At 32.4% G+C, this 144,179-nt stretch overlaps 1 protein-coding gene and 1 pseudogene across 1 annotated transcript; both read left to right on the top strand.

Annotated features, from left to right (window-relative positions):
• Nucleotides 1-7,023: 7,023 nt before the first annotated feature.
• On the top strand, nucleotides 7,024-23,099 carry LOC131178511 (senescence-specific cysteine protease SAG12-like; annotated as a pseudogene).
• A 27,266-nt stretch (nucleotides 23,100-50,365) lies between these two features.
• LOC110664043 (ferredoxin-dependent glutamate synthase, chloroplastic) lies at nucleotides 50,366-107,238 on the top strand. Its single transcript, XM_058143976.1, has 33 exons — nucleotides 50,366-50,923; nucleotides 55,289-55,601; nucleotides 57,159-57,601; nucleotides 57,684-57,815; nucleotides 58,369-58,467; nucleotides 58,966-59,036; nucleotides 64,204-64,300; nucleotides 71,405-71,497; nucleotides 72,279-72,424; nucleotides 78,721-78,880; nucleotides 85,763-85,873; nucleotides 86,003-86,218; nucleotides 86,946-87,103; nucleotides 88,050-88,179; nucleotides 90,085-90,143; nucleotides 90,256-90,361; nucleotides 91,453-91,549; nucleotides 92,686-92,801; nucleotides 92,923-93,120; nucleotides 93,397-93,507; nucleotides 93,679-93,918; nucleotides 94,010-94,108; nucleotides 94,785-94,880; nucleotides 94,974-95,171; nucleotides 95,255-95,329; nucleotides 95,483-95,611; nucleotides 95,748-95,846; nucleotides 99,065-99,207; nucleotides 99,358-99,451; nucleotides 99,787-100,025; nucleotides 100,127-100,205; nucleotides 106,153-106,236; nucleotides 106,685-107,238. Exons 1-33 carry the CDS (start codon nucleotides 50,588-50,590, stop codon nucleotides 106,844-106,846), a joined length of 4,929 nt encoding a protein of 1,642 aa, XP_057999959.1. The 5' UTR covers nucleotides 50,366-50,587; the 3' UTR covers nucleotides 106,847-107,238.
• The last annotated feature ends 36,941 nt before the right edge of the window (nucleotides 107,239-144,179 follow it).

The raw sequence follows: 144,179 nt of genomic DNA, 5'->3' as shown, positions 1-144,179 counted from the left end.
TTATTATTGGCACCACTGAGTAATATTGCTTAGCTCGTTGCTTTTGCCACTCGTAGGTACTGGAGATACAGAGCGTGATCCCAATAGGCCAAAGTCTGGGTGAGGATCAGATCTGCGAGTGTCCTGTGTCACCTCTCAGCTGCAGTGCATTGGGTAGGACACTAGGTTAAATTTTGTATTTTGTAATTTTTGTAAACTTTGTAATTAAACTTTTATTTTATCATGTATATTTGAAACTTCTGTAATGTAATTTTGTATTAATGTGATTATCTATAAATTTGTGTTTATAAATAAAATTTGAGTATTTATTTATGATCGGAGTATGAATATAATGTGAATTGAATGATTGAAAGTTTGAGAATTTGATGAGAAGTTGTTCAGAAATGATGATATATTTGGAGTTGTGGATTTGAGAAAATATTGGGAGTGTCTTTTAACAGGTTCAGAAGATTTTCTTTTTCTAATTTACAGCCGGCACTCTGCCGGATTTTTTACAAAATTTACCGAAATTTAAATTAATCAAAATTTTTTAAAAAATTAATACAATTAAAATTGGTAATAAAATAAGATAAAGGAAGTGCTTCTGCATATTGTGTGACATGTTTTGCTCGGCTACACTGTAGATGGGTAAAGGGTGTCACAGTCCTTAACAGTGCAAATAGTCCAATACAATAAAATAAAAGTCGTCGAAAATAAAAGTTCTTACAATTCAAACAGAATTAAAAAAAAAAAAAAAGTCCTTGCACAGTCCACATTAAACAAACTCTCTCCATACAACAAATATAAAAGCCAACAAACAAATCTCTAATATTTTTGCCATACGATTAAAAATTAAAATAATACAATAGTTCCACTACTTTGTCTTTAATTAGCAAGTCTAAATGCTTCAAATACTAGCTGATGGATATGCAAACATGAAAAGTATTAGAATTGATAATAAAAAATAAACAATAATAACTTTAAACAATTATTGAAATATTTATCGGTAGTAAAATCAACCATCCAAATTCACAGTGTTTTCATTGGTGCTAATTATTTCACAAAGTGGAAATACTGAAAAATAAATAAAAATTAATTTTGTAAATAAATTAACAAATAAAAGAAAATGAATTGAGATTAACGCGTACCCTCTTCAAGCCTTTCAAGATCTGTTAATTGTTCTTCAATAGATTTGCAACAATGGGATTTCCGCAACCAATCTTAGATGCATATTAAGGCTTCAACAATTTTAAGAGTTAAAGAACTCCTAAAAGGATCTAGTACTCTACCTTTGGTGCTAAAGGCTGACTCTGAAGCAACTGTAGATATAGGCACTGCAAGTATATCTCTTACCATGATTGAAAGAATGGGAAACCTACTGGAATTAAGTTGCCACCACTTTAATATCTCAAATTCTTCTTTTTCATCCACCACTTTAATGCGCTCATTCAGATAGCAATCTAAATCAGACTTATTGTTAGCTTCTCCTGTCTCTATTTTATGCTTCAAGAACTGATCCTCCAAATTCAGCCTTGATTTCTTTTTTGTTCCTTCACTTTCATTATTTTCACTTGTATTTCCAGTAATAGTGCCACAATTCCATTTTTAGCTTGAAATATTTTCTTATATTCATCAAACAATTCATATACAGCTAATTTAGTTTTCTTTGCTAACTTCATACCCTTTTCTTTCCCATACACAATTGAAAGAGCAAATTCCATAAATTCCAACTTATATCGAGGATCAACCACCATTGCAATATAAATTATTTTATTCATTTTATCAGGATCCCCCCAATATTTATCAAATTTCACCTTCATCCTATCACCCATGCATGCCAATTCTATGTTGTCACTCCCTTGCCACTCTTGCAATAAACAATTAACTGAACTGATCTCATTAAAAAATATATCGGAAGTGACATATCTAGATCTTGATATTCTCAAGGTAAGATAATAAAAGTGGCCCAAAAAATCTACAACCCTCTTAATATGTTCCCAATCCAAACTATCTGGTAAACCATCACCTGATTGAAGATCAAGCTTAAAGTATGGATCTATGGTAGCATATCTATCAAATGCATTTTTAAACTTTTGTGCAGTATTTAACATCAAATAAGTGGAATTCCACCTAGTCAAACATCTAAGTATAAGGAACCTTTACTTTCAATCCCCTCCATCTCACAACATGATTTAAACTTTTGCAATCTAGCAGGAGATTGCTTAACATATCTCACTGCTTCCCTAACCTTTTTTATTGAAACATTGGATTCCTTCGATCTATCCATAACAACCAAGTTAATTATGTGTGCAATGCATCTCATGTGAAGGTACTTGTAATTTAAAATGCTAAACCCCCAATCAAATAATTTCTTTTTCAAATAAGCAATAGCAACATCATTTGAACAAGCATTATCAACAGTTATTATAAACACTCTCTTAATTTCCCAATTTAGCAAACAACTCTTAACAGCCATACTAATATCATCACCCTTATGACTAGTAATTGGACAAAAATTTAGAATTTTTTTGTGCAATGTCTAATTATCATCATTATAATGTGTAGTGATACACATATAATTGATCCTTTGCAACAAAGTCCATGTATCTGTGGTAATACAAACCCTTTAATTAAATTTTTTAAAGTAATTCTTCAATGTTTTCCTCCCTTCTGTGTATAAGTCATAACAATCCCTTGAAACTATCCAATGGGATGGAATTTGAAACCTAGGTTGTATAAATTCCATAAATTCCTTAAACCCTTCCCCTTCCACAAACATAAACGGGAGCTCATCAACAATTATCATTTTAGCTAGATCCCGTCTTGATCTCTCATGATCAAAACTCCAAGTATTTAGTGTACCAAAATGACTTCCCCCTCCGTCTTGTGTACTAGAAAGTGGTTGCAAAGACAATTGTGATTGTCTAGTATTCATGCTATGTGGGTTCTTTGTGCATACAGAAATGTGATTTCTAAGTGCAGTAGTGCCAATTTTTTTTTTTGTCACAGAAAAATTCTTTGTAACAATAATTGCACTTGCCTTTTTGTTTGCCACTATCATTAACAAATTTTGAAAAATGATTCCAAATAGCTGATCTTGGCTTCATGCCCTTCCTCTTCATTTTAGAAGTTGCTTCACCAGCTTCAGTTTGGCTTGAAGCAACTGGAGGAGGATTAAGAGGTGCCACAGGAGGATCAGTTGTTGTTCCTTGTTGTGCCATCTTTGCAATTTAAATAATTTAAAATGCATATGAAATAAAAATAACAAATGCAATTAATGACAGTTTCTATTGCAATGAATTAATGTTTTGAGAAATGTAACCATAACAATTAGGAGCTATTTGGTTATTCATGCATATTCACTATCACAATATTTAAATTTCTCATTATAAATTTTAATGAAAAATTCAAAATGATAGTCCATAAAAAAAATTTTTAAAAAAATGCATAATAGGATGCAACTGAGATAACAAAAATGGTATCATTATTATCTAAACTTACAATTTATATAATCTCTATTTAATTAACTTCAACTTAGTTTTAATAAAAAAAATGACTTAAATTTTATTCTTAGTTTCAATAAAAAAAATAAATTAAATTTTATTTAGATTATAAAAAATTGACTTAACTTTAAATTTTATTTAGCTAATTTATTATTCCATAACAATTATAATTAAGGGAATATAAATCATAGTAAACTCATAAAGATAAGTAAAGACATGGACCCTTGGTCCTTGATTATGTACCATATCCAAGTAACATGTTAAAAACTTGAGGCCCAATTTAGAAGACAAAGGTATAAAATAGATTATTTTATGATTTAATTATGTGTCTATTTCACGTGCTTTGATAATTGAACATATATACCAAACTAATAGAATGACTTTAACCTATGGAATGTAATATAACACAACTTAGAAAGTTTAATTTTTCAAAATTTCTTAAATGTAAAAATAGGAAACATCCATCTTTGATAGAAGAGTACCAACCTAAATTATACAGTACCTTTATAACATTGTTCCCTCTCTTGTAACAAATAATTATTCTTTCAGTAAATATGAATTATCATAGATATTGATCAAGTATATATAAACCATTTATATATAGCATGCATTTTGCAAAATTTCATTTTATATTCTTGACAATTAATTAAAAATGTTAACATATTGTAAATTTTAATTTGTATAAATAGAACTTAAAATCAAGAGAAAAAAAATAGATAGGTTCACTTGTTTAGTATTTGTCGCTTTCAAAATTCATTAGTATTTGTTGCTTCATGATTATTTCCCTAATAAAATCCATAAATCAATTTCAACGAAAATCCCTAAATCAATTTCAGTTAAAATGAAATCCCTAAATGAATTTCAATTGAAATGAAATCCCTAAACTTCCTAATTGTTTAATGATTATAATTTCTAAGTTGACTCTTCTTTCAATACTGCATCACTAATTCTCCTCTCAAATTTAGTTTCATTCACAGCATGGTACTAAACTTATGTAGTTTAATATCCTACACTGTACCTAGTAAAGGGCAACAAACAAGTCTGTCATCAATTTATTTTACCTACATGTCCACCATTTAGAAATCAAAATTATTGTTTCCAATCCTGGTGAAATTTGACTAACGTGAGTGTGAACTCAAACTATTTTTATATTTTCCAAGATCACATTTGCAATTGATTTTCCATATGAAGAAAAGTAAAAAATGATTACTGACATGCTCTAGATGTTCACTTTTTATAAAACTTGGCACATATGTTTCCAATGTGCAAGAACAAATGTCAGCATAAGATACACATTGATAGACAGGGAAGATAACTCATTTCTATATATTTTTATGTAAAAGAAAATATATTGAATAGCCATAAATGATAATAATGAAGAAAATTTCATTGCAAGATTGCTAAAATCTAAGAGAATCTGCAATTTTAATGATATAATATTGAGAAAAACAAAGTGAATTCAATACCTTTCAACATATATAAACTCACCAAGTTCGAGCAACTCAACATCAAGGCAAATAAACTTTCTTTGCTTGAGTAAGGATTTGGAATATGAACTAAAATTGGTTGATGGGGAAAAGCTAATAGAATAATCCAACCGGTTCACAATTATTTATTTTATTATTGTGGCTTAAATAAAACTAAAGCTCAACTTAAATAATACAAGCCTACTACAACACAAGTAGCTAAAGCAAATTCGTCAGCTGCAAATATAGATGTTATAGATACACCATTGGAGGCTTGTGAAGATACTCATTGTTTTGAAGATCTAAGTGTGAGACTAGTGACTATTCAACAATAGTTACTCAGGTTAGTGAAGGGTAAGGCACCTATAGTAGCTAATGTGGTGGGACCTATCAAGCAGAATGATCTAGGCCACACTAATTTCTAAAACATCACAACTTTCACTGGTAACTTTAGTTTAGTTAATGCATATTGTGCAAGTGAATTAGATGTTTGTTCATCAAATATAGACACAAGTGCTACAGACCACACATCCCCAACCAAGAACCTTTTTAATTCCCTTTAAACATTACCCAAATCTATTGTATTTCACTTGCTTGATGCTACTAGGAATCAAGTTTCACAAGTAGGTACCATAATGTTGAATTCCATAATCCACCTTCATAATACCTTTTATTTGCCAAAATTTAAGTAAAACTTACTATCAGTCAGTAAATTGCTGAAAATAACTAAAATCAAACTCATCTTTTATCCTTCTTGTTACTTATTTCAGGACCCTCAGACTGAGACAGTGATAGTAGTGGCACAGGAGGTTGCAGGGCTCTACAAGTTAAATAAGTTTGGTTTTTTATCATCTGCTATAAATGATTGTTTGTCAGCTCTTTAGAATAATTCTTCGATTTTTTCACCTGTAAATACCATATTCTCTACTTCAAGAATCAATAAAGAGAATTCATTTTGTTTTAATTCTAATGTTGTTTCCAAAATTGATATTTTTGTTTTACATGCTAGATTAGGCCACGTTTCTGTCAAGAAAATGGATCATATTTTGGGGATTAAGTGTGTATTTCGGGTGATAAGTCTTTTAACTGTTTTGTATGTCCGTTAGCCAAACAAAGTATACTGCCTTTTCCTGTTAGGGAGACATAAGCAAAGCATGCATTTGAGTTAATTCACATAGATATTTAGGGGCCTTATAAGGTAACTTCAATTTTTGGTGCAAAATATTTTCTTACCATAGTATATGGTAAGACTAGGGTTACTTGGACTTACATGTTAAATGAAAAATCTCAAAGTGTCATTGCTATAGCCAAATTTCTTCAAATGGTTAAAAATCAGTTTGATGTGTTGGTGAAGATTATTAGAACTGATAATGGTAGTGAGTTTGTTAATCATGCTTTTGCTCAATTGATGTCTAATAAAGGCATAATTCACCAAATGCCAGGTCCTTAAACCCCACAATAAAATGGGGTGACTTAATACTGCTACAGCTTTAAGGATATAAGGTTAATTCCTTAAAGAGCTTTGGTCAAAGTGTGTTTTGACTACCCATATATCATTAAAAGGTTACCTATGCAAAAGTTTAATTGGCTCGCACTGTATGAGTTACTTTATCATAAGCCACCAGATTACAGTCATATGAGAGTTTTTGGTTCTCTATGTTATATTGTCAGTGTGGTTCCTCACAAAGATAAATTTGATGATAGGGCTGTTGAATATATTTTTATTGGGTATACAGGTATGAACAAGGGATATAAGCTGTATAGTTTAAGAGATAAGAAAGTGTTTGTAAGTAGAGATGTCAGATTTTTTGAAACATTTTTTTTTTCTTTATAATGTGGAGAATAAAGCCTTAATTGTGAGCAGAGGTTCATGCCAATTAAGTTCACATCTTGGATTTTATTAAAAGCAATTCTGCCAGCATGCTAAGGAAATCTGTCTAGCCCAATGAAGATATTAGAGGATGCATGCTAAAATCTGTATGAGAACCAATTCATGTCCTCTATATATACATAGATTCAGTGCACTAAAAAGCAAAGCCAAACTACTTCCCTTTTGCAAATTAATTAATTAAACCATGGGTCTTTCCCTCCAAGCAAAAGTTTTGATCGCTGTGCTGATGATTTTAGTTACATGGGCTTCTCATCCCATGTCTGGATGACCATTCATAGATGAAGATGCCATTACTTAGAAGCACGAACAATAGATGGTGTTAGTGTATGTGCACTGTAGCCAATGTGTTAGTTGTAAGTGTGATCACTTAATTACATTTATATATATTTTGTTATTAATAAAGGCTATTTTATCTTTAATGTTCATGTTACTTTTACTGAATGTTAACTAATAAAGATAAAGTTCATAGGACTATATGCATAGCAGTAGAAATTATAATTTGATTATAATTATGAGATTCTAATTGCTTTATAATATTGTTCTAAAAATATTCCTGGTCAATGTTATATCGAGACTGGACATTGATATAACTATTAAGACTGGTATACATTGCATTTTTTTCCTTTATAAAAGGAAGCAGTAGTTCTCATTAAGCTGAGGTATATGAGATACCTAGAGCCAACGTATAAGTGCTTGTGGTGATAAGTTCATTGAATTGACCCGCACGAGAATTCCATATGAAAGTTTACCTGTGTCTATGGAAAGACTCGCGTGACAGTCGTGTAGGTGATCCTTAGACTTGAGACATTAAGTTATGTTATATAGGAATTATTATATTTTGATACTACTCATATGTCATTCTATATAAAGATAATAAATGTGGTAGCTGTTAGATATAATATGAACTATATGGAGACATTTAATTGTCAAGATAAAATTCATTATCCTTGTAACACCCCCTTACCCGATCTACAATGCAAATGAGTAAAGGAATGTCACGTTTTGTACCGAAGCACCTAATCTTGTCCTATTCAATTGATGATTAATTTAATTCCCTCATAATTTAATTAAGGAAATTTTAAATGCAAAATGCAAGAGTTTTCTCTTATTTTTAACATTTGACCTATTAAAGAATTGATCTGTTTAAAAATATCCATATGAGAAAATCTCAAATATACAACAATTCCAAATCACAATTCATATTTCCATTTCTAATCACATCCATTTCTATACATAAAATTTTTCCTTCAATACATTCATTTACAAAATGTGTACATATTTATCATACATCCCAAAAATTTAATTACAAGCTTTGTGTTTAATTACAATACATATAATAAAGCACTATTGTGGGCCAATAATCTATACTAAAATGATGTGCAGAGGTGACAAAGACTACTATTGCAAGTCTAACCAAAATCCTTGTCTTACGTCTATTGGGTCTTACCTGGACCTATGCGAGCAGAAACCATTATTAGTAGTATGCCCTAGAGCATATCATTTAGTATGTATCTTGTACATATTTTATTAATAAAAGGCAATTACACTTTTTTGTTTACATAATGTATTTATGTGTAATAGAAAAGGTCCATTAATATTTTTTTAGAAATTCTATTCTTAAGTTGTTAAGAATATGAGTGACAGTATTTCTAGCATAAAGTATTATAAATTAGTTCACAATCGAGGATACTTCACAATAAGGACATGACTTATCCAGAAAGATTGTAATCATATTTGTTCCTAAGGTATTTATATGAGATATAAATAAGATGGAATGGTGAGTCTCATGCCATATAACAAACATGATAGGCAAGTATACATGATAAGTAGGCCGAACCAGTGACGCATATGACAAGCACATGGAGTTTACTCTTGTCAATGCATTGTCATATATCATATCAGTGCATATAATCTTTAGACATGAAATAACACAGTTATCTTGTATATAGGTGGTTTGAGTTTGATACTATTTTTATACTTGTACTGTGTATGGGTATATGGGCATGTGTTGGCTCCTACTAGTTATATATGGAGGTAGGTGTTGATCAAGATGGAATCTGTTACTCTAAGTAAATAGGGATAAAATCCTATATTCATTTAATTATTCTTAATGTTTCAAGTTCCTGGCCAGGACAGATAGATTTAGTCAGAAAAGAGTTTCTAACAAGAAAATCTAATTAATCAAGAACTGGAATTAAAAGAGAACATAATATTCATAGCAAATGGGGTTTGATATAAACCATGACTCTAGCTCGAATTGGAATTTTATAACAGAGAGATTCTAGTGCATGGTAACATATGATTAAAGGTTCATTTAAGGTATTCCTTCTTACTAATTAGGTGGCCATGGCACGCTATGCTAGGTGTCAACCATGGTCTATGAGATGCCTAAAATGATTTAGGGAAATTAATTGTGGTAAGAAAGAGTTCTGATGATATTAAAAGTTAATATCTTATCTCATTGTCAATTAGTGATGAGCATAGTAAGTCACACACATACACAAGATAATCACCAAGTAAAATGTGATTTAATTGATTAATTATAGAGTTTAATTAATTAATTAAATAAGTTTGGTTTGCAATAAGATTGCAAAGTCCCTAGCATGACTTAAAACCAAATCTAGGTTATTAGATGTATAATATAAGTTAAATTTATATTTAAAGTGTTTAAATATGAATTTAATTATGAGAAATTAATTAATGGAGATTAATTAATTCATTTATATTTGATATAAATTGATTAGAAGAGAAGAAATAATGTTTTTGGGCTGAGAACTCAAAATTACAACATAAGGGTAATTTGGTCATTTCACAGGGTGACATGGGGCACTATGAGATAGTGATACATGGCATCATATAACTTTGCCATTTGTCTTCCTAGCATGCAAGGTGATCAAAGTCAAGATTAAGTCTAGCTTTGACACTTGGCTTAATGTGATTAAGTCAATTAAAAATAAGATGCAATATGATGGTGACATATGGCATAGGGTTTAAGTGATTACTTGACCTAATTATATAAAAAGATGTTATAAGAAAAAAAAATCAGCCAACACTCTCCATTCTCTCTTATGTGTGGCGGCACCTATTCTTCTTCCTCTCCTATTCATCTTGTCTCATCAATTCAAAGAGAATTGCCCAAATTTCTTTGAATTAAAATTGCTAGAAATTGTTTCTAGTGTTCTATACACATATACAACCTCTCTAAAGGTAAAAACCCAATTTATGATTGGTTGGCAAAAGCTTGAGAAGCAAATTGGGGGCTGCCCATTAGTGATCTTGGTGTGGACAAGCTAGAGAGACAACACTTGGAGTCCTAGGTGCTTCCTAAAGTTGCCAATCACATCCACATTGCATCAAAGAGGTTAATGCTCTAACTTCTCTTTTAAACTAGGTTTTAAATGAATTAATTTGTTAATTCATAATCTTGAATGGCAAACATAGATCCTAATACATATTAAAAGTGTTTTAATATGCAATTGAGCATTGAATTGATTAGGCACATAAAAGATGTGGTATAATGCATGTAATCCTAGAAGAAAAATTTTGAAATTCAATGCTCTAATGAACTAATCTACATGCTTTCGCTCCTTCAACCATCGCGCTAAGCATTTCTCCTTAGTGGTGCACTAGCATAATGAAAATATCATATACAAATAAAAATAATTTCATACTTGTATGAAATAAGAAAATGCACATTTAATATTCATAAGTCATTTTAAAGAGAATATAAAGTTTATAACATCAAAATTTTTGTAGTTATCTCATGTGTTTAACTACATAACTAATTGGATACCTTTTCACCATATTTTTATCTTGTTTTCTTATATTTCCATATTTTCATGATCTTTGGATATATTTAATTTCATAAGATCTTTCTTTTTCTTTTTTTATTTATTTTTTTAATATTCAACTTTTTTAGTTAAGTTTTATGCCCAAAGTAATTTTTAACAGGACTGTCTAGACTGGATAAGCGGGTTTTACTGGTGCTGGACACTTGATGTCTCGGGCCATCATACCGTCGGACACATCAGTGCCTACTAGGTATGCAATATAGTTGGGTATCAAAGCCATGGAAATAATCATATCGAACACTCGGTGCCTACTAATGATTATTCAAAGCAATCATAAATAAGGGATAACCATATCGGACACTCGGTGCCTGCCAATGGTATCCAGGCATAGAAGCCATGTCACACCCTAGCCCTCCGTAAGGCATAACATGATCCCGTAGTATACCTAATGAATTACCAACTTCGTCTACTGATAACCCATTAAATACACTACAAGGGATTTTAAAACTTTTCTTACTTCTTTTTACAGTGGTGAGCACTATTGACAGGTGTTAAAAAAAAAATTTTAACTGAAGTGAAACCAAATAACACAATTGAAGTATTAATAATTTCTGTAAAAATTTTGGCAGAGTGCCATCTATATTTTGAAGAAAACAGTTCTTCAAAAACCTGTAAAAAGCACTTCAAATATATAATTCCTCAATCCCAAACTCCAACAATTTGTTCAACACAATAAATTTCTCAATATTTGTCAACTCAAATCCACAGTAATTTTTCAGTATTTTCAAATGCTGAGATAAAAGAAATATACCACAATATTTACAAACCAAAATAATTTACAAATTTAATTTACAACTTTAATGTATAATTTTAATTTATAACTACTCAAAACCAAGAACAATATATACATACAGTGAACATACATTACAATACAAAATGCAAAAAATATGGTATACTCAATATACCCGATGAACTCTCAATATAGCATTAGCAGCCTAGTTTGCTACCCTGTCAGTTTGTCTACCTGCGACAGCAATGAAAAGCTATCGCTGAGTAAAATTTACTCAGTGGTGCACAATAACAATTTGAAATGTGATATATAAATCTTTTATTGACAATTCACAAATCAAGTAATTCACAATTTACAAAGTTCATATAACACAAATTTGATCAAATAACTGAGTAACACAGTTTTGCCTATCAATAACACAATTTGATCAAATAACTAAATAACACAGTTTTGCCAATCAATAACACAATTTAGGCCATGACACAATTTTTCCGCACATGCCGTGCTGTACACCACTACAAGATACACTCACCCCAATAATCGAAATCAATGAGGGAGGAAGCTAGCTAAATAATGAGTACTCATCCACACTCACCTCAGATTGGTAAGTCAAAGAGGGAGGAACATAATCACACTCACCCTAGACTGATAAGTCAAAGAGAGAGGAATATAATAACAGTGTCATGCCAAGTGTGAATCAAAATAATTCCAAATCACAATATTTCATATAATTCCCAAATCACATTTTATCTCAAAATTTCCATTTGCAAAGTAGGCAACACAATAATTTCCAAATAGGATTCTCAAAGCCAAAACAATAAAAAATTATTCATAACTCATTTCTCCAAATAAATTTTCTAGTAAAAGCAGTGAATATAAAAAGTATTGTGCACAGACACAATTTAAAACTATAATGTTCAAATAAATTTTTAAGTAGAAATTAAGAAATCAAAATTATTGTGCACAAACACAATTTAAAACAATAACATACAAATAATCATAATTTATTTCAATTGAAAAATTCAAAAGAAATAACTATTGTGAGCAAACCTCTGATATATGCCTCTTAGCCCTGACTTAGTGTTCCTTATACTTCTCAATATCCTTTTCAATTGAAACACACAATTTAAAGTGTTTCAGTACTCATTTAAATTGTCTCCAGCAATAAGGTTTAATACTTAATTCATTGAATTCTATTATTTCTTTAGTCAACCTAAGATGTCGACCCTCGATGCATTCTAGGTGAATTAGGTTTTAATGTTACCAATATATCACATTTGTAGCCTTTTAGTATTGGTACATATTACCAAATTCATTTCCATGTATATTGCGTTTTATTGCAATTGTCGGATTTCAATATACCAATTTGACCTAGCCGGACGACCTAGTTCCCTCAGTTTTCGAGTTTCGGTCTAAACTACAAACTTGTAGGTCTATGTCTTATTGCACGCGGGGCAAAATTTCAGGTCATTCTAAGTTTACTAGACCAAGTTATGGTCATTTTACTATTACTGGTCAGAATGTACAAAAATGGTCATTTTAGGTCATTTTTAGGTCACTTTTGGTTCGGCCAGTTTTTGGACCCGAACTTGTGCAAGCTATTTGGCTTGGTTCTGGCCATTTCTGGGCTCTAGTGTCTTCATAAGAATTGTAGATATATGTCTCAACTATTCATGGTAAAAATTTTAGGTCAATTGGACCTGTTTTGAGTTAGTTATGGCCAAAATACTAACTGCTGCCCAAATGGTCAATTTTCAGGCTTTCAATGCACTAATCCGGATTTGGTCATTTTTCAAGTCACCTTCCAAGCAGAATTTTGGTAAGTTTCCTTCATGAAAGTTGGCACATTTTATGCCTAGTTTCACCTTCAATTGGTCTCATACCAATTGGAGCCACACACTTAAAGTTCTAAGTCAAAACCTACACTGTCCTATTGTACATTGTTCATCACTCATCAATTACACATTTAACACTTACCAAGTTACACATTCATGCCAATTATAGTTTGTACCATAACATAAACACATTTAGTAACTCATTTTTTGGTCATTTTGGCAGCTTATAACTATTCTCAATATGCACATTATAGTACAGAATTTACTAAGTCCAAATTACAAACAATTTAGCCACATAACCTAGCTCATTTACATGTCCACATTCAAACCCTTATACACATTTACATGCTGTCATAACAAGCACCATAATTCAACAATATAATTCATAAACCAACCCATGAAATAACATATTTGATCTACACTTCAACTTTTCCGAATTGTACATCTCTTCAATTAGCTTCCAAAATCAAGTGTACTTTCACATATACATTAAGTATACATTACCCAATTTATTCCTACACACATAAACACTTCATCAACACTTTAATCTACCATTTACATGCAAGGATAAACTGCCCTTATTGAAGTTCCATGGCTGCCAAAAATATGCCTCTTCATTAACTCATCAAACTTCAAAAATCCTTCCACAATTCAACTACCCATAACATCCATTCAAGGTTTAATGAAACAATCATCAAAAATACATACTTACGACTTTTGAAAATCTTCAAAACCTCACTAAAACTTGATCTTCTTGCTGCTTATCTACTGCCCAAGTTGTGTAGAACAACTTTAGTGAAGGAAAAGGTAAGAAAATTGGCTTGGAGATGGGAGAATGGAGCTTGCATGGAGCTTGGAAAGGTTTTGGCTATGGAGGTTTCTCTCACTTTAATTTCAGCTGGTTTTTTGGGAGGGATGAAGAAGATGAATTTCTATCCATAATTAAGGTTTAGTGGTCCACTTTATGGAGTTAGTGGAGCACTTAGTGAAGATATAATGTTTGTTTATTCTTAAATTTCCAAATTCCCACATTAAGCTCCTATCTTTTGCTATTTGAATTAGGTACTACCAATTTAATTTTTCATGACATTTTCCAAGTGTAATATCATGTATTTTTAATGGACATTTAGGTCAAAAGACAACTAGGGGTGTCAAATGACCACAATGCCCCTGTTCGGGTTATATTCCCGATTTTTCGGTAACACCAAATTTTGTCGTTTTCTCGATTTCTCGTTTTTCTTTGTACTAATTAATTAATTTTTCTTTGATATTTCTAATGATATTTATACTTCAATAAGTCTTTAATTATGTCTTAAAAATATTTTTTAGGGTTTTCCGCGATCCAGGGCTAGTCAACGGTCCACGCCGCAACTTCCCAGTGCGGTCACCCATCGCTATGGTTCTCAGCTCGTTTAACTTGGTTACATTTCATTGCTATTATTTTTCCTTTGTTTTTCTTATCTTTTCTTTTTTTTGTATTTCATTATTCTATGTCTCCTCACTAATATTTAAATATAGTTCTAGGCATTCTAGCTGTCCGGACAGACACTGGTCACCGGAGCAGTAGAACGCACTACCGAACATAGGGGTGTTACAAGCCATGGACAGTACTACTAATCTCATCCCTTCTTGCCATGCCAATCTATCCAACCTATTCACTACTGTCTAGGCATACTCGGGCTAATTTATTATCATTAGCAATTCAAGTTCTCATTATTTCATCATTTAGGTACCATTCTTTCATAATTCCATCATAATCTCAATCATTATGGGAACATAAGTCCCAAACACATCTTCACATGCCATTCATGCTTGACATGTCATTGGCATTAGTCTCAATTTATAATTTACACAATTATGCTTGCATTTCATAAATTACAGGTTTGATACCTTAACTTTATTAATAGATTTGGCCAAGTACAGTAGGAATTAGGCCATACATTCTCCATGAGAATTGTAGATCCATGTCTTATGCTTATTTTAGCTTTGGAATCATTCAATTTACATTTGTGTATCTTGGGTTATGGCCATTTTGCCACAACTTTTCAAGTGACAAATTTCCAGTTTTCAGGTCACTTCCAGAATCTAGGCAAATTTCTAGACTCACTTTGTTAAGTAAATTTGGGTAGGTTACAATCATAATTTAGCATCATGGTCTTCATATGAATTGTTCCCTTGTATTTCATGGTTGCATAAGTTCAAGAATCACTCAATTTGGAGTTTTATTGTAACACCCCTAAGTTCGGTAGTGCGTTCTACTGTTCCGGTGACCAGTGTTGTCCGGACAGCTAGAATGCCTAGAACTACATTTCGATATGAGTGAGGAGACATTAAATAATGAAATACAAGAAAAGAAAATATAAGAAAAACAAAGAAAAAATAATAGTAAAGAAATGCAACTAAGCGAGCCGAGAACCCTAGCGATGGGTGACCGCACCGGGAAGTCACGGCGTGGACCGTTGACTAGCCCTGGACCGCGGGGAACCCTGGAAAATATTTTTAGGACGTAAATAGACCCCTATTGAAGTATAAATATCATTAGAAATATTAAATAAAAATTAAATAATTAGTACAAAGAAAAGTGGGAAATCGAAAAACGGACAAAACCCTGTTATTTAAAAAAATCTGAATGCAACCCGAACAGGGGCATTGTGGTCATTTGACACCCCGAGTTGACTTTTGACCTCAATGTCCATTAAAAATAAGTGGTATTAAATTTTGAAAATGCCATGAAAAATGAAATTCCATGTGTAGAATAATTAAGAGAAACTAAGTGGAAAAATATGGGAATAATTAAAAGTTTAATTATACTAATATTAACCTAAAGTGAGTGGCATATATTATATTCATAAATCTTAATTAGTGGAGCATTATGGACGTGTAAAAGCACTAAGTGGACAGATTTTATGAGGAAAACCATTCATTTTCTTCAATTCCACTTCCATGGCCGAATATGGGTCTCCATTTTCCTCCATGAGAACTCATCATGCAAGCTTCAATCCTCCCCCATTTTCAACTTAAAACTCAAGGTTCCCTTCATCAAACTTTGTCTCCACACCATGGGAAAGCTTTGGGCAGCAAGAAAAAGAAGAAATTTCAAGGTTTAGCAAGTCCCAACAATAGGTAAGTTTGAGTTTTTTATTATTGCTTTGTTAAAGTGTGTAAGGATATTATGGGTGTTTGATTTATGGAGAAATTTTTGAGTTTTGATGTTGAATGGGAATGTGCACTTTTGGCAGCCATGGAAGCACCTTGAAGGCAGTTTAGTTGTGCTTGTAAATGGTGATTTAATTGATTGATTAAATGTATATTGTGTAGGAAATTGTTTGGGTAATGTATACTTAGTATATGTAAATGTAAAATGAAGTTTAAAGCTTGGAAAGTAATGGAATGTAAGTGTACCATTGTGACAGTTTGCTAACCCTTGAGGAATGCTGGAATTCATGCTTGGTTTATGGAATAATGATGTTAAAATGTGTTGGTTGTTATGGCAGTTTGAGTGTGTGTAAGGTGGTGTGAAGTGGGACATGTAAATGAGCATAAAAAGGTGATTAAATTGTTGTAAATTGGATTGAAAAATTCTGCACTTGTTGGTGTATGTTGAATGTAATTGTAAGCTGCCAAAATGACCTATAATGTGTTGTGAATTATGTTTAGGTTGTGGTACAACCAGAATTGGTTTGAATGTTAAGTTTGGTGAGTGTTAAAAGTGATGCTTGATGTGTATGCAAGAAATGCAATAAGGCAGTTTGAGTTTTAGGCCTAGAACTTTAATTGTGTGGCTCCAATTGGTATGAGACCAATTGGAGGTGAAACTAGGCACAAAATGTGCCAACTTTCATGAAGGTAGCTTGCCAAAATTCTGCTTGCAAGGTAGCTTGAAAAATGACTAAATCCGGATTAAGTGCAATTGAGGCCTGAAAATTGACCATTTGAGCAGCAGTTAGTGTTTAGGCCATAACTCACTCAAAACAGGTCCAATTGACCTGAAATTTTAACCATTAATAGTTAAGACCCATATCTACAAGTCTTATGAAGACACCAAAGCCCAGAAATGATCATAAGTAAGTCAAACAGCTTGCACAAGTTTGGGTCCAAAAACTGGCCGAACCTAAAATGACCTAAAGTGACCTAAAGTGATCAATTTTGATGCAATTTGACCAACAATAGTAAAATGACTATAACATGGTCTACATAACTCAGAATGACCTAAAATTTTGCCCCGCGTGCAATAAGACATAGATCTACAAGTTTGTAGTTTTGACCGAAACCCAAAAACTGAGAGAACTAGGTCGTCCGGCTAGGTCAAACTAGTATCCCGGAATCCAGTAAATTGTAAGAAAATGCAGTATACACGGAAATGAATTTGGTAACATGTACTAACCCTAAAAGACTATCGAATGTGACATATTAATGACATTAAAACCTAAATTACCTAGAATGTACCAAGGGTCGACATAGTAGGTTGACTAAGCGAATAAATGAATTCAGTGAATTAATTATCAAGCACTATCGTTAGAGACAGTTTAAATGAGTACTGAAACACTTCAAATTGTGTTTTCAGTTAGCAACGACTCAGGGAAAGGGAAGGAAACACTGAGTCAGAGCCGAGAGGCATATATCAGAGGTTTGTGCACAATAATTAATTCTTTTGAATTTTTCAATTGGAATAAATTATGATTATTTGTATTGTTTTAAATTGTGTTTGTGCACAATAAGTATTTCTTTTGAATTTTTCAATTGAAATAAATTACGGTTATTTATATGTTATTGTTTTAAATTATGTCCGTGCACAATACTTTTATATTCACTACTTTTACTAGCAAATTTATTTGGAGAAATGAGTTATGAATAATTTTTTATTGCTTTGGTTTTGGGAATATTATTTAGAAATTATTGTGTTGCCAACTTTGCAAATGGAAATTTTGAGATAAAATGTGATTTATGGTTTGTATGAAATATTGTGATTTGAAATTGTTTTGATTCACACTTGGCATGACACTGTTACTATGTTCCTCCTCCATTTATGGGGTGAGTGTGATATATTCCTCCCTCTTTGGCTTATCAGTCTGGGGTGAGTGTGATTATGTTCCTCCCTCTTTGACTTGTCAGTCTGAGGTGAGTGTGGATGAGTACTCATTATTCAGCTAGCTTCCTCCCTCATTGATTTCGATTATTGGGGTGAGTGTGTCTTGTCGTGGTGTACAACACGGCATGTGCGGAAAAATTGTGTTATGGCTTAAATTGTGATATTGATCGGCAACATTGTATTCTTCAGTTATTTGATCAAATGGTGTTATTGATTAGCAAAACTGTATTATTCAGTTATTTGATCAAATGGTATTATTAATTGGCAAACTGTATTATTCAGTTATTTGATCAAATTTATGTTATATGAACTTTGTAAATTGTGAATGGAATTGTGAACTATTTGATTTGTGATTTGTTAATAAAAGATTTATGTATCGCAATTCAAATTGTTATTGTGCACCACTGAGTAAATTTTACTCAGCGATGGCTTTTCATTGCTATCGCAGGTAGACAGACTGACAGGGCAGCAAACTAGGCTGCTAGTACTACATTGAAAGATCATCGGGTATATTGAGTATACCACATTTTGTACTTTGTACTGTAATGTATGTTCACTGTATGTATATATTGTTCTTGGTTTTGAGCAGTTGTAAATTAAAATTGTATATTGAAGTTGTAAAGTAAATTATGAGTATTTTGGCTTGAAAAATTTGTACTGCATTTCTTTTATCTCAGTCTTTGAAAAATTATTGTGGATTTGAGTTGAAAAATATATTTTGTTGAATTATGTTGGAGTTTGAGATTGAGAAAAATATTGGAGTGCTTTTTACAAGTTTTTGAAGAACTGTTTTATCCAAAATACAGATGGCACTCTGCCAAAATTTTTACAGAAATTCCAAATAATTCAAATGTGTTAGTTCTATCACTTCAGTTCAAAAAGGTTTTTTTAACACCTGTAAATAGTGCTCACCACTGTAAAAGAAGTAAGAAAAGTTTTTAAAATCCCTTGTAGTGTATTTAATGGGTTATCAGTAGACGGAGTTGGTAATTCATTAGGTATACTACGGGATCATGTTATGCCTTACAGAGGGGTAGGGTGTGACATTTATAGTGTGAGTTATGCTCAATTTAGTGTGTACTATTCATTTAGTCATTTTTCAAGATTCTAGAATTTTCATTTTCGAATTTCAGCCCTAATTTAGGTATCTTCCGGTCAATTTCAGGTCAAGGGTTCTTCATGAAAATTGTTCCTCTATAACATAGCTTTCCAATGAGGTAAAATTTATCTCATTTGGAATTATATACAATAAGTTATGTCTAAGTAAACAGGACATGTTCAGATGCATTCTTTACTAATCGCATCTAGGCAATTTTTAGAACCCAGATTTGAACAAGTTGCACTTTGAATTTGTCATTTTGTTCTTCGGGAAAGTTGTTCATTTATGTTTTAGCTTTTCAAAAAATCAAGAATCACCTAATTTGGAGTTTCCTAAAGTGAGTTAGACTCATTTTAATCTAGACTGTCTAGGGTGTCCTGCTCCTAGGTTCCAAGTGTTGTAACTCAATTTCTAGCAATTATTTCATGTATCTACACACAGAATTAGGGCACTTGTATTCATGAAAATTTTAGTATATTGTCTTATCTTTAATTTTCCTTTAGTTTTACATCAGTTGGAGTTATGTAGCTGAAGTTATGAGTATTTAACTTCACTGGACTCCAGCTGTCCAAAATTCCCACTTAATGCACCATTCCAATTCATTTGATTTCTTCACCATGTCTTTAATGTTTCTCAATAAATACACACCAAATAGTCATAATGTGAACATAATAACATGAAATAGGCTTCATATAATAAAAACTCTAATTGTGTAGAAACCCTAACTTGATAGCAAAAACTTTGAAAATTCAAGGGATGTCTTAACACTAACCTTGATTTCAAGCCCTAAGCACTTCCAATCAACCTTCAATTCGACCAAAACTTTGATCTTCTTTCTTGGTCTCCCAACTGAAATTCCTTTCTTCAAATACACCCATAATTTTAATCAATTTTCATAGAAATCCCCCACAATCAAACTTGAATTTCATAATTTCACAACTAGATAAGCTTAAATCACAACTTACCTCAATTGGCCAACAAGTCTCCTTCCCTAATCTTCCAAATTCCTTGTAATCTTTGCTTGCTTTCTTCAAATTAAGGTTTATTTCAAGGTTTTCTCTTGATTTTCTATGAAAATTATGGGAGAATTCAAGGGTTTTAAAGCTTAGAATAAAGCTTTAATGGAGGATTGGGAGAGAGAATGGGGACGGGAAAGTGAAGATGGAAGGAGATGAAGATGAGTTGATGATAATGGTGATGTATTTTAATGAGAATTTATCTTAATTAATAACTTTTGACTTATTTACAAAATATCTAAATAATTACAAGTATAATTTTAATTACAATTGTTACAATTCAATAATCTCATCTATGTCCCCATTAAATTTTCATACTCCTTTCAATTAATTAAATCCCATTATAATACACTAATCTCACTTAATTTAATGGACATTTTGATCATAAGTAAACTCTTCAAGTGAATTGACCAAAATGTCCTTCATCGAGTTATAGTCCATCTTTTTTAATAATACTGATTAAGTCCATAACCCCATTGTGACTTTGGTTTTTATTCTGCTTATTTCAATTAATTTCCATTTCATTTTTAGTTCTCGAGCTGGCTTTGAATAATACTATTCACAGACCGAAAATAATACTATTTAGAGCTCAGAATTCTCAGGACGTTACAATCCTAGGTAATTAAGGAAAATATTTCAATTGTTCTTGGCCAGAGTAGATTATTAAACCCTTGCACAAGGTAAAATAAGATTGAAAATCTTATTTAATTAATCAATCACATTGGAAGAACAGAAATAATTTATACATAGTAGACACATTCCATGCATCAATATATAATTTAAAGTATTATGATGAAGGGACATTAATTACACTGACAGACTGATCACAAAAAGGTTAGTCAAACCACCTTGACAAGTTCTAATATTTGGGTGATTATTACACATTGTTAGATGTCAATAATGACATATAATTAATTAATTATGAATTGACGATAAGATTAAAGTGTTAATTTTATTTAATTATATCTGTTACCAACATATTAGGAATCTAACAACACATAAAGATGGTAAATGAGGAATTAAAATTGGGTTATCAAGTTAGCTTGATTAAAATAAAATAAAATAATTCTAGATGCTTATGGACTAAATCACAAATTTTATTTATAGTGTTTAATGTCCTAATAATTAAATGTGGACTTAACTTAAAGTTTCAAGAATTATGTGAATTAATTATGTGATTTTTAATTCTCATAGGGGTCAATTTATAATTAATAAATTTAAATAGTTAAATTATTAATTATTAAAAGTTACCCCCTATAAGAGGGAGCTTGTCTTCCCTTTTTCATAAGAGAGCTTTATTTTCTACTTTAAGCTAGCAATCAAAGTTCTCAAATTCCCAAGAGTGTCTTGGAGAATTTCCTTACAACTAGTTTGTGTGGATACCATTAGAGGTCGGACATCTAGATGGCTAATGGTTTACTACAACCCAATCTGGTGATTAGCAAATTCACAAGTTAATTGAGGTAATTTGCTAGATAATAAATTTTAAATATCATCATTCCATACTTAATTAAAGTTGATTTTTTAGGATTAATTTTCTACTCAAATTTGTTGTGCAATTGATGCTACCTAACAGATGGCACACCATGGACGAAATTATCAGGATAATGCAGAAAAAGAGAGGTGATTTTAGATATTCAAGACCAACTTGGAATTCATCGAAAATTTTAACAGTAATGCAACCAATAAGACGTATCAGTTGAGTCTTAATTTATTTGCAGACTTAAATGATGAAGAATTCTTAGCTACTTATGCTAGATATAGGATGTTCTTACTCCCAAAAACAAACAAAACACCACCATTCAAATATGATGAAGTTCTAGAATCAACTGGAGGGAAGTCGAATGTCACCTCATTTAAGAACCAACCGCAAGGTGGCAAGAATTAAGATATTTTCTTTCTTTCTTTTTATTAAGGAACGTGAGGAAAGAATCCAACTTGGATCTTCTCCCGGGTATATATATAGATTATACCCATTAACATGAATTTTATAATAATATTCATTCAAAGTCTTCGGGCCCAAAATTTAATAGTAACTAACCTGTAATTTTCATTTTCATTATTACACTTCAGGTTGTTGTTAGGCATTTTCAATATTAAGAGTTGTGGAAGGAATAATCCAAAACGGCGCGTCCCTTTTTGCACAATAATTAGTAGACTGTGCGAGTAATAATCATGGTTATAATGGTGGTTCAATGAATAATGCTTTTGAATACATAATACAAAAGGCATCGTCTCAAAAGATGATTACCCATATAATCAAAGGCAAGGAATATGCAATAGTGGGATAGCAAGCAACTCTGCTGTAAAGATATCTAGTTATTGAAACATACCCAGCTACGACAAGTACTCCCTAAAAATGGCAGTAGCAAACCAACCTATTTCAGTAGCTGTCAATACAAGCAGCTTCAAGCTTTATAGTGGTGGGGTGTTCGATGGGGATTGTGTGACTTGACTAAACCATGCTGTTACTCTGGTTAGCTATGGGACAAGCACTGAGTATGGTTCTAAGTACTGGCTCATCAAGAACTCATGGGGCATCAACTAGGGGGAAAATGGCTACATGAAGCATCAGAGGTCTATGCCAGTGAAGGTTTATGTGGCATTGCAATGCAAGGATTATATCCTACCATTGATTAATCATCTCCTCAACACATGAATTAAGGTCATATTTGGTATGGCATAATTAAAGTTGTATTATAATCGTAATTACATTGTATATTTGACTAAGTTGTTTGGTAACACTAAAAAATTTGATGTAGTATAATGACAATTACATAACGTAATTAATCATACTTAAAAAGTAATATAATAATTATTACATATAAAAATGGATATAATCATAGTTATTTGTTTTTATTTTTTTTATTTATGGTCAATACTATCACCACTACCTAGCCATCACTGTTACTACCACCACTACCATCCTGCACTATCACCACCACTTGACCACTGCTATCACTATTTAGCTATTGTCACCTTTATCAACACTTGGCCACTATCACTACCACTAACTCACCTTGCCCCCACCACCACCATCTATCGTTGCCGTCACTGCCACTGCTACCACTTAATCACACTACTACTCGACTACCAATCATTGCAATCATTACCATTTATTATTAATATTATTAAATAAATTAAATATTAAAATAAAAATTAGCATTATATTACGCTATTTATATTTTTATTTCCAACCAAACATAAAAATGTAATGACAATTATATTATATTATATTACAATTTTGATTATATTATATAATTGATTACATTGCATTACATTACGCTCTACCAAATGTAATCTAATATCATGTTTTGGCCTACTTAATTACATATATTATATATTGATATAATAAAATGGCCAAAAGACAGCTGTGTCATTTGGCTTCAACAATCTGTTTCCTCAAAAAACAATTTTGGCTAGTTAACAGCTTAGGAAAATGTGTGGGCATGCTAGATACTAAGTATACCACCTGGAATTGCACTCTAACTTCTCGGATCAAATGATTGTGGGCATTGATTACATTGAATGCAGTTTCATTAATCTCACTCTAAAATTAAAAGGCAAGTAAATTAAAAATTAAAAAGATGCTTTGATTGCTTAAAAGGAAAGTACAATGATTGAAATTAAATATAAGAGCTTTGAAAAAATAAATTACTGATAAAATAAAGATAAAAAACTGCTAGAGTCTAGTTGAGTTATTGTTGTTTGATGTTATTGAGTGTTGGGGCTTTTCTCGTTATAGTATATCTAACTCTTATAGCTATCTTGCAGATACTTAGAAGACTCTGGAACTCACTTTGCCACGTTTTGTAGCTACCTGAAGTAACCTGCCTAATCCTTGGAACTGTTTAGAACTACTATAAACTACTGTCAACTTCCTTATCTCAGATAATTATCCAGTAACCACCATTAATTCAATTATTAATTATCTCAGACCATAAATTAATTAAATTAATAAAATAAAATTAATTAAATTAATTCCACAAAAAATTAATTTAATTAGTTCTTAGAAATAAAAATAATTAATAAATAAAATAATTATTTTTTGTGTAAATAATTACCCTCCGCACCTGAATTGCTGATTAAGCAATTCCGGGTGAACAATATCTAATTTTAGCTCATCCTTTTGCTGTTCAAAATTCAAAAATAATCAATTATATCGCCTGTAATCCTCTTGAGAATTTGAAATTCAAGTTAACTCTATCAAATAAGAATTTAATTTCCATGGAACTCTAATCACTGTAAATTATCATTCCCATAGACTTTTTATTACTGCAAATCTCTTAATTACTGCATCTTATCTCCTCAATCAAATCCTATTAACTTAATTATCACTTAAAGAAACCCAATTATTTCTTTTTCTCTCTCTCTCCCCTTCTTCCTTTCTCTTCTTTTTCTTTCTCCCTCTCTTCCCTTTGGCACGCTACTCCTTCCTTCTCTTCTTCTTTTCTTTTCCTTCTTGCTCACCCGATTCTTCTTGTGTGATTGCTGGCATTTCATTCTCTAACTGAGAGTAGACTCTCCTTCAGCCCTCCATTCACGACCACATGATTCCTTGTCCGAGACACACTTCCTTCCATCGTGATTTTCAATCCCATCGACATTGTTCATTAGTGCACCACTCTACCATCTCACAAGTAGGATTCATTCAACCACCATACACCCATCGGTACACCTCCTTACCGCCGACATCAATTCCTTGCCAATTCTCCTTCATACATCTTGCACTATATTGCGCTTAGTTCACCGTATTCTCCTTGCTATTCTTGCTTGAATTGGCAATTTTGAAATTTAATAAATAATATATTGTTTATTTTTTTAATTAGTTCATATATACATATTATTAGATTAAAAAAAGCAGAATCAATATTTAATATATTTCTTTAATATTAATTATAAAAATTAAAAGGATAAACAGACTAAGTGAATTTTAAATAATCATTATCTTTATATCCTTATTTGTATATCAATTGATCAATATCTTTTGCCAAGTGGCATTTTTTATTAATTGGTTTATACAAATCAGCAGAAGATAATAACAATTAGCTGATAAATGACATATTTGTAAGTTAATTACTTAAATATGTGGCATTCATTTGTAAGTTTATATATATGTTTCAGCTTTAATACATATATATATATATATATATATATATATATATATATATATATATATATATATACATCTTGCACTATATTGCACTTAGTTCACCGTATTCTCCTTGCTATTCTTTTGGCAATTTTGAAATTTAATAAATAATATATTGTTTATTTTTTTAATTAGTTCATATATACATATTATTAGATTAAAAAAAGCAGAATCAATATTTAATATATTTCTTTAATATTAATTATAAAAATTAAAAGGATAAACGGACTAAGTGAATTTTAAATAATCATTATCTTTATATCCTTATTTGTATATCAATTGATCAATATCTTTTGCCAAGTGGCATTTTTTATTAATTGGTTTATACAAATCAATAAGATAATAACAATTAGCTGATAAATGACATATTTGTAAGTTAATTACTTAAATATGTGGCATTCATTTGTAAGTTTATATATATGTTTCAGCTTTAATATATATATATATATATATATATATATATATATATATATATATACATCTTGCACTATATTGCACTTAGTTCACCGTATTCTCCTTGCTATTCTTTTGGCAATTTTGAAATTTAATAAATAATATATTGTTTATTTTTTTAATTAGTTCATATATACATATTATTATATTAAAAAAAGCAGAATCAATATTTAATATATTTCTTTAATATTAATTATAAAAATTAAAAGGATAAACGGACTAAGTGAATTTTAAATAATTATTATCTTTATATCCTTATTTGTATATCAATTGATCAATATCTTTTGCCAAGTGGCATTTTTTATTAATTGGTTTATACAAATCAGCAGAAGATAATAACAATTAGCTGATAAATGACATATTTTTAAGTTAATTACTTAAATATGTGGCATTCATTCGTAAGTTTATATATATGCTTCAGCTTTAATATATATATATATATATATATATATATATATATATATATATATATATATATGTGGTAATTAAATTGTACTTTATCCGTCCCACAGATTTTTCACATAGATTAAGAAATATAATTAATATAACTAAAGCAATAAATTTGATGTAGTTTTTTATTAATATACCCTCCACTCATTTTGCTCTATTAAAAATTAAATAATTTATATTACTAAATTATTCTTGAAATTAATGAAGCACATATAAGGGCATTTTTAAAAAGTTAATTAGTAAATTATTATTTTAAAAAGAAAAGTGGCCTATAATTTAAAATAGATAAAAAGGAAAAGTAAAGATGGGTAATTTTATTTAAGCTTAAATGACCAAAAAAAAATCAAAATCTTTATATCAATTATCAATTTTAACCAAAACTTTAAATTTTATCGATTTAATCATGAACTTTTTACATATTTTTTTCAATCTTAGCAATAAATTTAATTAAAAATAATTAAATATTTTCATTTATATATAGTTAGTTTTAGCTAATCTATTTAATTTTATTATTTTGTTTAATAATTTTATTATTTTTATTAATTTTAACAAACTTCCTATTAATAACAAAATATAATAATTAAACAATGTATCTAATATTATTATCTTAATTTTATTTTTTTTTCTCTCTTTTTCTTTTATACTTTTAATTCTGGTCATTTTATCTCAAATTTAAGTCTTAACAAGTAAAAAAAAATTCAAATGTTTTAAAATAAAATATTAATAAAATAATATAACCAAAATAAATCTAATTATTTTAGTAGAATAATACTTTTATCTGATTCATTTAAAAATAATTATTAAAAATAAAAAATTAAAATGATTGACTAATATTAATAATGTTAGAAAATATTTAAATTATTTTTATTAATTACATCATCTAATTAATTTAATTATGAAAATCGAAATTAATGCGAAAATTTGAGACTCCAGGCTTCATTTATTTTGCAGAAAATAACATGTATATAAAAAATATTTTTTATAGAAAATATTTTTTAAAAAAATATTTTATATTATTTTGCTACAATATTAAACTAATATTATATATTTATATCATATATATATACAAATATTTTTATATTTTAATAAGATTTTTCAAATTCATAAAATTCTTTATCTTTTGAAAAGAATGAGTTATTTTCTTTAAAAATGTTTAATTTTCCTTTTTGTTGATTTATTTTTTTAATATTTTAAATATTAGAAATATAAAAAAATATATTTTTAATAAATATTTTTTATAAAATAAATAGAGTTTATTGATAAAATTAAAAATTTTTAAAAATTAATAAAATTTGGGATTAAGTCTTTATTTTTTAAAAAATAAAAGATAATTTAAATAGAAAGTGACTATTTAACTTTCTTAACGTAGCGATGATATGAAGAGTCGAATTTTAATTGCCAATAAACAAATGGCGAAAGGTCAAGTTGTAATTATTATTCAATAAAAACCAATGCACTACTTTCTCTCTCTTAACGTGCGACCAAAATCACACTGACAAGCCAAATTAGATTCCCGTATCAATGTCAGTACTAAAAGTCTTTCTCTTTCTCTTTCTCCTAAGCACCCTCCCGATTCATCGTGGCCTTTCTCGCCTAACTAAGCAATCGTGCCGTGAAGTTGAAAGACGGTGTGTTGATGGTTGGTGCATGTTAGACGGTGGGGCGCATAACATGTGATAAAACATCTCCACCTATCCTGGAGGAAAATTCTGCTACAGCTTTGGCTATGATAGTGAGTGCTATTTCTTTCTCTCCTTTTGATTATTTAAAAAAAGAAATTTGAAAGTGTTGATTTATTTATATAAATAAAATCGCCAACTTTTTTTTTAGTATTGTCAGTTGTCACTTACCTTATATAAAGATTGACAAACTTTAATATTCTCTTTTTCTTTTATTTAATTCTTTTTTTTATATTATTATTATTATTATTATTATTATTATTATTATTATTATTATTATTATTATTATCATCATCTCAATTTTTATAATTAAATAACTATTTTCTTTAACAATTAATTGTAAAATTTCAAAACATCCATAATCAAATTTAATATTTAAAAATTAATTATATTTTTTTATTTATCAAAAATAACAATAGTAATTTTTAATTATATTTTTTTAATTTATCAAAATAACAATAATATTTTTTTTAATACTCATACATCTCATAATATGCTTATACTTTATTGATTTGTAGCTTATGGCTATGGCCAAACTTTAATTGCCAAAATTAGTGATATAATTTTTTTTATTTAAAATTGTTTAATAATTGAATTGACTTTCTTTTGAACATTCTTTATCATCTTGGCTATGAATAGAAACTAGAAAGTATTTTGTGCCATTTGAGAAGTATAAAATTTTCTTTTATCATCTAATGCTTTTTAAATTATTCTTTGATTTTTTTTTTCATTATGTATATTAAGTTTTATTTATTGATATCAATTCTTAAAATTTGTTTATATTTCTATTGATTCCTGATTCTCTATATATTAGCAAATCAAAAATGAAAAGATCAAGTAGTATTAACTATATATATAAATAAAAAAAAAAGCAATAATGGTAAGGCAAATGTAATTATTTGTAAAGGTATATGAAGATGTGCTTCCAATATTGATTTTGCATTTTTTTATTTTATTGTTATTTTTTAGTTATTTTTTTATTTATCTACTGATCATCGTGATGATATTTTTATAATTTTTTAATATTTTTTTATTTGTTTATTTTTATAAATTATGATATATTTTAATTATATGTTAACTAATTCGTTTTTCATAGAAAATGGACCATAAAATGGATAAAAAAATGTAATTTTATTGAAAAATATAAATTGGATATTTAAAGATTAAAAATAAAGTATTTAATTGAGATAATTATTATGCTATAAATTTTGATAATGAAATTATATAAAAAATTAATGGAAATGATTTAATAAAAAGTTGAATGCTAAAATCTAAATTAAAAATTAAAAATGAATTTTTATTAAACTTATGCGTAGCACAATCACTTAACTAATGTTAATAAATGGGAGGATTTTCGTCTCTGGATATTAATACTTCTTTCATCCATTTTTATTTGTTATTTAAAGTTTTTACATAGTAATTAAGAAAATAATTAAATCTAATTAAGAGAGGTAGAAGAGGTGTTAAGATGTATTTTAAAAATTTATATAAATAGTTATTATGTTTAATACAAGTAAGAGAACAATTGGGAAAAAAAAATTAATATTCCTTGATCTTCTTGATAGATAATTATGGATAAAACAACTTCTAAAAAATAATACATAAAACAGAATGGAGGGAGTAATATTTATAAATTAATTTTTATATTTTAAAATTATACTAATTGATTTGTAAAATTTAATTTTATCAAATAATTAAAATTTCCATTTAAAAAATTTATAATTTTTTGTATTACTATTTGGATGAATTACTATTTAGTTCTTAAGGTTTTAATATCATTCACAAGTTAATTTTTTTGTATTTTAAAAATTATATTAGTATTTAAAATTTAATTTGATCAATTAAATAATTTATTCATCTAAGTGTAATAAATTTGTCCAGACAAGTTCAGCCGTTGAAGTTGCGTAAGACATAATATAAAACCCAAAGTGTTTAGTGTCCCACTTACCCTCTCACTCATTTTCTCCACTTCTCTCCCATTTTCTCCCCTCTTGCTTAGTCTTCTCTATCCCCTAGCCCAAAAACTCTCCATCCTAGCCTCTCTATGAAGGAGAATCACCTCCAAGTCTCTAACAAGGGAAGAGACACACTTCCCTCTCTCCTACTAAGTGATTTGATAGACAAATGAGAGGAACTCTCTCTCTTAGAAACCTTAGCCACAAGAGGTAAATCCCAATCTCTTACCTTTTAACTTATTTGAAGTTTTAGGGTTAGTATTTGTAAAAAAGGTTGGTTTAGATTTTAGTTAAGATTGTTTCCAGGTTTAGTATAAAAGTTATGAAATTTGAGTTTAACTCTAAAGATTTAAGTAAATGAAGGATGTTTTTATTTGTTTTAGGTCTAAAATGATAAAATAGACCTAGAATGGCAAAGTTAGTACTCATGTTGGGATTTAAGAGTTGAAACCTTAATTTTTACACTATGGATGGATTCTAGCTAATCCCAGTTCGGCGGCCGATCCATCAACGTTTGGTAGTTTATTCATGTGAACGGAAAATAATGCATGGTAGCCTTCAGCCGCTGAAGTTCAAGACTTTGGCCAATGAACATATGCCCTAACTGAGAATTCCAAATCTAATAAATCATGCTGAGGTCCTAAATTACGGACCCTAAAACTTTTTTTTCCTATTGACTAGATAATAAAAGATCCAAGACCTAGAACCTAGGGGTCTACAACTTTAAGATAATTAGGTTAATTATTTAAGTATAAAATTAGGCTTTTATAGGTCCCGGATAATTATTGTGATATTGTCGTGGGCCTGAGGCCTTATGGACTAAATATGAATATCAATTAATAAAAACATTCTAAAGCTGGAAGTTCACACTCTAATTAATTACAAATTTAATCTAATTCATTTAATAAATGAGATTTATCACTTTGAAGGAAATTAACCCAAATTTATCTCAAGTCCTCTCTCAAGGCACTCAAGTTGTATTTTAATTAACTTAAATCTTACTTTTGCATAGCATTCAAATTAATTAAAATCTATTAAATTCTTTGATTAATTACCAGATCCACATAAAATTTCAGTCTATCTCTAGATCAAGAATCCTTAGTTTAAAATCATATTCATCTAACATCATTTTTCAACTTTCAATCCTTCAATTAATATTTAAAATTAATATTAAGTAGGTACCAACACATAGCATAAATTAAAAACATAAGAAATTGAATCAAAGAACAAAACTCAAATTATATTGAATAAAATAAAATCAAATCTATAACAAAATTGGAAATAATAAATCCCTAATCGTAGAATAAAAGAAACTACTCATTCATGGTGAGAATTACAACTAAGTTCATAAATAAGAAAAACAAGACATAGGAGGAGATAGAATTGAAGAACCTAAAAAGAAATTACATCCTTGAACTTGTGGAACCTCAGCCGGAACACCTCCTTACCATAAAGTAACTCTCCTCTTTAAGCTTGATCTCAAATGTAAATTTCCTTGGAATAAAAGTTGGGTCTCTTGTGCAATTAGGATCCATATATATGTTTATCATATGAAAACCCTAATTTTAGAGTCCTAAGGGGTTCAAGAAACCCCTAAAAAGGGAAGCAATCAAGAGAAAACATCTCTGAATTTCTACCTTTGAACCATTACATAGGCCCTGTAATTCTTTTAATTTACACGAGTTAGACCCGTGTAGTTCTCTGCTTCTCTTACGCTTGAATTTCTTTTGCACAAAAAGTTACACACTTAGGAAAAATTACAAATTACACGACCCTAACTCGTGTAATTTTCTAGATTTACAATGCCTATGTAATTTTAAACCTTCAAAAATTAGCATTATATGGGCTATGTAATTTACTACACCCTCGGTGTATTTCTCAAAGACCTTCAAAACTTAAAATTTAAGCTTTATCTCCTTTCCAATCATGCTCTTTCCTTATCAAGCTATCGAACCTTATCCAAGAAAATCCAAAAATCAAAGAATTAGACCGAATTAAAATAAAACATGACAAATAACTAAAAATACATAAAAATTGAATAAAAAGGTAACTAAACATATATAAAAATGCATGAATATGATAACCTAAATGCCTATAAAATGTGATTACATTAGTTGCATTACTTTATAGGGAGGATAGATCTAGTTACAGAGGAGACTCTATTGAGTTTTCAACAAGATAATTAAGATTATAAGCTACATTAATTCTGTAAATACTATTGATTAATGATCAGTGACTGATGAAATGTTAGTATAATTATATAGGTTCATCCAACCAACAATACTACCAATCCTTGCAGATTCAACAACAATAAAGGGTTAACCTAATCAATTTGTGAGTAGAACCTACTTAATCGTTTTTAACTGAATTATTAAATTATTTTATCATGTTGCATGCACATTCATGTATCATGGTAGCTATGTGATATATTATTATTATTATTATTATTATTATTATTATTATTATTATTATTATTATTATTATTATTATTATTATTATTATTGCAAAATTAATCATATATGTTAGTAAATGCATATTACAAAAATGCTGCATTACATTATTAATTGTGTTATATTAGTAATTCATGGATGACCCATTGGTTCCTATGAGGAAAGGAAAGTAAAGTAAAGACTATGGCATGCATGCAATTATGTGCTCATATGTTTATGCTATAGATGCTCGAGTAAAGCAATTTTGTGTCTCTGGCTCCAGGGTGTCTGGGTAAGGCATTTTTTTTTTTTTTTGTCTCTGGCTCCATTGATTGTTATGATATAATAAGAAGAAGTCATGAGGAGCTCTTTTAATATGAAATGGTAGGGAAACCATTAGTGACATAAATTACCTTGATATGAGCTATATGTGCTATGGAAATATCATGTGGCACATCTATATGATTGACTTAATTATTTTATATAATGTTTTATTTCCTCAAATAGGCTTTTACTCGCTGAGCCTCCAGGTCACCCCTTATCTCTGTCTTTCCCTTTAGGGACAAATATAGAAGATACAATCAGCAGATTATGCTAGCTAAGTTCCAGAGGTTATTATCTCAATTAATTATGCTTAAAGCTGTATGTACATTTTTTGAAACTCTTTTGTAATGATATGTAGTTTTGTTCTTTTGGCTAATGTGTTTTTTCAATCAATATATTATAATATAAAGGAATTGTAATTACATTTTTATATTTAATAAAATATTTTCTAAATAATACTGGGCCCTAAATGAGATTTAGGAAATTTTGATATAAGTCAGGCTTGCTATGAATTTTGGTGCTTTATATCTTCTAGTGCTCTAACGTTGGTAACAGTTCGGATGTGGACTGTTACAATATATATAAATATTATATATATGCTAAAACGCTAACTATTTTTATGAATAGTATCAACTCCCTTTTTTATTTTTATTTTCAAATTATTTACTTCTTCACAATATAAATATATTAAAATCTATTTTTGATGTTCTTTCTTTTTTTTAAAAAAATTATTTTTATTTTGGAGATTTTTTAACCTTTATTTCATATTAGTTTAGATATTCCAATTTTCTTATGTTTATGTAATGCTAGACATTTAAATTTTGTAAATTTTGTACTTGCTATAGTTGAATCTTATCTTGCTAATGATCAATCCTATTTATTTCAATTGATATCCTAATTTTTTTTTGTTTCATTATTTAATCCAAACATTCTTGATGCTTTAACATTAGCTTTTAAATAGAAAAATATAGAGTTTGTTGATAATTCTAGCTAGATCTAATGCTATTATATAGAGAGTTTATTAGAAAGTTATGACAACATCTTTAGATCCTAGGTTTAGACATAACTTAATTAGACAATTAATTTTTAACTAGTTATAAATTTATTTAGTTAAAAATTTTTTATATTTAAATTATAAAAATTTATAAATTGAAAATATAAAGACATGAAGAGGATAAATAATTAATAGAACATAATTAAACGTAAATTCTTAATTAATAAATATAATAACATATTATTAATTTTACATAAATTACTTATATATATAATCATAATTATAAAATATCAAATAAATAAAAATAAGTATAAATTATAAAATAAGTTTATCTTTATAAGATGGATAGAGTATTAAATAGTTATTTATCAGAAATTATTTGATGCATGTGCAACGTACATGCTTCAAAAGGATAACATATATAAAACTACGAATGAGAGCAAACTTATTAATAAAATAAAATCTTATTTAAAAAATTTTAATTTCATAAAAATAAAATTAAAATATAACATTAGTTATAAAAAAAATATAAACCTATCCTAACTTAGCCAGAACAATAATCTAAATTTATTCCTATTTGCTAATGAATTCTATCAATTTAGGAATAAGTTCTGTCAATTTCCATAGCTTGGTAGTTTAGATTATAGACGGTAGATAATGGATACTGCATCCTCGATTTTTCTTTTTAATTCTTTGATTAATTTTTTTATTATTCAAAAATAATATCATTACTTTTATTATTGAATACAAATTTGTATTCATTTAAAAACAAAAGCAAAGACATAATACCTGCCTCAGCCACCAATATTAAGTGCCTATTTGGCATTGAGTTTGAAGAGTCTAAACTGCTTTTCTGAATAAAAGTACTATTTTAGATGCTATTAAAAAAAGCAGTCTGAAAAAAGCTATTTTGTTATTTTAATATTCTTATGACTAAAACTTATCAAATTTAATTTTAAATAACTTTTTGATACTATTTAACTAGTATATTTAAAAAAATAATTTTCTTAACAGCAGTTTCAACAGTAATATCAAACAGGCCCTAAAAAGATAATGATGTTAGTATTGAATAAGAAAATTTTACTCTTTTACAGAAAACTAAGAATTTTTCACATTAATATTTAATCAAATAAATCCTATTTCAATTTGAATTTAGTTATTAATTTTAATTTAACCTCAACTAGATCAATATTTAATTAAATAAATTTAATTTCAATTTGAACTTAAACATTAATTCTTAAACATTAATTCTTATCTTTTCTTATTAGGATATATTTGGTAGAAGATTAAAAAATTAAGAGTTAAATATTACCCTTATAATTTGTAAACTTTATGATGTGTGTGATAGAAGGTTAAAAAATTAAGAGTTAAATGTTACCTAAGTTTTAACCTTAAGAGAGTAATTATTAACCTAGCCCCTCCAAAATTAACATTTAACCCCCAAGAAGGTATAAATATTAATGACGTAAAAAATTAACTTAGTCTCTTTAAATATCCAAATAACATTAATGAGGAGTTAAAAATTACAAAGGTAATAATTTCCCTTTGTAATCTTGCACCAAACACGCTTTAATGAGGGTAATTATTAACTTAGTCTCTAGATTAACATTTAACTTCTATAAAAGGTGTAATTATTAATGAAGCGAAAAGTTGATCTAGTTTTTTTAATTATCCAAACAACATTAATGAGAAATTAAAAGTTACAAGGTTATAAATCCTTTTCTATTAAATATTCTTGTTTAGAAGATTAATTAAAGTAATATTAGAATTGAAATGTATAAATTTTTTTAATGAGTATGATGAGTTTCAAGCTATTTTCTTTTTTCAATGAGGTTTTTTTTTTTTTTTGAAAATAAATAATTTTATTAAAAATCTAAGAAAAACTTAACAAAATAGGTCCAAACTAACCCGATCATCAAACCCTCCACTTACACCCAACCTAGGACCCATAGTGTTAAGTGGAAAAACCTGGAAAATATCAGAATACAAAGTATTAACTAAAAAGCCTAGGGCTCAAACCACACAGAAGGACTAGCATATAATAAAGCTGTCCTAGCAAGTGAGTGAGCAGCTTTATTAGCTTGTCTACAAGTCCACATGAGGGACATATTCACTCCTTGAGAATAAAGGAGTTTACAATTGGAAATGACTTGACAAAATTTAGTCCAGTTGACATAAGAGGAATTCATAGCATTTAGAACTTCTTTACAATCAGTTTCAATAAAAATATGTTGCGGAAACTAATGAAGAAGCCACTTGATAGTCTCTCTCAAAGCCAAAGCTTCTGCCAACTTAGGATCAACAGCACCATCTTGGAAACTAGATCAACATGCCTTAAATTGACCACTAGCATCGCGGACCACAGCAGCATAGCTAATTTTGTTCTCCCTATTAAAGATTCCTGCATCAAAATTACACTTTAAATAATTTGGTGGAGGAGGGACCCACTTGATATTTTCTACTGCTGGGGAACAAGGAGCAGTAGATATTGCAAAATTGCTTTGGGCCCTTTCCCAATCTTGAATGCTAGTAAGAGCGAACGAAATAACATCATGAGAATTATAAGTTTTCCCGCGCCATAGAAGATAATTTCTCTTTGACCAAAGGCTCCAAAAAATCATAAAACCTTTAGCAATAATGCTAGAGGTATTAGTCTTATGGAATACCCTCAATTTTTAAATTTCAAAATTTTGATATTTTAACAATGGTAATTTTAAAACAAATTTGAATAAGTCTCTCCATCAGAGAACATAATAAAACTATTTATGAATATTTTCATTTTCATTTTCATTATTATTATTATTATTATTATTATTATTATTATTATTATTATTATTATTATTATTATTATTTTTGTATTCATATATTCATTACTCCTATTTAACTCGTTTTAGATTATATATATATATATATATATATATATATATTTTATGTAGGTATTGCATATGTAATTATGTAGTATTCAATTCACAAAGATGTTGCACTATAATTATTTATATTGTTTTAGTAGCTATAAATAACTCAATGGTTTTCAATGGGAAAGATGAAAGGAAAAGTAAAGGAAAGACTATGCTTGTAATATGAGCTCACATATAAAAGAAAAGAAAGAGATGTCAGGTAAGATAATTCTATGTTTATGACATCCAGATATCAGGGTAACAAAAATAGCCTCAAGAAAGATATGAATTTTGTGTCCCTTGAATCCTTTGTATGAATGTTAAGAGGAAGTCTTTAGGAGCTCCTATATGGGCCGATCATATTGAATTCATGATATGATATGAAAGTAATGGAACAGGGAACCTTTGATAATATAGCTATCTTATTATAACTTGTTTGTGTTGTAAAACTATTTATGGGAATTGTGACACCCCTTACCCGTCTATAGTGTAGTCGAGCAAGGTATATCACCTTAGTGCCGGTTCGCCTTAACTGATCTTATTACATTCCTAATAATCATATTCAATTCTTTTAATTTGGAGTCAATTTATAAATCAAAAAAACTGACAGAATTTCCCCTAAATTTATTAATATTTGACGTTTTTCCACCTGTGTGAAACAATTATTACTATATATATTCCCAAACTCATTTTCTCATTCAGACCATCAATAAATTTCACTCACAAGAATCCATATGGAATTTCTATCACATTTTCATTCATACACAATTTATATATGAAATTACAAACTTCATTAAATTACAATAATGTACATATACTAATTTTGATAATATACAGTACATGTCCAAAATTTAATTACACAGACTAAAAATAAAATACAAGCTGGTGGACTCTACCAAAATGCACTGCTAAGGAGGTGACACTATCTGAGACTGATGCAGATCCGATCAAAACAATCCTAGTCGAGTGTCTCTTAGGCCTTATCTTTATCTTCAAAACCTACACGTGGAACAAAATCCAACGCGCTAAGCATTTCTGCTTAATGTTGTAATAATACAATGAAAATATAATATACAAGTAAAAATAATAATTTCATGGTTGTAGTACTTATGAGAAAAATACATAATTAATAAACTATGGATTTATTTAAGGCTAATTAAGATTTATGATATCAATTATTTCTAGCATCTTATTGGTCGATCCTATAGTGATCTTGAACCTCATCTTACATTTTACTGATCTTTGGGAACCTTTATTCTTTTGGGATCTTTCTTTTATTTTCTTTACCTATTATTATTATTATTATTCCATTTCATTACCTTATTTCAATATTTTTTTTTTGTAATAAATATTTGGATTACATTGATTTGTTGATCCTTTCATTGATTTCATTTTGATTTACTTTTCAACCTCTCATTTTAATGCCCAAGTGACCTATACAAATTGACTGGACTGGATAAACAGGTAAACTGGCACTGAGTACTCAGTACCTCAGACCGTCACACCATCGGTCATAAGTGTACACTCGGTGTATAACAGAATGGCTAATAAGCCATAATAACCATTGGGCACAAAGCCAAGTGTGTCAAGCATAGCAAAATGGCCATAGGCAATAATATTACAAAATGACAAGAAATGCCATAAATCACGGAATGGTGTGAAGTCATATGCAGTACTGCTATCGGAACCCTATTGACATACCAACCTATGCAAACCAATCATACTAGGCACACTAGGGCATATTACAAAGTTAATTGCTTACTTCTTTGCATTTAAGGTTTAGTGGTTACTATTCACCTTGCTATTCATGCAAAAATATTGACTTTTTTATAATTAATAGGTAGGCAAGTTCTAATTGCACTAAAATACTACATTTTGAGTTTTACATATGTTGGCATTGGTTGCCAATTTCAATTCAAAACTCATTGGAAGTTATTTCAAATTTTCAAATTTTGTCACTTACATTTACTATTCCATTGGACTAATCTACAGTGAGAATTTGGCTAAACTTTCTCTACCAAAGTTGTTCCTTAATGTGTCTTCCTTAATTCTCCTTTTGGAGTTTTGTAACTTAAGTTATGGCATTTTTATCATAACTGGCTGGATTATTCAATATCCAGATTTTCTGGGCAAATTTAGTTCTGACAGTTTTAGTGAGCTAATTTTGGTTAGCAATTTAATAGGTTATGGTCAGAATATGGGTTTCTGTTCTTCATAAACATTGTTCTATTATGTCTAAGTTCAAATGGGATTTATGCATAATTTATTTTATTAGAATTAATCTTTATTTCTATAATTGCTGGAATTACTTTAAATGTCTAGTTGTGATTTGATAAATTGAATTTCTTGCTCAAAGTCATTTTAACAAATGATTTATATTATTGGCAATGAAGATTTTGGCTTTTGAAATTTTATAGAATTTCGAGACTTCTAAATTAATTGTTATAATTTTGTCAATGTATATTGTATTACATTTTAAATTATAGTTGTGCACCACTGAGTTCACCACTCAGTGATAGCTTTGCATGCTGTCGCAGGTGAAAAGAGAATAGAGCAGTTGAGTAAGCTTCCTTGAAGACACATTGGGACTAGCTCCAGGTATATCATAGGTATACCCTTGTACATAGATTTTGATGTATGCAAGTAATTATATGTATGTAAATTATTTGAACAGTTGTACAAAAACTTTTGTATTGTTATTTTAGTGATTGAATTGAAAATTATTTGTAATATTAATTTTAGTACTTTAATGAATGTACTATTTAATTTCTTCTTGAGTTTGAATTTATGTATAGTTTCCTTTATGATGAGTTTGCGTTGAAAATGAATTGAAATAGTTGATGCAAATGATTTATACATTTTTGAGATTGAATTGTGTTGAGAAATGATTTGAAATGGAGTTATGGTTGAGTAAAAATATTAGAAGTGTGTTTCTTTGCAGGTTTTGAAGAACTGTTTTCTCAAAAAAACAGCCAGCACTCTGCCGAAATTTTTGTAAAAATTGCAAAAATTTTAATTACCTGAAAATTTGATTTATGACTTAGTGTCAAATAAAGGTTTTTAATATTTATGAAAAATTTATTCACCACTTTCAAACTGAATGAAAATTGTTTTAAAATTCCTTGTAGTATATTTAATGAGTTATTGGTAGGCAAAGTACGGTAATTCATTAGGTGCACTACGGGATCATATTATGACTTACGGAGGGTTAGGGTGTGACAAATTATCTGACCAGAATGCAATCAAAATAATCTCCTCTATATAAACACACTTCACTCCTATATCATAATTAAAGACTAAATTTAGTGTTTGTTTCATAGATTGAGAAAAATTTACAAGTAATTAAATAGAGAAATGAAACAAAATTTTATTTTTACTCCTCTTAATTGGATAGGAGGGAAATAAACTTGAAATAAAATAAATATATTACATTAATTTACTACTTTATCCTTTATTTTTATCACTAAAAATAAGGGGCTATAGTCAACAATGGACTTAGGGTTGGCAATTTTAGTTTAACAAGGAATAGTTTAAATGTTGGCATCTTAGACTCTCAAACTAAATTGAAAAACTAGTGGTTTATATTTTTAAATTTATTTTTAAGTAATAAAAAGAAAATTTTAAAAATATACAAATTGTGAGTAAGGTGCACGAGACATATTAGTTGTTAATAGCTGTCATATATTTTACTAACTGTTAGATATTAGTTGTTAGTAATTAGTTATTTATATAATAATTTAAAGAAGATGTGTTGGGTAAAGGTATTGGTATCATCTTTTTTACCATAGTCAAAACACTTGACGACTGCCATCCTCATGTCCCTGAAAAGGATAGACAAAAGGAGCAAAGTGTGTATATAACCGAGTGAGTAAAGAATTATAGGGAAAGAAATTTACATTAATGAATACATTTTAAGCGCATGAATGCATCATTCCTGTAACGCTTTCACTTTAGATATTCCGTACATTCTACTGTTCCGGTGACTAATATCTGTCCAGACAACCAGAATGTCTGAAACTATATTTAAACTAGAGTGAGGAGTCACAAATAACCCAAATAATGATAAGAAAAATTAAGAAAAAAATTTAAGAAATGAAATGCAACAAAGTTAAATGAGCCGGGGCTACAACAATGGGTAACCCTAACGGGAAGCGGCTGTGAAGACAGTTAGCAACCCTAGACCTGTGGGAAACCCTGTGGAATAATTTTTGGAACTCAAGTGAAGGATTCTTGAGGCTTAAATGACTTTAGAATGTCAAGAAAATACTAGGAAAATTTTATAAATCGGTACAGATAATTTTAGATCAGTAAGCAAAACGAAGGGCATTTTGGTCATTTCACCTTCAGAGATGATTTTTGACCAACTTGTCCATTTTAGTAAGTGAGATCCATGTCTTAAAATATGAATAAATATTTCTAAAAATTTAATTAAAAATGAGTACAAGAAAAAGAAAGAAGAAAGAAAGATAAACCGAAAACTCGGTAAGAACAAAATTTTGTCAATGAAATTTAAAGGTCCCACATTGACCAAAAATGAAATTTGTTAAGTTAACAATAGTTTAATTAATTGAAATTATAAAAATTAAATAAATTATTTAATTAGTCAAACCAAAATGATTAGGAATTTCAATTTAATTACAAAAGTGTCATCTAACAATATTTACATGTTTGTCATTATAATTATTAAATAATTATAAATAAGTTTAAGAGATTAAAAAAGACAAAAAAAGTGATCCATTCCAGCACTTTCAGCCGGCACTTCTCTTTTCCTTCTCTCTTTCTCTCATTTCTTCCATTGAAGCTTAGGAATAAGCTCCCAAACATCCAAAGTTTCATAGATTTCATAGGGAATTGCAAGAAAAAGTTGTGTTAATGTAACACCCCTACATGCATAGTCCTGTGCAAATCACTGTTTCGGTAACCGGTGTTAGTCCGGACAATTAAGAGGATTAGAATCATATTTAAGTCATCTAGAAAAGCCCTGAACAAAAATTAATAGTGATTACCAGAAGGGCAAATACAGATCAGAAAAATAAAACATAAAAGGTTAAATGAGCCGGGGGTCACAGCGATGGGTAACCGCACAGGGAAGTAACTGTGAGATTAGTCAAAACCCTAATTTTGTATGGGTCATTGTGACACTGCAGTCCTAGAAAAAATTGCGAAACTAGTGGAAAAGAGAAAATCACAGAAAAGAGTTGATAAGTAGGTCAAATAATTAGATCAAAATTCCGGAAGAAATATTGAATTATTGGCAAACCATATCAGATCGGCAATGGGCAAATTGGTCAATTCACCCTTAAAGGTGACTCTTGGCCTAATTGTCCAATAAAATGTAAGAAATTAAAATTGTGAAATATAGATTTAAATTGAGGAAGTTATGAAAAAAGAAAATAAAAGAAATTAAAAGAACTCTTTATGATATCACCATGACATCACTATTCTTATGTAAGCATGACTTGATAACTCATTTTAATTTTTCATTTATTTAATCTTAGAGATAATTATGTATAAAGAGGAATTAAAAAAATAAAAAGAAAACAATTTTCATTTTTCCTTCTTCCCCTAGCCATCCCTCTCTCTCCTTACTTTCACTATCTCTATCAAGTCCACCATTAAAATACTTTGTAAACTCTTATCAACACTAAATTCTACCATGAATTCCCTAAGTCTCTTAATCAAAACTTGGTTTTGAGTCTTGAAAAGAGGATTGATGGCAAGATGAGTGGAAAAAAATTGACGGAAAAGAGAAGTTGAGGAATTGGCAAATTGAGGTAAGTAATTTAATCTTCTTCCTTAGTAAAAATTAATTGAAATTAAGTTAGTTTTGATGGAATTACATGAAGAACTTTGAAAAATTTCATGAAGTAAACCCATAAGGAATTTTGGCTAACATGAGGTCAATTAGGGTTGATTGATTTTGATGAAATTAAAAGTGTATTTAAGTTTAATTTTGCGTGTAGATGTATAGTATATACTTTAATTTCATCAATTGAATCATTTGACAAATTAGGGTTCTTGCATTAGGGAAATTGGGGGGAAAAATTAGAGATTTTTGAAATTGAGACAAATTAACCTAATAGAGACTCAAAGTGGTCAATTGGGACCAATTAGGGTGTGTTGGAATGGTGGAAAGTGAAACCAAATTCGGATTGGTAAGGGTCCAAATCTAGATAGCCTGCCCTTGGTCCACTTAAAGAACCAAAACTGTAATTCTGATACTCCAATTGGTGCGAGGCCAATTGGAGATGAAAGTAGACACATAATGCTACAATTTTTATGTTGAAACCCTGCCCTGAAAATGACTTTAAGTTAGTGAAAAATTAGGTCAAACCCAGAATTGGCACACTGCCAGTGTACAAAAATGACTAAATGAACAGTGTTTGTTCATTTGGCCATAACTTGGTCTAGGCAGGTCCAAATGACCTAATTTTTAAACCATTAGAAAGCTATAACATAGTACTACAACTTTTATGAAGAATACAAACTCAAATTCTATCTATAACCAAGTCAAATTGTCAAACAAAGTTGGTTGCTTAAAACTGCTAGAACCAAAATTGTGCCCAAAATTCTATATTATTACCAATTCGGCCAGCCTTAGAAAAATAGGCATAACTTGAGTTACAAAACTCCAAATAGGGTGATTCAAAAAGGGAATTAAAGTTAAGACAATAAAGAACAATTTTGATGAAGGACATTTAGCCAAATGCCCACTGTAGACAGACCAATGGAACACTAGAAAATAGTGAATCAAAATTGAATTTTTAAAATTTTACCTGGGGAAATTAGAAATTAAATTGGCAATCAATGCCAACAAATTTGACACTCAAAATGTGGTATGTGGGTATCATTAGAATTAACATACCCCTTACGTATGAAAAAGTAAATATTTTGCCATGAATAGTGCCTCTATACACAAAAATATAAAGGATCGAATTTAAGAATCGTATTGGGTAAGATAAGACTACAAAAGTAAAATTATTAGAATTAGTTATTAAAAATGGATTGAGTGGATACTGAAGCACCTTAAATATATGTGTTTCAGTTGGAAAAGGATCTTCAAAGGAAAAATGAAAATTGGAGTAAATTGAGTTAATAAAAGAGGTTTGTGCATAACTGGTTTTCCATTTATAATGTTTTGCATATTTCCTTTGATTAAATGAGTTTATTTTCTTTATGTATTATGTTTCTCAAGCATTGAACTTATTTCAACAATTATGAAAATGTGTTACATTATGAATGAGTTTAGTTTTCAGAAATTGTTAAATAATGACTTTATTGTTATTATGGATTGAAAAGAATTTTGCTTTGAAAAATTATTATTGGAATATGGTTACATGGGAAATTGATAAAATATTTTTTGAATTGTGATGGGCATAAAAATTATTGGATAGTGGAATTGACATTGAATTGAATTGTATTGTGATTTTATGCTCACAAAAAGGATAATGAAATTTATGATATTGTTTTATATCTCACTACAAATGCTCGACATGTTATTACCCGTCCCTCATTTGTTGAGGAGACACTGGAGTTCACTTTGTTTTGATTACCATGGTACGTGCACATGCTTAGATCCTCCTCTTATCCGAGGTTAGATCTAAGTTTAACTTGGCCCTTTTTTGAAGTAATTTGTTGTGTGGATGTAATGTGCATGACGATTCGATCTCCCCGACCATAGGGAGTGAGAATCACTTCGAAGATGGTCCTTACAGATTAGTCTTGCATAGAGTTAGTTAGATTAAGAATGGTTTTTAGAAAATGAGCAATGGTGATTTTTAAAATGAGAATTGTACATAATTGATTTTAGTGAAATTTTCTTTTTATTTCCATAAATTGATGGAATTATTTTAAATGTTCAGTTATGATTGCTAAATTGAATTTCTTGATCAATATCATTTAAATACTCGATTTGTATCATTGAAAATATTGATTTTGATTTGATGAATTTCAAGATGTTCAAATTCTTTGCTATAATTTTGTCAATATATATTGTATTACATTTTAAATTATAGTTGTACACCACTGAGTTTACCACTCAGCGATAGCTTTGTATGCTATCGCAGGTGAAAGGAATATAGAACAGCTGAGTAAGATTCCTTGAAAACGCATTGGGGCTAGCTCCGGGTATATCAGATTTTGATGTATTTATATAATTATATGTATGTAATTTTATTTGAGCAGTTGTACAAAAACTCTTGTAAAATATTTTGGTATGTAATTAAATGTAAATTATTGTAATATAAATTTGATATTTTATTTACATGTATAGTTTTGTAATATTAATTTTATTACCTTAATGAACGTAATATTCATACTTTTTCCTGAGTTTTATAATTAATGAATGGTTTTCTTTATGATAAGTATGGCTTAAAAGTTCAATTGAGTTGATTATATTGAATTGGGATACGAAAGTGATTTGTATTAGAGTTGTGGTTGAGAAAGAAATATTGGAAGTGTTTTTCTTTTCAGGTTTTGAAGGACTGTTTTCTCAAAATATAGCCGGCATCTGCTGAAATTTTTATAAAATTTACGGAAACCTAAAAATTATTAAATATGAGATATGGTTTTAAATTCAATTAAGTTTTTAATACCCATCAAAAGTGCTCACCATCTTTAAAAGAAAATAAAATTGCTTTAAAATTCCTTGTAGTATATTTAATGGGTTACTGGTAGGTGAAGTACGATAATTCATTAGGTGTACTACAGGAGCATGTTATGCCTTATGGAGGGGTAAAGTGTGACAGTTAAGCCTTGGATTGAAGAAACTAAGCAAGAAAAGAAAGGAATTTGGGAGATTTTGCGAAGATAAAATTCTACTAGAAAGGGGAATAAGAAGGGATTCAAGTTTTGGTTGATGGAAAAGGTGATTGGAGGCTAAGAGAAGCAAGAAACTAAGGTTAGTGCTATCAAATCCCTTGGATTTTAAAGTTATACTAAATTGACTTAGGGTTTGCTAAATTTGGGAATTTTAATTATTGTGTTCTAAATGATGTAATTGTGCCTAAATTAAGTTAATTTGACACCCAATTGTTGATATGAATTGATGAGATGACCAAACTATTGAGTGGATGTGATGTTGTGTGTTTAGGCAGAATCTGGACCCTTGAGTCTAGCAAGTTTGGATGGCCATAAGTAGAGGTAGACTCTAATTGGTGTGAGACCAATTGAAGGTGAAACTTAGGACATAATGCCACATTTTTCATAAAGAGATCCTGCCCAGAAAACTAACCTAAAGTGACCTAAAAATTGCCTAAATCCAGGTAACCAAAATCTAGACCTGGAAAATGATCAAATGAACAGTATTTGTTCAAATGGCCATAACATTGTGTAGAGAGATCCAAATGATCTGATTCTTGAACTCATAGAAAGCTTAAATTCTTTACTATTCAAAAATCATTCTTTATCTCACTAACTATGGAAGACTAATCTGTAAGGGCCATCTTCAGGGTGATTCTAACTCCCTGTAATCGGGGAGGTCAAATCGGGATTCTAACTCCCTATGATCGGGGAGGTCGAATCATCGTGCATAGTACACAAATAATGAAACTTCCAAAAGGGCCGTGAAAAACTTAGATCTAACCTCTAATAAGAGGAGAATCTAAGCTTGTGCACATACCATGGTAATCAAAACAAAGCTAACTCCACTGTCTTCTCAACAAATGAGAGAGACGGGTAATAACCTAGTCAAGCATCTACAGGGAGATATAAAACAATATCATGAATCTCTTTGTCCTTTTTGTGAGCATAAATCACAACACAATTTAATTCAATGTCAATTCCAATATCCAATAATTTTTATGCTCATCACAATTCAAAACATATTTTATCACAATTTTTCCAAAACTAATTTATTTAATCCGCAACAATGTTCAATAATTGTTGAAATACCATTTCACAAAGCTAAATTTATATATACTATAACAATTTCAATAATCATTGAATTAAATCCAATACTTGATAAATATAATACATAATGAAAATAACGTCATTTAATCGTATGAAATATTCAGAACAAAATCAATTAAAAACTAGTTGTGCACAAACCTCTTATGTTGACTCAATTCACTTCAATTCTCGTTTTTCCTTCGAAGATCCCTTTCCAGTATCTTTTTCAACTGAAACACACAATTTACAGTGTTTTAGCACCATAACTCATAATTAATCCAACAATTTATTTCATTCCTACTTAATTGTAGCCTTAAATTTGCTTAAAATTATATCCTTTGAATTTTCCATTTTGGGTCACTGTTTCTACTATGCCATTGATCTGGTTATTGTGAGAATTTGGCTAAATATCCTTCGTCAAAGTTGTTCCTTATTATCTTAGCTTTAATTCCCTTTTTGAATCACTCCATTTGGAATTATATAACTCAAGTTATGATCAATTAACCATAACTAGGTCAAATCTGAATTTTGGTTTCCTTAATAGGCAGATTTAATACTGAATTTAACTAATTTATTTGGATAGTTTGTAGTAACATTTAAGCTTAGCATTCTCCATAGGATTTGTTATTCTATGTCTTAAGATCACTTAGAATTTTTGTTTACAATTTTTTATGTTTTCTAGAATTAATTATAGCCAAGATATTGGACTTGACTCAAGTTGGCTAATACTCATGTGATTCTCAATTAGGTCTGTAGCTTTGACCTATAATTTAAGCTTCTTACATTCATAAATTGTGAGAGGTGTCTAAAACAATATTGTAGTTCTGTTTCTTAGCTTTCCAAAATGGTATAGCTCATTGTAATTGAATTTCTCTAGAGGAAGATAAGCTTAAAATATCATTATGGATTTATTGGTCAATTGTGCAAATTTCTAGAATTGGTATACTGGCTTAACCAAATTAAATGACTTAGTTCTTTTGATTTTTGGGTTTTGGTCAAACTACCAATTTTATAGGTCTATGTCTTATTGAAATTTTGGCACTGATTTCATGTCATTTGGAGTTTTCTGGATCAAGTTATGGTCATTTTATTAATGCTGGTCAAGTTGCACTTATTTGATAAATTCTGGGTCACTTTTAGGTAAATTTCAAGTCTGGCAGTTTTTGTAACCCAACTTGGGCAATCAATTTGACTTAGTAAATGGCATTTCTGGGTTCTATGATCTTCATAAAAGATGTAGCCCTATGTCTAAGCTTTCCATTGATATAAATTTTAGGTCATTTGGACCTGTTTTAAGTGAGTTATGACCAATTGAATGGCTACTGTTCATATGGTCAAATTCTGAGTTTTTTATGTTAGGCAATTTCGGATTTGATCATTTTTTTTATATCACTTCTAGGCAGAATTTTGGCATGACCTCTACATGAAAGTTGGCCTATTTTATGTCTAGTTTTGCCTCCAATTGGCCTCATACTAAATGGGGTCACACAAATTCAGTTATGGCTTAAAATATATACTGCCCTTAACACAATTCTCAAACACCAACCAATATACATTCAACTTGCTATAACTTCACTTCCCATATCTAATTCTGGATTTGTATTATACCATATCCATTCATCACATCACATGGTCACTATGGGCAGAATACACACATTTTCAATACACATATTACAACTTTAATTCTCAAAGTTACATTCAACACAATTTATATACAAGTAACCACTTAATTTGTTACATACACTTTCACTATCACTTCATATACACTGCCCTCAAACCATCACTACCATAATTTATCAATTGAATTCATGAAATCAAGCACTAATCCATGCTCTTCAAGGCTGCAAAAAATGGCAGTTTGCCAAGGCTTTCACAATTGCTTTCTAAAACCCTAAATTCAATTGTTCAATCACACGTACAAGAGGATTAAATTGCTAGCACTTCAAATTGACTCAATTAATACTAATTCCCATCAATTTAATGTAAGAAACACTCAAGTAATATAGGCTCCCATGGTTGCCTAAAATTGGGCAGTCCAATAATTCAACAATTCCATCAATTTTCATCACTAATCAACTCACCTCAACTTAATAACCAAGTTTACTAAAGAAAGGGAGGAAAATTAGACACTTACCTCTTGAGAGCTTTCCCAAAACCTCACTAAATCCTTCCTTTCTTGCTCCCAAAAGCTTCCTCAAGTTGAGTGTGCAAGCTTTAATGAAGAAAACTAATGGAAAGGAGGGCTAAATCAAGGTTGCATAGAGCTTCACTAAGTTCGGCCATGGTGACTTTCATGGAGTTTTATTTGGCTGGTGCATTTAAAGGTTGAAGATGACTTAAGTTTCTGTCCCAAATGATTTATATAGGTGTCCCACAATGTGAGTTAGTGGAGCACTAACTTTAGGAAATGACTTATTTAATTAAAGTTATTAAATTTACAAATTGGCCTCATTACTTTCACTATTTACATTATGTACCATATTTTTATTTTTTATGATATTTTCAAAGTGTAATATCACTTATTTTTAATGGACATTGAGATCAAAAGTCAACTCTAGGTGTTAAATGACCAAAATGCCCCTCTTTGGATTGTATTCCTGATTTTCGGTAACACCGATTTTTGTCTGTTTCTCGATTTTTCATTTTTATTTGTACTAATTCATTAATTTTTCTTTGACATTTCTAATGTCAATTACACCTTTATAGGCCTTTAATTATATCCCGAAAATTATTTTCGAGGGTTCCCCGTGGTCCTGGGGTCTATAATTGCTTTCGCCGTAACTTTTCAATGCGGTCACCTATCGCTACGATGTCGGCTAATTTAACCTAGTTTCATTTCCTCTCTTTTATTTTTTTAAATTTTTCTTGTATTTTTTTATTATTTATTTCATCATTTTATGTCTTCTCAATATCATATTAGGTCACCGGAACAGTAGAATGTACGAACTACGTAAAATGAGGACGTTACATAATTTTTATTGTCCGTTTCTAAACTTTACTCTATATTTTCACTTCTATTTTTTAATTTCAATTTTGTTGTTAAAAAATTTTTAAACTTTAATTTTGGTTTAAAAAAACCCCCTTTAACTTTCAATAGTAGGTTTCATATTAAAAAAATCTCTCTAAATTACAATGTGTCGTCTATAAATGCAGTTTTAACTATTTTTAGTTATGGGTAAATTCCCCTTCTTTCTATGAAGCATAATATTGTGATGACATTGGTATTTTTATGATATGTCTAGATGCTAATTGAAATGACTAATATTTTTTTGAGTGTAAGAAAAAATAAAGTAAAAAGATAATTTTATTGTTTTTCTAATATGAAAATGAGTCAGAAAGATTTTTGTGAAGTAAAATTAAATTTTAAATTTTTTTTAATAATAAATTAAAGTTAAAGGATGAAAATAAAATACGAATAAAATTCAGGGATAGACTATAAAAATTATCCCATTTTGGCTTAATATATTTTTTTGTAAGCAAAAATATCCTATTATATATTTTGTTATGTAGGGAATAGAGATAGGCTTTCATATTTATTTTATTTTATAAGCAAAATGACCCAACTTTAAAAAAAAAAAAAAAAAAAATGGCCCAATGGAAAATTGAAAGGGAAAGAAGTAACAGTTGACCAAGAAACAGCGAATCACAGCCTCAAGTCCCCCAGAGACGTAGTAGGCTATATCATCACCCAAACACAAACGAAACCAAGCAACGAAGACGAAAACGAAAGAAAATAGAGGCCAGAAGTAGGCGGGTGGTTTAGCTCCTTTCTCCTCTTTATCTATCCAATCCATCTCTAAGATCCTCATTTCCACACGATCCTCTTCTCACTGTCTCTCTCACTCTCTCTATATCCAAACCAAAAAAAAAAAAAAAGAAAAAACTCTCTTAGCAGTCGTCGTAGCTCATGGCGCTGCAATTTTCGTCGTTCTCTCCCATTCCTCAGCTTCTCTTCTACTCTTCCTCCACCGCTGCCCCCGCCACCTCCAATGGTTCGTCTACGAAGGCACCGTGTTCAGTTCTTGCTTACACTAATAATAATAACAGCAAAAGTCTCTTATTTGCTGATTTTGTGGGGTTATATTCTAAATCCAAGAGAGGTAGAAGGAGAATCGGTGTTGGTGTCTCTTCTACTCCGTCAATAGCACGAACTAGTTTGTCTCGATTTGTAAGTAGAAACTCGTGTTCAGTTAGAGCAACTCGTGGTACTGAATCAGTTCCTCAACCTGATTTGAAACCCAAGGTATGTGTTTGCTTTGTTTTTTATGAATATCTTGTTTTGATTTTTGAACTGAAATTGAATTTTGGATTAATCAGCAGAATGAATTGGAATTGTTTTGTTTCTCATATCGTAGAATATGAAAAACACTAAAACAGGACCAAACATGCACTTTTTTTGCTTTTTTTTTTTGCCTTTTTGTCATAATTATCTCTTGTGCTGATATAATTTGCTTCATTTTTTAATTAAATTGTGGTATTTTTGATAGTATGAGCGTCGACTATAAGAGTATTTAAACTCGAATTTTTCTGAATTTTATTCATTTTCCCCACCTCTCTCTACTTTTTGTTATTATTTATTTATTTATTTTGCTTAAAGCTTCCCTTGTTAAGTCGTTTGGAAGCACTTCCACACTTCATGGAGATGAAGATTCATATTACTTCTACTACTTACTCGGAAAATGCTAACCAAACAGTTCCTTAAAAATTATTAACAAATGGTATCTTAGGATCTTCAAATTCCAAGGGTTCAGCTATTCCCTTCTTCAATTGTTAGATAAAGAAGTATTTTAAGGTACAGATTAAGAGATAATTTTCTGAAAATGATTGTTAACGCTGGCAAATACTATGTGGAAAGATATCTGTATTACTTGTCCAAAACAGTCATCAAATGAAAATAGCATTTTTTAAGTTCTTCAAATTTCTACCTTACAATAAGGTAAAGAAAAAGCACACTAAAAAGCTTTTTGTTTATCATAAACCATAGGACTGAGGGAAAAATGAATGAAACAATGCATGTTTATTATGAAATAGACCAACCTTTGCTTCCTAGTATGAATTAGGTTGTTAAGGAGCGGGGTTAAGTTGGAGTAGAGTCAACATTTGAAAATTTTCCTATAAGAGAAAAAGAGAATCTGAAAATAAAGTATTCTCGGCTATTCACCTTTTCAATATTATTTGAATAAAAAATTTATGATAACCTCGACAAGCTATGCCCTTACACCACTTGAGTCTCAACACAAGTCCAATTACTCTATTGTTTTTGGGGCTAATTGTATCAGATTAAGTAAAATCCTTTAAGACAGAAATTTGGTGTTTAGGGATCAAACAGGGTGTCACCAAAATGGATATTATGCAATATGTCATGGGGTATTTTATTTTTCCTTATATTCAATAACATGAAAGTAAATTATTAGTCTTATAGTGGCTCCATGTGCCATTAATGGTATAGAACTTCGAATCATATTTTGGGATAGGTTTTGATATCATAGAGAGTTCAGTTGTTATCGATTAAAGCAGTGTCATGTTTTTGTCAAGAATCATTGAATTGAAAGGTTTGGTTGGTTGTTTGGATAACATACTTTTGATTGAAAATTTGTGTTTTACACCTATTGACAACATGACCATGGTAGATCTTTGAAGTTGGTTTTTATGTTGTAGATACCCTAAATTAAATAAAATCAATTAACATTAATATGGGGATAATTCCTAGGTAAGTGACATGGCCCATGAAGTTAGCCCATGTGATGTGATAATTAGGGTGATTTGGTCTGATTACTTAGGATGGGGTGCCTCTTAAGGACAAAAGGATCAATCCCCCATCTTTAACCTCTCTTAATGGACTTGTGCATGTTAGGCCCATACTAGCAAAAGACAACCTTCGCAATCCTCTTGATATTGTGTCACGTGTCATTTCATCAACGGCTTCCAAGCCATTCCACTTCCACTACCATTAGAAGTAGCCCCAATCATTGCCCTTTCAGGGAGATCAACCTATAAACTCACACCACATCTTCTTTCTCTAGAATCACTTTCTCTCTCTGAACCGTTAATATTGCACCTTACATTTTTGTATCATCATGCCACCAATATTCCCCTGTTACACCTACGATACCACTTGCATAAACAAGCATTAACCTCTCTAACCTGTCACATATGCACAGTCCATAGGATAGGAGTGCCTATCCTTTCTCCCACATCTCTCACTAGTTCATCTCTTTCTTGTTGTGCAAGGTATCATTACAAGGTACAATAATTCTTTCCCCCATACTCTGATCACTATATGAACTACCTTATATCTACAGATGTGTATAGAATCTGACTCACTTGACCATATCTGCTGATGTTTTGATTTTGAAATGTGAGGGTGTTCAAGTATTGGTAGAGAAGAATTGATTGGTAGACCCAATAATGCGGATTGTACAAAATTAGTTTTAGTTCCACAGATGATGGAGATTTTTGACCATAAATGGAGCTAAATGTAGCAAAATGATGGGGATTTTATGTGATGTTGAATGAAGTTGGGTTTTTGAAAAAATTGAATTTGGGATGGGAAGTTGGTTGCTAAATTTGAAATATTAAAACAGTAGTGAAAGCTAGATAAATTTAGGCAACTAAAACTAGGAATGAAACAATTTCACTTCTTAATGAAATGCAGAAACTAGGAATGAAACAATTTCACTTCTTAAAGAAATGCAATATGTTGCTTAAATTTTTTGCATTAATCTGAATTAATGTTAAAAATTAGGCACCACATGCTTACTTGTGTGCTTGCTCGATGATCATAATCTGGATAGCAATATCACTTCTTAATAGGTAGCACAACATTAACCACTTTGACTAGGAAATTCATCAGTAAGGACCACAGATAAAGATTAATAAGGCAACCAAACTGTAAGAAATCTAGTATCCTGTTTGTAATTACCCTATCTCTTAAACTTAAAAACTTATTTGAATTTTGAAACCAATGATGTATTGTGATTGTATTTAAGTTCAGCACTAGAATTCACTTTGATTCATGCTTTAATTGAATGCGCATGTTTATATTGGTTGGATCTAATCAAAAGTTAAACGATTCTATTTGGTTTTCCTTATTACCCATGGGGGCAGTGTACCCTTATCGTTTTTATTAGTCAGATGTGAACTGCTTCAATATGCAATTTTATTAATTCCTATTTTTCTATAGTCAAATGAACTGAATTATACTAATTAAAGAAATAGGAATTGGGTAAATGGAATATGATAGACTTGAACTTCCCATTCAGGTTTCCTAATATTAGGGCTGAGCAGAATTCGGTTTAAACCAAAAAACCGAACCGAACCGAGTCAATTCGGTTCAATCGGTTCGGTTTTAAAATTCAATAGGTTCGGTTCGGTTCGGTTTTACATTATAAAAATTTCGGTTATTTCGGTTCGGTTTGGTTTTGAAGAGAAAAAATCGATTAAACCGAACCGAACCGAATAGTAATTTATATATTCAAATCGAATCAAATCGAACCGAATCGATTTTTGAATTGATTTATTTTTATGAAAAATTTATGAATTATATTTAATTATATATATATTAATTATTTAATTTCATTGATTAATGGTTATTAGGTTCAAACCAAAGTCAAAATCAGATCAAATAACTTGAAAATCAAGTCTAAATTAAAAAATTAATTAAAAATAAAAACCGTTCAGTTTAAACCGAACCGAATCGAAATAGAGCGGTTCGGTTCGATTCGGTTTTTCACCCATTTCGGTTCGGTTCGGTTCGGTTTCTAAAATTTAAAATTTGATTTTTATAATTTAATTCGGTTCGGTTCAGTTCGATTCGGTTCGACTGAATGTTCACCCCTACCTAATATGACATAAAGAAAACCAATCAGCACCCAAGGGAAAGAAATCAATGCATCAACCACAAAAATTCTTTCAAATCTAAACGGGGTTCCATTTTGAATTATGACCATAACTTAAAATTCCTTTGATCTGTAGTTTTACTTTCTTGAATTTTTTGTTGTTTGCATTAGTAAGAGGTGAAATTTCAAATAGTACATGTTTTGTTAACGATGATGACTTTATTTTGAAAGGTTTAGAATTCTTTGGATTTTTGTGTATGCTACTTAATGAAATTATTTGGGTCTATGTGTGAATGGTGTGGAGATGAAACTGGGTGTTTAGTGTTTGGAGTGTCTCTTTTTATAGGGTTAGGTACTAAGGTTGGGGATGCCATTACTTTGACTGTTTTGTGGACAATTTGGAATGGGGAAAATTTTGGGAAATAGTAACCTTTTGGATAAATAAATTGCTGAGAATTTTGTATTGTTCACTTTGGTTTCTGGACTAGTATTAACTATTAAGTGTTTATGGAGAAGGCTCCTGAATTGCGATGTAGAAAATTATTTTTCCCCTTTTCTTTTCTGGTGCTTCATATAACCTAAAATATAGATGCTATGAAAACAGATATTCTGTTACTATGGAGACGTAAAATATTTTATTTCTCCTGTTGAATTTACTGATATTATCCATTTTTATTTTTCTTGTTGAATTTACTGATATGATCCATTTTTTACATTTGCAGAATGAATATTCTATTTGCTTATATTTACTCAATTTTCATGCTCTTCAGGTTGCTAACTTGGATGACATAATATCAGAAAGAGGAGCTTGTGGAGTTGGGTTTATTGCTAATTTGGAAAATAAAGCATCACATCAGATAGTTAAGGATGCTCTTACAGCTCTTGGCTGTATGGAACATCGTGGTGGTTGTGGAGCAGACAATGACTCCGGCGATGGATCAGGATTGATGACTTCAATTCCATGGGATCTATTTAACAACTGGGCTGACAAGCAAGGAATTGCACCTTTTGATAAATTGCACACGGGTGTTGGGATGGTTTTCCTCCCCAAGGATGATAACTTCATGAAAGAAGCCCAAAAAGGTGATTATATAAAGAGGTTTGAGGGCAGTAAATTTTATGCTTTTGTGAATTATTATTGGTTACTTCCCTTTCAGTTTTACATAGGTTGTGCTTTTTAGTTTTTTCATGTTGTAAATCCTTCTTTGATTTAGATCTTCTTTAATTTTTCACGTTTTATTTGATTCAAGTGAATATTATCTACTATTGCTGTTATTTGCATGGCACATTTCCTCCAGTTTTATTTGGAAGTTTGCTCTCATTTCCTATCAATTTGTGATTCCTAATTCCCATGCCAATGCAATATATATTTTTATTAAGGCCTAATAGTCTAAAAAATCCTGTACTTCACCAAGGTTTTCAATTCTATCCAATTCCTTTAAATTTATCAATTTCCTTTGCAAACTTACTTTCCAGTTGATAACAATTTTAGCAAATAGCTGAAGGGCATGTCCCTTGCTGATGTGGCGCTAAAAAATATATTTCTAGTGGACATGGTTCTAGACTGAAATAAAATATTATTTTTTCGTATTGGTATGGCATTTATTAATTTTTAGATAATTTATTTTGGCTTATTGATCAATTATTGGAAATTTAACTAAATGTATTAATTAATATTTTTTCTCTGACAACACTTGATGTCATATGGTCATATCATATTTGTACTAATTATATTTGAACAAAAAAAAAAAAAAAACTTCAAGAAAAAATGACCAATAAATTTAGAAAAAATGTTTATTATAAAACAATGTAAATATAGGTAATTTTAGTATAAAAGTAAAAAAAAATTGAATAATAATATTAAAGGAAAATGCAATATTTTTATATTTTTAATAATTCAATAATGTTTTAATAAATAATAACTTGAATATTTTAAAGCTGGACTACAAGTGTAGATCCAACTGGATAATTGCAACATTTATTTATCTTTTTTTTTTTTGCTCTTTGGTTTTCAGTGTTCTTTCTACATTGTATGGATATAGTTGTAATAATACAAGATATTGGATAGATTTGAAAAATATATGCGAAGTTCAGGATCTTTTTTGAACCTTAACCAAAATAAATTGATAAAAAGTAACTCAAATGCAATATGAGCAAAAGCAAAAATATTTTAGTTCTCATACATATAAAATGTCAAGTTGGCAATCATTTCGGCAGGAAAATTCATTTTTAATGCCAGAATGGTACAAACCCTTCAACCTTTGGATAAAGTTTATTTTAATTTGAAATTATATGGACCAAGTTGATAAAATTAAAAGAATTTGATTCAAATGAAAATCGAAAACAAGTTAGGATATCTGAGATCATCGGACCTGTTATTAATAGACCAGGCCCATAAAGAAATACTTAATAGGGTGATGGCAATTGTCTCAGCCAGCCAACTGTTGTGCGCATTTATTATTTGCCTGTACATATGAAAGTTTTGAAAATGCTTTTCATCAGCACTGCATAAAATGCAATTGTAAAGTAATATTTGTCTCTTCTTCATTTTTGCCCAAGTTGTTATTGCAGTCTAATTTTTGTATCTAATACTTGATCACATCATCTGTTGTCTGATTTTAAAATCTAATTGTTTTGTAGTTGTCGTAAATACTTTTAAACAAGAAGGCCTTGAAGTGCTTGGATGGAGGCCTGTTCCTGTAAATAAGTCTGTAGTTGGTTATTATGCAAAAGAAACCATGCCCAACATACAGCAGGTATTTGTTAGAGTTGTTAAGGAAGAGAATGTTGATGATATTGAACGAGAATTCTACATCTGTCGGAAGCTGATCGAGAGGGCCGCTACCTTAGAAAGTTGGGGTGATGAGCTTTACATCTGTTCTTTGTCTAATCAAACAATTATTTATAAGGGAATGCTTCGCTCTGAAGTTCTTGGATTGTTTTACTCTGACCTTCAGAGTGATCTTTATAAATCACCCTTTGCCATTTATCATCGAAGGTATAGCACAAATACGAGTCCAAGATGGCCTCTAGCTCAACCAATGCGGTTTCTTGGTCATAATGGAGAGATTAATACCATACAGGTTATAAAGTTCTCTACAATGATCTGTGTTTATTTATAAGTTAAGGGAATGTCTTTATCTTGATTTAAAATTGTGTTTGCAGGGTAACTTGAACTGGATGCAATCTCGAGAAAGTTCATTGGAATCTCCTGTTTGGAATGGTCGTGAAAATGAAATCCGTCCTTATGGTGACCCAAAGGCATCAGACTCAGCAAATCTGGATAGCACAGCTGAAGTATGAGCTGCTGCTTCTATGTTTAATGGTGTTATTTTCATTTGTTGTTGCTTCAGAACATTTATTGAATTTTATGTGTACATTTCATTAGCATGAGTGCATTGTAACTTATTTGTTATTGCATTTACATTTTTAATTAGATATTACAATCCGGAACAGAAATATTTTGGCAAGATTCAGGCTATAAAGAAGCTACCATGAAGTTGATCCAAGTTCCAGCCTTTTTCTGAGTTCCATAATTAGGCACTATATGTTAAACATGTCATGGTTGCTTTTTGTACTATGGAGAAATACAACTTGATTAAAGTCTACTTGTAGTCTCACTAGATGAATAGTTGTTCGATGAAAACCATTTATTTCATTCCTATCAGAGTACGCATAATAGATCATACACTAGGATAACATATGCGATGGGTTGCAAACCATGACAAAGGAAGACAGCTTGCTTGCCGTCTACTTTATTACAGGATTAGTAGGCGTGTGATACAACTCATTAATTGCGTTTATGTGAATTTTATAAGTTTGATTTGTTTTGCTTAATGTTCTTTTTCAGTTGTTAATAAGAAGTGGTCGTACTCCTGAGGAGGCTCTAATGATCCTTGTCCCTGAGGCATATAAGAATCATCCGACTTTGACGATAAAATATCCTGAGGTGATTTCTCGACAATACACCATTCTAGTTAAGATCCATCTATAGGCATACATTTTGAAAGAACATTTTGTCTTGGTGAATTTCTAAATATTCCTTTAATCAGACAACTCTTTTTGTTTTGTTTTTTGTTTTTTTTTTGTGTTTTTTTTTCCCTTTCCTGTAGTATGTTGCATTTGACCTCTTGTTTTTTTTTTTTTTTTTTTACTGTAAAAAAATAATCTATCATGCTTCATCTCATAGATCCTTTTTTATTCTCTCAGCTCCATCAAATAGTAGATCTTTGGTTATCATTTTTTTTTTCTTGCCATGTTAATCTTCACTCTTTGGGTTTTTCCTTTTGTTAAGTTTATCTTATTGCTGCTTCTTGTGTTCTTTCCTTAGTATCATGTAATAACTAAAATAATGTAGTTATTACTGGATTTATATAAAAAAGTATAAATTTTCAGAATTTCATGGCAATTACATGGGGGAAATACTTGATTGATTTGTTCTCCATAGGTTGTTGATTTTTATGAGTATTACAAGGGCCAGATGGAAGCATGGGATGGGCCTGCTTTGCTTTTATTCAGGTAATAGACCTACTTTTTCATCAAAGTTCACAAGTTGAAAATAGAACTGATTGCATTATCTAGTAGAGTAGTGGACCATTTTTAGGTTGTAAAGTCAGTTCTAACGACTTATTCTTGTCACCAGCATTTTTGAGTAATGAAATTTGATAAAAGAAAAGAGTGAATTGGTAGTAAATAACCATTGTTAGAAGTGTTGGGTGTGCTTAAGCCCCAATGACCCTTGAAGCCTATGTGCAAGGCACTTTGCATGGGGCATGCCTAAGATAAGTTGTGGTTTTCATAATTATATAAAATATATAAAATTTATATGAGAAAGATGTATAATAGCTAAAAAGAAAAAGACTATATAAACCCTAATAATACTTTATTTGGTCTATATGCTATTGCACAAAGGTTTAAATTGTTTTAAACTTCTACCTGGTAATGTGCAAAGGAATTAGGTGAAACAGCCATCCAATCATGTAAATGTGAAACATACATTTTATGTTCTTGTACTTGCAGGATACACTGAATTGTTTAGCAATAACAAGAACAGGTTTCATCAATATGCGGCACTCTTTCAATGCTTTATAACAACATAAAGAAACAATTGTGTGTGGTACACTGCACCGTAAAACTGAAATGTTGAACAAATGCCACAAAATCACAAGAGTATCGTGTTTTTGCGAGAGAGGCTCTAAGGCTAGGCATATTCTAGAGTGCCTCAAGTGTTCTTTGCTTAGTTCGTTTTTAACAATGATACCTGTTGAAAAATTGACCGAGCAACACATGCACACAAATTAGATACGATCACAGAGAAGGGGAAGAAACACCATACAAGGAATTTTAGGTGATTCAGCTATGTGTCTGCATCCATGGAGAGCCACCTCTAATTTTTTTCAATATAAAGGAGAAATTGAAAGTGCCTGTTAACATAGTTGGTAGAGTTTTCCTTTTACAAGAAGGAATAGGAGAAACTCACAATTACAAAAATATCCCTTATAATTAGAATCGCCCTAGACTAGCTGAGATGTAACATACTGTAACACTCCTCACCTGTCTATAGTGTAGTCGAGCAAGGTGTGCTACATTCGGTGCCGGAGCACCCTATCCTGTCTTATCGTGTACAATATTAATTTAATGTCTATTTAATTTTATTATCTTACGTGTAGATTTTTTTTTTATCACGTCTGATTTTTGTAGAGACCCTGACAGAGTCTCCTCTTTTTTATTAGTGCATGGCGGGTTTCCTTATTTACCTGTTAAACAGTCCATATTCATTTCATATTTTTCATAAACCATGTCATGTCATCATAATACTCATAATCATTTCAAGTAAATAAAATACTTTATTTCATTCATATAAACTCAAGTACAATATTTACAATTTTATTTACAACCACAAAATGACTTATACTGTTTACTTACATACAATAACCAAAATGCAAAATTTAACTATATATGAGCCCTACAAAAATAACAGTCTGAGGTGACAACCACTTTATAGCAGATCTGATCAGAATCCTATCTAGCACTATTGCTACTGATGCTGCTGCTGCTGCTTTCCTGTACCTATGCGATGAAAAAACCAACGCGCTAAGCATAACGCTTAGTGGTGCATAAAATAAAGGAAAATAACTAAACAATTTAAAATAATTATTCGAAGTATAATTTCATAAATTTTTAAATCATTTACATGTTTTATGAGAGTTTGGAAGCAAGTAAGTTATTAAGATATTCTTTATTTATTTATATCGTTTTAAATCTTATTACTCAGATCTGTGCCCAAGTAACCTATAACAAACTATAAAGACTGGATACACGGGAGTATACTAATTAAACATCCATTTGTCTAACATGTATACATCTGTCATGTTAGGCACAAGGCCAGCGGGCATGCATGAAGCCAAAAATAAAATTAGGCACAATGGCCAATGGGCAGGCATAAAGCCAGTAGAGCAACCATCTTAGACATATATTGTCCATCAATGATTATTTCTGTGGGCAATACTGCTATCTGTAGTCTCTAATTGGTATACTAATCGATCCATACTATATAAGTAAGTCTAGGTACACTTTGGACAAATTAATATTGTTAAATATTTATTAACATTTTCATGTTACTTATGATGGGAAACACAAGTCCTCCATGCATATTCATGTCACTTTTATGTTTAACACTTCATTTTAATCAACTTTATAGCACATAACAAGTCATTATATGAACCTTTCTCAAGATTCAGATTTGATGTCTTAACTTCACCAAATAAATTAGTTAAGATGTGACCACTGTTTGGCCATACATCCTTCGTGGGAATTGTTCTTTTATGTGTTATCTTTGTTTTCCTTTTTGAATCATGTCATTTGGAGTTTTAGAACTCAAGTTATGGTCAAATAACCAAAACTGGTTCCTTAACTCACTCAAGTTTCAGAACCAGACAGATTCTGGAGTCAATCTTTTCCTAATTATTTGAACATGTTATAATCACTTTTAGGCTTAATGTTCTTCATGGAAGTTATTACCCTATGTTTTAGGATCACTCAGATTTTTGAATTATAATTTTTTCAAGTTTTGTAGAATTAGTTATAACCAATTAACTGGCCTGGACTCAGATACTTTATGCCAACAGGATTCCAGTTTAGGTCAGTAGCTTTGACTCCAATTTCAGGGTCTTTACACTCATAATTTGAGGAAGGTTCCTAAATCAAAGTTGGAGCCCTGTCTCTTAGATATCTAGAACAGTTTGGCTCATCCCATTTGGGATTTCCCAGTGGTAGATATGCTATAAACACTATTCTGGGGTCAAGTGGTGTTTTAGTCAAATTTTAGGTTTTGATGTGCTGACTTTTTCTAGCAATTTGGCCTAGTTTCCTTGGGTTCTGGGTTCTGGGTTCTGGTCAAAACATCAATATTGTATATCTATGTCTTATAAAAATTTTAGCATTGGTTTCATTGCATTTGCAATTTTGTAGACCAAGTTATGATATTTTTGCCAAAACTGGTCGGGTAGGCCTATGTCCAGTAATTTCTGGACAATATGGTTCTGAACAATTTTTGTGTCCCAACTTGGGTCAGTAATTTGGTTTGGTTAGAGGCATTTTTGGGCTTTGTGTTCTTCATGAGAAATGTTCTCCTATGTCTAAGCTTTCCAATGGTTCGAAAATCAGGTCATTCTGACCTTCCTAGGGTGAGTTATGGCTATTTGAACATTTACTATTTATATGGTCACTTTTCTAGGTCCAGCATATGGCTACCCGGATTCAGGCCAATTTTTGGTCATTTTGGGTTTGGTTTCTGGACATGAATTCTTTATGAAAAATTTGGCAAATTGTCTTAGGTTTCATCTCCAATTGGTTTCACACCAATTGGAGCAACCTAACTCTACTTATGGCTGTCTAACCTTACTGGACTCATAAGTCCAGAAATCCTGCAATGAAACAACACTCCCAATTTTCAATTCCACCCAACTTCCAAACTTCAATTCACATTCATAGCACTTCAAATAGTAAAAAATAATCCTCAACATCATCAATTTCAAGTCACAACACAAAATTCCCAAATTGAGGTCAAAACCCTAACTTCAATAATCACAATTACATCCAACACATACCAATCAACTTATTTATCATATACACTCATCATCAATATTAGTAAACTACTTAATTCCATAAAAAATTATCAAACCCTAAACCCCTTTCATGGTTGCCGAAATTCATGCATACTCCTACATAAGTGTTTTGTTCAATTTCTCAAAAATTTTTCATTCAATTTAACTTCCTAACATAGAATAAAGAGAGAGAGGTAAGAGTTAGCACTAACCTTATGTTGATCACTCTTCCAAGCTCGTAACAACTTCTTAAGTTCTCCTTCTTTTTGCTGCCTAGAGGTTATTCAAGGTGCAAATAGTTTTTATGAAGGAATCAAGTGGTTTTATGGGAGAAATCAAGGTGATGCAAGGTGGAAGAAAGAAGAACAATGGAGGGAAGGGAGAGAGTGGTTCGGCCACCATGGAGAGGAAGAAGAAGATGGAATTTTTAATTTGATTTATCTCATTTGTGGCTTTTAAAGTGAGGCTTGTTTAATTGAGATTGGCTAATAAGTTTTTAATGACATCATTTTATGTCATGCTTATGTAATAATTAGGATTAAGTTTCATTTTGTTTTCTTCTTTTCTCAATTCATTTTTTAATTAATTTTTCATCAATATTTATTTATATTTTATGTCATATAATTCACTTACTTAAATGGATAAGTTGGTCAAAAATCATCTCTGAAGGTGAAATGACCAAAATGTCCTTCGTTTTGCTTAATGAGCTAAAATTGTCTGTACCGATTTACAAAATTTCCTTAGCACTTTTCCTGGCACTCTATTGTTATCTAAGGCTTGATAACTTTTCACTGGAGTCCCAAAAATTATTTCACAGGGTTTTCCACAGGTCTAGGGTTGATAACTGTCTTTACAGTCGCTTCTCGTTAGGTCACCCATTGCTAGAGCTCCGGCTCGTTTAATCCTAGTGCTTTTCATTGCTTAAAATTTTCTTTAATTTTTTTTATTATTATTTGAGTTATTTATGACTCCTCACTCTAGTTTAAATATAGTTCCAGACATTCTGGCTGTCCGGATAGACATTGGTCACCGGAACAATAGAATGTGCGGACTATCGAAAGTAAGAGCCTTACACATACCCTGTTTGCCTGGAGCTCTTAGCATGCAGTATCTTATCTGAAAGATGAGCCATGAACTCAACATGCAGTCCTTTGATCACAAGTTGCAGCATATTCAAATTTGGGATCATCTCAATATCAAGTGTCAAGTGTGGCTGATTTCATGCATTAAGCAAAATTAGGTTGATATATTTGTTTGTCCCGATATGTGTGTGTACATATATATTCTTGCTTGAGTAGAATTTTACACATGGAAAAAAATGGTATGTAAAACCAAGTCTGGAAGAAATATTATTGCATTTTTCCTTGTGGTACATTAAAGATTTATACATTTGTATTTTCAGAATGCAGATTTACATAACAATACACATACTTACAAGCTATTAAAGGGTTCTGTTTGCTTGTGTGTAATGACCTAGAGGATTAATCTGTTTTAAAGAGTTCTGTTATTTAGTTATATATTTGTTTTTCTCACGTGTAATTCTCCTTTCTAATTGTTGCTATTCTATCTAAATGGCACAGTGATGGAAAAACAATTGGTGCTTGTCTTGATCGTAATGGACTTCGTCCTGCTAGGTATTGGCGGACAGTAGACAATTTTGTTTATGTTGCATCTGAGGTGTGTTCTACATCTTTTTTGACCTGGAATTACTTGTGATTTATTAATTTCAAGGAAACTGATTCCAAGCTATAGTGGAATTGGCCCTCTTGATGCTTTTTGATTCATCTTGACTTGTGCCTTGGTTTCTTAAAGGTCTGTGATTATTTTGTTTTGCATTATTTGTTCTAACATTGCTTGAATTTTTATTTATGACTGATATTTATAAAATTGGCTCATTTTGATGCTCGGATCTGCCTTGAATTTGGTTTACTGGAAGCCCAACAAAGGTTTGGATCATTTTTTCTTTAATTTGTTTTATCAGGCCTAATTCAGCATAGGTTTTTGTCACTGGTTATATATCAATAAAATCAATTTTATGGTGCCTGATCTTTTTATAAAACCAGTATCTATATATCAATAAAACCAATGTTTATTATGTTTTATTTTTTAATGGAAACTGTATCTACACATCTAAAATCAGTATTGAAGCGAATCATGCATTGGATTTTTCGTAATTTATCAAATATATTGAATAATATGCTGTCCACCACACCCTGAGTTAACATCTGAATTTGAGGAATCCGTACATGCATTTGGTTCTGTTACAGCTTTTGAAACGTGCTTTCTATAACTGCCTTCTAATCTGTGCATAAGATGGTTTAAAGTAATATAACTTAACACATAGCTCTGATTGATATGGGTTAATGCTTACAGTTACAAATCTTGAGGGAATGGAGTGGGCTCTGTTTGAATTTTAATTCAGATTTAGGAATTGGTTCTCCTTTTTTAAGTTCCTTAACTAGGACGCTGTTACATACTTACATTGAAATAATTCTGCAGGAACTTACAAAGGAAGAATCCATTTGACTTTGTGCTCCCTCCCTGATATTGTGGAAGAAATACCTTATAATTTATATTGCAATATTATTTATTTGTCTATTTGATATGCATAAAAGAAACTTCCTATCACCATTCTCTCTCATCATTTGCTTAAACCTGTTAGGTGTGTCATCGTACTTGAACAATTGGTGAATAGCTTGTAAACAAGCTCGGTAAAAGTTTATGCTGTTTTAATGAGTTAAATGAACAAATTTGAACAAAAAATTTGAGCTCAATTGCTAAATGAATGAATACAAATGAAGTTAAACTTGGCTCGATTATTTTCATGAACATACTCATTTGTTTTTGTTTAGTTGTTTAAAACTTATACATAAACAAATTTAAACTAAAAATAATGTATTTAATAGAATGTTGCCATTAAGTTATATTATGTTGTTAGATGTTGAAAACAATGGGTCATATAAATAAATAAAGGCCCAATAACCTAAAAATCCTAAACTTAGCACTTTCTTTGAAATATTTCATATTCTTTTTATTTTTGATCGATTATAACCTAAATTATAATATTAGTAACATATTATCCATTTTAGCAAGAGGAAACAAAAATGTACAGATAAACCCTTTGCAACTATATTAATCAGAATAATAAATTATATGTTTTATTTATTTGTAATGCTAGTAAACATAAAATATTTTTTGCTTTATTTATTCCTTGCAAAAATAAATATTTTAATTTTTCATAGTTTTTGATAAAAAAGGATTATTTTCTATGAAGGAAAGAATTTTAAAAAATAATGTCACTATTAGTATTTACTATTGGAAATGAATGTAAATCATACATTTTTTTTTTACTTATTAAGGTAGTTTTGTAGGTTTTATATGTATATTTTAATTCTAATCTACTGAATTGGATATAATTTTTATCAATATTATAGTTTAGGCTAAAATTGATATAATTGAAAGGATAGGGCAAGATAAAAAAATTTGAAAAGTTCAAGATTTTTTTTTTTTGACATTTGCCCTAAAATAAATTATTATCATGTAAGACATTTATTTTGGAATTTAGGTACATGAGCAAGGAAATGAAAATTTGAGAAAGATATGAAAGTTTAAAACATATAGGAAGAGATGATTCTCCTTAATTTCAATTAATCTGTACATGGGTATATATATACAATTGATTCCTATAATTGTGTTCTACAAATTAGGAAGAAATCCTAAATAAGAAATTCTAAATAGGAATACAGAATACAGAATATACAGAGAAATAATATAGTGATTGACTTTCCATAATACTTCCCCTCAAGTTGGAGCATAGATGTTAATCATGCCCAACTTGTTACAAATGTAGTCAATTCTAGCTCCATTTAGAGCTTTTGTGAAAATATCTCCTAACTGCTCTCCAGTTTTGATATGTCCTGTTGAGATGATCTGTTGTTGAATCTTTTCACGAACAAAGTGACAATCAATCTCAATATGTTTGGTCCGCTCATGAAACACCTGATTAGAAGCAATATGGAGAGCAGCTTGATTATTACATCACAATTTCGTAGGCAAAGAAGTCTTAAAACCTATCTCATCTAGTAATTGAAGTATCCACATTACCTCACATACCGATTGTGCCATGGCTTTGTATTCGGATTTAGCACTAGATCGAGAAACTAAACTCTGCTTCTTGCTTCTCCAAGATATCAAATTTCCTTCAACAAAAACGCAATATCTAGTAGTTGACCTTCTGTTAACCTTAGATCTAGCCCAGTCGGCATCTGAAAAACATTCAACATTCAAATGCTCATGATTACCATATAACAAACCTCTTCCTGGAGCGCCCTTCAGATAATACAAGATTTGTCCCAAGACTTTCCAATGAGCAACATTTGGGGAAGACATAAACTGACTTACCACACTAACGGCATAAGCAATGTCAGGACGAGTGACTGTAAGGTAGTTTAATTTTCCTACAAATCTTCTGTATCTCTGTGGATCTTCAAACAACTCACTATTCCCTGCTAACAGTTGTAAATTTGGAGTCATTGGTGCACTACAAGGCTTAACACCTAATTTTCCTGTCTCTATCAATAGATCGAGGACATATTTTCTTTGAGACAAGAAAATACCCTTCTTACTTCTCAGAACTTCAATATCCAAGAAATACTTTAACAATCCCAAGTCTTTGGTATGAAACTGGGTTTGGAGAAAGATTTTAAGAGATGAAATACCTGCAGAGTCATTCCCAGTGATGACAATGTTATCCACATAGACTGCCAGGAGAATTAAACCAGCCTCAGATTGCCTATAAAATACTGAGTGATCACACTTACTCTTTTGCATACCAAATTCCTGTACTGCTTCACTGAATCTCCCAAACCAGGCTCTAGGACTTTGTTCAAGCCATAAAGAGACTTCCGAAGCCTACAAACTTTACCCAACTTCCCCTGAGCAACAAACCTAGGTGATTGCTTCATATACACCTCCTCTTGAAGATCACCATGAAGGAAAATATTCTTGATATCCAATTGGTGCAGGAGCCAATTATATGTAGCTGCTAAAGAGATAAACAAGCAAATAGAAGTAAGTTTAGCTACAGGAGTAAAAGTGTCAGAGTAATCAACCCCATATGTCTGAGCATATCCTTTTGCTACAAGGCATGCTTTTAACCTAGCCACAGAACCATCAGATTTACCTTTACTGTAAATACCAATTTGCAACTAATAGCTTTCTTACCAGTGGGCAAAGGCAATAGTTCCCATGTATCATTAGCATTTAAAGCCTCTATTTCCTCTTTCATAGCAGCACACCAGTCAGGGTGAGACAGTGCCTTAATAACAGTATTGGGGATAGGAACAGAGTCTGAAGAAGTAACAAAACACCGAGAACAAGAAGACAATTGATTATAAAAAACAAAAGAAGAGATAGAGTAAGTACATGAACGTTTACCTTTACGAAGAGCAATGGGTAAGTTTAGATCAGAATCATGATCAGTATGAGGTACAAGATCTCCCAACGAAGTAGCTGGTAGAGAATCTGAGTCAGGAATCTCTAATCTCCTAGAATAAACAGGAACAACGGGAGGTCGAGTAGGTCTAGAGAAAGAAGGAACAGGCTGTGGGAGAGGACTAGACATTGATTGGACAATATATATTAAGAGATCATCCTCCTTCCCCTGACTCTTATACACAGATGATTGAGGAAAAAATGGAGTGGATTAAAAAAATATGACATCTGCAGAAACAAGATAACGATTAAGAGTAGGAGAGAAATAATGATACCCTTTTTGGAGCCGGGAATACCCAAGGAAGACACATTTGAGAGACTTTGGATCCAATTTAGTAACCTGTGGACGAACATCACGCACAAAACTGATACAACAAAAATACAGGGTTCAATAGGGAGCAAAGATTTTGTAGGAAACAAAGCAGTATAAGGAATATTCCCATTAAGGACAGAAGACGGCATACGATTGATAAAAAAACATGCCCTATAAACTGCATCCGCCCAAAAGTGTTTAGGAACTTTCATCTGAAAAAGAAGAGCACGAGTTATCTCAAGAAGATGTCGATTTTTTCTTTCGGCCACGCCATTTTGGGATGGGGTATCCACACAAGAAGACTGATGAAGAATGCCATTTTGTGTCATATAAGACTAAAATTGTGCTGAAAAGTATTCTTTGGAATTGTCACTTCTTAATATGTGCACAGAAATATTAAATTGAGTTTTGATTTCATTACAAAAGGCACAAAAGATAGAAAACAACTCAGAACGATTCTTCATTAAATATAGCCAAGTAACACGAGAGTAATCATCAACAAAAGTAACAAAATAACGAAATCCAGTTTTAGAAGTAACTGAACAAGGACCCCAAACATCAGAATGAACTAACTCAAAAGGGGATGAAGCCCGTTTATTGACTCTAGACACAGAAGGCAAACGATGATGTTTTGCAAACTGACACGACTCATATTCTAGTACTGATAAAGACTGAAACTGAGGACACAACTTCTTCATGGTAGACAAAGAAGGATGGCCCAATCTACAATGAGCTTCAAGAGGTGTCAAGGTACTAGAGCAAACAAGGGATCGCGGTACGTGATTTTTCAGAATATAGAGACCACCTGACTCACGTCCTCTACCAATAATCTGCTTCGTCGTAAGATTCTAAAACAAACAATGGTCAGGAAAAAAAGAAATAAAACAATTTAAGGTACGAGTAAGTTTACTAACAGAAAGTAGATTAAAAGAGAATTTTAGTAAAAACAAAACAGATGACAAAGAAATTGACGAAGTCGGGTTCGCAGTTCTAGAACCCATGACACAAGAAGTAGAACCATCAGCTAAAGTAATAGTAGAGGAAGTGAGATTAGATTGAAAAGCAGATAGAAGACTAGAATTACCTGTCATGTGATCTGTCGCACTAGAATCAATAACCCATTTGGATGAGAAAGATACAAGGCATGTAGTGGATTTACCTGACTCAGCGATCGCAGTGACAGGGGAACTGGTAGGCTTTAGAGATGCCTGATACTGGGAAAACTGTGCAAAATCCTCTGCAGATACCAAAATAGTTTTCTCAGAGGAAGATACTGTAGAATTCTCTGTTGCCATATTTGCCATCTGTGATCGCTGATTTTTCCTCTGAAGTTGCGGACAATTATATTTTGTATGGCCAGGCTCATGGCAATAATAACAAATGACTTATCTTGAGTCCTTATTAGAACTAGTCTCTCCATTACGCTGATTACTTCTGTTGCCTGTAATTCCTCCTCTACTTCCTCTTCTATTACCCTGTTGTCCATTTGGATTACAGCTAATAAGAGCACTACTAGCAGGCTGTGAAGATTGGGTACTCTCTGTACGAAAGACCCGTATGAACGTTTCATGCAAAGAGAAAATCTCAGAATTGGAGAGAATATGAGATTTAGCAGTCTTATACTCTGAAAGAAGGCCTGCAAGAAAACTCATAACAGTCAGTTGCTCCCGTTGGGCCTGCTGAACTTTCACATCAGGACTAAAAGGCAACAATACATTAAGTTCCTTATATACCCGTTTAAAATCCATAAAATAAGCCGTGAGAGACTTATCCTCTTTCTCAGCACGGTAGAATACATTACAAATATCATAAATACGGGAGATATTCTCTTTACCAGAATACAGAAAATCTAAGTAATCCATCAATTCCATAATAAATTCACAGTGATTAATTTAACTAATCACCTCACTGTGAATCGAGTTTCAAAGCTGTAAAAACAACCAAGCATTCTCCCTTAGCCAAGTTTGTCGTGTATCATCAATAGGTGGATTTTTAGTAAGGTGATCATCCTTATCAATGCTACGCAAATAGACCCTAACAGTCTTATTCCACTCCAGGTAATTCGAACCATTAAGTTTGTGTTCCGTGATCTTAGTCATCACCGAAACTACATCAGAAATAACATTCTTATTGTCTGCCATTTGTTGAGATAAAGAAAACTAACCGAAACGCTAATGCAAAGTGCTTACAGCAGCAAAATAACCCAAAATCAAAAATCAAGCAAATACCGAAGTAAGATCTGAGAGCCAAACCTCAGAAGTCTTTTAATGGTGTACTGGATCTGGCAACAGCACACAGTGGTGGAATGAGGGGGTTGAGGCAATGTCAGCGATGTTGATAGGAGTTGAAACGGCCGGTCGGCGGCCAATGTCTCTCCTGAGCTGGGTGATGAGAACAAATAGTCACCCTAGATAGATGACTTGCTCTGATACCATGTAGAAAGAGATGATTCTCCTTAATTTCAATTAATCTGTACATGGGTATATATATACAATTGATTCCTATAATTGTGTTCTACTAATTAGGAAGAAATCCTAAATAAGAAATCCTAAATAGGAATACAGAATATACAGAGAAATAATATAGTGATTGACTTTCCATAACAAAACACATTAGCCATAAACATAATGTAAAAAAGGGTGCTTCTTTCCTCTATTTGGAGGTCTTGTGGACTTAGAAAGTACTATTTTTCATATTAGTTTAGCATAATATATAGTGCATAAAATATTTTAAAATACATAAAATTTTGTTATAGGTTTGATTAGAGTATTGAACTTGATAATTTTAAATTAAATAAGCATGGACAATAAAGTCAAAACTTGATTTAAGCTCAGTTTGAGCTCTATTACTTCAATTTAAATGAACCAAGCTTGAACACCTTAATACTTACCTCAACTTGTTATATCCCTAAATACTGTTACCTTCATATTGCAGTCCTTGTACCTGAGGTGATAACCATAATCTTTTTGGTCCAGGTTGGTGTTCTACCAATGGATGAATCAAAAATAACAATGAAGGGCCGCCTAGGTCCAGGAATGATGATAGCTGTGGATTTGCCTGGTGGTCAGGTTGTGTAACATTTTTTTTTTTAATTTTTATTGATAGCCTTATGAGGTAAATTGCATTGGAAGTAATTGTGACGGTTCTTAGTGTTCTTTATTACAATTGTTAATGAATTTGTATTTCATTAGTCTCTGATGTACATGCTGTCTTATTATTGCCTATTGTTTTCATATGTGTTTGTTTTGAACAAAAAAATAAATCTGAGTTGATTGCGTTAATTTTTATTTTGAAGAGTGTAATAATGCTTCATTTTATTTCAATATACATTGGATAGTGTAATCATGCTTCATTTTAGGTCAGTGTACATGAGATAGGGTGACAGAGTGAGATAGAATATCCTTTCACATTCTATCTCAATGCGAACAAATTACTTGTCATTTATAGGAAGAGAACTACCAGAAAACATCAAATGATATTTGATGTCTGGATTGTGCTATTTGATAAGTTCCTCACCTGCTCGCTGCCACATTGGTGTTCTTCTCCAATCTATAAGAAACTCTGGATTGTGCTATTTGATAACCATGCCCCCCGTTGGCGTGATTGGTGGCAGTATGGGTTTTCTCTAAATTATGCTTAGTGGTCATTATTTGATAAAGGTTGAAACTTCCATTATTTGTTTGGGGCAAATCTGGTTGGATTCTATATAGTTGAGTCTTCAACATTTCAAATGAAAATTCACAAGGTCACAGATTTTTCTTGTTATCTTTTTCCTTCAAAGATATTGCCATGGTATAAAGATTTTAGGTTTGTGTTCTTAAATTGATTTCTTAAGGAATCAATTTGCAGGTTTATGAGAATACTGAAGTTAAAAAGCGGGTAGCTTTATCACATCCATATGGGAAATGGGTCGGTGAGAACCTACGATCGTTAAAGCCTGAAAACTTCCTCTCCGCAACAATAATGGACAATGAAGCAATTTTACGACGCCAGCAGTAAGTATATCTGTTTCATTTGCTCGTGAGATACAACAATTATGGTAGTATTGTTTGCTGGAAGTTATATTGATTTGGAACCTAAAGGGCTAATTGAGAAACTGTAGCATCATTTCATTTTGTGTGATTGTTATCAGTTAGATTACGTGATTGGGAGACTTTATATTATTGTTTCGTTAGGGATTTCCAAAATGGTTCTGCAAATATTTGTAAAAAGTTCTGTTGGAAGACTGATGAAATAAAAATGTTGTTTTGCTACAAAAGACCATATAAAATTTCTCAATTTGCTCACTACTAATGTACTTATTACATACTTTGTCCGTAACTAGATCGCAAATAATTGATAAGGCCCTTGTTCCTAATATCAGCATTAGTCCTATGCCTATTTCTATTTTTTCCGTTAAAGAGGAAGACAAATTTTTAGTTTATTGAGTGGTAAGAGTATTATTTGGTTTTTAGACAAGTTCCTATTGTTATAGTTTTAATACCAATATATATCATGGAAATGTTGTTGAAAGGGAGCAGGTGTATGTGCAATAGAGAGAGCATATGAAAGAATGGCAACCTTTAACTTCATAAAATTTATCTATTACCAAGCTCTAAAGTTCCTTTAATATATTTGTTGCTTCCAAAATCTGTGGTCTATGCTTATGTGTAGGAAACATCTTTAGTGAAAGAATAGTACTTTAGTAGAATTTGGCTTGCAGAATTTTACCTCTTTGAATTACTGCCCTAGGAATGTGATTGTTGGTTATTAGATTCCCAAGAACAAAGGTCCTACGTTTCACATTACTGTGGTAGTGTGGTTGGTTCACAATTGAAATAATATAATTATCTAGAAAAGATTACCACTATACTCTTGCGTTTCTATTTTCATGTTGGGCAATTATAGTATGTGGTGGAGAATGGGGTCACATCTTCTTTTCTAGGAGATGGTTTGGTGTGTTTAAGATTCTTTTTCTTTTCTCTTTACCCATCTTTACATAATCTATGTGATGCAGTCAAGGAAGATTAGATTTAGGAATTATTTTGATTTAATTTTTTATTTTTAAAAATAGGAAGTTTAGTTTTCTATTGTTTAGGAAATTTAATTATATAGGAATATTTAAAAGGTTTTATTAGGCTTAGTATTTCCTTAGTTAGTGTTGGTTTTATATTCTTAGTTAGGTTGGATTAGTATTTTCTTCTTTTGATATTCCTAAATGATGTATTCAAGAAAGACTAGTTTAAGAATTATTTTGATTTAATCTTTCATTGTAAAATTAAGAAGTTAAGTTTTCTATTGTTTAGGAAATTTAATTATTTAGGAATATTTGAAGAGTTCTATTAGGTTTAATAATTTCATAATTAATGGTGGTTTTATATTCCTAGTTAAATTGGTTAATATTTTCTTATTTTGGGATTTCTAATCCTTGTAGTAATAGGATTAATATTATACTATAAATACCTATGCAATTTGGGTATTTTATTAGAGAGCTTTATGATTGATAATTGAATTTTGAGAATTAATAGAAAATTGAGAATAGTTTCTCTTTCCCTTTTTAGTGTTCTTTGTGGTTTTACATCACTAAACTTTGTGTGGTGCTCCTATTTTTTTTTTTTTTTGCTATAAATTTGTATCTTTTCTAGGAACTATGACAAGGAAATGACAATTCTCCTTGTCGCTTTCTTTGTTGAATTCTTTTTAATTGTTTTCTTGGGTGGAAAGGAGGATTTGGTTTTGTTATTTTTCTAGTAATTTTTCTTAGAAAGCCATGTGTTTCTGTGTTTGGTTTAATGCTCAATTTTGCTCTTGTAATTATTGCAAATGTCCAATTTAACCTATTTTTAAGTTTTTGGAAAATTTGCACACAAATTTTTGTTCTAAGCTCAAATAAATCCGGCAAATGTTTGTGAAAATGGTGAGCTTATGGAAACTAATAAAAAAGTAGAAAGAGTAAAAAATTAAAGGGAAAACCCTAGCCCCTCCATTATAGTATATGCATCTCCAGATCCATATTGCTCTTATAAATATCAAATTTATCAATTCTCATCCACCTACCTCTGTTACTTTCTTCCTTTGTATCCAAAATTAGGGAAGGTGTTTTTGTCAACTCGTACACTAAGCTCAGAGGCTATTTAAGGAGAAATCTGTTACTTTCTTCCTTTGTATCCAAAATTAGGGAAGGTGTTTTTGTCAACTCGTACACTAAGCTCAGAGGCTATTTAAGGAGAAGAGGCTACTAGAGATTAAATGAATCTGGCTACAAAAGGAGGAATCTAGTGGAGCTCAGTTCCACTCGAAGGAGAAGAATCTAGCAGATCAAGATCAAACCCAAGCTTAAAATTCTCAAAATGGCTTCCCTGCGACGCAACCAAGCATGTCTCATGTCTAGACTTGCTGCTATTGTAGAATAGCGAGCATCACCCGTAAAAATGAATGCAAATTCTTCCTATGAGATTAGTGGTTTTTTTTTCTCCTTTTTTATTAAGTTCCTGTAGTTATAATAATTGGATTTGTTTTAGTTTGGCAACTAGTTTTGTGAAGTAGAGGAGATGGCATTGAAATGGAGAAAGTGCTCTATGTGTGGAGTTTCTTTTTTTTAATTTTTTTTATATTGTTAAATTATATCAACAATTTTTTATTTATTTAAAATTAGCTCACGTGCTCTGCTTACTTGTGGGATTCATACTTTTCAGGTCTGTTAGAAAGTGGCCCTATATAAGCTTAAAATGAAACTTGTGTGAAAATTTAGCCGAAAACTTGAAAGTAGGTTAAATTGGACATTGCCCAATAAGTATGGGGGCAATATTGAGCATTAAGCCATTTATTTTTGATTTGCCCATCCCATGACTGATCATTTTTCTCAATAAAATTTGAAAAGCTTGGGTATGCAATTTTCTAAAAGGTGGATATTAATGGTTGGTAGAAATTTTGATTTAATAATGCTTTATCTTCAGAGATATGTAATTCATTATAAGTATAATGGGTATTATTCTCATTTGTTTGCATTATAAGATCGCTTAAGCTATTAGGAATTGCCATTTTAGACTTTTTGATGAGAATTGAGTATGTCTAGGTACTTATAAGACATTTTCTAGGTTAAGATAAAGAGAATTTGTTGGTAGAAAAACTAAGAGTCTTTTTTTTTTTCCAGCGACATTGTGGAGTGTTTGGAATCTAGATTCCAAGCATTTTTTGGAACCAGATTTTGATTTTGATTTTATTTTGTACAAGGCAGTGCCATAGTTGTCATAGGCGCGCCTAAGGTGCAAGGCGCAGCGGGCTCAAAGGAGATCGCCTTAGGCACCAAAAGACGGCCAACCTCACCAAGAAGTAGCGAGGCGCAACATGCGCCTGGGTGAGGTGGGGGAAGGAAAAGACCAAAAGAAAAACAAAAAAGAGGCGGAGAAGAAACAGCAGCAGCAGCAGCCTACCCATCAAAGATAATCACTTAAAAAAATAGGGAAGAAGAGGAAGAAAAGAAGACGTAAATAGACGTATTTGGCTAGCTCTGGCTGCTTTTGCTCTCAATGATAAATGTGGCTATGTTTGTGTATTGATTGTGTAACTCCAATGTGGCTAGTGGATGGTGCTTAAAATGGGCTAATGGTTAACGTGTTCAAATCTATTTTAGAGTTTTTTTAGTGCTCTTTTGCATTTGCATTTTTTTAAATCCTATTTTAAATAAGTTAAAAATAAATGTAACTAGTTATTCTTAATGAGTTTATAAAATTCAATTTAAGTTATTTTAAGTTATGATTAATAAGATATTATTAAATTAAATTTTTAACTGCATTTTATTTTGAAACTTTCATTTTGATCTTGAAGAATATTTACTTGACTTTCTTTTTGGGATATTAAATGAAAGTCAAGTTTATTTATATAAATGTTAGCGCCTTGGCTTTCATATTGAGACATTAAAAGTCTAGTCAAGTACTATATATACATATATATATATATATATATATATATATGTCTTAAACTATGGCTATGAATAATTTATTTTTATTTTATTTGGATTGCAAACTTATTACTACTTGAATGCTAGTTGTTATGTTTAACTTTATGTTATTTTAAGTTCTCTCAATTTTTTTTTTTTTTTTCACCTCACTCACTTAGGCTTGTGCCTCAGCCCTAGGCCCTAGGACCCTTGGTACCTTGGTGCGCCTCGAGCCTTTAATAACTATGAGTGGTTCTCTTTTGTGGGTTTAGCTTAGGGGCTTTTATGGAATCTTTGATGAGATATGTAGTATTATTGGATGGTAGTACTTTTTGTGGATTTTATTTATTTATTTATTTATATTTTTACACATTTTTGTATTATGTTTTCTGTGAGTTAGGAGGATACCTCATAGTTGAAGTTGTATTCTTCTTTCTTTCTTTATTCCTATATTTACATATGCCTAGCATACACACTTGCACTCCCTAATGATCAGAATCATAAATACAATTTGTGTTAGATAGGATATAACTATACTTTTGAAAGATAATGGATGTTAATTATTTCTAGCATTTTTTTTGGATAGCATTATTTCTAACATTTTTGATCTGATTTGCGTTTAAAACATTTTGTTATTGATGGTATAAAGCTTGTTGGTTGGTTCCTTTTTCCTTTCTCTTTACTACTATTGATGGTATAAAGCTTGTTGGTTGGTTCCTTTTTCCTTTCTCTCTACTACTACTACTACTACTACTACTACTACTACTACTACTACTACCACCACTACTACTACTACTACTACTACTAAATTATTTAATAAGATTCTAAACTCAAAGAAAATACTTGATGAATGGAGGAGGAGTATTTTAGTACATATTTTTAAAAATAAGGGAGACATACAGAGTTGCTCAAACTATAGGGGAATTAAACTCATGAACCATACTATGAAGTTGTGGTAGAGAGTTGTGGAGCATCGACTACGTTGTGATACTGCTATCTCTCTCAATCAATTTGGCTTCATGCCCGGTTTTTCAACTATGGAAGCGATCTTTCTCATTAGAAGCTTGATGGAGAAATATAGAGATGTGAAGAAAGATCTATACATGGTTTTTATTGATTTGGAGAAGGCTTATGACAGTGTTCCAAAAGATGTCTTATGAAAAGTGTTTGAACAAAAGAGAGTCTATTAGGTACATACAAGTGTTGAAAGATATGTATGAAGGAGCAACTATTATTGTGCGGACAGTGGGAGGGGACACGAGATTTTCCGATCTCAGTTGGATTACACCAAGGATCAGCTATAAGCCCTTATATTTTTATATTAGTTTTAGATGAATTGACAAAACATATACAAGAGAGTATTTCTTGGTGCATGATGTTTGCGGATGATATTTTCTGATAGATGAGACGCGAGGAGTCAATAGAAAGCTAGAGCTTTGGAGAAGTACTCTAGAGTCAAAGGGCTTTAAGTTAAGTAGAACGAAGATAGAATATATGTATTGCAAGTTCAGTGAAGGCCAAACTGGTGATAGGGAAGGAGTTAGTTTGGATGGAGTGGTACTGTCCCAAAGTAATCACTTTAAATATCTCTGCTCAGTCCTTCAAGGAGATGGGGGATGTGAGGAGGATGTTAGTCATAAGATTAAAGCCGGATGGTTGAAGTGGAGACGTGCCACGGGAGTTTTTTGTGATCGCAAGATTCTCAATAAGTTGAAAAGAAAATTTTACCGTACAGCCATATGACCGGCCATGTTATACGGTAGTGAGTGTTGGGCACTGAAGGAGTCGTATGCGTCTAAGATAAGAGTTGTAGAGATGAGAATGTTAAGGTGGATGAGTGACCATACTAGATTAGATAAAGTCCGTAATGAGAGTATTAGAGAAAAGGTAGGAGTGGTGCCAATTGAGGATAAGTTGAGAGAAGGGAGATTGAGGTAGTTTGGTCATGTGAAACGTAGACATACGGAGACTCTAGTTAGACAAGTAGAGCATATTAGGTTAGAGGATAGAAAGAAAAAAGGGGGTAGACCTAAATTGACTTAAAGGAGAGTAGTACAATATGACCTAGAAGCATTACACATTTCTGAGGATTTAACCCAAAATTGTTTAGAGTGGAGAAAGCAAATCCATATAGCCGACCACAAATTTTTGAAATAAAGGTTTAGTTGAGTTGCGTTGAGTTTATGTTTAGATGGGGCAATGTACGAGTCCCGAGAATCTAAAATTTCTATGCATAATTTTGTTTGTGTCACCATGAACACGACCCGCCAACCTAAATTACCACCTCTAATATTTAATAAAATCTTCACTCTTGTGTTGTTATGCATTGTATATTGGGTTATTACTTGCTATTTTTTTATTATCATGTGACAGGGCTTTTGGCTACTCCAGTGAGGATGTCCAAATGGTTATTGAAACTATGGCTGCACAGGGGAAGGAGCCTACATTTTGCATGGGAGATGATATTCCATTGGCAATACTGTCCCAAAGGCCGCATATGCTCTATGATTATTTCAAGCAACGATTTGCACAGGTTTATTATAAAGTTCTTTCTTTTTTTTTTTTCCCTGACAGTTTTGTTTTTAAATATGCTAGTAACAATATTCTAGTTTGTTCAAAATTTGAACATTTTTATTACTTGAATTTTTTTGGGATCATGGCATAAACAAAGCATGTGCTTGCTTAACGTTTCTTCGTTTTTTGCCTAAAACATTGCTAAAATGCTATCTCTACCTCTCATGCTCATGGGCATTTACCTGCCTGCATCATTTGCACATATTTTTGCAATGAGTGGGCATCTAGGTACACATGCAATCTATTGATATGTGATATTCTTGGAAATGCAAATTTGTTACGAAAAAAATGTTATCGGTATCCAACACTAATAGAAACATGAGATGTGAGTGAAAAAAAAAGGACTCAAGTTAGACTTTGTTTCTTGTGCATAACTGAGTATGGTTATCTCTCACCATGTTTTTTATGAGTTGCAATTTGCAAATATATCTCTCTTCTAAAATCAAGAGGAGGATGTTGTCATGTGAAAGCTATGTGTGAAAAAAAAAAGTCCTGAGTTGGACTCTGCTTCTATTTCTGGCGGATCTAGAAATTTTTTTTCCAAGGTCAATAATAAAAAATAAAAAATAAATATTATAAAAAATAAAAAATATAATAAGTAATTAGACTCAACGAAATCTAACACCTTGAAAATTATAAAAAAATTATATTATTATTAATGCTATCAAAATACATATCTCTTTGAAGGTAAATATTTTTCTGTGTATTTTATTGAATGAGATACAAGGTATTTATATACAAAGGGTCCTATAATTAAGTATTCTAATTGGGTGATATCCCACTAATTATGCTAACTAATTAAGAAAGAATATTATTTTTATAATTATAGGATTGACTTCCTATAACACTCCCCCTCAAGTTAGAGCATAGATATTAATAATGCCCAATTTGTTGCAAATGTAGTCAACTCGAGCCCTATTTAAAGCCTTTGTGAAGATATCTTCTAACTGCTCTCCAGTTTTGACATGCTCTGTTAAGATGATCTTCTGTTGAATCTTTTCTCGAAGGAATTGACAATCAATTTCAATATGCTTAGTACGCTCACGAAACACTGGATTTGAGGCGATGTGGAGAGCGGCTTGATTGTCACACCATAGTTTGGCAAGAGATGAGGCCTCAAAACCCACTTCTTCCAATAACTGAAGTGTCCACATTACTTTACACACAACTTGGGCCATAGCTCGATATTCTGATTCAGCACTCGAACGAGAAACTTCAGTCTGTTTTTTACTTATCCAAAATACTAATTTTTCTCCAACAAAGATACAATATCTTGTAATGGATCTCCTATCAATCTTTAAATCAGCGTAATCTGCATCTGAAAAACACTCAATATTTAAGTGCCCATGATTGCTATATAAGAGACCACGACCTGGAGCACCCTTCAAGTAACATAAAATTTGCTCCAAAGCTTCTCAATGGTTGACAGTAAGAGAGGACATAAATTGACTTACAACACTAACTGAATATGCAATATCCGGGCGAGTTACTATGAGATAATTAAGCTTGCCAACCAATCTCCTATATATCTCAGGGTTCTCAAATAGTTCACCATCTCCTGTTGTGAGTTGAAGATTTGGAGTCATTGGTGCACTGCATGGTTTGACACCTAATTTTCCTGTTTTCGCCAATAAATCAAGAACATGTTTCCTCTGAGATAAGAAGATGCCTTTCTTACACCTTGAAACTTCAATGCCTAAGAAATATTTCAACAAATCCAAATCTTTTGTATGAAACTGAGTATGAAGGAATGTCTTAAGTGATGAAATGCTTGCAGAGTCATTTCCAGTAATAACAATAACATCAACATATACTATAAGTAAGATCAGTCCAGCTTTAGAATGTCTATAAAACACCGAATGATCGGACTTGCTCTTCTTTATACTAAACTGTTGAATCTGCCAAATCAAGCTCGAAGACTCTGTTTCAAGCCATAAAGGGATTTTCAGAGCCTGCAAACTTTGCCCAACTCCCCCTGAGCAACAAAACTTAGTGTTTGCTTCATATAAACTTCCTCCTGGAGATCACCATGAAGGAAAGTGTTTTTGATATCTAACTGATGTAAATGTCAATCATATCTAGCTGCCAAAAAAACAAACAAGCGAACAGAAGCTAGTTTAACAACAGGAGAGAAAGTGTCAGCGTAATCAGTTCTATAAGTCTGAGCATATCCTTTAGCAACAAGGCGAGCCTTGAGACGAGCCACAGTACCATCGGGATTCACTTTGACTGTAAAAATCCATTTACATCCAATAGCTTTCTTATCCGGGGGTAGATGCATCAATTTCCAAGTACCATTAGTATCTAAAGCCACCATTTTTTCTTTCATTGCAGCATGCCAGCCAGGATGGGATAATGCTTCAGCAACAGTTTTGGGAATAGAAATAGTATCTAGAGAACTGATAAAACAACGAGATGAAGAAGACAAGTAATCATAACATATAAAGGAAGGGATAGGATAAATACATTGACGTTTACCTTTGCGAAGAGCAATAGGAAGATCTAAGTTAGACTGAGGAGCAGTGGATGGAATTGGATCTTCTGACGAAGAAGCTAGTGGAGGATCTGAGTCAAGAGTCTTCAATCTCCTAGAATAATCATTAACAATAGGTGGGTGAGGGGGTTGAGCCAGTGCTGGTGTAGGAGAATTCTGAGGACCTGGTTGAGGATTTGACACTAGATGGACATAATAGACTAAGATATCATCTTCCTCCCCCGGACTCTCATAAATAGGTGAGGGAGGAAAGAATGGAGTAGATTCAAAAAAGGTAACATTAACATACACAATATAACGATTAAGGGTTGGAGAAAAACATCTGTACCCTTTTTGAAGTCGAGAATATCCAAGGAAGAGACACCTAAGAGACTTGGGATCCAATTTAGTAACCTGTGGACGAACATCTTGCATAAAACAAGTACTACTAAAGATACGAGGTTCAATAGGAAACAAAGATTTAGAAAGGAACAAAATGGTATAAGGAATGTCACCGTTAAGGACAGATGATGGCATACGATTAATCAGAAAACAAGCTGTAGAAACTGCATCAGCCTAAAACTATTTAAGAACCTTCATTTGAAAAAGGAGTGCCCGTGTTGCCTCGAGGAGATGTCTATTTTTCTTTTCAGCAACCCCATTCTGGGATGGAGTATCAACACAAGATGTCTTATGAAGAATGCCTTTTTGTGACATATAGATTTGAAAATTGCTAAAAAGATATTCCTTAACATTATCACTTCTCAGTATACGCACAGACGTATTAAATTGATTTTGAATCTCAGCACAAAAGGCACAAAAAATAGAAAACAATTTCGAATGATTCTTCATTAAAAATAACCAAGTAAAACAGGAATAATCATCAACAAATGTAAAAAAATACTTGAATCCAGAGTTTGAAATAATAGGACATGGACCCCATACATCAGAATGAGCTAACTCAAAAGGGGATGAAGCCCGTTTATTGACTTTAGACACTTTAAGCAAACGATGATGCTTGGCAAACTGACAGGACGCACAATCTAAAACTGATAAAGATTGAAACTGTGGACAAAACTTTTTCAAGACAGATAAAGACGGATGTCCCAACCGACAATGAACTTCAATAGGAGTTAAAATACTGGAACACACAAGAGATCTTGGCACCCATTTGTCAAGGACGTAGAGGCCTCCAGACTCATATTCTTTACCAATAATTTGCTTCATTGTAAGATCCTAGAATAAACAATGATCAGAAAAAAATGAGACACTACAATTTAAGACTTGAGTAAGTTTATTAATAGAGAGTAAATTAAAGGCGAATTTGGATAGATACAAAACAGATGATATAGAAATGGATGGTGTGAGATTTGCAATGCCAGAACCAATGATACAAGACGTGGACCCATCGGCCAAAAGAACAGAGGATGAAGGATGATGAGGTTGAAATGTAGACAAAAGATTAGAATTACCTGTCATGTGGTCTGTAGCACCAGAATCAATGACCCATTTGGAGGAGACAATGCATGTAGTAGATTTACCTGACTCAGCTATTGTAGTGACTGGGGAACTAGAGGACTTTAGAGAGGCCTGATATTGTGAGAATTGTGCATATTCTTCAGCGGATACTAAAATTGCTTTCTCAGAAGGAGCTATTGAGAAGTCATCAACTACCATATTGGCCATCTGAGATCATGGGTTCTTATTTTGAAGTTTCGAATAATACCTTTTTGTATGATCTGGCTCATGATAATAGTAACATTCAATTCCTCCTGAGTCACGATTAGGGACAACCTCCCCACTACGCTTGTTACCCCTATTGCCACTATACCCTCCTTTATTGCCTCCTTTATGACTTTGCCTGCCACTGTCAGTACGATTAACAAGAGCACTATTAACAGATTGGGAGAATTAGGGAGCTTCAGTACGAAGTACTTTTGATAAAGTATCATGCAGAGATGAAATTTCAGAATCATAAAGAATTTGAGATGTAGCAGTCTCAAACTCTGGGGGAAGACCTTCCAAAAAACTCATGATAGCCATTTGTTCTCGTTGAGCTTGCTAAACTTTCACATCAGGACTAATCAGCATTAAGACATTAAGTTCATCATAGATCCTTTTAAAATCCATAAAATAGGCTGTGAGGGATCTATCTTGTTTCTCTGCATGATAAAATGCCTTATATACCTCATAAATACGAGAGATATTTTCTTTACCCGAATATAAGAATTTTAAATAGTCCATAATTAAGCTAATTACCTCACTATTAATGGAATTTCGAATTTGTAAGAACAAACAAGCATCCTCCCTCATCCAAGTTTGTTTTGTATCATCAGTAGGTGGATCTTTGGTGAGATGATTATCCTTATCAATACTCCGCAAATAAACCCAAACTGTCTTACTCCAATCTAGATAATTAGAACCATTAATTTTGTGTTCCGTGATTTTAGTCATCATAGGAATCACATCAGCTATTACACTTTTACTTTTTGCCGTTAAAAAACAAAATTCACAGCAGTAAATCACAGAAATCTCCTTTCCCAAATCAATAAACACAGAGCAAACACACCTCAAGACACAATTTTAAAGCAGTTCAGTGTAACAGAAGCCAGAAACATATCCAACAGTAGGTGGACCAAGAAAAATCACCTCTACAAAAGCACCCTATGGCAAAACAATGAACAGGGATGCATTATACACTCAAGGTGACGCTGGCGAGAGCAATCTGAGCTGCTGGGGACATTGGACGCGCCTCCACGTGCTGGTGAGTGGGACGGCGGCAGAAGCTTGTATCGGCGCGTGAGCCTCACTCACCGGTGTTCTGGTGAGTGAATTTTCTAGGTGAGGTCACCGGCAAGGGATCTTCCTTCCTGGGTGGGCGGTGAGACTTAAATGTCACCTTGAGATGGTGACCTAACTCCACGGTAACGAATTCTAATAGTTTTCTCAGAATTTTTTTTTTTTTTTAGCAAGGCTCTGATACCATGAAGGTAAATATTTTTCTGTGTGTACTTTATTGAATGAGATACAAGGTATTTATATACAAAGGGTCCTATAATTAAGTATTCTAATTGGGGTGGTATCCTACTAATTATGTTAACTAATTAAGAAAGAATATTATTTTCATAATTATAGGATTGACTTCCTATAACACTCTTAAATAACTCAAGATCATTTATCAATTTATTACACCTAAAATTACATTGTTTTGTCTTGATAAAGTTTATTATTGAAAAATTAGAGTAAAATTTTAGAAATAAATAAATTTTTGAATGCACAATATGATTTTTTGTCTCAACTATTTTTGCTATAGATCTGCCACAGTTTTGGAGACTTGATAACTTAAATTAAGTGTCAGATTTGGGTGAGAGAAGAGAAGCAAGACAAAAAACAACAAATCTCAATTGTATTTGCAGATTAGTTGGCATCTTGCTCTTTGTTAGATTCTAATGAGAAATTAGCTATTTTTGGGTCTTGATTCTCATTCCTTTTTATGGATGTGAGAGAGACGATTGGGGTGGTGGTGTAGGCAGGGTACGGAGGGGAAGCAGAGTCCATGTGCCAGAACAAAAGAAAAATGAATTTTAGGTTTGCAGAATTGGTTTGCATTGTTTGGCGGGGCCGTGCGCTAAATGTGTGATTCTTATGCACAGTGATACTATTAGTGGGTCTTGATTTCCATTCCTCTTCATGCATAAATTTTTACTTGGTGCTTGACACTCTGTTCATCAGGAGAAGGTTCAGTGTCTTCTTTATATATGTGTGTGTGTGTGTGTGTGTGTCTGTTATTTTTCCACCTCTTTTTTCTTGAGTTTCTGGCTGCTATTGAACATCTTTTTTGGTAGCTATTAGCCTCGTTGTTCTGTTAATTATTTTTTCTGCTATATATTTTTTCTGCTACAACCAATGGTCAGAGGGTTTTATCCCTTTTCTGTTTCAGTTTTTTTTTTTTTTTTTTTTCCCTCATATATCTGCCCATAAGAAAATGGATGGTCATGGTAGGTGCTGAAGTTGTAGCTTGGCCAGAATATGCAAGGCCATAAAAGCTCTTGGTTTTATGAAGTCTCTTTAAAATTTGATTGAAACTGTGTGGATAGGGAAGTGCTCTTACGTGTCCACTGAAAGCTAATTGATATATACTGTATTTTTCTACAAAGTCCAAAATGAACTATCTCTCCCTTAAGTTACTGTTCATCATATTTAGGATTTCCTTCTTTTTGGAAATTTTTGTCAGAGTCGAATAGATTTCTTTTCTAGAGGAATTTGTAACCTATTTCATTGGTATTATGAGTGATTAGCCTTTAATTCAAGGCCCAAGCTAACTTCAAATCATTCTTCTTTTTCATGCTGCTTATTGGATGTGCACAGGTCACAAATCCAGCTATTGATCCTCTAAGGGAAGGTTTAGTCATGTCCCTTGAAGTCAATATTGGTAAGCGAGGAAACATATTGGAAGTTGGACCTGAAAATGCTTTGCAGGTTTGTTTGTTTATTAACCTTTCTACTTTATGTTGAATTTAATGGCACTTATTGTGCTTTTGTTGAAATGAATTTCCTTCACAGTTTTTGTAGTGGGAATGAAATTGAAACTTTATTATTTTGGATCAGGTTATCTTTTCTAGTCCTGTACTGAATGAGGGGGAGCTAGAGTCATTGCTTAAGGATCCCTACTTAAAACCACAAGTTTTACCAACCTTTTTTGATATACGTAAAGGGGTTGAGGGCACTTTGGAAAGAACACTAATTAGGCTTTGTGAAGCTGCTGATGATGCTGTTCGAAATGGTTCCCAACTGCTTGTTCTCTCAGATCGTTCTGATGAGCTGGTAAATTTCTTTTGGTTTTCCTTTTATTTTATAATCACACAAATTTTACCATTTTTTTAATATTTAAACCATTTAAGTTGATATTGACAACATTTACTATGAGAATATACTTATACTTTTTAAACTTATATGATTGTTGGAGGATTGCTGTTTCTTGTTCTTTGTTAGTCCTCATTGTTTTGCTTGATTGCTTCATAATTTCTTTCTGCTATTTTTTTTCCAACTTTTCATCAACTACTTTTTATTAGTTGCAGGCTACTGATGATTCAGTGTCAGTTTAAGTTGCAAAGGCAGGTGCCTGTGTTTTGTTAATTGAATTGCCATTTGAGACATTGGAAAGTTGAATGTTAGGTATACTTAACTAGAATTATTGAATTCTGTATTACTTCATAACTTCATTGCTATTGTGCATTTGTATGGCTTTCAATTGATATCAAAGTGTATAATAGCTTTCAATTGATATCAAAGTTTATAATTTTTCATTGCCTTATAAATGGCTAATGCATCTTCCCATCCTGTCAAGCAACCTTCATATTTTTCTGTGTTTGTGCATGCACATGGGATTATATAATGCTTCGTAACGTAGCTTATGGCTACTATTACGATCTTCTCTTCTTTGAGGATTTTACAATGGGGTTGATCTGTGCTGACTCTTTTCTCGTTTCTCATGGTCTCCTAGCCCTACAAGCAAGTTTGTTACTTTTGATGCTTATTTTTCCTCTCTCAGGAGCCCACTCGACCTGCAATTCCAATTCTTCTTGCTGTTGGTGCTGTTCATCAGCATCTTATTCAAAATGGCTTGCGAATGTCAACTTCCATCATAGCAGACACTGCTCAGTGCTTCAGCACTCATCAATTTGGCTGTTTGATTGGATACGGTGCCAGGTTATGTTTCCTTAATGTGGAATCTTTTGAAATTATATATTTGCATTACTATCTTTCAATTTTGTTTATTCTAAAAGATAGTGGATGCAACTTTAATCAAATTTATTTAGATGATCAATGTTAATACCTGATGCCAATTTCTCATAATGTTTTATCTTAGGGTTAAAAAAAACTTTGGTGTTTTGCTCTTTCTTGGTTTCATTTTGTTATTTAATAAAACTTTGCCTGGTCTGAGGGCTCTAAGTTCATCTTCATAAACTTTGATTTTACAAGTATTGCCATTGCATTTTGCTAGGGCTGAGCACAATACGGTTCAAACCGAAAAACCGAACCGAACCGATTCAATTCGGTTCAATCGGTTCGGTTTTAAAAGTTAATCGGTTCGGTTCGGTTTTAATTTATAAAAATTTCGGTTATTTCGGTTCGGTTCGGTTTTGAAGAGAAAAAAAATCGGTTAAACCGAACCGAACCGAATAGTGATTTATATAGTCAAATCGAACTAAATTGAACCGAATCGATTTTTGAATTAATTTATTTTTATGGAAAATTTATGAATTATATTTAATTTTATATATATTAATTATTTAATTTCATTGATTAATGGTTATTAGGTTCAAACCAAAGTTAAAATTAGACCAAATAACTTGAAAATCAAGTCTAAATTAAAAAATCAATCAAAAATCAAACCGATCGGTTTAAACCGAACCGAACCGAATTAAAGCGGTTCGGTTTGATTCGGTTTTTCACTAATTTCGGTTCGGTTCGGTTTCTAAAATTGACGGTTCGGTTTGATAATTTAATTCGGTTCGGTTCGGTTCGGTTCGGTTTGAACCGATTGCTCACCCCTACATTTTGCTGTGGCATTAATGGATGGTTATAGTAAGTATCTTGCTTGTGCTTGTCATCAACAATGAACTGAAATCTGATTGCTAAAATAATATTTCAGTGCTGTTTGTCCATACTTGGCATTGGAAACATGCCGGCAGTGGCGTCTAAGTAGTAAAACTGTGAATTTAATGAGGAACGGAAAGATGCCTACTGTAACAATTGAACAGGCTCAAAAGAACTTTTGCAAGGTTAGTAAATTGTTGAGACAAGAATTTTTTTTTTTTTTTTCTTTTTCCCCTTAGATGTAGATTTCTATTTTTGTTCATTGTTTTGTGCTTATTTGAGTGGCAATTATGCTTTGTAGACTGAATATTTGTCTTCTCGACAAGCAATCATGATGCAGGAACATGGGGATGTTATCTTGTTGATTAAACAATCAAGGAGATACTAGCAATCAGCTTGCTTCGTATTATGAGTCTTGAAATTTTCATCGACTAATCTATTAGTTTTAATGTGTTCTGGCAATTTGTTAATTAGTGTATGCTTAGGAAATTGTATTTGTACTAATTAGGGGACTTGTTCACGAAGCATGTGTTCTATAATCATGCCTCAACAACTGAATGGAAGTAGCATCGAACTTAATGGAAAAAGAAATGTGGAATACCTTATATATGTGTTGAACTTGAGGATTCTAATAATAAGTTTTTAGCAAAAGAAAAACAGTATGAGATACAAAACCATGATTTTGGCCTTAGTTTTTTGCTTGCGATTTTTGTATAGGTAGCCATGAGCTTAATTGTAAGCCTTAAATATTTTTGATGACATAGAAAGACTTACCCCAAATTTGGCTTGGAGAATTCTAAGCAAAGAATTAGAGCTATCATTCATGAATAACAGCTAGTATGTCACAAATATTACAGTTATTTAATGGCTTTTATGGTTGTCATATGTATGATTAGGGAAACCCTATTATGCAGTGGTTGAAATGTAATGGCTGTTGAAAATTGTATTATGTAACATAACATATTGACTTTTTCCTTTTTGGTGTAGCAATGAGTTTACTTGTACTTTAGTAGAGGCAATAATGCATGGAGTTTCTATGTCTTCCCAATGAAAGCCAAAAGTTGAGAATTTCTTGTAACTTACAGAAGGGCTTTCCTTAGTGTGCAGATTTACATGGTGCTTGAAGTTGTGTGTAATGGACACTGGCCTTATTGCAGTGGTTGTGGCCTGTTGCTTTGTTTTTTTTTTTTCGCAATTGCAAAATGCAATAAATGAATAGAAATATTCAAAGAGTTCACTGAAATTAACAAATGCAACTAACTAATAAGCATGAATACTTAAAATAAAGACATTGAATCCATGGTCTGTATTTTGTTATTATCAATCAACTTCAATAATTAGTGCAAAACAAATGGAGATGAAAGATCTAACCTGATCACCATCAAAAAGAGTGTCTAGGAGAGTCTTGAGTCTCTTGGCTTGATTTTTGCTTTATTACAAAGTGAAATGAAGCTAAAATTTCTAGTAACCAGAGTTTTGAGGGATTTAGATTGAAGATGACCAAAAAAGAAAGATGTAAGAAATGGTCGCTGGAAAAGTGGGGATTATAGGGAATGAAAGCTGGATAAGGCAGCAAAAAAACAAACTGCTAATGGTTGTTACTGGTGACAGCCATTACCTGTGGAAATTTTTTTCCGCCTGTATCTGTTGAATAACATTACAAATATTATTTGAAACCATGATTCAGTGTCTAATGAATAAAAATAGTTCTTTAGCTTCTTTGTTATTTGTTCAAGTTCACTCTTTGAGTAATTTTGTGCAGTTTCTAGTTCATTTGTTAATAAGTTTGGACTTTGGAGGCTATATGAACCACAGAAATTCAACATTCTTCTAGTATAACTCTCTGGTTGTGCTGATGGTTATTAATATAATGTAGGACAGATTTTTTTAGATGATATATTCACTAGGATCAATGAATAGGTAAAAAGTCTATTAGTATTTGGGAAACACTCTTTAGCCCAAACTTTTAAAGTTTGACAATCTTGAGGCTTAATAAACATGGTTTCTTTTCCCAAAATGTCATTGAATGATGCATTAAACATTAATAGATGTGGTATGTCTTATACTTTGACTATTGTTTGTCATTCCAGGCAGTTAAATCTGGTCTTTTAAAAATCCTTTCCAAGATGGGCATCTCATTGCTTTCAAGGTACAATTTCAAAAGTATCATTTTCTCTTAAATCTTTTCTTCACTTTCTTGTGCACTCATTTTGAGATATGACCATTTTCCATAGATTGACTTGCTTGTTTCCCGTAATTAGTTACTGTGGTGCCCAGATATTTGAGATTTATGGATTAGGAAAGGCGGTTGTTGATCTAGCATTTTGTGGGAGTGTGTCAAAGATTGGTGGAGCAACTTTTGATGAGGTAGGAAAAGCAATGAATTGTGTTCATGTCTTACAAATATATATTGTCATTATAATAATATGCATGATGTGCCAAATTTTGTGTATATAGTTAAGTCTTAAGTCGTTGAACATTGGGCCTTTAAGATTGCACAAAATCAATGCTTTTTTTTCCCCTTTATATTGTTTGCCAATTAAAGAATCTATTTGTGAAGTTATGCTAGGAGAATTGAGTTGTATTTATGTTTATGGTTGTAAAAGGTTTACACTAGAGTAGCTTAACTGTTATGGGAAAAAAATATACTTTTAAAACTCATAAAATATCTTAAAAAATATATTAAATACGATAACAATTAATAAAATTAAACTAAGAATAAAAAAATATAAATTATATATGAAAATATGGTATAATGTGATTTACAATTTAGTTGGGCTTCCATAAAATTAAAATCAAACTGAACAGCAAATTGTACTAAGCCAAACTTAATTATACAGTGGTTTGGTTTCAATTTGGTTTTTGGTTTACACTAAGTTGTGAATGCCCCCTAATTATTGTTTCAGCCAAGCATCGGGTCATAAATATATCATAAAAGTTTATTTTAATTTTAGAAACCAAGTAGACTTCTTATAATGAGATGTTACTTATGACTAATATGAATTTGATGTCTTACTAGTATTACTTATCTTTTTGGTCAAGTAAGTAAAATTCCTCTTTAGATTTCTCAGATTTTACAGGTAATAATATGTATGTTCCTTTAGTTTAATTTTGGGGAGACTTACCGATGAGTAAATGGTGCAGCCCTTTGCATTGCTTAGAAAATTACAGACAAAATATTAATCATGTTATTTGTGGGGATCATACCACTAAAATGTGCAAATCATGTGCTTTTTTAATTTGAATTTAAGGACGACAAGGTTGGTTAATTCAGTAGTTTAATTTTGTTACGTACAAGTAGTTAATTTCCTCTATTCTAAATTTTGTTTAATTTTATCACAAGTGGTTAATTTCCTCTATCTAAATTTTTTAATAATCACTTTTAGATAACAAGTGTTTCCATTGATTTCAGTCTCCAATTATTTTGTTTTTCTATTTTTTTGGATTCCTACTTGTAGTTGGCAAGAGAGACATTGTCATTCTGGGTGAAGGCTTTCTCTGAGGATACAACTAAAAGACTGGAAAATTTTGGTTTTATACAGTTTAGACCTGGAGGTATGCTTGTTAATAAATGTGTTATACATTTTAATGGTTCATTGTTGGTTATAGCTGGGTATTTAATTTTCATTAAGTTGAATCGAATTCCAATTTTGTTTTCAACCTAGTTGAAATTTTACATCAATTTGTATTACAACAAATATTAGGTATGACTTGTAAGCCTTCAATTTCCATAGATGTTGTAATTATATACAACTGGATCGGCTGGTCGGACCAGTTTAACTGCAAACCAGAGAGCAGTCACAAGCCTGTTTTTTAATGAACTTGCTTTGAATCAGAATGAAATAGTTGAATAACTGATCGAGCGGTAAACTCAATCGGGTTTAAACCCGTTATGCTGGTTTCTCATAAAAAAAAAAGGTTTTTCATTAAAAGAAAAAATAACTTTGGATCCTGAGATGGGGATTCGATTCTTACATTACCAATTGCTTCTCCATGTATCAAACTACTTAACCACAACATGGATCTTGCAATTCTACTTGCCATATATATATATATATATATATATATATATATATATATATATAATATAAAGAAATCTTAATTCACTAACTTTTGATTTAAATAAATAATAGTATTAATAATTTGTTACTACTTACTAGTATATTAACATGATTTTTTTTTTATTTTAACATTTTCTCTATTTATTTGTTACAAAATTTTAACATATTAAATTTTTTTTTCATTGATATGAATAAATTTATTATTATAAATAATTTATTGTAAATAAATTTTATTATAAAATATTTATAATTTTAATTAACAAATTTAAATAATTTTTTAAAAATTTATTTGCATATTAAAATTTTAGTAATTTTTTTAATTATTATTTATGAAATATGTCAAACAATTAATTATAATAATACATTATTTTTATTATTTTTTTAAAAATTATTAATTTTATAATATATTTAATATTTATTGAACATTATGCCGGTCAAACCCTGGTTCAGCTTTGGTTGAACTTTAAACCCTTAACCTTTTGCTTTCACCGGTTCTTTGACCGGGCCGGGTTTGAAAATTAATGTCAAAGTTAATAGCATTTTTTGATTTGTATAATTCATATTCAATATTCTATTGAACCAAAAAAGTATTTTGAAGAAACCCTTTTTTTGTCTCCTAATTTGTAACAGGAGAGTATCATGGAAACAACCCAGAGATGTCAAAACTGCTTCACAAAGCTGTCCGGCAAAAGAATGAAAGTGCATTTTCTATTTATCAGCAGCATTTAGCTAATCGACCTGTAAATGTGAGTGATGAAGTTGATCATTTTTCTTTCATGTGTTCTGTCAAATTGATAATTTTTTTTTCTTCCTCCTACCTGCATCTTATAGTCATTTAGTTGACATTTTGAAGCTTCCCAATTGTAGGTTCTTCGTGATCTTCTTGAGTTCAAGAGTGATCGTGCTCCAATTCCTGTGGGAAAGGTTGAACCTGCCTCATCCATTGTTCACCGGTTTTGCACTGGTGGAATGTCCCTTGGGGCTATTTCAAGAGAAACTCATGAAGCAATTGCCATTGCAATGAACAGATTAGGTGGAAAGTCTAATTCAGGAGAAGGTGGTGAGGTAGTCTGTTATCTGCCTATCTATTCTGCTGCTATAGATTCAACAAAAAAAGGAGGAGCATGGGTGGGGAGAGGGTTGTGGAGGGGGGGCAGAGGTATCCCCACCATGTTATCTCTGCCACTGCTATCTAATGGCATACATGCTCACAAACATGAATGTTAAAACACAATAATTTCCAATTTAAAATATAAATTTGTTTCTTCTTTTGCATCAACTTGAATACTTGATTATAAAGATTCTACAGATTGTGATGTTTACTTTATCATTGTCATGTAGGATCCAATTCGATGGAGTCCACTTTCAGATGTTGTTGATGGGTATTCTCCTACATTGCCACATCTCAAAGGTCTCCAAAATGGTGATACTGCTACTAGTGCCATTAAGCAGGTCTTGACTATGTACTTGTGCTTTTGAATCAGTTTTGTAACTCCACATGCAGTACCTAGTATATAGATATTGATAGCCTGGTAGCAAATGATTGGCGAAAATGTTGATCAATTTTTCACTTGAAAAATTTTGTAAGATGGTGCTTTATGACACTGGTTGCATCTTCTTCAGGTTGCTTCAGGACGTTTTGGTGTCACTCCAACATTCTTGGTGAATGCAGATCAGTTGGAAATCAAAATTGCACAAGGTGCCAAGCCTGGTGAAGGTGGCCAATTGCCTGGGAAGAAAGTTAGTGCATATATTGCAAGGTTGAGAAATTCTAAACCAGGGGTTCCGCTTATATCTCCACCTCCACACCACGATATCTATTCCATTGAAGATCTTGCCCAATTGATCTATGACCTTCATCAGGTATTTGCTCTACCTTGAATCTGCCTTTCCTTACTTAAGAGATACATCCTCTGAATTCTGATAATAATTCTAATATCTGCCGAGACAATAGGTCAACCCTAAGGCTAAGGTGTCTGTAAAGCTTGTGGCGGAAGCTGGTATTGGTACAGTTGCTTCTGGGGTTGCAAAGGGTAATGCTGATATTATACAGGTATCAATTCATGGTTAGTTCTAAGATGTATTATCTTTGTTTTTGTTTTGTCTCCATGCCATTTCAAGATCTTCCAATATTTATAAGTGTAATGTAAGTTGTTGGTAACTAATGAATAGAGAAGATATTTAACTTCCAGACCTAGCCTATAAGTTTCTTTGTTAAAGCAATATTCCCTCTTTTATTCTTGTAAATATTTCTTGACAATTTGATACAAAGAATTTTCTTTTAATGTTTGTTAGAGATTATATTATAAACCTGTAGAATCTGATTATCTGTTCAGCACATTAAGCAATTGAAAAAATGGAAGCCTTGTATTTCTTGATAGCTTGAATTCCAGGTTTTAAATGTTGGTTTGGTTTGGTTTTGTTTTGTTTGTATTTGTCCTGTCTTGTTCTTTCACTTGTTCCGTCTACCAGTGTTTCTTTTGGATGCTTTATGCATATTTTAAGCGAACACCCTTTATTATTATTATTATTATTATTATTATTATACCACACTGTCTCTACCAACTGTGTATTTTCTTTTTGCTTATTAGAGGGCCCTGCCCTTTTTCTAATTTTATTATATTATCTGCCTTGCTAATTTCATTTGCTTACATAAAAAGGTGTAAGATACTCACCAAAATTGAATAAGCATTTTCCATCCATACAGTGATCTCTTGTTGGTTTTGCAGATATCTGGGCATGATGGTGGAACAGGAGCTAGCCCTATAAGCTCTATTAAGCATGCTGGTGGTCCTTGGGAACTTGGACTAACAGAAACTCATCAGGTTATTATATATCTAGATTGAGAATTAAATGTTGCTCCCTGTATTCACTTGCATACACTAATCTGCCTTTTGATTAATGACAATATTTTTCAGACTCTCATTGAAAATGGACTCAGAGAAAGGGTAATTATTAGGGTTGATGGTGGCTTTAGAAGTGGAGTCGATGTCATGATGGCCGCAGCAATGGGTGCTGATGAGTATGGATTTGGATCTGTGGCAATGATTGCTACTGGATGTGTTATGGCTCGCATTTGTCACACTAATAATTGCCCTGTTGGTGTTGCCAGTCAGGTACTAATGAAACCTTATCTGAGGTTTTGCAATTGATATATATGTGCCTCCAGTAATTAATTCTTTAATTAAATTCACTTTAGAGAGAAGAACTGCGTGCACGTTTTCCTGGTGTGCCTGGAGATCTTGTTAATTACTTCTTATACGTTGCTGAGGAGGTAATCCATCTGCTTGTATTTCTAATGTTTGATGAAGTTTTTGCATTGATTGTTTCATCTCCAAAGTGCAGATTGACATTTTCTAGAGAAATTCCAAAATTTCCTCCTGATTTTCATTAAATCTTTCACATGGGTAAATCTCATGTTGGCCAGGTAAGAGGCACACTGGCACAATTGGGTTACGAGAAGTTGGATGATGTTATTGGGCGAACAGATTTATTGAGACCACGTGACATTTCCCTAGTGAAAACTCAGCATCTTGATCTCAGTTATATTCTTTCAGTATGTAATTTAAACTGTATTTTTTTTTTTTTGAGAATGTATTTAAACTGTAAGTTTTCTTATGATGATGATTTTTTTTCCTGTTGTGGGCTTGTGTATTTGTCCTTCAAATATGTAATGTTGCTTCTATGTCCAGAGTGTTGGGTTACCAAAATGGAGCAGCACTGAAATCAGGAATCAAGGTGCTCATAGTAATGGTCCAGTTTTGGATGATGTTCTACTTGCCGATCCAGAGGTAACAAATATATGTTAGATTGTTACTAGTTTAGCAAATGAGGATAATGTTTTCTTATGGATTCAATTTTATATATCAATAAATTTAACAATAGATTCATGAATCACAACTGTCTAGGTAATTGGGGTGAATTTTTTGTTGTAGTTTTGCCTCATATGAAGAGTGCCTTGGTTTGGCATCATACTTGTGTTGAAAAAGAGAATTTTCATAGGTCTGTAGCACTATTATTATGACTATCTAAAGTTGGAGTTTTTTGTGGCCATTCTCGTTTTGTGATGGTAGTGTGGGAAATTATTGACTTCATATTTTAATTTGTTTGTTATGCTCTTTAGCTTGTAAAGGACAGACTTTATAGGCAAGTTGCTGATAGTATGTTTTTAATTGACGATATTAGAGACAGTCCATAAAAGCTCTTTCTAGGTTTGATTTACAAGCGTCCTATTTTAGATTAGAGCTAAAATTGGGTCTACTTTTTTGATAGCGGGTCCTAGATTTGTGGAAAAAAGATTATGTGGAATGATATGTGGAGGCCAATGATATGTGGATGCAGATGGCATCAAAGATTAGAGAAGTAGCTAGAAAAGTACTTGGAGAGTCTAGAGGACATGGACCACCTTCAAAAGAGAGATGGTGGTGGAATGAGGAAGTACAAAAGGCAGTGAAGAGAAAGAGGGAATGGTATAAGAAATTACCTAAGTGTGATAATAATGAGGCATATGAACAGTGCAATATAGCAAAGAAAGAGGCAAAAAAGACAGTTAGTTAAGTAAGAGCGCAGGCCTTTGAAAAGTTCTATGAGAAACTTGGAACTAAAGAAGGGGAGAAAGATATTTATAGATTAGCAAGGAGGAGAGAAAAGAAATGTTAAGATCTCAATCAAGTTAGGTGCATTAAGGATGAAGAAAAAGTGTTGGTGAAAGATGAAGACATTAAAGAAAGATGGAGAAATTATTTTGATGATCTCTTTAACAATAGTCAAAGTGGTAATAGCATGAATATAGACTACAGAGCAATAGAAAAGAATGTGAATTATACCAGAAGGATTAGATTTTTAGAAGTAAAGGAAGCACTCAAGAGAATGAAAGTGGGTGAAGCCTGTGGACCCTATGGAATACTAATTGAAGTGTTTTGGAGATATGAGAGTGGCACGATTAACTAAATTATTTAATAAGATTTTAAACTCAAAGAAAATGTTTGATGAATGGAGGAGTATTTTATTACCTATTTTTAAAAATAAGGGAGACATATAGAGTTGCTCAAATTACAGGGGAATTAAATTTATGAGTCATACTATGAAGTTGTGGGAGAGAGTTGTGGAACATCGACTACGTCATGACACTTCTATCTCTCCCAATCAATTTGGCTTCATGCCCAATCGTTCAACTATGGAAGTGATCTTTCTCATTAGAAGCTTGATGGAGAAATATAGAGATGTGAAGAAAGATCTACACATGGTTTTTATCGATTTAGAGAAGGCCTATGATAGTGTTTCAAGAGATGTCTTATGGAGAGCGTTAGAACAAAAAAGGGTATCTATTAGGTACATACAAGTGTTGAAAGATATGTATGAAGGAGTAACTACTATTGTACGCACAGTGGGAGGGGACACGAGATTTTCCTATCTCAATTGGATTACACCAAGGTTCAGCTGTAAGTCTTTACCTTTTTACATTAGTTTTAGATGAATTGACGAAACATATGCAAGAGAGCATCCTTTGGTGCATGATGTTTGTAGATGATATAATTTTGATAGATGAGACGCGAGAAGGAGTCAATAGAAAGTTAGAGCTTTGGAGAAGTACTCTAGAGTCAAAGGATTTTAAGTTAAGTAGAACGAAAACAGAATACATGCATTGCAAGTTCAGTGAAGGCCGAACTGATGATAGGAAAGAAGTTACTTTGGATGGAGCAGTATTGTCCCAAAGTAATTACTTTAAATATCTCGGCTCAATCCTTCAAGTAGATGGAGGATGTTAGTCATAGGATTAAAGCCAGATGGTTGAAGTGGAGAAGTGCCACGAGAATTTTATGTAATCGCAAAATTCCTAATAAGTTAAAAGAAAAATTTTACCGTAAAGCCATAAGACCGGCCATGTTATATGGTAGTGAGTGTTGGGCACTGAAGGAGTCGTATGTATCTAAGAAAAGAGTTGCGGAGATGAGAATGTTAAGGTGGATGAGTGGTCATATTAGACTAGATAAAGTCCGTAATGAGAATATTAGAGAAAAGGTAGGAGTGGTACCAATTGAGGATAAGTTGAGAGAAAGAAGATTGAGGTGGTTTAGTCATGTGAAGTAAAGACATACGGAAGCTCTAGTTAGACAAGTAGAGCATATTAGTTTAGAGGATAGAAAGAAAAGAAGGGGTAGACCTAAATTGACTTGGAGAAGAGTAGTACAACATGACCTAGAAGCATTACATATTTCCGAGGATTTAACCCAAAATCGTTTAGAATGGAAAAAGAGAATCCATATAGCCGACCCCAAATTCTTGGGATAAAGGCTTAGTTGAGTTGAGTTGAGAAATTTTACATTATGTGAAGACATAAGAATGGTGGTCTAATGCTTTTAGTTAATGAGTTATAAGGTGATTTTGGCCATGTTATTGGAGTAGCATGGGTGAACCTAAGTCACTGATTTCACTAGTCCTTATTAATTTTTGAAAAGATCGAATGTGTATAGAAAATTCGTTTACTTCCAGCCCCTAGAATTATTTGAGGTTCTGTTGTGTTTACGATGAATGATAATGTTTCCATTTTATTGGTTGTTAAGAATTTAGCCAATTTTAGCTTTTTGTAGTTATTCTGTGGGGGCTGCAAATTGAGAGGATCATTTATTTTCATGGGCAACCTCATTCATGTTGTCAAATGTAGAAGAAAAAGTAATAACAAGAGGCCACTTGAATATATATGTATAATCCTGTATCTACTCCTGAAAAAAAAAATTGTTAAAATTTAGACTCATACTTAACTAACATTGTAAGCAACAAGATGCTATATCTTATCGTGGCAAACAAAACCTGCTACTAAAAATAAGAACTTAAGTAGCCCATTCAGAGAATCCATGAACTTGGAATTAACAATTAACATATTACCACAATTTTTCTTTTGCGGTCTGTCTGTTTTTGTTTGTTGGATGGGGCAGCTTTGAGATCTTGTCGAAGTGCTTTAATTACCTGCTGCTGCACTTTTAAGATGAATGCTTTTTAATCTTTCCAGATCTTGGACGCTATTGAGAATGAAAAAGTTGTCAATAAAACTATAAAGATATACAATGTGGACCGTGCTGTTTGTGGGCGTGTAGCAGGTGTGGTTGCAAAGAAATATGGGGACACTGGTTTTGCTGGCCAGCTGAACATAACGTAAGTAGTGGCTGCTTGGTTGCAAGCGTGATATTTACAGAATGCGTAACAGGAATTCTGTTTATTTAAATGCAAGCTAAATAATTAATGCTTAGGGGCAATCTTTATTAATTTAAATTCTGATTAAATAAGTTATTTTCGTGTCAACAGGTTTACTGGGAGTGCAGGGCAGTCATTTGCATGCTTTTTGACACCTGGAATGAACATTCGGCTTGTTGGAGAGGCTAACGATTATGTGGGAAAGGTTTTAAATCAATTCTAACTATCATTTAAGAAGTTGGAAGCCGAATTCAGAATTTAAATTGGTCATCTAGTTCAGCTGTTAAGCCTTGTGAATTCACAAGTTTGTTGTTTTCATGGCAATACTATTTGATTCAGTAACTTGCGATTGGTTCTATGAATATAGGCATGCAAAACAATTAACAGATTATAAACCATTACTTTTCGAGTTTGATAATGTTAAGTATGACATGATCCAATTTGTCAAAGCTAAGCTGGTATGATATGCTAATCCTATAAATAGAACTGCTAAGCCTAATGTATGAACACAGTTTCTGAAATTAGACATAAATGCTGTAGGGTATGGCTGGAGGAGAGTTGGTTGTAACTCCTGTGGAGAACACTGGGTTTTGCCCTGAGGATGCAACTATAGTTGGGAACACATGCTTATATGGGGCAACAGGTGGCCAAGTATTTGTTAGAGGAAAAGCTGGGGAGCGGTTTGCTGTCAGAAACTCGCTTGCTCAAGCAGTAGTTGAAGGCACAGGAGACCATTGCTGCGAGTATATGACTGGTGGTTGTGTGGTTGTTCTTGGAAAGTGCGTAATGTTTTTTTTTAACCTTTTTAATTTTGTTTTAATCAAGCAAAAAGACAGGAATGGTTTAGAAGATTGACGCACTGTTGTGTCTATATTTACAGAGTGGGTAGAAATGTAGCAGCTGGGATGACTGGTGGCCTGGCATACATTCTTGATGAAGATGATACTCTAATGCCCAAGGTTTGTGCTGATTCAGTTTCCTCTTTCTTTTTCACACTATTGGAGATTTAGTGTTCCATATACAGGTGGCCACGGTTCAGGAACCGCCGGTTCAAGTTCAATAAAATTATGAACCTGAACCAAACCCTCATGGGACGGTTCCTTAACCGCCGGTTCCGGTTCGAGCTCCGGTTTAAAACGGTTTAAGAGACGGTTCAAAAAATGACAATTCAAAACGGTTTGAATGACGGTTTGGAAGCGATTTTAGAGCGGTTTAAGAGCGACTTAAAGGAAAAAATTAGAGGAAAATTTTATTGATTTATAATTTAAGTTATATTTGTAAAAATATTTTAATTTTTCTTAGAAATCTTTTAATCAAAATAAAATAAGAATAAAAAGAATAAAATTAACTTATTTTTAAGAAAAATTTAATAAGTAAAGACTTGAACTTATTAAAAACTAGAGATGAAATTAATTAAAAAAAATTAGAAAAAGGTGCATGAACTTAATTTTGCCTATGTATCCCTTTAGGATTTAGATGAATCAAAATTTTCAGTTATAGGTTGAGAGAAGGGAGATTGAGGTGGTTTGGTAATGTGAAGCATAGACATAGGAAAACTCTAGTTAGACATGTAGAGCACATTGGGTTAGAGAATAGAAAGAAAAGAATAGGTAGACCTAAACTAATTTAAAGGAGAATAGTACAACATGACCTAAAAGTATTACACATTTCCGATGATTTAACCCAAAATCGTTTAGAGTGGAGAAAGAGAATCCATATAGCCGACCCCAATAAATTTTTGGGATAAAAGCTTAGTTGAATTGAGTTGAATTGAGTAGTACTTGCCCTTTTTTAAAAAATTATATGACAATTGATAATTAAAAAATATAAAAGAAAAAAAATCAAAATAGAGGGTATTGAAAATTTTATTGAATATATAAAATAATAACAGAGTAATTGATATAGCATCAAAAATTTTAGTGAGTATATAAAATAATAAAGTAGGAGAATTATGAAAGTATTGAGAATTAAAAGGAGTGTAGAAAATAATTATTTAGAAAATTTGAGAGAAATTAAAAGAGTATTGAGAATTAAAGAGAGTGTAGAAAATAATTGTATAGAGAATTAATGATATATATATATATATAAATGAATTAGGAGTGGAGTGAGGTATTTATTGATTTTTTTTGTATTTAAATCACTAGTTTGGTCCGGTTTAGAATTGTCGGTTCAATCCGATTCGGAATCGCCGGTTCACGGTTTTCAAAAAATATGAACCTGAACCAAATCGTAGAAGGGCGGTTTCGGTCCGGTTCGAAACCGGTTTCAGTCCGGTTTTAACCGAATCGTGGCCACCCCTAGTTCCATACTTCAATTAATTTTACCAACTATCGAAACTTTGAAATAGTTTTGCATCCTCTGCTCATCACTTAAAATAAGTCATGAGGAATACTATAGAGTACAAATAATTTTGTTGCCTTTTCTGGTAGTAACGTTCTGAAGTTCTTTTCCATTCTAAAGTACTTTTATCAATAATATTTACGCTCTTTATCTCATAAAAACATAGCTATTTATAAACTAATCTGCATTTTTATTATATGTTCTTAAATCATATCTTTGATAATAGGGTATTTTACAAATTAGTCCTTGAGATATAGCAAAATTCACCCTATATTTTTAAAATCATATTATGGCATCCCTAAGGTTTTTTTTTTTTTTTTTTTCAACAAATTAGTCTCTCCATTGAAAATCAACTTAATTTACCATTAACCATTGGAAAAAGATGATTACTCATAATTTTCTATGTTTAAAAAAACCATGCTCTCCAAACAACGATTTGTCATTCAATGAATTAAAAACCAAAAAAAAAAAAAAAAATCTTTTGCACATTCACTTTTTCAATTCTCCCCTTTCTCATGCCAACCCAACCCTCTCTTTGAGTTTTGATGTAGAACAAATAAAGAACAAAGAACAGATCAAGGATCAATCCTTGAAAAGAAAATTAATTCTCAATAATTTTATTAATCTCAATAATAATTATAGTCTAAAGCTATTGAATAATAAAAAATTAGCTCTCTTTTATAGAGCTTATAACCTTAATTAATTTAGGAATAGAAAACCTAATAAACTCTAATTAGGAATACTAAATAAGATAAACTAGAAAATAATAAACCTAATAATAATAAAATTCTTAAATAATAAGAACTCTTTAAATTTCCTAATTCTATAATAATTAAAATTCCTAAATAAAACTCATAAGCTTCCTATATTGCATCATTCTCCCCTGGTTGGAGAAAACTCGACCTTGAGTTCTGGAGTATTAAAGGATCAAGAATCAAGTAAGGACAACACACACTACGATCTTCTTGGACGGTAGCAATAAGAATGACTTGAAGTTTGCTCTCGCTTTTTTATTCTTGGAAACATCTGGGTAAATAAAATCCATTAGAACAATTAAGACTTGATTGACTTTTTGCTCTAAAATGGACTCTTCAACAAGTGAAGGCAACAGCTTCAACTTTGGATTCTTCAATTTCCATTATTCTCTTTGTAGCTTGATCGTCTTCAATTTCAAGTTGCTCTTCTTCAATTTCATCTTCAACTTGCTCTTTTTGTTCTTCAATTTCAAGTTGCTTTTCTTGCTCTTCTTGTAGTTTCTTTGCATTTTCAAGCCTTCGTGCTTTTATATTTTCAATACTTTTTCTTGTATCCAACTGCTCTTCTGTCCATGTTCCAACTCTTCAAGTTCTTTATCTTTAACTTGTTGATGAGTTTGTTGAATAGAGTATTTATTCTTACATTCTTCAAGTACTTTCTCTCTATATTGTAAGATTATTTGTATATCTTGATACTCATCAAATAAACCACAAGGAGTATAATTAGGACCACCATATAAATCTATCAAATAAGATATTTCATCAGGCTGTTTATAATATCTATCAATCTCAGTTTGTATTCCTTGAATCGTATCCCACAACTCATCTAGTTGTACCGATGAATCATTAAATTCATTCTGTTGTCCATTATCAAACCCAAATTATGATTTCAATTTAAAGAAGCAGACCTTATTGAAGAAAACTAAAATTTCAGCAAATTTAGGAGTAACTGTCATCGAAAATGGACATTAAAAACAGAACTAGCATGTCCAAATTAGCAAAGGGCGCCTTGAGAATTTTGCTGACTGGGCAGTAGTGATGTGGCAATGATGTGTTAGCTGACGTGGGTCAATGATGTACCAAAGAGAATAATGTAGATCTGGTGCAGGGAGGCTCATCACAGCTGCATGAGTTCACCTTCTAGTTTGGGTGTGAATGCAAATTTGAAGGCCCTACCTAGAAGGAATTGGCGGTAGGGGTAGCGGACGGTACTTCTGAGAATAGGTATGCGTAGATGGGCGATCGGAGAAGGGCTTGGGGTTATATGCCAGAGAAATCTGAAAAACTTGCAGGTCTAGATTCGAGTCGAGATATGACCCAGTCAGATCTTCTTTTTCGAGAAGTTGCAGGCGATCGGAAAGGCATCGAAAGGGTTGCTTGGATGTCGCCGGTGGATTGGCGATAGCAATGCTTGGGTGTAATGGCCGGATGGTGGTAGCATAATTTTAGAAATTAGTTAGAGTGATTTTAGAGATGTTTGTTGAAGAAAAGATAAAAAGATGTAGTCTTTGTGGTTCTCTTCCCTCGCTCTTCTAATTCTTAAATTTTTACCATGATATCAGAGCTTAGATAAAATTTGGAAATTTAGGTTTTAAAATTTTCCCTATTCTTTGTTACCCATGCATTGCCACTCTAGGTCACTATTCTAGAGTGACTTCTCTTTCTCCCGCCCCCTTAGGAGTGTTGATTGGTTGCCGATTGACCTACCCATAAAGTTTGATGACCGGACTCTTGGCAAGTGGCATTCATGTGCCATATCAAGGATTTAGCGCCAATTCACGTGCCTGTGAGTGAGGGTTGTCTGGCGACTGGTTATGCTCTGGCTTCTTCCTTTGGTGCCTTGGTTTCATCTTTGGTTCAATATGGTGACTTACAGAGGTTGTTTAATGAGATTTGGTTTTCAGTGCACCTGTTGGGTTTTGTTTTGGATAAGGTATTCTGTTTGGTTCTGTTTTTCTTATAACTTGGCTTAAAGATATGTTTGGCTATGAGCTGTCTGCTATTTTGTTGTGATTTGGCGCCTTGTAGAAGTTGTTTTGCTAGAGGTATGTCATTGTGCTCTATGGGTCTGTGGTTTTTCATATTTTTTGTGTGTTTTGGTAGTCTAGGGAGGAGTCGGGTTATATCCAAGTGGTGTGGTAGTGTGTGCTTTGGGTTTTGGAGCCTTCTGATAGGTGCTGTTGAACTTGGTGTTGCTATTTATTTTTCTATTGTTGTATTTTCTGCTTTTTGGGTCATCTTGAATAGGGGGCTTGAGCCCTGTGTCCATTTTAGAATTCCCTTGAAAGTTTGTTGAAGTTTGAACAGTCATTGTATTGCAGCCATATAAGCTGTTTGTGTAAAGATTCACTTATTGTTTCGTCTTTGTTATTTCTCGCCAGCATTGCCTTTGGGGAGGGAAGTACAACGCAGTGAGTTGCTCTGTGTTGGTGTTTCCTCGTTAGCATTGCCTTGGGAGAGGGAAGTGAAACCTAGTGAGTTGCTTGGTATTTTTGTAGTTTCTTGTGGTTGTATTGTTTGTGATTTTGGTGAGCTATAGTGAGAGCCATTGGCTTCAATAAGAATCTCATTAAGGGGGAGTGTTAGAATTGATGAGATTCCATGCTCCAATTTAAGGGAGATTGGAAAGTTAGTGTTTATTTGATATATTCCTATTTAGCTATGTAGCATAAGCTAGAGTGATTTTAGGGATGTTTGTATATAAATATATAATTTCTATTTTACAGAAAGATCGAAGAAAAGATATGAAGATGTAGTCTTTGTAGTTCTCTTCCCTTCCTTTCTTTCTTCTTAAGTTCTTAAATTCTTAAACAATTATTATTATTATTATTATTATTATTATTATTATTATTATTATTATTAATTACAATGCCCATGGGTAATTATGCTTTACAAGGGAAATAGTATGCTCTTTGAACATGAGGATCTAATAATCCTTCAATTTCCTTTTCACTTTATGCTTATTGGGCCTGTCTATTCAATCCTTGTTTAATTTAATTTTATTTTTTTAGTATTATTATTTTAGGGTATTTTGGTTTTGGATTATTGGCTTTTCAATTTGAGGGTTGTAATTGGGTTTGCGCAAAAGAAAAACCCAGAGATTCTACATGGAGAGTTGATATGTATTGTCTTTTTTTGGGTGTTTGGTTAGGAATGGTTTGATTAAGCCGAGTGGTTGCGTACAGGTTGATGGAGTCAAGGTTCTTGTTTGCCAGGTCCCAATTTCTGTGCTAGTTAGTTATATCAGAGTTCTTGTGGATTTCCTTTTCTTTTTTTTCTTTTTATTTCAGATGATTAACAGATATGGTTTTTAATTTGGGATGTTTTGCTTCCTGTGAATTTGTTTTTAAATTTGATTAATTGAGACACACACACACAGGACGAAATCTCTTCTCGACTGGTTAAGAGAGAGAGAACGTAATCTCTTCTCTTGACTGGCTGGGTTCCTCAAATATTGTGGATAAACATTCGCCCTTGACACCATAACAAAGCTGTTGTTTATTTGCATATGTTTTCCTGACGTAGGCAAATTATTGAACCATGTAAGAATTCCTCGTGCCTTGTTGTTTCTTTGCTTTTTGGTTTAATCCTATCGCTGAGTGTGTGCTGTGCAAGATCATCCCTAACAAATGCTTGTGGATGTTGCGTTGCAAGTTCAGATACACAAATGGTCTATTTTGTTATGTTTTATTAAGAACTATGATAAATTCATGGATTCTTTTGATTGCTCTCTCCGGATATGCATTTTGTTTCTTCATAATCCAAGCCAATGATCTTTACGTCAAAATCTTATATTGTGTACTGTAAATAGGTAAATAAAGAAATAGTGAAGGTCCAACGAGTGACTGCTCCCGTTGGCCAGATGCAACTGAAGAGCCTTATTGAAGCACATGTTGTAAGTCCACAAGACCAAACTGTAATAATATGCATGCATGCATATGCACACACTTTCAAGTTCATTGAATTTTGTACAAGTCTCCATTATGCGCACACTTTACTGACCTTCAAGTCTTAAACAATACTGGGTGGGGCTGTTATAAGCTTTTGACCTTACATGAAAATGAATTTAATAATTGTTAGATCAAATATAAATATTTATATTTGCGTATTTATTATACACACTTTAATTGATTCTGCATAAATTTGGATATAAACAAACATTTGATCTAACGATTATCAAGCTTGTTTTCATATATTAGATTGTACACAAAAAATATTTTCTTTTAACCCTGGGCACTTCAAATCATTTATGATGTGAAACTGATTGCAAAATCCTGAATCTCTATACATGAGTAATTTGTTTTATTTCTCGAAGTGTAATTTTAAATGCCTTTCTGGTGAAGGAAAAAACTGGCAGCCGTAAAGGCGCTGCTATTCTGAAGGAATGGGATACATATCTACCGCTATTTCGGCAGTTGGTTCCACCTAGTGAAGAAGACACCCCAGAGGCTTGTGCAGAGTATCAGGCAACTGTTGCTGGGCAAGTGACATTCCAGTCTGCCTAGGATATCAATGCAAGATATCCCCACGAACAGCTGTGAACCCTAAAATTCGCTACTGCAGCTCTGTACAGGTCAAATACAGATTGATGGGATTCTAAAATTGGAATTTAAGAAATTGGTGGGAATTCACAATCCTCTGACAGGTTTCGTAACTGAAGAAAGATTAGCATCAGCTGCAGTTTCGGACTTCCTGATCCATCAATCCACAAGTATTCAGCTTCCCTGGTGTTGCCGAATTTGTATAGTGATTTGCGGCAGAAATGTAAAGTCTCAAAATCTCGTGTTTTTTCAATAAAAGGCACATTAAAATTTCTGGTCATTGCTTTCTTCTACTCTAATTTGTGAAGCTCATTTCACTTTCGTTATTAAGAAATAAAACCCTTCTTGAAGTTTAATTTTTCTTACTTGTTCTGGATGCCAGTGCCATGTGAACTTAGCACGTAAATTGTGAGGCTCAATTTTACCCACTGCTTTTTAACTTATACAATTGTTTTCATACCGTTCAATTTTAATTTGATACTAAGCAAAGTTCTTATGACTGGATTTCGTGGGAGGTCCGACTAAATGCTGAATTGAAAGTGCATTTCAACAATAGAAAAATATTTTCACATCTGGCATCAACACTCTCTATCTTCTCTTGTTTTTTTTTTTTTTTTCCTAGTTTGTTTCTCACTTGATTAAACCTCGTTACCGATTGTAAAAGAGAATTATTTTATTATTGTGAGATTTGTTATTTGGTTTTTGAGTTTGGACAGTTTGATTCTTATATTTTAAAAATTGAAACTTTTAATATCAAAATTAAAGGTTTGTCTGTTTAATATTGTCGTTAATTTAAGTGAAAATTAATATGCCTTCTATTCTTTAAAAGAAATGTACTATTTGATCTCTGGAGTTTTATCAATATTATGATTTAGTCTTTATATTTTAAAAATTAAACGATTTAGTCCTTTAATTATATTTTCTTTCAATTAAAATTAATTATTTTCAAAGAAATCAAAACACAGGAAGTAAATTTTGTCCGAACTTGTATTTGGTCAGAAGAACTAAACAGAATGATTAAAGTGAAACCAATATGATCGCAGGATTCAACACCTAGGCATTAGCTGGTCAATGATGATATTTTCCACTATGGGCATTTTTTTTCCTGCAACGCTGCTATGCTCACGAGCCTAACTAATTGCATATTTAGCCTTTGTTTTATATTTTTTTTAATTGTGCAATAAAAATAAAAAGATCTTAAATAGAGAAAAGAAAAATTCTATTTTTTATTATAATATTGGGTTAGAGAAGGTTGATAGAAAAGAAAAAAAAAATTATAAAATCTATTTTTACCGTTATATTCTAATCATGTAGTTCATATTATCTTTGATAAAAGAAAAAAAATGTGAACCTTATTAATTTTTTAAGTAGTCATTGGGGTCATTAAATGGGTTACAGTATTCGTGCCATGATCCATTTAGCTAACTTATTAAATAAGTCATTAAATGAGTTATAAATTGTGTAATTTAACTTATTTAGCTTACCTATTTATTAAACGAGTTATAGAGATTGTACCATGTGCCTGTTTAATAAATAAGTTATGATCGAGTTGAGAGTTTATGTCTAAATAATAAATATGAAAAATAAAAAAAAAATTATTTTAAAATTATTTATTTTGATATCATTTTAAAAAATAAATTTTGAATAAAATAATGAATTATTACTAAAAATACAATATAAATACTATTACAAATATTATAAAAAAATCTATAATATATATAAAATTATGAATGAGGGGTAAACTTATAAACAGATAAAATTACACTTACAAATTTATATTATTTACAAAAAGTATTAATTAATATAAATTAAATGTTAATTATTAAAAATATTATATGAAGATCTTCATAGTGGTGAAGAATTCCAAAATATGTATATTTATCCACATTAATATTTTATTTAAAAACCAAAATAAAGTCTAATAAGTATATATACTAGAAAACACTACTTTAATTTGGATTCAATTATTACTCTATTTTCGTTAGGATTTTGACTTTTTTTAAATAAGTATAAAAACCCATTAAAAGTAAACTCTTAATATGATATAAGTTTTACTATATTTAATTAAAAATAAAATATATAAATATAAAAAAAATAAAAAATTCTAAAATTAAAAAAATTCAATCAATATCTAAAATCAATAGTAAGTGGAGCTCAAAACAAAGTATGCATTAAGAAAACAAGAGATTGAATAAAAAAAAACAAAATACACAATTTATTAAATAAAATCATATTAGATCCATAATTGAATTAGAAGTGTTACATCTCTAATCATAGAATAAGAAAACTACTCACACATGGTGAGTTTTACAATCAAGTTTGTAAAATAAAAGAGAAAAGACATGAGAAAAAATAGAGTGAAAGAACTCAGATAGAGAAATGTAGCCTTAAACTTTTGAAACTTCAGCTGGAATTTCCTTTGAAAACCTTACAGATTTGTTCCTCCTTTTGCCTCTTTTAAGGTGATGTGCCCTCTTGAATGTAAAAAAGTTTTCCCTCTCAAATTCTGACTTATTATATTTATATTAGGTGTAAAACCCTTGTTTCAAAGTCCTAAAAGTCTTAGAAGTCCTATCGGATCAAGTGAGATGGAAGAAAAGTCGAGTTAGAACTCTTGTTTAGAGTTATTGCACGGGCCATGCAATGTTGCTCAGGATAGGCCATGTAATGTTCTGTTGCCCTTATTTCTTGGGTTTCCTTTGTACAGAAGGTTGCACGGGATATAAGGATTGCACGGGTCACTTTGCACAGACCGTGCACTTTGTATTCTACAATGTCATGTTGCACAGGCTGTGCAATATGATTGCACCCCTTGTGCAATTCCTTTTGCTTCCAAAACTTGACTTTTAAATTTCAAATCCACTATCCAATAATCATCAAAATACTAGCAATCCATTTCATTCAAATTAAATAAAATAGTTCCATTCATATTTCATTAGAGACAAAACAATTTAAATACATCATTACAAAATTTACATTAAGAGAATTTCAAACTACAATATATATTACAACTTTATACAAATTTTATACAAACTGCTCAAGACCCATTTTTACATGTCCATACATTTATGTGCAATATATACATCAAAAGAAATATTTACAGTTAGGGTATAAATTATACGCGAAGACTTCAAGCTGAATGATCCTCAATCTTTAGCAGCTCAATCTGCTGCTCCTTTAGTCTCTAAATCTGTGACAGCAATAAAAGCTATCACTGAGTACTAGGACTCAGTGGTGCACAACATACTAAAATAATCTTTATGCAGAATATAAATCACATTTATTTAAAAATTTGACTAAACATGAGCATTAAACACAAAACATGAATTATGAAATTTTAATGCAAACCGAGTTCATTTCGAAGTATCAAAACACGTTTCATAAAACCCACAGTTAGATCATGCCATTCGAAACAAATAGAATCTCAATAGCTAGAGGCTAAAAAGAAATCACATCACAAGGCTAGTTAGCTCAAATATATGGATATCCATTCACATCCTCTTCTACTGGCACACCTCAACACTTCTCCAGAGAAGGAATCAAAATTCGAAACTAATTACCTCCACTAGTCATGCTAGTGAGGTGTTCAAATATATGCTCATGACACTATGGTTTCAAAACTTATCTTAACAATTTGCTAAACATTGTCATTTCAAATATACATAATAACTTCCAACAATTTAGATCAAACATCATAAGAATGCCATAATCCAATATTTCACATTATTCAAAACAGTATGCAAAAGATGATTATAAAAAGTATACGTTGTGCACAAACATCAAGCGAGTCGCCTCTTGGCCTCGACTCGGTTCCTCGGGTTCTTTCCCAGTATTCTTTTCAACTGAAACACATAATTTTACAGTGTTTTAGTACCATAACTTAGAATAAATCCAAAAATAAATTTAACTTCACTTTTACCTAGCTCTAACGTGCTAAACTCGACGTTCTTGAAAATTTGTGTTTTGAGTTACTATTCACTACACTATTTAAGTCAAATTGTTGACTTTCTAAGGCTTAATAGGTATGGGAATTCCAACTTCACCCACATACCACATTTTGGTCACTAAACTTGTTGGTTTTAGTCATTTTCTCAAAACTTATGTCTTTTAGGCAAAATTGCCAAATTTTTAGTTTGCAATTGACCAAATTGCCCCTCGTCGGTTCATTCCGGTTTGCAATTAATTCCATATTTCTTCCGGCTCCCTGACCTAATTATTTGACTGGCTTAACAATTATTTTTTGTGATTTTCTCTTTTCCACTGTGTTTATAAGGGTCCTAAGGACCGCAGCATCACTTTTTACGGTTCGAAATTTGAGTTTAAAACTGCTTCGCAGTCTTTTCCGAGAAGGTCACCCATCGCTGTGACTCTCGGCTCGTTTAACTTCTTCTGTTCTGTTTTTCTTATTTATACTCAACTAATTGAACATTACTAATTATTTGTGTTTATGGCTTCTCTAGTTGTCTTAAGTGTTTTTCTAATCTCCTTAATTGTCCGGACCGACTCCGGTCACCGGAACAGTGAAATATACCAGGCTATGCAAATAGGGTGTTACAATTTTCCCCCCCTTAAATAAATTTCGTCTCAAAATTTTACCTGGTATTAATCTCTGAACAGCTGTGGGTGCTGTCTCCTCATGTCCTCCTCTCGTTTCCAAGTAGCCTCCTGGCCTGAATGATGGTTCAACAACACTTTATCAACGGTATTTGCTTGTTCCGTAGCTACTTCACCTTATAAGCCAGAATCTCTATGGGTTCTTCTTTATATGTGAGGTCTGGATTCACTTCAATTTCCTCTACTGGTAGTACATGAGATGGGTCTGATCGATACCTCCTCAACATAGACACATGGAAGGCATTATGTATCTTCTCCAACTCTGGAGGTAGTGCCAACTGATAAGCCAAAGGACCCACTCTTTCCAGAACCTCATATGGCCCAATGAAACGAGGACTTAGTTTTCCCTTTCTGCCGAATCTCATAATTCTCTTCTAAGGAGAAACCTTAAGGAAAACTTTCTCACCCACTGCATACTCAATATCCCTTCTCTTCAGATCAATGTAGGAGTTTTGACGGTCTGATGCAGTCTTAAGTCGATCTCGAATCACCCTGATTTTCTCTTCAGTTTGTTGAACAATTTCGGGTCCAATCATCTTTCTTTCACCCATGTCATCCCAACACAACGGGGTTCTACATTTTCTGCCATACAAAGCTTCATATGGAGGCATCCCAATGCTTGATTGGTAGGTTGTTGTAAGCAAACTCAATCAAAGGCAAGTGTGTATCCCTACCCTCAAACTCAATCACACAAGCTCAGAGCATATCCTCTAAGATCTAAATTACCCTCTCGGTGGCCATGCATGCGTGGGTGGAATGCCGTACTGAAGTTCAATCTAGTTCCTAGGGCTCTCTGAAGACAACCCCAGAATCTAGAAGTGAACCTAGGATCTCTGTCTGATACAATGGATACTGGCACTCCATGCAGTCTCACAATCTCGTCTATATACAACTTGGCCAATCTTTCTAAACTGTAGTCCATTCGAACTAGCAGAAAATGAGCAGATTTGGTTAGTCTGTCAACAATAACCCATACTGCATCATGACTCTTCTGTGTTCTCAGAAGTCCCATCACAAAATCCATCGTTATTCTCTCCCATTTTCATTCTGGTACTGGTAGTGGATGTAACAACCCAGCGGGTACTTGATGCTCTGCTTTTACTTGCTGACAAGTTAGGCATTTGGATACAAACTCTGCCACATTCCTTTTCATAGCCATCCACCAGTAATACTCCTTTAGCCCTCTATACATTTTTGTGCCACCAGGGTGCATGGCAAAAGAAGACTCATGAGCTTCCTTCAAAATGATCTGCCTCAAATCAACATCATTAGGAACACATATTATGCCCTGGTGTAGCAATAGACCATCATCTCTTATTGAGAATTCTGGTTTCTTGCCCTGCCTGACTTCTTCCAATAGCTTCTGATACCTTTCATCACTCTGAGCAGCCATTCTGATCTGATCAATCAACACTGGCTGTACATGCCATGCAACTGCTGTCTGACCATCATCATTAATCTCTAAGCTGGCATGCAATGATCTTAACTCATGTACCAAAGACAAAGGAGTAACCCGTAGACTTGCCATAGTCTTGCGACTTAGGGCGTCAGCCACCACATTAGCTTTCCCTGGCTGATAGTCTATCAGACAATTGTAGTCTTTTATCAGCTCTAACCATCTCCTCTGTCTCAAACTCAACTCTTTTTGGGTACCCAAATATTTCAAACTCTTATGATCTGTGTAGATGTAACACTTTTCCCCATACAAATAGTGTCTCCAGATCTTAAGAGCAAACACTATAGCTGCAAGCTCCAAATCATGTGTCGGATAATTCCTCTCTTGCGGTTTTAGCTGGCGCGATGCATAGGCAATCACATTTCGATCTTGCATCAATACACAGCCTAACCCATTGTGAGAAGCATCACTATAAACTATGTATTCTTTACCCGGAGTAGGTAAAGTCAGGACTGGAGCTTCAGTCAAACATTTCTTCAATTCATCAAAACTCTGTTAGCATTTATCCGTCCATTGAAATTTCACATCTTTTCTAAGCAGCTTGGTCAATGGAGATGCCAACATGGAGAATCCCTTCACAAATCGACGGTAGTATCCAGCTAAACCCAAAAAACTGCGAATCTCTATGATATTTTTGGGTGGCCTCCAATTAAGGACATCTTTAATCTTACTTGGATCTACCTTAATGCCCTCTTCTGATACTACATGGCCCAAAAAGGATATGTCCTTCAGCCAAAATTCACACTTCGATAATTTGGCATATAGCTGTTTCTCCCTCAAAGTCTGCAGTACAATCCGCAGATGTCTATCATGCTCTTCTACATTCCTCAAATAGACCAATATATCATCTATAAATACCATGACAAACTGGTCAAGGTATGGTCTGAAGATAGTGTTCATCAGATCCATAAAAGCAGCCGGAGCATTAGTTAACCCGAATGGCATGACTAGGAACTCATAATGGCCATTGCAGGTTCTGAAAGCAGTTTTAGGAATACTCTGCTCTTATACTTTCAGCTGATAATAACCTGATCTCAGGTCAATTTTGGAGAACACGGCTGCACCCCTCAACTGATCAAACAAGTCATCAATGCGGGGCAATGGATATCTATTCTTTATTGTCACCTTATTCAACTGTCGATAGTCAATACATAAGCGGAGAGTGCCATCCTTCTTCTTTACAAACAACACTGGCGCTCCCCAAGGTGACACACTTGGGCGGATAAAGCCCTTGTCAAGCAATTCTTTCAATTCTGCAGGTGCCATTCTGTATGGCGTTATGGAGATTGGGTCCAAACCAGGCATAACATCAATCTCAAACTGCACCTCTCTTTCTGGAGGTAATCCTGGCAATTCATTAGGAAACACATCCGGAAAGTCACATACCATAAGGATGTCCCTTAGTGCTGGACTCCCCACTTGAGTGTCTATCACATGTGCCAAGTATGCTTCACACCCCTTTCTGATCATCCTTCTGGCTAATGCAGCCGAAATGATGTTTAATGGCAGTAAATGCCTCTCCCCATGTATTACCACATCACCGTACAAAGGGAAACCAAAAGTGATCTTGATCTCTGATAATCATGGCGTGATGCCTGGCTAACCAATTCATGCCCAAGATGATATCATACTCTTTGAAGGGCATTTCAATCAAATCTGATAGGAAAACATGTCATTGGATCACCAAAGGACAGTCTCTATAGATTCTATTGACCCGGACCTCTTGTCCTAACGGACTAGTTACTAGCACTTCAAAACCCATTTGCACACATGGAACAATAAGTGAACTGACTATGCTAGCACTAACATATGAATGGGTTGAACCCGGATCAAATAATACAAATACTTCTTGATCAGAGATAGAGAATGTACCGGCTACCACATCGGAAGTCTCAGCCTCTTCTCGCTGTCTCATTGAATAAACCACGATCAAGCACTCCCTTGTCTTTGATGGACCAACAAATCTGATTTGCAAGTAGTGCCTCTACCTCTGCCTCTTCCTCTGCCAATAGACTGTGAGCCTCTGGGAGCAGGACTCTGAATAGATCCCTTGGCAGTAGTAGGAGCTAGACCATATCTCGAAGACGGAGCACTAGTGCAGTCTCTTGCTAAATGACCCTTGCTTCCGCAGTTAAAGCAGGCTCCAGTAGCCCAATAGCATTCCCTCCCATGAATCTTGCCACAAGTCTCACAGGGGCGGGCAGAATGTGAACCCCTGCTCGACTACAGACCAGGCCTAGGGGGGTCTCTGTCCAGAAAATCTGCCCCTACCAAATCTTCCACCTCGACCCCTGCTGGGTCCACTAAATTTCTTTTTCTTTCCAGAGGTAGCACCAGAACTCGGCTCTACTGACTTTTCCCCCTTGTCTTTTTCTGATTTCTCAGCTTTCTCTGATTTTTCTTTCACTGGGGTTGCTTCTGATTCTATTCTTTCCAACTCAAGTGCTTGAGACATGAGCTCTGAAAAGTTGCTGTGTCGAAATCCCACAACTTGCATCCTTATGCTGGGCTTCAAACCCATCTCAAATCTCTTACACCTTGCCTTACTGGTAGTAAGGAGACTCCCAGCATAATGACTTAAGCGGGAGAACTCCCTCTCATACTCCGCCACTGATCGGTTCCCTTGTTTCAAACTCAAAAATTCTTACAATTTCTGATCAACATATGCATCCGATGTATTTACATCTGAACTCTCTGATGAAGTCATCCCAGGTCAGCACTGGTGGTTCAGCCAAGCTGTGGGGGATGGTCTTCCACCAATCATACGCATCCCCTTGCAGTAGAGACACATAATACTCAAACTTTAGTTCATCTTGGCAGTGCAGCTTCTTAAATACTCTGTCCATTCTTTCAAGCCATTGCTCTGCCTCTAAAGGGTCTACTGTACCCTTAAATTCTGCAGCCCCATACTTTAGTAATTTATCATATTGTCTGTCTGGAGGCAGTGGTTGTGCCACAGGTGTCTAAGGTAGAGCTTGAACAGGCATACCCCCAGCCATTTGTTGAAACATCGCAGCCATCTGCTGTGCGAACTGTGTAGAGAACTGCGGCATTTGTGGGGCTGGTGCTACTGACCCACTGACATTCTGTAAAGCTGGGGCTTCCCCTTGCGCCTCAACTTCAATAGACTCTCAACTGAGCGATCCCCTTCTTCCATTTCAGGCTGAAGTTAGGGCATCTCCTGAACAAGTAACACATGGAGATTTCCCTCCGTTAGTTCATATTCATGATGTAATGCACTGTATGTAACAAATATGGACATTGAGCAGTTGTACTTAACAAGAAAGACACAAATTCTCAAGTTAAAATATACTTCAAAAATTTTGCTCTGATACCACTAAAACATGTCACACCTTATCCCTCTGCAAGGCATAACATGATCCCGTAGAATACCTAATGAACTACAGAACTTCACCTACCAATAACTCATTAAGTACCCTACAAGGGATTTTAAAACAATTTTCTTACTTTTGATAAGTGGTGAGCATTTTCGAATAAGTACTTAAAACAATTAGTTAAAATTAAAACTAGTTAATATTTTTGGCCCATTTTATTTTTACGCAAATTTTATAAAAATTTTGACAGAGTTCCCTCTGTATTTTAAGAAAACAGTTCTTCAAATACCTGTAAAAAAGAACTTCTAAAAATTTTTCTCAACAACTGCTTCAATTTCATACTCAATCCTAATCAATTTCTCAACACATTTATCAACTTTCAAATTTCAAATCCACTATCCAATGATCATCAAAATACTAGCAATCCATTTCATTCAAATTAAATAAAATAGTCCATTCATATTTCATTAGAAACAAAACAATTTAGATACGTCATTACAAAATTTACATTAAGAGAATTTCAAACTACAATATATATTACAACTTTATACAAATTTTATACAAACTGCTCAAGACCCATTTTTACATGTCCATACATTTATGTGCAATATATACATCAAAAGAAATATTTACAGTTAGGGTATAAATTATACCCGAAGACTTCAAGCTGAATGATCCTCAATCTTTAGCAGCTCAGTCTGCTGCTCCTTTAGTCTCTAAATCTGCGACAGCAATAAAAGCTATCGCTGAGTACTAGGACTCAGTGGTGCACAACATACTAAAATAATCTTTATGCAGAATATAAATCACATTTATTCAAAATTTTGACTAAACATGAGCATTAAACACAAAACATGAATTATGAAATTTTAATACAAAGCCGAGTTCATTTCGAAGTATCAAAACACGTTTCATAAAACCCACAGTTAGATCATGCCATTCGAAACAAATAGAATCTCAATAGCCAGAGGCTAAAGAGAAATCACATCACAAGGCTAGCTAGCTTAAATATATGGATATCCATTCACATCCTCTTCTACTGGCACACCTCAACACTTTTCCAGAGAAGGAATCAAAATTCGAAACTAATTACCTCCACTAGTCATGCTAGTGAGGTGTTCAAATATATGGTCATGACACTATGGTTTCAAAACTTATCTTAACAATTTGCTAAACATTGTCATTTCAAATATATATAATAACTTTCAACAATTTAGATCAAACATCATAAGAATGCCATAATCCAATATTTCACATTATTCAAAACAGTATGCAAAAGATGATTATAAAAAGTATACATTGCGCACAAACATCAAGCGAGTCGCCTCTTGGCCTCGACTCGGTTCCTCGGGTTCTTTCCTAGTATTCTTTTCAACTGAAACACACAATTTTACAGTGTTTCAGTACCATAACTTAGCATAAATCCAAAAATAAATTTAACTTCACTTTTACCTAGCTCTAACGTGCTAAACTCAACGTTCTTGAAATTTTGTGTTTCGGGTTACTATTCACTACACTATTTAAGTTAAATTGTTGACTTTCTAAGGCTTAATAGGTATGGGAATTCTAACTTCACCTACATACCACATTTTGGTCACTAAACTTGTTGGTTTTGGTCATTTTCTCAAAACTTAGGTCTTTTAGGCAAAATTGCCAAATTTTCAGTTTTGGTGTCCCTAATTGTACTGTTTCATTAGTCAGTTTACTGTTGGAATTTGGAAAAACTTTATTCATAGAAAATGTTCCTTATTGTCTTAAGTTTATTCTCCTTTTTGAATCACTCCAATTGGAGTTTTTTAGCTCAAGTTATAAGCAAATTACTTGTACTGTTCATGCTGCAGAATTTTGTTTTGGCAGATTATTGATTCCAAATTCGTTCTGCAATTTGATAAAGTTAGGTCCATAATTTGGTCTAACTTTATTCATATGAAATGTTCTACTATGCCTTAGGTTTCCATCGGTTCAAGAATCACCTAAATCGGAGTTTTCTAGAGAGAGTTATAGCCATTGAAACTTTACTGTTCAAATTGCAAAACTGCAATCTAGATTGATGACCCAAATTGGCTCGATAATTTGATTGGGTTAATGGCATAATTTGGGTTGATGTTCTTCATGAAAGTTTTGGTTAAATGGCTATAACTGGAGTTACATATATGCAAATTGAATGATTCCAAAGCTAAAATAAACATAATACATAAACCTACAAATTTTATGAAGAAAGTATGGCCAAATTGTTACTGCATCTTGGCCAAATCTATTAGAGAAGTTAAAGGACCAAATTTGGAACTTATGAAATATCCATAAAATGGCTTGAAATGTAAATTGTACTTAATGCCAATAGCTTGATGAACATATATGACATGTGAATATGTGATTGGGACCTATGTTCCCACTATGTTTGAGATGATAATGCCATGATGAAAGAATAATGATGGATGATGAAACAATGTGAACATTGAAATGCTAATGATAATAAATAAGCCCAAGGATACCTAGACAGTAGTGTAAGGGTTGGATAGATTGGCATGCCAAGAAGGGATGAGATTAGTAGTACTACACATGGTTTTTATACCAAGATACCATGGGCAAACCCCCAGTGTCCGATATGGTTATCCCTTATTGATGATGATGATGACTTGAATAATCATGGGCAGGCACTGGGTGTCCGATGTGATTATTCCCATGGCTTTATGCCCAATATTACATACCCAGTAGGCATCGAGTGTCCAGTGCCAGTATACCTGCATATCCAGTCTTAACAGTCTGTTAGAGATTACTTTGGACACTGAAAGTAAGGAAAGAAGTTGAACAAAAAAGTAAAGAAAAGTAAAGATCCTCTAAAAGGAACGATTCCAAAAATCATGAAAATATGGAAAGTTTGACATTATAAAACCCACATTTCTATCAAATTATTTTATAAAAACTCATATGTGAATTATGCTTACTCCACACAGTATGTTAGTTAATTTAATTTATGTATGTTAGTTAATTTAATTTATATATATTACTAAGCAGAAATACTTAGCACGATGGTTCTTTCTCGCATAGGTACTGGAAATAAGACCTAGTAGATATCAAACTGGGATTTTGAGACAGATTTGCTGTAGGAATTGGTGTCACCTCAGCACGTCATTTTGGTAGGGTCCATAGATCCACAAGAATTTATATTTTGTATGTTGTAATTAATATAAAGTTTGAAATTAAATTTTGAGAGATACAAAAGTTATGTAAATTATGTACATTTTGTAAATTAATGCAATGAAGAAATTCATGAATGAAATGGATGTAAATGATATGGATATATGATTTATGATATTGAGCAGTTATGAAATTGAGATTATATTATTGAAATATTTGCACAGGTAACTATTTTAACAGGGAAAATGTCAATAAAACAGGGGAGACTCTTGCAGTTTCTCAAAAAAAAAAAAATTTGAACTGAATTATAACAAACTCAATGTGACAAGGAAACGAACTAAAGTAAGACTAGGTGTGTGACACCCCTTACCTGTATACAGTATAGTGGAGCAAGATATGCCACGCAATGTACCAGAACACCCTATTTTAATTCAATCATTTTTATTCTTCCTAATTTATTTTTTCATAGTTATGAAGTACAATTTCTGAAATATGATTCATTTAAGTCATTTATTCAAATTATATTTTATTTGAGATTCCGCAAATTTTATAGAAAATTCGGCAGAATGCCAACTAAAACTAGATAAAACAGTTCTTCGAAACCTGTGAAAAACACTTTCAAAATTTTCAATCACTCCCAAACTCTATTTCATCAATAAAATCTCAATATTTCTCAAATATACTCCCATTTCTCATTCATTCATTACATAGGATATTCATGTACAAGTCATAAATAAATATTCACTTTTTTCATTCATAAACATAATTTTCACTATTCACATTGATAACAAAAAACATTACATTAGTCTAAATTTCATACAATAAAATAAAAGTTAATTACAAAATACTCAAAATGAAACCTAGTGTCTTACCAATGCACTGATGTCGGTGAGGTGACACGGACACTAGGCAGAGCTGCAGAAGATCTCACCCAGTCTGTGGTCTACTGGGCTCTCGGTCGGCCTCTCCAGAACCTATGCGTGGCAAAAAGCAACGTGCTAAGCAATAATGCTTAGTGGTGCCAATAATAAAATAAAAAGAAATAACAGAAAATAAATATGTAGTACATGTTCTGATGTCTTATGCAAACAATTTTTCGATCATTATTGGTAATCTTATTTATTTTGTACTTGTTGTATTCATAATTTCATTAAATTTACCCACTTCCATTTTTAGTTGCCCAAGTAACCTATACTGGATGACTGGACTGAATAAATGGGTAAACTGGCACTGGGTATCAAGTACCTCGGGCCGTCACACCATCGGTCACATATGTATCTCCCGGTGTGCAATAGAACAGCTAATAAACTATAATAAATATTAGGCACAAGGCCAAGTATCATCACAATATCAGAATGGCTAAAAGCCATAAAATCACAGAATGGCATAATTCCATGTGCAGTACTACTAACTGAACCCTATTGGCATGCCAACCTATCCAAACCAACCTTGCTAGGTGTACTAGGGCATGTTACACTTTTAAACTTTACAATTTTTGAAATTTAGGTTTAGGTGTTACTATTCATTTCCTTAGTCAACTAAAATTTTGACTTTTGCATAGACAATAGGTACATTGGTTCTAATACTCTCAACATACCACATTTTGCATTCTAAAGTTGTTGGTATTGGTTGCCAATACCATTTCTAAGCTTAGTGTTAATTATTCACAATTTTCAGATTTCAAGCCTTATGTTTATTGTTCCATTGGTCATTTATACAGTAGGAATTTGGTAGAGTTGTCTTCATGAAAGTTGTTCCTTATTTTGTCTAGTTATATTTCATTTTTTAAATCACTCCATTTGGAGTTTTTTAGCTCAAGTTATGGCCTAAACACCATAACTGGCCGGATTGGACAGAATCCAAAATTCTGGGCAAAACTAGTTCTGCCAGATTTAGTAACCTAAGTTTGGTTGGCAATTTGACTAGGTTATAGTCAGAATTTGGATTTATGTTCCCCATAAAAGTTGTAGTTCTATGTCTCAGCTTTGTGCTGGTAAAATTTCAGGTCAATTAGATCTTTCTACACTGAGTTATAACGAAATGAATAAACACTATTCATTTAGTCATTTTGCCCGGGCAGAATGCAAGTCACCCGGATTAGGGCAATTTTTAGGCTAACTTGGTTTAGTTTTCTAGGCAGAGTTTCTTCACCAAAGTGGTGTCATTATGTGTCTAGTTTCAGGTCCAATTAACCTTACACCAATTGAACCTCTACAACTCCATTTATAACTGCCCAAACTTGCTGGACTCATGCTAAGTCCTGCAGGTCAGCCAAGGCAGCTCACTCATACATAAATGCCAAGCCTCAACTCACTTCAATTCTTCATCATACACAGCCAAAAGGTCACTAATTGACCATTTAAACTTTTATTCACCAACACATGAACAAGATCGAAGTTTTTGTGTCAAAACCCTAGCTCCAATTTAAGGTTTACACAACACATGTCAATTAGGCATACTAATCCATTTCAAATTTATGTCTACACATCAACACCATTTCTATGTCATTTTAAATCCATCAAAACCATCAACTACCACTTCCATAAAGCTGGCCAAAATTCCATTCTCAATTTAACACATGATTTATCTCAATTTCTTAATTATTTGTTCATATTCAAACTAAATTTTAAGAAATAAACAAGATTAAGTAATTAACATGCACTAACCTCTTTGGTCTCTTTATTGGCTTGTATAAACCTTGGAATTTCTTCATTTTATGATAATCAAAACCTTGCTCTTGATGTGGGGGTTAATATTTGTGAAGGGTGTTTAGGGTTTTGGGGTGAGATGAGTAAGGGTTTCAAGCTTTGAAGCTTGAACTATGGTGGAGGGTCCATGGAGCTAGTTCGGCCAGCCTTTAGCAAGGAAGAAGATGGGTTTATTTTTACTTTCATTTATTCTCTTTTATGTCTTAAAAAGGGGTTTGTCAAGTTTTAATTGGATGAGAGTTTTAATGACATCATTATGATGTCAAAATTTGAGTTTTTTTATCCTTTTCTTTTTCTTTTCTTTTCTATTCATTTTTAATTTAATTTTTAGCAATATTTATTCATATTTTGTGTCATAATAATTATTTACTTAACTGGACAAGTCAGCCAAAAATCACCTCTGAAGGTGAAATGACCAAAATGCCCTCCGTTTGGTTTAACAGACCAAAATTGTCTGTACTGATTGAAAATTTCTCTAAGCATTTTCTTAGCATTCTAATGCCATAGAAACCTCAATGACCCTTCTCTAAAGTCTCAAAAATTATTTTATGAATTTTCCCCTAGGTCTAGGGCTCCTAGTTGCGAGAACCGCAACTTCCCACTGGGTTACCCATCGCTAGGGCACCGGCTCATTTAACTTGGTTGTATTTTATTTCTAAAATTTTTCCTAAATTTTTCTTATTAATATTTGAGTTAATTATAGTTCCTCACTTTAGTTTAAATATTTTTCCAAACGTTCTAGCTGTCCGGACCGACACTGGTCACCGGAAAGTATAATGTACGGAGTTGCTACAGGGAGGGTGTTACAACTCTTCCCCTCTAATTTAAATTTCGTCCTCGAAATTTACCTGATGCAAACTGTTGAGGGAACTGTTGCCTCATCGTCTCTTCACTTTTCCAAGTTACCTCTTCGGTGTTGTGGTGCCTCCAAAGCACTTTCACCAGTGAAATCTGCTTATTCCTCAACTCTTTCACTTCCCAAGCCAGGATCCATATGGGTTCTTCTTCATATGTCAAATCTGGTTGTACTTCAATTTCTTCCATGGTGATGACATGTGAAGGATCTGAGCGGTATCTTCTTAGTATAGACACGTGGAACACATTGTGGATCTTGTCCAGCTCTGATGGTAAAGCTAGCCTGTAGGCCACTGGACCCACACGTTCAATGACTTCATATGGGCCAATGAACCTAGGGCTTAACTTATCTTTTCTTCCAAACCTTAGTACCTTTTTCCAACACCTTGAGGAACACTTTGTCGCCCACTGCATATTCTATTTCTTTTCTCTTCAGGTCGGCATAGGATTTTTGTCTGTCTGAGGCAACCTTCAGATTGGCTTTGATTAGCTTTACTTTCTCCTCAGTCTGTTTCACCAGGTCTGGCCCTACCAGTTTATCTTCACCCAATTCAGTCTAGCACACTGGAGTTCTACATTTCCTCCCATACAGTGCTTCATACGGGGCCATTTGGATGCTAGCTTGGTAGCTATTATTGTATGCAAATTTTGCCAGTGGGAGGTATATATCCCAACTTCCCTTAAACTCAATGACACAACTCCTCAGCATATCCTTAAGGACCTGTCATATATTTCATGTTATTAATATCATTTTAATTCAATATTTACATTAGTTCAATTAGTTTCAATTGTTTACCTGGATTACTCTTTCTGATTGCCCATCCGTCTGAGGATGGAAAGCTGTGCTGAAGTGGAGTTGTGTACCCAAGGATTCATGCAACTTCTTCCAGAATCTCGATCTAAACCTTGGGTCTCGATCAGATATGATGGAAAGTAGAATTCCATGCAGTCTAACTATCTCACTGATATACAATTCTGCTAACTTCTCTAGTGAGCAATCAGTCCTAACTAGCAGAAAATGTGCTGACTTCGTCAATCTATCTACTATCACTCATACTGCATCATGCTTCTTCTGGGTGAGAGGTAGACCACTTACAAAATCCATGGTGACCGGATCCCATTTCCATTTAGGTATGCATATAGGCTATAGCAAACCCGATGGAACTTGATGTTCTGCCTTGACTTGTTGACATGTCAAGCATTTAGTCACATAGTCAGCTATGTCCTTCTTCATACCGGGCCACCAATAATGAAGTTTCAAATCATGATACATTTTTGTACTTCCTGGGTGCATAGCATAAACACTGGTGTGTGCCTCTTTCAGGATACTGGCCTTCAATTCCCTATCATCTGGTATACATAATCTTCCTTTGTAGTACAGACACCCATCTGTTTTCACTGCATAGTCAGTTTCTTTCCCTTCTAGGATTTTGCTCATAATAGCCTTTAGCTTCTCATCTACCTATTGCCCATCTAAAATCTACTGTAGCAGGTTTGGACTCACTTGCAACTCAACCAAAATAGCTCCATCTCGAGTCAAGGATAGACGAGCATTTAATGATCTCAAAGCTGTGATGGATTTTCTACTTAAAGCATCAGCAACTACATTTGTCTTCCCTGGATGGTAGTCAATCACAAAATCATAGTCCTTCAGGAACTCAATTCATCGCCTTTGTCTAAGGTTGAGCTCCTTTTGGGTTGGCAAGTACTTTAGGCTTTTATGGTCTGTGTAAATGTAGCACTTTTCACCATACAAGTAGTGCCTCCATATCTTCAGTACGAAGATAATTGCTGCAAGTTCTAGATCATGGGTAGGGTAATTCTGTTCATGTGGCCTTAGCTGCCTGAAAGCATAAGCGACCACCTTCCCCTCTTGCATCAATACACACCCTAACCCATTATGAGAGGCATCACTGTAAACCACAAAGTTCTTTCACGACCTTTGTGTGCTGCGGTGCCTCAGTCAACATAGCCTTCAACTTCTCAAAACTGGTCTGACACTTGTCATTCCAGTTAAATCTGACATTCTTGTGTAACAACTTGGTCATTGAAGCAGCTATTAACAAAAATTCCTTCACAAATCTTCTGTAATGCCCAGCTAGCCCCAAGAAACTTCTGACCTCAGTTGTATTTCTAAGAGGCTTCCATTCCATCACTGCTTCTATTTTCTTAGGATCCACCCTAATCCCATCAGCTGACACTATGTGTCCAAGGAATGCAATCTCATTCAACCAAAAGCCACACTTGGACAACTTAGCATATAACTTTTTTTTCTCTTAGGGTTTGCAGAACAATCCTCAAATGCTCATTATGTTCTTCACTGGTCTTGGAATGCACCAAAATATCATCAATAAAGACCACTACAAACCGATCTAAGTATGGATAGAAGATACGATTCATAAGGTCCATGAATGCTGCTGGTACATTTGTTAGGCCAAAGGGCATCACTAGGAACTCATAATGCCCATACTGGGTCCTGAATGCAGTTTTTGGCACATCTGCATCCTTCACCCTCAGCTGATGATACCCTGATCTGAGATCAATTTTGGAAAATACTCCTGCTCCCTTCAACTGATCAAACAGATCATCAATTCTAGGCAACGGATATTTGTTCTTCACAATCACTTTATTCAACTGCCGGTAATCGATGCATAACCTCAAAGTCCCATCTTTCATCTTTACAAACAGCACTGGAGCTCCCCATGGTGACACACTGGGGCATATGAACCCCTTATCCAGTAACTCCTGTAATTGGATTTTTAGTTCCTTTAATTCTATGGGCGCCATCCTATGAGGAGCAATAGAGATTGGTGCTGTACTCGGTAGTATCTCAATAGCAAATTCAACTTCTCTTTCTGGTGGCAAGCCCGGCAATTCTTCAGGGAACACATCTGGGAAGTCTTTTACAGTGGGTATGTCACACAGATTTGGCTTAGCCTGCCTAGTATCCACCACATGTGCTAGGTAGGCTTCACAGCCTTTTCTCATCAGTTTTCTTGCAACTGTGGCTGAGATGACATTGGACAAGAAATCTGTCCTTTCCCCCACAACTGTGATCTCATTACCCTCAGGAGTTTTCAAAGAAATCCTCTTCAGTTTACAATCAACCATTGCCTGATGACGTGACAACCAGTCCATTCCCAAAATCATGTCAAACTCATGGAAAGGTAACTCAATCAGGTCTGCCAAGAATTCATACCCTTGAATCCTTAACGGGCAACCTTTGTACACTTTGTTCACCACTACACTGTGGCCCAATGGATTAGTGACCAGAATGTCTTGGTCACTGTCCCCTACTAATATCCCCCTTTCTATGGGTAGGTTGATGTAGATGTATGAATGAGTGGATCCTGGATCCACTAATGCATGAACAGATGTATTGTAGAGGGAGAACGTACCCCTGATGATGTCTGGGGCATCTTGCTCCTCCTGAGCTCTCATGGCATAGGCTCTGGCAGGTGGTCTGCCCTCAAGCCTCTCTGCTGGCCAGATGCAGGCCTCTGTGATGGTCCCACTGCCTCAGATTTGCCAGATTTCCTTCCCTTTTGTGGTGCAGGAGCAGGTCTGTCTGCTTGTGTTGGAGCAGCTATAGTAGTTCTGTGTGGACAGTTCCTCAGCTGATGCTCTATCGACCCATACCTTAAGTAGGCACCAGTCACTCTCCAACACTCCCCCTTATGCCACTTCAGGCAATGTGGACATGCAGAAGATGCTGGGGCTGGTCCCCTGAACCCCGTCCCTGGAGAGCTACCCACTGATGGTGTGGACTGACCTCTCCTAGGGGTGAACTGTGGCCTAGGCCCCTAGGACTGACCCTGACCTTGTGGTTGACCTGAACTCTGTGCAGGTGGACCTTTGAACTTCTTCCCAGGTGTAGGAAATGAACTAGACTGACCCGGGCCCCTCTTCTGCTGTCTCTCTCTTCTGGTCTGCTCACTTATTCTTGCTTTTTCAACTTTTAATGCAGCTTCCACTAACTTGGTGAAGTTTGTGATTCCCAAGGCAGTGATCATGATCTTTATGTTATCATTTAATCCCTCTTCAAATCTTTTACACCTCTCGGCTTCATTAGGGACTATCTCCCTTCCATAGCGGCTTAGTCTGACAAATTCTTTTTCATACTCTGCCACTGTCAGCTATCTCTGCCTCAGGTTAATGAACTCTCTTCTTCTCTCTTCTAGGTATACACTACCCACATATTTCTTCTTGAATTCTAAGAGGAAGAAGTCCCAAGTTATTACTTCTGGCTGCACTTCACTAGACACTGTATCCCACCATTGGTCAACATCATCTTACAACAGAGATACAGCAGCTTTTAGATTTTTGCTCTGGAGTGCAGTGGAGTTGTTTTAAAACTCTACCGGTTTTGTTCAACCAATTTTCGGTTGCAACAGAATCATCTTCTCTCTTGCCAAAGAAATCCACTGCTCCAAATTTTCTCAGTCTTTCCAAGTGTGATTTCTATTGTGGAGGTGGTGGTAGTGCTGGCATTACCCCAGCTATTTGTCTGAAGAATTCAGCCATTTGCTGAAACATGGCCTATGGAGGCTGAGTAGGCTCTGCTGGAGCCGGCGGAGTAGGTTCTCCCCTACCCCTAGTCTAAGCTACTACAGGTGGAGCATGACTCTCCACTTCCTCCTCAACTGCTCTCTGAGATGTGGGATCCATATCCTATTCAAAATAACAAAGACAAACAGATCTGCATTAGTGTCACCTCGACTCTTACAAATGCAATGCATGGTATGGACTCAATCTAGGCCCAGAAATGCCTAATCCGTGCTCTGATACCACTAAATGTGATACCCCTTACCCGTCTATAGTGTAGCCGAGTAAGATATGCCACGCAGTGTACCGGAACACCCTATTTAATTCAATCATTTTTATTCTTCCTAATTTATTTTTTTCATGGTTATGAAGTACAATTTGTGAAATATGATTCATTTAAGTCATTTATTGAAATTATAATTCATTTGAGATTCCGCAAATTTTATAGAACATCCGACAGAATGCTGGCTAAAAATGGATAAAACAGTTCTTCAGAACCTGTGAAAAATACTTCCAAAATTTTCAGTCACCCCCAAACTCCATTTCATCAACAAAATCTCAATATTTCTCAAATATACTCCCATTTCTCACTCATTCATTACATAGGATATTCATGTACAAGTCATAAATAAATATTCACTTTTTTCATTCATAAACATAATTTCCACTATTTACATTGATAACAAAATACATTACATGAGTCTCAATTTCATATTATAAAATAAAAGTTAATTACAAAATACCCAAAATGAAACCTAGTGTCCTACCAATACACTGATGTCGGTGAAGTGACACGGATACTATGCAGAGTTGTAAAAGATCTCACCTAGTCTATGGTCTACTGGGCTCTCGGTCAATCTCTCCAAAACCTACGCATGGCAAAAAGCAACGCGCTAAGCAATAATGCTTAGTGGTGCCAATAATAAAATAAAAAGAAATAATAGAAAATAAATATGCAGTGCATGTTCTGATGTCTTATGCAAATAATTTTTTGATCATTATTGGTAATTTTATTTATTTTGTACTTGTTGTATTCATAATTTCATTAAATTTATCCACTTCCATTGTTAGTTGCCCAAGTAATCTATACTGAATGACTGAACTGGATAAATGGGTAAATTGACACTGGGTATCAAGTACTTTGTGCAGTCACACCATCGGTCACATATGTATCTCCTGGTGTGCAACAGAACAGCTAATAAGCTGTAATAAATATTAGGCACAAGGCCAAGTATCATCACAATGTCAGAATGGCTAAAAGCCATAAAATCACAGAATGGCATAATGCCATGTGCAGTACTACTAACTAAACCCTATTGGCATGCTAACCTATCTAAACCAACCTTGCTAGGTGTACTAGGGCATGTTACACTTTTAAACTTTACAATTCTTGAAATTTAGGTTTAGGTGTTACTATTCATTTTCTTAGTCAACTAAAATGTTGACGTTTGCATAGACAATAGGTACATTAGTTCTAATACTCTTAACATACCACATTTTGCATTCTAAAGTTATTGGTATTGGTTGCCAATACCATTTCTAAGCTTAGTGTTAATTATTCACAATTTTCAAATTTCAAGCCTTATATTTATTGTTCTGTTGGTCATTTATACAGTAGGAATTTGGCAAAGTCGTCTTCATGAAAGTTGTTCCTTATTTTTTCTAGTTACATTTTCTTTTTCAAATCACCCCATTTAGAGTTTTGTAGCTCAAGTTATGGCCTAAATACCATAACTGGCCAGATTGGACAGAATCCAAAATTCTGGTCAAAACTGGTTCTGCCAGATTTGGTAACCTAAGTTTGGTTGGCAATTTGACTAGGTTATGGTGGCAATTTGACTAGGTTATGATCAGAATTTAGATTTATGTTCTTCATAAAAGTTGTAGGTGTATGTCTTAGCTTTGTTCTGGTAAAATTTCAGGTCAATTGGACCTTTCTGTACTGAGTTATAACTAAATGAATAAACACTATTCATTTGGTCATTTTGCCCAGGCAGAATGCAAGTCACCCGGATTAGGGCAATTTTTAAGCCAACTTGATTTGGTTTTTTGAGCAGGGTTTCTTCACCAAAGTGGTGCCATTATGTGTCTAGTTTCATGTCCAATCAGCCTTTCACCAATTGAACCTCTACAACTCCATTTATAACTGCCCAAAGCTGCTGGACTCATGCTCAGTCCTGCAGGTCAGCCAAGGCAACTCACCCATACACAAATGCCAATCCTCAACTCACTTCAATTCTTCATCATACATAGCCAAATGGTCACTAATTGATCATTTAAACTTTTATTCACCAACACATAAACAAGATCGAAGTTTTTGTGTCCAAACCCTAGCTCCAATTCAAGGTTTACACAACACATGTCAATTAAGCATACTAATCCATTTCAAATTTATGTCTACACATCAACACCATTTCTAAGCCATTTTAAATCCATCAAAACCATCAACTACCACTTCCATAAAGCTGGCCAAAATTCCATTCTCAATTTCACACATGATTTATCTCAATTTCTTAATTTTTTGTTCATATTCAAACTAAATTTTAAGAAATAAACAAGATTAAGTAATTAACATGCACTAACCTCTTTGGTCTCTTTATTGGCTTGTATAAACCTTGGAATTTCTTCATTTTATGATAATCAAAACCTTGCTCTTGATGTGGGGGTTAATATTTGTGAAGGGAGTTTAGGGTTTTGGGATGAGATGAGTAAGGGTTTCAAGCTTTGAAGCTTAAACTATGGTGGAGGGTCCATGGAGCTGGTTCGGCCAGGCTTTAGCAAGGAAGAAGATGGGTTTATTTTTACTTTCATTTATTCTCTTTTATGTCTTAAAAAGGGGTTTGTCAAGTTTTAATTGGATGGGAGTTTTAATGACATCATTATGATGTCAAAATTTGAGTTTTTTTGTCATTTTCTTTTTCTTTTCTTTTCTACTTATTTTCAATTTAATTTTTAGCAATATTTATTCATATTTTGTGTCATAATAATTATTTACTTAACTGGACAAGTCAGCCAAAAATCACCTCTGAAGGCGAAATGACCAAAATGCCCTCCGTTTGGCTTAATAGATCAAAATTGTCTGTACATATTGAAAAATTTTTCTAAGCATTTTCTTGGCATTCTAATGCCGTAAGAACCTCAATGACCCTTCTCTGGAGTCCCAAAAATTATTTTATGAATTTTTCCCTAGGTCTAGGGCTCCTAATTGGGAGAACCGCAACTTCCCACTGGGTTGCCCATCGCTAGGGCACCGGCTCATTTAACTTGGTTATATTTTATTTCTAAAATTTTTCCTAAATTTTTCTTATTAATATTTGAGTTAATTATGGTTCCTCACTTTAGTTTAAATATTTTTCCAGACGTTCTAACTGTCCGGACTGACACTGGTCACCGAAACAGTAGAATGTACGGAGTTGCTATAGGGAGGGTGTTGCAAGGTGCTCCAGCACAGGATGTGGCATTCCTTTGCTCGGCTACATTGTAGATCGGGTAAGGGGATGTTACATTTTAATTATGTAGACTATTGAATTTGAGACTAATGATTAAATTTAAAATAGCTATCACTAAAGGCAAATATAAACTAATTAAATGAAGTGAATATCAATAAATTAAAATATTACAGAGTTAAGGGTTCACACTTCAATCAACTATAGATTCAATCTAATTTATTTAATAAATGGAAAATTATTACTTTGAAGGAAATTAATCCTAAGTTATCTTAAGTCCTTTCTCAAGGCACTTAAGCTGTATTTTAATTAACCTAAATACTACTTTTATGGTGATTAAATTAATTAAAACCCATTATGTTCTTTGAGTAATTATAAGATTCACATAGAATTTAAGCCTTTCTCTAGATCAAGAACCCTACATTTAAAGTCTTGTTCATTTAATATTAATTTTTACCTCTCATTCCTTCAATTAATATCTAAAATTAATACTAAGTATAGCTCAATACAAAGCATGCATTAAGAATACAAGAGATTAAATCAAAGAACAAAATTCTTAATTTATTAAATAAAATCAGATTAGATCCATAATTGAATTGAAAGTGCTACATCTTTAACCTTAGAATAAGAAAACTACTCACACATGGTGAGTTTTACAATCAAGTTCATAAAATAAAAGAGAAAAGACATGAGAAGAAAAAGAATGAAAGAGCCCAAACAGAGAATTGAAGTCTTGGACTTTTCGAACTTCAGCTGAAACTTCCCTTAAAAACCTTATAGTTATATTTCTCCTTTTGCCTTTCTTGAAGGTGATGTGCTCTCCTGAGTATAAAAAGGTTTCCCCTCTCAAACCTTGACTTATTATATTTATATTTGGTATAAAAACATTATTTTAAAATCCCAAAAGCCTTAGAAGTTCTCATGGATTGAGTGAGAAGGAAAAAAAGTCGGGTTAGAATTCCTATTTTGAGTCATTGCATCGGCCATGAAATGTTACACAGGGTAGGTCATGTAATGTTCTATTGCCCTTATTTATTGGATTTCCTTTGTACAAAAGATTACACGGGGCACAGGGGATTGCACTGGTCACTTTGCATGGGCTGTGAAATATAATTACATGCCTTGTGCAATTCCTTTTGCTTCCAAAACTTGACTTTCAGCCTTCGGACTTCTTTCAGACTCTTCCTTGGCTCTTAGGATTCATCAATACACCTAATATGATATAAAAATCAATGGATTAGGTTGGATTAATAAGTTTTCTAAAATATAATAAAAAATGCTTTAAAAATAAATATAAAAGAGACTAAATGCTAACAAAATGTAATGAATAACCCTAAATGCCCATATAATTTGACTACATCATGATGTTTAGGTTATTTTCATTTTTTTCATAGCAATGTGAGGTAGGAATGATAATTAAAAAAATCTTAAAAAATTAAATTAATAGGGTTTTATCACTTCAAAAACACAAGCTAACTTGCAATCGACTGAAATCAGATGTTATTAGCAACTGATTTGTGATTTCGGTTCTTTTTTTTTTTTGTAAAATAGGACGAACAAAAAATGTAGCAACTAATTCATGAATCAGTTTCTATTAGCAACCGAAATATAATTTTTTGTTAAATCGATTGCAAATGAACATTACAAAAGCCTTGAATATACGATTAGCAACTGATTTTATAAATCAGTTGCTATTAACAACCAATTATGAATCTGTTGCTAAATTGATAGCCTTTTAAAAAGGCTATCAATTTAGCAATAGATTAAAAATCAATTGCTATTAGCAATTGGTTTTTGGATCTAACTATAATCGAGCAACCGATTACAAATCAGTTGTTAAATTTAGGGGGAAAAATACTGCTAATTATTTTGAAAACCTAATATTTTTATTTTTAAATTGCAACCGATTTATGAATCAGTTACTATTTGTTGCTAATTTTTTCAACCGACTTTGCTAGTAATCAATTTTTGCATTGATTGCTAAATTTAAGATGGAAAGATACCACAAATTTTTTTGAATAATTATAGTGATCCTACCTAAATCTAACAAAGTGAACTATGTGAGGAGAGTTTTGTGCTAATTAATTATGTTAGGTAAGAAATAACTCATAAAGTTGCAACAAAGGCAAAAGGAGATCATGGAACAACTTGTAAAAGTGACTTAAACCTTCAACGCAGTGGTTATAACTCAATAACAAAAGAAGTGCAAAGGTTTGAAATAAGTATGAGTGTGGAAGAATATTGGATAGAGTTTGAAATGTACTATAATTTGCAAGAACAAACAATTGGTAGAATTCTTAGTGGATTGAGGTTTGAAATTGCAAATCTAATAATTACAAAATTTTGAGACTTTGGATGAATTAATTCAACTTGCATGCAAGGTGGAGTGGCAATGTGTGCATAGTGCATACATATCCAATTAATCTTCGACGTCATCAAAGTTCAATCTAAGAGAGGAGCTTGTAACCTTCACACAAGGAAATGGGGGATGTGAGTGCGACAATCATTCAAGTGGAATAAAAGGAAGGTTTCTTGAAGAATGTGTTGTGTATGTTAATGAGGGTAAGATGCTTGCTTTGAGTTCATACACAAGCAAGGAAGAGACTATAATGGAGGAAATAGTTATTTATCTTACCTTCAACATAAAGGTATAAGTTAATGAAGAACAATATAATAATATAATTCCTTTTTCACTAACAATTCACAATGGGATTACATTTTCTTTTTCAACTTGCAGGTTTCATGGAAGAAAAGGTGTATGTCATGGTGCCAAATGTGTTTGAATCTTTTGTTCCTCCGTTACCCCAAAGAAACCATTATGTGTTTGATAGGTGAAATAATGGATACTTGACGATGAGCAAAGTGATAAGAAGGGGACTAAATACATAAATTCACCCTTGAACTTCACCTAAAAAACCTAGTGGCACCCTTAACTTTCAAAACATCCCATCTCACACCTCAATTTTATAAAGTGAAGTCAATATATCCCTACGATCCTACTCAATAACTTGCCAAAAGATCACGCTTTATTGAGCAAGGGGAGAGTAAAATAAAGGATGACATGACATTAAAAAAATTTTAAAAAATAACAATAACATCCTCTTTATCTTTCTCTAAAAAAATTCAAAATTGTTATCAGATGAGAAGAGTTCCATTCTCAAAATTCTACGAATGATGGTACTTCAACCTCCAAATCTCATCCTAATGATTCCAAAGTCAAGAAACAAAAGAAGAAACAATAGAAATCGAATTCCTATATCAAAGCAGTTGCCTTAATAAAGAGGACTTAATATGCAATTGTTGTTAAGAAAAAGTCTGTAGAGGGAACTCCTCAAAAACATATAATTTCAGTTCACACAAAAATTAATTTCTCAAAAAATATGAACAACTAGCATTTGTCCAATTCATCCCAAGAAGATTATTTATAAAAGCTAGTTTAAAAAGTAATTTTTATAAGCAATTTTTTAAGCTAATATGAATTACGAAATAGATTTGCTACGCCATGGAAGACCCAATTTTCAAGATAGTGAAAATTTAGGACAAAATGCTTCGTGTTGATAATGAAGAAGCAATAACTTTAGCCTCCATTATTAATAGAGTATTAGTAGTGAAATTCAAATGCACAAACAGTGAAATTCTCACACCTCAATACACCAAATCTCTATTTTAAGCTACTTAACATGGTTAATCTTCTCAAGAAGTTTCTTGATTACATTTCAATATTTCTCATGAAATCACTATCGATCTGCTTGTAATTGTCTAGCTAAAAATCCAAGGCAACACTGACCAAAGGTGACACATTAATCAATTTACACTCTTTTCTTCCCAACTTCTCAAAATCTTCAATTTCTAAAGGTAAGGACTAAAAATTTCAATTGTAAAATCATCTTGCCTGCTCGTGCATCCAAAATATGATATATTACTAGCTTTTTTAACCTAACGATCATCGTTGTATCCCAAGGAGCCACCGACCCCATCAATGCGTATGACCCATGGATTTTAAACTTACATTATATATCTCCAAGCCAGAATTGACCACCTTCTTCCTCTTTTGCCTCGTGCACTCGTAGTTCTTACCATTTCAAGAACTCACCCATTTCTTTCACCAATCTTCTTGAATTCCTAATGGATTTCTTCAAATCCTAACGATAAATTCTAATCCATCATCGAATTATTTCATTAATGGATTCCTGATGGAGGGATCATGGACCATGTACTTCTATGGAGGGCCAGTCTTCGATGATAACTTTCTAAGCCACCAGAAAGGAGGCCGTTAGGTTTGCTAGAGCTGTTAGTCTTTGTCGATCGTCATCAATGGTGATGGTGGTCACTAACAGAAGCAAAATGGGGAGAGAGAAGGGGAGTTATTGATGGGGAAGGGTTCTTAGAAGAAAAAAAACACAGGGTAAGGAAGTTTCTTTGAAGTTTCTATTACTTTCATTAATAATGTAATAATAATTTATATTAATTAAATAGAAATAAAAGATTTATTTATAAAGTGAAAAATAAAAAGACAAAAAATTCTTTATACTGTGACCTAGGTAAGGCAATTATTAGGTAATTAGTCCACATTAGCACTATTTTGACATGGTAGCGTGCTTGTATAACACGTTCTTTAATAAGCCAATCATAAGGTTATCTTAATTCCACTTTTTCAAAGTTAAGGTGTATAATAGGACGTTTAAAAGTTCAGGATATCACAAGACTTTTTTGATAAAGTTCAGGTGTTAACTTATGTAGTTAGCCTAAGAAGGGGGGAACTTCATATTCATGTGTAGCTGTTGTCCTTTGTAAAGAATAAGATTTGAGGACTAATCCTTTTCAAGGACGGTATGATGCGCTTTAAGGGGGCAAAAATTTTCAATAAATTTAGAACATTGAAGCTTGTTCATCATAAACATGGAAGGTGGAGAAAACATGGAAAACTCATGAATTCTTGTTGCATGGGCATAATTAGAGTAAAAGAATTAAGTCTATTTAAGGTTAAGAACACCAATCCCTAATGGAGCACACTAATAGGGCATGTATTAGGCTGTCTTATGTGGGCCTTTTAATGCATGAAATTAAGGCCTTGTGGGTCCATAATACCATAATATTTTATCACTTTTGAAAGCCCATATTAAAGAGATTTTAGTGTTTTTTTTTATGCCTTTTATGTTCCTACACGGGTCATCTTTGACCACCAAATATTCTCCAAAATCTTCATGGATTTGGACCGGCAACCATGTGGATGAATTTTAACTAAATTGTTCTCCAAGATTCACATGGTCTTTGACTTGTCAACTACAAATCTAATCTTGGAAGATATGCAACTATCTTGGGAGATTTCAACTACCTTTAATTATTTTAGGCATATTAGTTTTTATAATTCCTATTTTAATTGTTTAAATTTTGGATTTGTAATAGCTCAATTTCCTAAGTAGTTCTAGTCATTTTCCTACTTAGTTTAAGTTATACTTTTCCTATTTAGATTATTTTTATTTCTTCCTAAATTGTAAGGGAACTTATCCCTATAAATAAGCCTCTTTGAAGTAATGTTATGAAGTTTATGAGTTCAATACAATTTCAACATTATTGGTACTAATCCAATTCTTATCAAACTTATATTTGTGGTGAATTAAAACCCTAGACTTATCTCTTTAAAAGTGGCATCTTCTTGGTGATTTAATTCTTTTGTGGCATTTCCAACTTATTAAAAGGACTTCAATTTCCTCCTTTTGCTTTGGAGCCTTGTGGCGAGTTCCTTTATCAAGATTTCTTGCAAAGTTATCTTTTATTATTTTTTTATTCTTAGTTTCATTGTTTTGTTCTTTATTTTGCTATTTTGTGTGAAAAAACATAAAAACTATAAAAATTTTGGTGTGATTGTATTTAACTGTTCTTTGTTTTCATCTATTTCAATATCATGAAAACCTAAACAGATAATCTTGTTTAGCTTATTTTCTATCATAACTGAATTCCCTTATTGTGTTCTTGCTACTAAAACAGTCCCTTTTTTTTTCCCGTTTTGGCCCATTAAAAACAGAATCTGTTTCCAAATTTTTAAGCTTTCTTTTTAATATCTACAATTTAGAAAGGGTAGGAATGAAAATGAATTTGTTTCTAATTTAGAAATGAAATTTGGAATCTATTTCTAAATTTTCAAGCTTTCTTTTCAATCTTTATAATTTAGAAATGGATTTCAAAGTTCATTTCTAAATTTGGAAATGTACTAGTCAAATTAAAAACGGATTTTGGTCTATTTCTAATATTTTCCATTCCATTTTTAATCTATTTCTAAATTTTGAGGCAAATTTTTTGGTGCTAAAATTAAATTTTTGTTTCTAATTTCTATTTCTAAATCTAGCGCCATTTTTTTAGTCTTAAAAATAGCAACAAATTCTTTTCCATTTATAAATTTTGTTTCTAATTCATTGCAACATTTAATAAACAAATTTACTTTTTATTTTATTATAAGTGCCTTGCAAATTAGAAATGGACACAATCCATTTCTAATTTCCATTATTATTTCAACACTATCGTATAGTGACACAATCTGTTTAGACTTGACATGTTACAAACTGCCACCTCTATCTAACACCCATGCCTATTGGCTACCAACCAAATGAGAAACAAGCCCTTAGCCACTATTCTTAGCATTTCTACATCTTCCTTTGACCTCAAGACATCGTATGCACGATATATGGCCTTAATTTGCTTTAAGGAAGTTCATAAATCCACCCTTTTGGCCTCGAAGAACTCTACTAGTTTAAGCAAAGAAATCCACAAACTCTCTCCCTCATTTTCGATCGTTCTCACTATCTTCACCATGAGTAGAACCTCCCAGATGCCTTAAAATAATCTTCTAATCAAGTGGAGGTGAAGAAGAGGAAGAAATTAAAAAATCCTAACCCTGTGATTGCCACCATTTCAAACGCATGCTTTGACCATCAACCCAATGAGTATGCACTAGAAAATGATGTATGCTGATGTCCCATGTGAAACTATGTAGGTCCTATTGCTGCCAGTCAACGGAGATCAACTGAGCAACCCACTTGTCGATTGTGCGTGTTCCCTAGGAGCATGCCACATCGATAGAATGGAAGTGGGGAAGAATACACATGTAGCTCCATGCGCAACATATTTTTAACATTCGGAGCTCTAGCACAATGGTCTTTGCATAACGAAAGGTGAGTTTAAATTGTTTTAATTAAATGTTATTAAATATTATTTATTTATTTACTTATTTATTGTTTTAAGCATAATCATGCATCGAAAAGTGCATTTATATTAGAATGTAAAGCATTAGATTCATGAGTATGTTACACTATTGCATTATGTTTATGGTGTGTGATTGTTTCATGAATGACCCACTGATTCACATGGAATATTCATAACTATGATTTACAATTGTATATTACGTGATACAAAATATGAAAGTCCCAGTGAGGCCCATTCTACGCTCTTGGCATTATGTTGAGAGAAACACTAGGTGACGCCTAGTCTATGCCTTTAACAATCAGAATGTTATGAGGGAATCATTAATGACATGACTACTTTATGTGAATTGATTGAACTTTATTGCATCCATATGATGATACTCTCATGTTTACATATATATATATATATATATATTAGAGATGTTTTAAGTAGTTATACTCATTGAGCGCTCATAGCCTCAAGCATCACAGGTTTTATAGGTAGAAGATGCACAAGAGCTTATGAAGTTTACAACATATGTCAGCAATATATAATTCAAGATCAAATATTTGTATAATATGCTTTATATTATTAGTTTTTTGCATATGTAATTAATATGTTAATATTTCTGAAAAGTTTAAGTATGAAATATTGTATGTACATGGATAAATTCTTAGTAGTGGACATGCATCAATTATAGAATGGATGATATGATGTGCTTGCCACTAAGGTTCAAAATGTTTGTTGTGTTATCCTTATTTATATTTCATGAATAGTATGAATAATATAAATAAATGAAATGTTGAGAAGTTAAAGTTTTCCTTATAGGTTTGGATGGACGAAATCCCATCCCACATTGCTGTTGCAGCTGCTCTTGATGTCCCTTTGGATTTTCATTAATTTTAATGAAATCAGTTTACTTATTCTCAAAAGAAAAAGGAAAGTTTATTGAACTTTAACCCTTTAAGTCTTCAAGGGAAAACTCTAAGTTCTCAAGATATAATATGGAAATTTTAGCTATTTTTCTCTATCTATTTATCCATGCACTTACAATATTGAAAATTTTACTAATTTAATTGTCATAGTGTCCTTTCTAAGAACCTTTCAAGATATTAATTTGATGCTTTGTACATACAATGGTTGTATTGAATGAATTCTTTTTGAGGGATTTTATCCATTCTTTTCTTTTTATGTATTGTGCATTGTGCAACTAGTTTTGGCTTTATCTGATGAGATCAAAACATCTTTCTTTTCCTTTATTTTGGGCCAAATACATCATCACACACCAGTATTATTCAATTTTTGCCTATCACACACTTGAACTAAATTTTAGATCTATTAGACACCTTAACTTAGAAAAAAAAAATTATACTTAAAACACAAAATTGCTCAGATACAGGAATGTGACATACATGCGTAATGATGTGTCAATTGACTACCAAATGGCCAAAGAAAAAAAATTAATTTGGCACATTCAAGCTGTGGAAATGTATTTGTGTTTGGGCTGCATACTTCTCACTAACAAGTGGATCTATGTCCTTGCCATTTCCACCACAAAAAGGACTTGGGTCTCTCTACCATTTGTAACCCACTGGTGTTCCACATCCAACAACATCTATTATTTTTTAATCCAATCTTCCTTTGAGCCATGTTGAAGGTCATTTTCTAATTCAATATTCCTTTAAGCCAAGATGAAGAAGAGGATAAGAGAACCAAATAAAGAGAAAGTCACCTTTAGGACTACCATAAGAAAAGGAGAAAATGTTTTTGGGTGGGTCCATATATTTGATTCTTTTAATGATACATTAATTCAAACATATGTGATATGAGGATTGCAGCACATTTAATGTTAAAGATGGTCGAAGTTGCCATGCCCACCCATGTACACATAAAGTCCCCCCCAGCACCCCCCCCCCCCCTCCTCTCTCTCCCTCTCTCTCTCTCTCTCTCTCTCTCCTTTTATGTTTCCATTTCAACTGAAAATCTAAGAAAGAGGACAAAAGAAACAAAAGTAGTAAACCCATGTAAAGCATGAAACATGGAAGCTTATTATTACTACTGTGATTGCTTCCACTTCTTATTCTTCTTCTTCTTCTTCTTTTAATCGAATAGTTGGTAAATAATGGCTTCCTATAAGTTAAATTTGCAAAAATAAAAAAGAGAGTACAAGCAAGAAAAGGGTTTTTTTTTTCTTAGATGTCTCTTTGTTATACTAGAAGCACACCCAACTTGCACTCTTCTGGTTATTGATTTTTTACAGTAATTAAAAGACCTTTTGTTTAAGAAAATATTTCAAGCATATAGTTAAATAGTGCACAATAGGACATTATCTAGAAGAAGTGAGCTTGAACCACTTGGTCGACAGATTTTTTTTTGATAAATCTCAAGTTAGAATTTGTTTTCTCCTTTGAGGAAAAAAGTTCTATAAAATACTTTACCTATATAATACAAACTCTTCCAAAGGAGCTACTCTCTGTATCCCTCTTCATTGATATAAGAAAATAGAAATCGTGATTAGTGGAACACGCATGTCCTTGCTTACAGAGATAAAACAACAACTCGTGTAATAGATTCATCCTCTCCATTTTGAACATTCTTGTACATGTCCTTGAACATTTCATCAACTTATATATATGTAACCAAACTTCACTGCTATGGACCGGTTAGTTTCCACTTATTTTAGATAGAGGGGAAAAAGAAAATTGACTTCAATGGATGTTGGGTTTTGATGGAGAAGAAGGGGCACTAAGTGGGAGGAAGAAGGAGTTACCTTGAAGATATAGAAGGAAGAAAAAAAAATGATGGTTTAATCAGAACCATTAGATTTGCCACGTAGATTTTATTTTTCTAATTCACTTGCTTTTATGCACGTGACTTCACCTTCCCTATTGATTGGGCAATTTTTGTGTTTAAATGTAATGATTTTTTTAAGTTGAGGTGTCTAATAGGTTCGAAATTAGTTCAGGGGTGTGATAGGCAAAAACTAAATAGTTAGGTGTGTGATAATGTATTTGGCCCTTTATTTTTAGATGGGTTAAATATTTTTAATTTTGAGCAAAATTAGTGGGAATTAGCGATTGGGTTTTGGATTTTAATATGACGTAAAAAGGTATTTGATTTGGCCGCTTAGATCAACAAAGGGGAAGAGTGATGGCTGTGGATATATGATGAAGTAGAGCCAAAGGAGAGACATGTGAAGAAGAGGGCAACCTCTTTTTTTCATTTAGAAAAGCTCTCCTCCTTAATTAACAATGAAACTACTTGGCAGATTATTTAGAAAAAATAGGTGCTCTATGTTGGATGATTTTGTTGCCTTTATGTAATCTTGATCCTTTTGAGTTGTATTATTCTATTGGGGTAAATGGATTAGTTCTTGGTTGTGGTTTTGATTGTATGATTTGTTTTTTGTTGTTGTTTTTCGTATCCTTACCATGTTTTTTCATTTAACGTGACACATTTTAAGTTGGGTATACGGGGGAGGTTTGCTAACTAAAGTTAAGTAAATGTGTCCCATTAAATTTCTCCTTGTTTCATAAAATAATTAATAAAAAAAATATTTCACTTATAAAAAATAAAAAAATGAAACTATATGTAATTAATTTTATCTTTCCATATGATTTAATTCCCAAAAATGGTAATTTAGTAAAGGGATGAATTATGCAAAAAATTAAGACTTAGGGATTAATTCAATCATAAAAATTTCAAAAAGGAAAGACCACCACCAATCATTTATGATCAGTGGCAATTTTTAACAACAACAAGTTACCAAGTTTGGAACCCTCCCCTCCCCTCTGATTCCCTTCCTTTTCCATTAATAAAATTTTCTTTTTTCCTATAAAAAAAAATAATAAGTTACCATTTTTATCTAATTTTTCTCATAAATAGTAACAAATAAAGAATATGTGGTAAGAAAATTTCATAAGCCTATATTTTAAAAGAAACTTATTATTTTTAAATTACTCCTAATGCTATAAAAATATTTTCTTTGAATTTTCAGCATTATTTGCAACAAAATTAACAATAGAAAATAAAGTCGTTTCCTTAAAAAAAAAAAATTCATACAAATTATTTACCATGGAATATAAAAACGAAGACTTTTATTCTTAATCTATTTTATCTATATAAAGTTGTGAAAAACTTTATTGTGATAAAATGCTCTATTTTATGGAGCAGATAAAGTCCTTTTTAGGAGTTGTCATGGCACTTTCTATGGAGAAAATGGCATACTGATTAATACCATTGCAATGTATTTAAATTATTTCTTTTTCGCTAGTTTTAGTTATTATTTTGCTAATATCTTTATTATTATTATTATTATTATTATTATTGAAATTTAATTCTCTGTTTATCTTATATAGAGTAAATTCCTAAAAAAAAAATTGTCCAAGCATGGAAGATCTTGAAATGTTATTTTATTATCCAAATCAAACAAAGGACTATAGGCTACTCAAAATATTTATATCTTTTGTTAATATCATATATATTAGCATCGTTATTCAAAGTAGTTTAGACGATTATTGTTTTGTTTGTTAAAAGATAAGCTAACTCTATTGGCTATGATAATAGGTTTTATGTTTGCTCCATATGTAGTGACAAATTTAAAAAAGAAAAATTTGGGTCAACAAATAAAATTTAAATAATAAGACATTGTTAAAAAAAAAATTAACTAAAAGTCGTTTATAAATTTATCCTGATGAAATTCATTATTGAAAAATTTATAATAGAATTTCAAAAGCAAATAAACTTTTAAACGTACAACATATTTTTTTTTTCCATTAATTTTAAATTTTATCAAAAAGAGAATTATTATTATTATTATTATTATTATTATTATTATTATATAAATACACTTCAATTAATTCTTAAACTTTAACTAATAAAAATAAAAAATTAATAATGGAAGTGTGCATTGCATGTACTATCTCTAATTATATATATATATATATATATATATATATATATATATATATATATATATATATATATATATATATATATTCTTAATTTTAATTATTTATTTAATAAATAATTTAAGTATTTATTACAAAGTCATTTTTTAAAGAAATAATGGAAAACCATTTAAATTAAGCTACTCTATGAGAAGTTGATGTATCAGAGCTTTACTTTTATTTGCTAAATCATCGTTATGGTGAAGTAAATAAAATAATTCTTGATATAATAGGATTAAAACTTTAATTTCTTTAATTTCTTAATATAATTTATTTATATATATAATAAACAAAAATATGAATAGAAATGACACATAACATTACTAAAAGTCCTTTGAAAACTTCTATATATATGCCTAATTAAATTTTCCTTTTAAGTATTTATTTTAATTTCAATTAATTAATATTTTAATTATTCCTTATTATTATTATTATTATTATTATTATTATTATTATTATTATTAAATTTCCAATTTTACACTAGTGCAAGTGTAAATTGATTCTATAATTTTTTATTTAAGCTAATAATTAGATTCATAATCTTTGAAAATTATTAATATTATAATTTTACTAATATTTTAAAGATTGTTATTTCCCTATAGAATCCATAATTAATTCAAGTGAGTATAATTGATGATGGTTGAAATTCACATGCCCATAATTCAAGTTAGTAGAATAACAAAGAAAATTCTCATTTGGTTAAATTTTAATTTCTTACTCCTTCCTTTAGATAGGTTATAATATTTTCTTTTAAAAAATAATGATATCATTTTACAATTATCCAAATATTTATAAATATTAAGCTATATTGAAGGGTAAAACTCCTATACACTATATAATTATCCTAATTCAATATATTTATATATTTATTAATTTATAAATAATATTTTTATTATCAAGCATGTAAACATATCTAGGGGCAACTCCTCTGATTTTTTTTTAAAAATTAATATGTTAAGCAACTCCTTAAAAAAAATTAAGGTTTTAATAATTTTTATATTTAAATTATAAAAATTTCAATCTATTAATGTCTCTAAAAATTTTCCTCTAAATATGAGAATAATGATTTTAT

Source organism: Hevea brasiliensis, chromosome 3 (genome assembly GCF_030052815.1).
Source record: "Hevea brasiliensis isolate MT/VB/25A 57/8 chromosome 3, ASM3005281v1, whole genome shotgun sequence".
Classification (NCBI taxonomy): Eukaryota; Viridiplantae; Streptophyta; class Magnoliopsida; order Malpighiales; family Euphorbiaceae; genus Hevea; species Hevea brasiliensis.
The sequence above is the reverse complement of the archived record's forward strand: the minus strand, read 5'-3'. Positions and strand labels throughout refer to the sequence as shown.

What these genes read in the sequence shown, in the direction of transcription:
- LOC110664043 (XM_058143976.1), top strand. Translation starts at nt 50,588, where the DNA reads ATGGCGCTGCAATTTTCGTCGTTCTCTCCCATTCCTCAGCTTCTCTTC. An exon ending in TGGATTTGCCTGGTGGTCAG is followed by an intron (nt 71,498 to 72,278) that starts GTTGTGTAACAT and finishes ATCAATTTGCAG; the next exon opens with GTTTATGAGAATACTGAAGT. An exon ending in GACCTGAAAATGCTTTGCAG is followed by an intron (nt 85,874 to 86,002) that starts GTTTGTTTGTTT and finishes ATTTTGGATCAG; the next exon opens with GTTATCTTTTCTAGTCCTGT.